Here is a 144,179-nt window from a genome sequence, read left to right as displayed (position 1 = left end):
CTCGATCCCAACCATGGGTAGAACTCAAATTACAACCATGCGAGGTGCAAGCCATACAGATGGATTTTCTGCTCATTTCTGCAAAAAGAAACCTGTCAGCAAGATTTTGTTGGAAGTTTGTCTCTGCTTCCCTAAGCCATTTACATAATGCTGCTTACTATGCTTTCTCCTTGACTTCTGAATTAGTTTCTCCTGGGCTTTCTCTCCAAGGTACTGGTGTTTTCTTTTCTTCTGTTCAGAGTTCTCTTTTGTGCCTGGCATCTTCACATATGGTTGTAAATATCTTTCCAGAAGAATCTGCTTGTACGGAACTAGGAGTGAAGTATCAATGAAGAAGAACTGAAATTTTAAATATGCTTTTATGTACAGCAGTGCTCAAATTGCAATTCTGCTTTGAGGGAATCTTTCCTTCTTCAAGAAAACTGCTCTGTTGGTGATGTGCAGGGTTGTATAAGTGAAGAATTAAGGCACTGTTTTTCTTTTTTCCTGTACAGCAAAATGTCCGTGGGAAGTCTTGCTTGCAAAATAGCAGCAAATGAACTTGAGGGAAATAAGTGCTGTAATCAGTCAGCCAGCACACAGAGTGAAAACCAAGGCTTTCATCAAGCCATTAGAACTAGTAATAGGACTCTCCAGTTGCCAGCCACCTTGGGATAGTTGTGTGGGAATGAGGGAAGTAGCATGAGGAATTTACTAAATGACTCAAAACTGTTGACGTGACCACAGAAATAAGGAAGTTGGCTGGATCTCAGGGGACTCAAATTCTGTTTCTCTCTCTCCTGCTGACCCTGGGAGGAAACATTTCAGTTCAGTTTTCCTCACTTGTTCATCCGGCTGGTCAGCTCTTTTGCTGGAGGGACCTTCTAGTTCTCTTTGGGTGTTGTACAGCATATAAAGGACCTCAACCTTTCTCTCTAAAACTGTCTTTCCACCAAGACAAGGACATTCTTTGGCCCTTATAGGCCAGCCTGTTCCACACACAGAAGGAGAAGGATGAAGGAAAGGCTAAGATGAAGAGCCAGGATGATCCCTGCAGAACAGGGTGGCTGCTCTCCCTGCCCCATGGGAGGGGCACAATGATTGCTGGTGGGGCAGTCGCCCTTCAGTGCTGGTCACTAGCCCAAAAACCCTGATCCCACCTTGAATGGTGGTAGCTTGGGCTGAGCTTGGCAGGGCTTAGCATAAACAAAGCAGACAACAGTTGCTGCTTCCAATAGCCTGCTTTCCCAGGCAACTGCCTGTTTTGCCCTCTGACCCAAACCAGTCCTGTTAACACCTGCTATTTCTGACTCCCATCATTTTTGATACAGATGGAAAAAGATGTGTGGGACTCTGTCACATTCACGGGGAACATCCTATGTGTGTAAACTGCAGATGGAGGGTATTCAGACACTGTCAGGGTCTGCGAATGGCCTGGCCACATAAAAACAATTCTACCCACACATTTTCTTGGGTGTAGTTGCTTTCTTTTTCCACTCTACTCTGGCCTGAGCAAGAAAAAACAGCTGAACAGGAGCCCTAAGGGGTGGTATATTCCACAACCAATGGAAAGTAATTCCAGCATCTTCTCAACAAATGCTTTTTTGCTACACACACGGCTCTTTCTTCTAACATCCTGTTGCAAATAGGTTTTATTGCCCAATGGCTGGATCAAGCAGACATTTAACAGGCTTTAATTCCTCATCAAGCTTCAGATTTTCCACCCAGGAAATCTTCCTCCTTTTTACCCCCTCTCTTTTCTTTTCCTTTGTTAAAAGCAGGACATGACAGCCTGCAGGGTGATGTCTATTGTTATAAGTTGAAAGATCTAGCACACTCTGGAGTCTGAGAGCATGAATGAATTATTAACATCCTTCCCCACTGTTCCTGGTAATGTATGCAACACTCAAAAAGGCTTTTCTTTTAGCTTAAAGCAGCATAGGTATTAGTGGCTATTCAAAAACAGCCTGGCTGATGCTGTGTTAATATTGCTTAGCCAGGGGTTGATGTGGGTGAACCTTGGATCTTTCCAGTGGAAGGGGAGAAGAGCCATAGTCCGGGAATGGAGGCAGCAGCATTACAACAGTAACTAAACAGCATGTCCCAACAGCTGTGAAAATTTGCTTTCATGTGAGAGGATAAAGACTATGCTACCCAGTTTTCAACCAGAAAGGCCTGGCTACTGCTGTATAACTTTTGTCAGATAACCAAGATAGTTAACTTCCAAATGTTGTCACCTGATGCTCTCTCTGCAGCTAAAGAGGTGATAATTGCCTCCACTGTGGGTGATTTCAGTCAAAAGTGTTTTAAATCATTCTTCTGTGGTACATGCCCCTCTTCACTGAATATATGGAGCCTCATTGTCACAGCCTATCACCTTGGCTGCACCGCAAGCATTCCCTTTGCCCTCTTGCATTACTTCCCCAGATACCTGCAATGGTCCCTCTCCCACGGTGGTCCTGCCCCACCATGCTCAGCCCTCTGCTGACTATCCCTGTGGGGGGGGGGGGGGGTGCTGGTCCCCAGGGGCTTGAGCTGGGAACCCTTCGTGACAGCAGTGAAGATGAAAGCTACCAAACCCTCAGTCTTTTCAGCTAGACCTTTGATGTTCCTTTCAACAAGTTGCCACTCACATTTGCAAGGCTGCTATGTCTCCCTTGGTGAGGACAGAGCTAACACGATGGGGCTTCCACGTGCTCCCTTCTGGCCTCAGCCAGACCTTATCTCTGCCCCAGGTTTTCTCTGGCCTTCTCGACAGACACAGTTAGTTTTCCTGGCCTATGGTAGGAGAGATTGTCACCCATTAGGATCCTTAGTCATAGACACCAAGTCTTAATCTTTGGACTAGCAGAGCTAGTCTGCTAGAGACTGGCAAGACCACCCAACACAACGGGTGAGCTATACCCAACACACCAAGTGTCCTCTAGCATATATCATGAGCCCCCATGTGACAATGATCTGTCAAGAAAGGAGGAACTTGAGAGGGTTGTTTCCCTGGGGATGAACACAGACCATGGCTAAACTGTTCCTAGCTGAAGAAAGTATCATCAGAGGAAATATCCCATGAGTTCTTATTTGTTCCTGAATTACTAGGAAAACATGATGAATAACTATGTAGCAATCAGGATCTGTTCATGAATTATGATTCTGGTAAATGAAGTCTAATTTCTCATAGTTTGTGCCATCTGCCTCGCATACACGATAACATCACAATAACACAATACCCTGCAATAACATCAGCTTTCTGCCCTGTCTGCTATCAGTCCTACATGGCAAAAGTCTTTTCCAGTCCCTTAGTTCACTCTATGGTACCTTCACTTTCTTCCTAAGCTGCACCACCTTTTTAGCTCTGGGCTGTGGAGTGTGTGTTAAATAGAGGTGGCAGTCACGACAGTTAAAGGACAGGCTTTGTCCTTCTTGCTTCCCTGTCAGGTACCTTTTCTCCACCCAACCATGAATGCTCACAGGACTTATCGGTAACACCTCAGAGACTGCTATCCCAGTGTTAAGCTTCAGTCCACCTTGCTGATGGGATCAGATGTTAGCAGGGGAGGACCGGCAGAGATCTGTCCTCGGACAGGCAGTGCGCTCTCAACCTTGTTTCTGTCAGAAATCAGGCTAAAAACTAAAGGGAGCTCAATTCCTCTAATTTGCTTCTTTGTGAGGGACATTGTTAGCTGACCTGCTGGACCATAAGGTTTCATTCTTCAAACCTCCAAAACTTCAGTTATCTACATGGGCAGAAACATTTATCTATCACAAGTTTTCTTTGAGATTAGAAGGATTTAATTAGATTGTAAAAGGGAGACGCTGGGAGTAGGAAAGGAAGGAATCATGAGCCAGAAACATTAAATTTTTACAACTTCAATTCTTTTCCTGGCCATTTTTCATGCTAAAAAACAAATTGACTCAACAAAGCTGGGCCCCAGCTTTCATGCCTGCGCCTTCAAGAGCAGCCACCTTCCACTGCACTGAGAAAGTGGCAGGACAACCCTCTGCTAAAGCAGCCTAATGTCAGCTTCACCTGTGATTTCAGCTTAAGTGCTGAATTCATCAGGGCCCTGTGAGAGCAATGCATCGCATTTAAAGCTCATGTGGTAGTGGAAAGAGCATGGTACCAGGCAGCAGCTGAACACGGGGTTTCTAGAAGGCTTCTTCATGCCCAGGGCTCCATGCTTTACACTCCTGTCTGCAGTGCAGTGCCCTGACCTATCTCCCACGGCATGACTAAACACATCCAGGGCATCTAGTTTGAGAAACATGGATCAGGATGATTGCTGGTGCCAGGCACAGGAGGTGATGGAGAAGGAGAGCACTGAGGATGCCACAAGAACTATGAAACTGTCTGAGTGTCCTGCTCTATGCCTGTGACATGCTTCACCGGCCTGCAGTTTGCTAGAGCATCCCTAGGCAAAACAAAATTAGGTTCCCCTGTGCTCAGTCATGGCCAAGCAGGTAAGCCAAACATAGCTATTCGTAAGAAGAGACAAAATGAGTTCTGTCTCCTTCAGTGCCCACAAAAGCCCAGCTCCTTCCTTTGTGCTGAAGGAGAACAACACTAGGTGGCACTGATTTCATTATGTGGAAGAGTCCAAAGCCACAAAGCTGCAGAGAGCAGCTAAATGGGGGGATCTGGTAAACCAGATTTTGAGAATCCTTAAATTAGGAGGTGTCTTCTGCGCTTTATGGACATTTGGGTTCCCATCCTCACAGTACTGCCTCACAGACAGCACTGTCTTATACTCACAGTGGCAAGAGAACGAAAGTGTTACTCCCACTTCCTAAAGAGGACACACAGATGCAGGGAAATCAGGGCCTTCCTTCTGCAAACATACGCACCCTTAAATGCTTGGTGAAATCCCACAGGTGCTCCTCCTGCATGCCCTATGTGCTTAAAGCTAATGACACATACAAGCACTTTGCTAATCAAGGCCTTGTTTTTGCTGAGGGCTACACAAGGCATCACGTTTACTGAAGCCCTCTGAGTTTTTGCAACATGGAGGGCTTCAACGTGGTCTCCTTGATGCAGACTTCTTCCATGGCATCTGATGCAGTGGCTGTGCAAAAAGCGTGTCCAGCTACTGCTGCAGGTCAGGGTAAAGCACTCGCTGGACACTATTGCTGTGAAAGGGCTCTTTCAGTGTGTATAAGTATCATCTGCACGTGGGTACCGTGGGTACAGACTGTACATGATGAAGCAGCATGAAGCTGTGTGAGGTCAGCGTAAAGGTCTGCCTAGTCAAATCCTGTCTCCAAGAATGGCCAACAGAAGATGCATAAGGAGAGAAATGGAAAGGCCAAGCACACTGTGATACTTCCAGCAACTTGCAGCTCTTGTCCTTCAGTAGCTACTAGGGTGATTTTGTAAAGTCCTTAATGGAGGTTGTTGGGTTTTTTCCCCTCCGAGTATGCCCTGTTACTTTTTGAATGCATATATGCATTAGCACCACAGTGTCATGTGGCAAAGTGTTCCACAGCTTCACTTTGCACTGCTAGAAAAATGTCTCTTTAGTTATTCCGAATGAATTAGCCACTAATGCTATTTTCTGGTCCCCTGGGTTTTACTATTAGGAAAATCAAATAAAAGTTGTTCCCTGTTCCCCCTCTCTAAGCCGCTCATCTATTTCTATCAGAAATCTACCACCTCTTTTTCAGACCAAAAAGTCCTACTCTATTTAATTGTTCCTCATATAGAAACTCTACATTTTAGTATCTTGTCACACTTCTATTTACTTTTTCCAGTCTTAGGGTATGCATTCTCAGGTGGGGAGACAGGAGGGCAACAAAAACAACACTTCAGGTGAGGACATTGCAAAGATTTATACAGTAACGTAAAGACATTTTCTGTTATTGTTATATAGCCTAAAGGATATATAAGAGAATAAATATGGCACTTTTATTTACCCCAAAGCTTTGTACCAGAATGGATGAGAGCCAGAAAGATGTCTATCACATCCATCAGAGATCTTCTGGGAGAGACATAGTTTATAGGAAAGAGATGATTACGTTTCTCCACGGATCTCACTACTTTCTTGTAGCCTCCTCAGCAGCCCCGTTGGCTCACCTCCCCCTACAGCAAGAATTCAGGTTGCAGAGAAGTCTGGGATGGCCAGTGCAGCTTCAAAGCCTGCCTTCCCTCTCTTCAAAAGCTAAAAGAAGAAGAAAATCTCTTTTCAGTCAGAAAGCACTTTTCCTTGGAAAAAAATCAAGATGACATAGGGAAGGGCAAAGCATTAAATGTTCAGAGAACACATTTCAATTCTTATACATAGATTAATTGATCCTTTGTGTTGAAATCACCTGACAAAAATATACTTTCAGTCAAGCGTTACTGTAGCAGGGCCTTATCTTATCCATGTAAGATTCATGTACTGTGCCTGTCTCTCCTTTCTAGTGGACATATATACTTATGCCTTTTTGAATCTCTTCCTAGATATGCCATCTCTCTCCACTGACTGTAGAAAAAGCAAAGATAATTAGCATAAAGAAGATGCAAGAATCTGATAGCTAAGTTCTGATGAAAGGAACTGAAATACCCTGAATACGCAAGTGCCTTGCTTCTCATAGACGAGGGAAAGCATTTATAGTGTCTAGAGTAGATATATCAAGGTTATGGGCACTGTGTAGGCCCTTAGATCTAAAGACTTGTGCTCTGATACATGCGACCATTATGTTTTGAAGAAATACAGCAGGTTTCCATGGAAACCAGTTGCGTTCAGGCACGACAGTAATGCTCTAGCTCCCTAGATTTTGTAAATCATGAAGGCCTCGTGTCTTTCAGGGAGTCATTTTCAGCATAGGGTCCCTTATGGCTGGAACATTAGTGTTATGTCTCACTAGCTAAAATGGCTCCATTTTCAGAGGCATTGAAGGCAGGATCAGTCTCACCTAACTTGGGATATCATTGGTGTAGGTGTTAATCACTCTTCCCCCTTTCTCCACTTCTGGTTAAAGGTAATTTTTAAGTTTTTTAATTTTTTTAAATTTTTTAATGGTCAAAGGCCATTTTTAAGATGTGATTTGTCTGACCTGTTTTACACATCTATGTTAGGCTGAGCTGAATCGTGTTCTGGAAGTCCCTATTTCTCTCATAATAAATACCTAATTTTTTATCAGACAAATCCCACCCTTCATGTCCAATATCCTTATTCATGTCAACTTCTCAGAGTATGTCTGGCTGGTGTCTACAGTCTTAAGAACACTTAATCCAGGAGAAATTCACTTGTTTTTATGTTGCTTTAAGGACATTCCATTCTCAGTGGAATAAATCCATCCCTAACAAATTCTAGGTTTGGTCCAGAACTTTCAATACAATTTACAGGTAGCTCTGAGTTAGGCTTAATGCTATATTCTTCGATGCTTGATTAAATTCAATTAGATCTGCAGAATGTGAACTGAAACTATGGTCATCATAACAAGACTCTCACAATGAGTCTTAACTCCAGAGTGAGGCTGATTCATGAGCAAGGCCTTGTTGTAGAGATCCCTTGTAAGAGGGACATGGGGCACAGCTCAGCTGCAGGACTCACCTGGACTCCAACCACTGATCTACAATTGTGCCGGAGTCATAATGCGGATGGATTCCCACAAACACCCTAGGTTATCTTATGGCCTGAGTCGCTGTGTTTAGGTGCCTGAATTGAGCAATATAGTCAGTGGGCACCTGAGAGCCATCCCGCTGATCATGCATAGAGATGCAAGCTGGTTGCTGAAATAGAGACATCTAGGGCATTCAAGATGCTCTAAGTTATCCAAGATTTCTGCACAAGTCTGGTAAAAATAACACTGGACCTACAAGAGATCTGTACCTATCCAGAGCAACAGCTGGAGGCCAGATGGGATGCATCTAAAGTGGTACTATATGTGGCCCTATATGCATCTAAAGTGGTACTACATGTGGCCCTATATGCATCTAAAGTGCCACCTATATGTGGCCCTTTGGTGTCTACTTTACAGTGATGCTAGTTGGTCTTTGGCTCCACTGACTGCCTTCACTAGACCTCCATGGACTGTACTGGATGTTGAGCATCTGTCAGACTCATAGGTAGACACTTACACTCTAGATCCCTAAAGTTGAATGCCTGCATCTCTCAGGGCACCAAAAAGCTATATGTTGTCTCATTTTGATGTCCATATTACAAGACTTGTTTGCTTTTCCAACTCAGGAGATTTCATCTTATTTCATCAAGACTTCTATGTGAAGCAAATAGTCTTCTCTACAATATAAAACTTCCCTCCAACACATAGTCACATCCCCTCAATACAACTCAGCTGATGTATGTTTTATGTCAAGCAGTAAAATTCTCATTTGTCATTGTTTACACATTAATGAGAAGTACAGGATGAGGCTATAAAATGAACGTGGTGATTTCAGTTCCTTTTGTCAACAGGGATAAATTACACCATATGTCAACTAGTAGTAGAGCCTCAATATAGAACATTAATGGAACTAATCCATTAATAACTAGGTACCATGGCCAAGAGAGAATAAACATTTGTTTCTTGATGGTAGCACATGCTTCTCAAAAGCAACAGCTGGAAATTAGCAGAATTAAAAGTGCTCAGACAAAAAAATATTAAAGGAAACCACAGAGACAAAATCCAGACTGAGATTTCAATGGTATTTTAGCTATTTTTTTGACTATAGGATATGTGATCCAGAGCCAGTCCAAGCAGGATTTGAGAGTAATCCATCCTGGAGCCAGCCTCAACCCACTGGCTCTTATCCACTGTCCTATACACACTCCAGACTAGTTATGACACAATGTTGGTTAGGAGTGAATCAGACCTTTTCAATACAAGGGCTTTTCAACACTTGTGTGCTTCACAGGGACAGAAAGATTAGGCAAACCTAGGCATGTTATTCAGAGATGTGGGGAAAACTGCCACAAATTTACTGTGGAAGACAATAGGATAAGATCATGTACCTATGCTGTTACTGTGGACCAGTTTAAAAGCACTAATTTATTATGCACAGCCACCAGCCCCAAATGAATAGATCTACGAGACCAAATTCGGCTTTTATTGTGCATCATTGTGAATGTACAACAACTCCACAGTAGAAATATCAGTAAAGCTAACTTGACCAGATTTTGATCTGACCTTAATTAGCATTCAGATCCAACTTCCTGAAATATCACCAACACTGAGTTATGAACTCCTCCTTATTCATCCTGCTGAAGCTTCAGGTCCACCTCTCAGAGTTATTTCCGTTATCACTCGGCTGTCTAACACCTGTTTAATTTCTTCCTAGAATCTACGAATAATCCTGGGAGCTCTAGTTTTTAGAAAGGATCATCTGCCCAGGCTCAAGTGGAGGTGATATTTGAAAGGATCAAAGGCTGTGGAATAAAGTGCTTCTATCTGCTACCAAGAAAATCATTCAGGGAAAGCAAACCACATATATCACTAGTATTCGAATACTAGCTAGCATTTAATTAAGAAAAAAAGACAGACAACACTGCTCTCTTTTCCCACTCTGAAGAGTAAGTGACTTCAGATTTCCACAGTAAAATTTTCTGTTCCACTTCTCAAGTGGAGCACTTCAGATTTATAGTGCAACTGTCCCTACAAAGTTCTCATGTTATATGAGGATCACTAATATTCCATAGGCTCGGTCATATTGTAATTGTAAAAAAAAAAATATATAGTAATACAAGTGGTAGAATTTAAACTTATCACAGGCCTTGTTTAAAGCACGTGGTTCCCTAGCTCGTGCTATCTACTTTTGCTTCCAATTATGTAAGGTAATATTGCTGTGTATCAAGGAATTTACCTGTACAACCTGTTTTTTTTTTTCAACAACAGTGAGTCCATAAGGCAGTTTTGAATAGATGAAGAAAACTCAATGCTGTCTTATGTTAAGTAATAAGGCATTATGTTAAGAAACAAACTCTTTATGCAAATGCTCAGATTAGTTCCACACTCCCTTGCGCACTTTGAGCTTCCTTGTCTTTGGGAACATCATTCAGGGACATTGCAAGTACCACCTTAGACAAAACAAAGAAGATGAATGCAAGAAAAAGGAAATGTCATTCACTGAATTATGATCTGATAAGTTGGAATCATCTACTCTGAAGATCACAGATGGTGATTGAGACCATCAGCTACCTCAACTGCAGACCTGGATCTCCCTTCACCATTGCTTTTGGTCTGAGGCTGGACCTGGAGTTCATGTTCACACGCTGCACCAGACAGTCCATGGTCAATTCAAATAATAGCTGAAGTTGTGCCACCCGTGGGGCCAAAACTACTTGATTCCTGATGCTGCTTTGTTATGCGCTTCTCTTTGTGCCATTGTAGCACCTTTTAGAATTCAAGTGCTTCCATGTGACACGATCCTTTCATCTTTTAGTGGGTGAGGCCCAGCTATTACAATCCTCTGCATGTTGTGTAATTATTATAACAGCTGCCTTTGGGTTCAAGTCATTATAACTGTCATTTGATTATCTTTTTGTCACTGGCTCTTTTAAAGAATGACTGAACCTTTTGGGCATAACATATGTTAATTTATTTCCATCCAAGTGTCTCTTCCCCAGCCTCACAATGACTTAACCAGATTTACACATACTTCCTTATACTGGCCAATGACCAGAGGGAAATGATGATCCCATGCCTGATCACTTCCTAGTACATATAATTTAGGCATATTTAGGCAAATTAACAGATCTAACACATGTATTTAGCTTACACATCTGAGTCAGCATGGCTTCTTCAGACATCTATATGAATACAAGATTAACAATTAACAACAATTTCCTAGAAATTTTTGCTTGGAGGAGGAAGAAATCCCTCTCTTTCTTCTCCAAATTATCTCAACGGCCTTTTGCAGGATGCTTGTTAAGTTTGCTGTTAACTTTAGTAAGTATCTAACTCCTTCAGCTATGACAGGGCCACATCTGGAACACCTGTAAGCAAAGCACACTCCATTCCCCCTCACAAGGCTTCCTTGCAGCTGCATTGCAACAACCTCCAGACTGTCCGCAGGCCCTCTGTGCTTGGTGACATGCTAATGGGTCCAGTGTGCTTATATATAAGGGTCCCACATGCTTCAGATGTGCCTGAGCCCAGGCTTGAAGGCTTACAACGCACAAGCAAGGGCAGTTTAGGGTTTTCAAAAGTTACCATTAACCGACCATGCAGATACAGCTATAGCAAAAGACCCCTAAGCCAAATAACCAATAATTTATGTAGCAAATCACCAGTCTGGCTAGAATAGGATGCATTTCTATTGTGATAAGATGCTTCTTTTCCCCACTGTACTGAAACATTGCCTGTTGCCATCCTACAACAAAACACTTGTGCAGAACCAGTTCGCACAAGATTCCTCTTCTCAGAGATGGCATCTACCCTGAGAAAGAGCCAGCATTACATGGTATCAAAGGAACACAGCATTTCTAGGAAACATGGCCAGCTGAATAAATATCTGTAGGCAAGAAGCTATGAAAGCAATCCTACACTATCTTCTAATATGGATGCATGATGACTCATTTCTTTACCTAGGGATACAAGTTATGGAACTCAAGGAAGCAATTGCCAGGTCTGGTTCTATGGCCTGAATTATAGTGGTCACTCCAGTCTTAAATGACATTTTCTATTCAAGCAGCTATTACTAAGGAACAACCTGGACTGGCTCCCTCATAGAAGAAAAATAAAAGAAACAACACTAAAATCCTCCTATCATCACTGCAACCCGTCATCAGACTTGCAACCTGACTTTCATACAATAAGGTTGTGATAACCACAGTTTGATAGAAAGATGATACAAAACTAGCTAGATGGTTTGGAAGTCTGGCATTCTTGATATTGTTTCCAGTGAGGGCAAATAAAAGATCTTGCAAAGTGACTCAGCCAGTGATTTCAAGAGTCAGTAACTGTCCAACCACTGAAAGGTCAATGTTTCCCTCGCGGATGGCCAGAATGCCTTTGCTGCTTTGCTGTGTCCCAAGTTGCCAGTGCCAACTCCCAACATCAGAAATAGTCGTAGCTCAGACGAGTTTGCCATTGTCTCAGCTATGTGTGTGCTCACTGCCCCAGAAATGACCAAATGAAACTGGGACTTACAAAATGGTCCCCACCAATTTTTAAAGCCCCACAAGGGATGAGGAGAATGGTTCCTTTAAATTTGCTCACCGAAGTGGATTAGTGAGGTGGCAGCGGGGAGGATTTTTGTGATCTGTTTAGCTGCAGAACAAGAATACTGGCTGCTTCCTGTAAGGGAACCGTCTTCTGAGGCAAAATGTGATGATTCATGCCCACTTCAAACACTCCACGCTCTGTCCTCCAGTTTCTGCTTCAGTGACAACAGTAGGCCTAGGTAGATATAAAAAGAAGCACCAGTTTTATTCTCATTGACCTATTTATGAACAAACCTTCTGTGTGTATAAGGCATTTCAACCAATTACCACCCTGTGTTGTCTAAGGCAAAATTTGGTGGTAAAAACTGTCTCTCCCCAGGTATGATGGGTCCAGTAGAATCCCCAACGGGGAGTCAAGCACAGGCAATGACCCAGAAAATCCCCACAAAGCCAAGACTCACAAAGCTGTACCTATATTAGTGAGTTAAAGGGGTCTGGGCACCTCTGCTGTCTCCAAGTCCCATTGGCATCGGCTGTCTGATATCTAAGCTCTCCAGCAAAGGATGGTCCAGGAGAGGATCAAGGGACACAGGCTGCCTATCCCACATGCTTTCCTTTGTCCTGTGATCATACTGAGCCTCAGCAGAGCAGAGCAGAGGAGAAATAATATTCAGTAGACAAGAGAGGCAGACCTCTCCTGTGCTAGGTCAACATGGAGAAACATGGAGAAAAATCTGGGACAGTTTACAGGTTTACACAAAGCCAGTGGTTAGGGACTACGTCAGAAGGGTGCTCTGCTAGTCTGTGATCCAAAATAGTTATGGAAAAAGAGTGTCTGTGGGCCTCCTTCTCATGGTGAAAAGCAATTGTATTCCAGACTGTGCATATTTACCAGCACAGAGTGATTGCACTTTACGTTCATTCTTGGAGGAGTTTAGTTTCACCCATGCAAAAAAAAAAAAAAAAAAAAAGGAAGAAAAAAAAGATTGAACACTCTTTTTTCTAAAAAGACATGGACAGAAAGTCTGATTTTAGGCCATTGCTTTGCTCCTGTCATCTATCTTTCTCCTCTAGAGCTGTGGGCAGGTGGGGCTGATGCTGTGCCCCTGCTCTGCTGCAACCAAGAAGAGACCCCTGACACCCCTGTGACGGAAAAGCTTACAAGTGTCTCTCTGCACAAGGAAAATAGCTGCATCTAGGTGCTGCATTTTTCCACCTCAAATGAGCCCTTGGTGGGCCCAGCAGACAGAACTTCGCCGCAAGCTATGATACAGCTCGTGTGACAATTTTTTTCTTCAGAGGACTCGAGCACAAATGTTTCACACGTGTCTGGTGTTTTAACCACAGAGACAGTATCTTCTTCCTCTGGGCTCCATGGGGAGGCAGAGCGTGGAGGGTTTCTCACTCTTCCTTCACCTCCCCTGACTCATTCACTCTCAGAGATGCTCAGGTAACAGAAAAATAAACCAGAGCAGAAACCTCCTGAATGGTTAGTCTGTGGTCCCCTAGCTAGTCCCAGCTACCCCTCGGGGCCTTGGTCCACTGGGCTCTGCAGTTATCCTAGAGGCAGATGCCTAGTGAATTCATAGCTTAACTGGGCTCTACCAGTTGGTTCCTTCTTCCTTTCCATGCCTTTGCCTTAGTGATAGGTAGCTAGAGCAGAGAAGACTATCTGGGCCCCACAGAGGTGCTACTGAATCATTAAAAACAGGTTAAAAGAAAAACAATAAAAATGCATACCCCTACATGTATCTTTTTACTTGCCACAGGAAATAGGCATCAAAGGGCTGTTTTGAGGCACCCAGAGTGAAAGGTGAAACATAGCTGCTCTCATAACCAATGCACTTTGTGATTCACGATCTTTTGCTTTTCCTAGAAGGAAAATAAAAAATAATGGCACTTCTTTATAAGAAAGATAAAGAAGAATGACCCTTGTGGAGGCCCAGTCAGATGACTGCAGCCCTGTGGAAAACTCCTTGTTTCAACGCCTCCTTCCACCTGAGGAGATCCAGAACCATTGCTCCAGACACTGAGAAGAGCGACTGGCCCATTATGCTAGAAACAGCACATGAGAAAAGGGGTAGGAAGGGATCCCTCATCCCTCCTTTTAATGCTGGATCACAGCACAGTTGAGAATGACCAAGAGCAAGATACAGAGAGTGAGCATCCAAAGGGAAAGGTCTCATCTCCAGACTATAAAGGTGGTTGCCTTGTGCTTTGTCCATTTCCTTCTGACTCCATCCATCTGCATCCTCAGCTGCCATGGCCTAGCTTTAACAGGCAGTGCAGAGAAGCATTCATCTCAAACTCTTCTGTGGGTAAAAGCTGTAGGTTAAGCTCCCACAGGCTGGCAGAGTAGCCCAGATCCTCTGTTGCCTGCATGGACTCACCAGCCACCATGACCATATCATGTAACCAGCTCTTGCATACTCCATGCACAAAGACATCAGATAATTAAATGGGTTCTGGGAATCACACTTCCAAGGGAGTCTGCAGACTAGAAATGAGAGGTCACTATCATGGGAGGGACACTGTCTCTCAGCCCTGAATTGAAGTCCCTCTGGAACCAGCTTGTGTGAAGTCCTTTTGCAGCCACCCCCCACTAAGGTGGTGCCCAGTTCTGTGTGGGCAGAGCAAGAAGTGGTTGCTGAGGCTGGTGGGGTGGGAAGGAGCAAGCAGAAGACAGAGAGATGGACACTATCTGATGAGTGGGACATTGTGGGAAGAGAACAAAAGGAAAAATGGGGAAGCCAGAATTACTCAGCAACTTGGGCAGAATTTGAGAAAGAAATTCACCTAGAGAAATAATAGGTGGGATAAAAATATCAGAATGTTTTTCTTCTGCTTTTTGAAAATGAAACATTGGGACTTCTCATAACTAAATGGCCTGTTCCTTCTGACGAGTGGAGCCATCTACAAAGGCTAAGCAAAAAGGGGTTTAACACAGAGGAAATAAAAGAAACTGCTGAATTTGGGGTGGAACAAAACATTTCACAGAATCACAGAACAGTTGAAGCTGGAAGGGACCTTTAGAGATCATCTAGTCCAACCCCCGTGCTCAAGAAGGGTCACCTAGACCAGGTTGTCCAGGATTGAGTCCAGGTGGCTTTTCATATCTCCAAGGATGGAGACTCCACAAGCTTTCATTTCAGCCTGACTTAAAGCAATCTCTTCGAGCTTCCCTTGCTGTTTTCCACAGAATACCCCTCAATACCCCCCTCCTCAGAAATCCTCTCTCACTCCCTTCTGTCCCACATTCTTATTTTATTCATTTTGGCCACTGATTCCAGACACCAAGCTCCTTTTCCTCACTGCTAAAGGGACAGGAGAGAGGCCAGGAGGCGAAAGGTCTCCTGAACCTGAGTCCTCAGGAAGCACGGATCAAGAGGAGCAGAACCTGACACCACTGCTGTGGTAACTCGCCTTCGGTGGCATTGCCACCAGCTGAGGTGGGAGGCACAGTGCCTGGGTGGATCAAAGCCAAGCTCCCCTTTGCAGTTGTGCAGTCGCACTGCTCTTTGCTGTAAAGCTTCCCCCTCTCCGAGAGCGCGCGGCGTAGGCGGAAGGAGGGGTCAGCGTGGTTCATGGTTTCATTTGATATAGTGCAGATCCCTGCCCCTCACTGCTGCACCATGCCACTGTGAGTTGTGCAATGAAGAGATGTTTCAGAGGGTGGCAGAATGAGGCAGGGATGCTTTGGCAAAGGTAACGACTTTGTAAAGCAGGTTATTATGCAAAAGATATATGATTTATCTGTGGCAACTGGAAGGAACCAGGCAAAAGACAGCTCTGAGGAGTCCTCAAAGGTCCTCCATCACTTGGAGCTAGGGAATGTAGCAAAGATCTATTTCACTCAGGTCCAGGTTGCAGCTGATCAGTGCTGATAACCAGAAAAACACTCCTAGTTCCACCAGGCTTGCAACAAAAGCTCTCAAAATACAGTGCTGCACACGTTCCCTTCCCAGCCCCATACGTCTGTACTAACAATAGTGTAGCGACAAGAGTAACAATAGCCAACGCTAGCAGAATACAGAACTTCAGAAGATTAGAAGCAATTATTAACTATAAGAGTTTGCTTAAATAGTTCAGTGAGATTCTGGAGTCAGTGGCCTTTCAGATCTCCCAGGAGATAATTGCACTGTTGGTGGTGAAGTTGGTAAATACACTTATTGCTGTAGGCTAACGCATGCGGTTCTCCTTGTGGGGTGTGGTGGATATTGAAAAGTTACTGGGATTCAAAAAGCAACCAGACAAGCTGGTGGAAGAAAAATCCATGAAGAGCTATTGAATATAAAGCCACAACTACAGAAAGTCTCTCAACAGCAAAGTGTTGGTCAACTTATTGCTGATTTGACTTGAATTCTTGTTCTCATGCACCTTCTTTGCAGTATTTATGGGCACCTGAGTTGTATTACTCCAGCCAGATAACACTGGGCCTCTGTAATGAACCCTTTCAATTTCTGAAATGTTTTCTGAAGACTTCCATGCCATTCTGGTTAAATGTGGTTACAGGGTGACCTTCGAAGTGGTGATTCCAGCTGCTAGATCATGTGCATCTCCTCCTTTAAGAGAGACATTTTGGATGTGACATCATTCTTAATGTGGTTTACAGACACTTCCTTTTCACAGATATTCACCTAATCTACTATTACTGCTCCATGGAATTTATGTAGGCATGTGTTAAACTCTTGCTCTTCCCCAAGATCCTTGTAACTTCTGCTCCTCTTCTTGTTCTGTCTTTTTTACCTGAGATCAAAGTACCATCCACATAAAGGTGCCCTGCAGTACCTTTACACGAGCTGGTTCTATGTAGTACCTGGCCCAGCAGACAGCCCGAAATTGCAGGCGGGAATGGAAGCACCAGCTGCCCCCATGCTGATGGCACTAGAAACCCCTTGCTATGTCCTCAGCTGTGCATGGGGCTTACTGTTGTCAGGCTCAGTGCAAATCTAGCCCCAGCTGCACTCTGAAGAAAATGTCTCCCACTTTCTACTTAGTGCATCCTAACTACATCGTCAAGGGTTAATGCCTAATCTGCCACTGCTTTCTCACTCTGACTTTTTAGTTCTTGACTACTGTCACACACTGATCTCTGATCAAGGGATCCAGCCTCCAATAAAGAAAGAATTTCTCATCAACTTCAGATCAGTCATAAAGTCTTCTGTGTTTTCAGCTTCTTTTGATAATAGCTGTTTTAAAACATCTCTCTCATATGTCTCATCTTGATGTGGAGTGCAGTTCTCCCTCCCTTCCTGCTGCACTCTTTCATAGTTAACTTCCTCTGCCAGAGTTAGCTCAAAAACATTAAAAGCATCCAGTGTTTTAGAGCTAGCTACTCTCAGAAACAGAGCACCCTTCTAGCTGTCTGCCTTTCTGTGGCATGCTCAACTTGGTGATATAACATAAAGTGTTGTGTTAGGCTCTTTGGTGGCTCTCCGCTCTCCACTCTCCCTAAGGGATTCAGTGGTGGTTAGGGTTTTTAACTAGGCTAGTCTTTCAAGCACCGTATTTCTTTTTTATTAGTTCAGTTTACTCCTTATATCACGCAAAGTTCATTAATCACTCCCAAGGAGTGTGGCAGGGCCCTGCTTTCTTCAGGGTCTGAGTTTCAATTAATTTGCATTGTGTAAGCAGGGAGCTTTCACGCATGAGAAAATTACTGTGGGGTAGCATGTTACCACACATTAGCTGCTCCTGATTAATTATCTGGGATTCTACATTTTCACTTCATGGCAGCTTGCCATAAATGCAAAGCCGTTTGTTTCTTTCATTAAGGGGTAAGCTAACTGAAGGTACCTGATATTCCTTGCAAGACGCTTTTACCTGGTGGTGCTCGGTAAATGTGATGTCACTACATCGCTATGTTGCTCCTGGGATACAAATAATATCGCTTCCAGGATAATGGCTCCATTGTTGGTGGAATAATGCATAAAACTCACTTGGCGCATTGATTGGCTTGTTATTGTTTTGTGAAACGAGGTACATGACCTGACTTCAATTCCCATGTACAATACACATGTACAGAAGATTGCAACTAGAATAGCATTTACACTGCCTGACAGCCTTGTCAGTCAATAAATCAAGGCCTGAAGGGCTCTAGAAAGTTTACAAAGCTAGGAGGGAGAGAATTTCATTCCCTAAGGAATTCCCTAGATAAACAAGTGGAAGAAAATTCCTAAGGAATTCCCCAGCTTTCATGAAGCTTGTCCCTTTCATGGACTATCCAGATGGGCTCAAAAAGCCCATCAGCAGCTCCAAAGGATTTCTGGAAGTCCTGTCCTAAGAGGATTGCCTGGGTTTCCTTGTACTTGGCATGAATTTTCAGGGTTTTAACGCTGGTTCTTTAGCAGTGGTCAGCATGAATTAGTTTGACGTCAGGTGAACACTCCTCTGACATTTCATGGCCTATATACTTCAACATCAATTTAAATAAGACCTCAGCAGTGATGATCGTGTCTGTCTAATGTTGCCATTTCCTCTCTAGTGCCCACCTTTCTAAAACAGAAAAACACCCATGATATTAAGATCAAAAAGGAAAAACTCTTTCCTACCAGCAGGAGAGAAATTTCATAATGCTTATTATGCAAATAACTAGTTTATACACTGAATGGGATTTTTTTCATACACTGCCCCTTTTTCCCATTGAGGTCTGCACTGTTGCAAAGGCATATTGCAAATGGTCTAAGGATTTTGAACTCAGGAATAGCTGCTCACAGGCTAAACTTCTCTAGGCCGTCCATACTTCAAGTTTTTTTCTAGGACGTCCAATGTACGGCCTTCTACACTTTGTGTTTTCTGTGTGGTTGTTTGGTCTGTGACTCAGATGCGTAATTTCCATTAAATGTAATGTGGGTTGAAACCTTACATAGCCCACTGAAATGAATTGTCTTTCTCATCTACGGTAACTGCTATTATTTGTACCGTACAAAAATATTCACAGAAAAATATTAAGCTGGGCTCATGGGTGGTGTAAGTCTGAGTTCAGAGAAGTCACAAAATTGCAGTGAAATAGGACCTAGGAAGGACATATAGTTTATCATCTGTCCCCATCTGTCTATCATAGGCTGGGATCAGCCCTACCTATGTCAGTTTTCCATATAAGTTTGCCTAATCTCTCCTTAAAAACTTGCACATGGTTTTGTACCTGTGCAGATTTGCCTGACTTGTTCTTAAATACCTAAAGTGATGGAGCCTCTGTGCCTGCAGGAACCTGCTCAGAGCTTCTCTGGCACAACTGATGAAACGTTCTCCCCAATGTCTGCCCTAACAGCCCCTTCTTGCAATTTAATCCCATTATTCCTTGTCCTATTCCTGTCACTGCGAAGTGTGAACACACATCCCAGCAAAAGCCCTTCAGAGTGTTACAGTTATAATCATCTACAGTCAGGATCCTTTTTTACAAAAGGATATATATTAGTATATATTATAATATATATTAAAAAATACAGAAACTATAACTATATATTTATATTTATTATAGATGTATTTATATAGTTATTAAATATCTATATTAATATATATTTTTCCATAAGTGCTTATTGTCAAGGAGGGAAAAGAAAGAGAGAGAGCGATTCTCTAAGGAGAATATCAGAACACTGGAAGATAACAAGCTAGTATACTATATACAGTCCCATATTTCTTGTTATTTAATTAATGGCTCCATCCTGCAAATATTTGAGCAATTTTATTCTGGTAAGCTTGTGGACACATAAATATTGGGAACATTCATTCACAGAAACATCTTTCTTCTTTATTAAAGATTATTCTGTTTTCTATTCATGGGCTCCAGACCTGATTTATAAGCTCAAACACCTGGAGTCTGAACTGATCCTCACATTTCTGTAGAAATTCACTGGAAAACAGCCTTTCCTTGAATTATTGCAAATAATAAAAAAAAAAGAATAATATCCTAATTCATTCAAAAACCTACATGAGTAATAGGTTATCAGAATGTGCCATTGTCCAGTCAATTTTAGAGACTGCACCATCCGTTTTGTTTTGACAGTTAATGTTGTCAAGTAATCTTCAGAGGTTTTATATTTGAGATCTGCTCCAAACATAAACTCTTTTTAAGTGGCACATTTCAGGACCCTGTCAAAAAAACAGGATTCAATACGTTCCAGTGGAGTTCAAAAGAATCTACACATGCGTACATATATACACACCTAAATATATGATATCCATCTGTATATCTATATACATATACATTGTTCTTGTTGTTTTGAAAGCCAGATTCATAGGCATTTTGTTCATTGTTTTTCCCACCAGCATGGAAAAGATGAGTCAGCCATTAATGCAGTGCTTGGGCCTGGATCTCCATTCCCCAAAGCTGGGGTGAAACAAGAGGAACCCCAGCAAATTCTCTGGAGTTACACCAACATGAAAGTAAAGCAATTGAAAGGAAAATAAGGCTTTTCTGTGCATGAAGCCAAAAAGTTTATTTTAGTTTCATTTATTCCCAGGCTTTTCATCTGGGAACATTATTTTTTTAACTTCATACAGTACAACTTGAGGCTGCTATAAAAAACTCTATCCTTTTGAAAGTCAGGCTTCCTTCTGCTGTAGCATCCATAATCCTTGACTGCCTCACAGAAAATGCATTCCTCAATGACTTCTCACAAGAGTGACTGATTTGAGACTTGTTTTCAACTTGACTGGATTTTGTGTGATGAGAAATATAAGTAACATTGACCTAGCCTTTTCACTTGAGGCATGAAACAGCAAATAAATTAAAGTGAATGATTTGCATTTGCTGCAAGCATCCATGGCTGTTTGCCCATGGGATCAGTTTCAAGGACTCATCTGGCCCCACACGCTGCAAGATCTGGGAGCAGCATCTACCTGGCTTTATCATAAGCCCAGCTCCCATTCATGCAGCACACTTGGATCAGATGTAGCCTGTGACAGTCCAGTCTGTCAGCAGATACCCAGGGCTCAACTCACTCTGAGTACCATGTTGTTAGGTTGTGCATTACCATTCCTGTAAATGGCCACTCTCATCTTCTTCCACTTGCGTCCCTGCATCATTTAGGGCTTTTCTTATGTGGCTAAGGTATGCCCTCAAGTTTGACCACATGGGAGTAACTTAGGGAGGAGAGGTATCACACAAACCTTCGTGGCACACCTGCAAAGAGCCTTCTAGCACTCACATTGTTTAGGATTTATCTGCATCATAATGGCTCTGTGATCATTCAGTCTGTCCTTTATTATTGAACACAGTCCACTCATGCTTCAAATTGATCTTGTGATCTTGACATATGTGGAACAACTGACACTTGTTGGAAAAAGGTGTAAAGAGGTGCTGGGATGAGGCTTAAGCCGGTCCAAAAGTGCACACCAAGGTCACCAACAAGTTCCCTCCCTGTTATGAAATAGAAGAGCCACCATATCCTGGCAGGAATTCGGCATTACCTGGGTCCATGGCACAGCAGGACCCATGAGTACCAGCCTGAAGTCTTATCCCATCTTTGACATGCAACATGCAGTGAAGCCACACAGCATGAGACTAGAGAAGCTGACAGCCTGCGGTGTGCATGGGCATGGTTAGATCTCCAGTAGTGAGCTGGCCACCTCCCTTCATATACAGCCCCATCTCATTGAAAAGAGGGCGGAAGAGCCAGGTGGAGTCTGGCCATAGTAGACACATGGCCTTCAACAGCAATGTGGTCAATCACTGGAAGTCCTCCCATAGCCATGCAGAAAACACAGCCCTCAGCTTCCCAGATCAGCAGCCCAGGGCCACACCGGGAGGTTACTGTAGACTGACTTCTCAGTGCTGGCTTAGAGCCCCTTGAAGGCCCTAACCACAAAGCCAGGCCTGGCTGCTGAATAAAGTTCAAAAAGCCTTTGATGACCTTATGTCATACATCTGGCAGCTGTGAAGCCAAGCCCTGATGCTCCTTGGGAGCTAGGTCCCAGGCGGAGCATCAAGGCTAAGTCATGGAGACGAGGAGCCTGGGGTTGGCCGGCTGCAGCCGTTCCACCTTATTTTGGTTCAGGCACACTGTACAGCAGACACAGGAAGTTGCTACCCATGAATACAAACCAAAGCATCTCTGGATTGTTAGTTTCATTTTAGCAGCCCTAAAAGGTGGCTGATTCTCATTAAAAGCACAAGTTTCCAAAAGGCCGAAAAGAGTAGGGCACTATTACAGAAGACTGAGCTAGCAGGAGCCTGATAGATTATTCTCTCCATCCCTCTTTTACAAGGCAAGATCAGCCTTACTCAAGACATTCTCACTAAATACTTGTCTGAGTTATTCTTAAAGAAAAAGAAATAATGGAGTTTCCATCCTTTCCCCAAGAATTCTACTCCAATGCCTCACTGGCTATAGCATTTAAAAGCTTTTTCTATCTCTAAACTAACAATATAAGATGAAAAGTTCAGTATAATTACTCAGTTACAAACCCTACAGATGTTTCTTTGCCAGGGTTCTCACCAAAATATCACTATTTTTGTGAATGTCATGTTACTAGGATTATTTCGATTGTGGTGGAATTGAAAGGTCTCACTTAGGGTCAGGGCAAAACTGAACCAAACCCTAAGTCAAACGATCAGTCAAAGCTATCAGTCATATTTGAAAGCTGTTGGCATATCCTGCTTTGATATTCACTTCTCTGGATCTGAACATTCCCAGTGGTTTCCATCCTTTGCCATGACCATGCTTTCTACACCCTGATCCTCCTTGCCATCCTCTAGCCTCCTCCTCAAGAAACCTTGGAGCCTACCAGGCATCCATGAGAGCAAAGAGAAGATGACATCGTTATGGTCCAGCCTGTAAATACAGGCTTCCCAGGCTACAATAAAACAGCAGCACTTCCATTTGGACAGGCTCTGTGTTCAGTGGGATCAGTCCATTGCATCCAGGCTTGGTGTATTTTTACTGTTCAACCCCCAAAGCATAGGGATGCTAAGGCAGAATTTGGAGAAAGGAGAAGGCCACAAAAAAATATCTCTCCTCCCCTGGTCACAGTAACAAATGGAGCATCAGTTGAAAGCATCCTCATTTCCCTAATACTTCGTTTTCCTCCCCAGTTTCTGTTCCCCTGTTTTTTGGGGGGAGGGGGATGATTTTTTAAAAAAATTTAATAATTCAGGGTCCTTCAGAAGCACACAGGAACCCAACAGGATTGCAGCCATCAGGATTTATTTTTGGCAGCAGCATTGGGGCCAGCACAAAGACTCAAGCTGTGTTTTGTGCTGTGTTTCAGATCTTGCCATCTCTTCTTATCTGTTGCTCTGTTTCCACCAGGTATACCCACCCCTGCAGTGGAGCCGGCAGAATGAATGGCGAGATTGGTCCTGATCCTGTGAAATCAACTTTCTGCACTGATTTAAACTATACTAGCAAACTCCATAGTGAAAGCCACTGGTTAGCTACGGAGGAGGGTGGTAAAACCAGCCAGAAGTGTTAACTTCTTAAACATTTACAGTTCATATCCATAGGTATAAACTTTGTCAGCATAAGGAAGCCACTATGATATTATTGAAGGTGTGAACTGAAATCCTCAGAGCAAAGCTCGTATAAATCTTCACATGGACACTCCTATTTTGATGCAAGTAGTTAATCTCTTATAGAGTAGGTGCATGAAAACAGGTCAAATGCAAACCAAAATACATCAGCCTGTCAATAAAGGAAATGCATCTTCCTAGAAATTTGTATTGACAAGACTGTATTGAGTTAATTAACTTGGTAGTCAATAAGATTGCACATCTTTTAACCTTTCCATTGGGATTCTCAGTCATGTTCTTTTCTCTCTTAAAAAAGACATAGCAAATCTGGGGGAAAATGTCAAAGCTTGTGTGAACCCAGACAATAGCTGGAACATACATAGGTTTCTACCTACCAAAATCTTTCTGCAAAAGACCTCCTAGTTGGGCTTCTATGTCCACAACTTGGTTCTTTTTTTTCCTTCCCTAAATCTAGCAGTTGGTCTAATAAAAAATATTACTTTTCCTTACAAGCCCTTTCTTGCTTATATCCTCAAGCCACCAGGGCTACAGCAACTCTCCTATTAAAAAGACAGATGAATAATACATTAAGGAGGGCTTCTCTGTAAACATGTCTTTCATGTCTTGTATATACTTACTTATAAAAATAACATAAAAGAGAGAGCTTTGCTTTACAGCTCAAGAGAAGGGTGCAGAGAACGATGACAAGGATTATCAAAAAAGTATGGAACAGTGGCCCAAAGAGGAACAATTAAATAACTTTGGACTCATTTCCAGGCTGAAGAGATGGCTGAGGGAGTATGAGGAAGAGATGAGCATGGAATGGTTGCGCTGGGGTTGGCTCCCCCAACCCTGCGCAGGTCATTGGCAGGATGTCTGCAGGCTTTGCACCTACCAACATACCCTCATGTCACATCCCAACTTATAAAATATTAACTCTCATATTCCTACTGGGAAGCAGCACTCTGGCATGCTCCTTTGCAGCCCTATTGCAGTGAGCTGGAATGGAAATGATACAGATAATACAAATAATAAAGCTGCCTCAGGGCCATGGGAGCACCAGATGTGACACGGAGAAGAGCCAGGGCCAAGTACGACGCAAGCGGTCCTTGTTGGATTTAGCAGTCTTGGCATAGCCACTAGTGCAGGACCAGGGATTAATAAAAGTTTCTAGGTGTTCCTCCGCACAACAGCAACCTCAGTGGGCCTGGAGGCCAGAGGGACCAGGTTCTGGTCAAGAAGCGATCTTCATGTAGGCCCAGGTAAGCAGCAGCAGTCTACTAGAGGAAAACCACTTCTTATTTCTTACCCCATCTTTCATCCCAAGGCTCCCTTTGGATGATGAAGTTGACTCCTGGGTCCTTTTCCCAAGTGACCTCTATTCTTTTAACATTATTCTCCTGTGTTTCTAGCCACATTTGACTGAGCTAAAATGCGTGTTGTTCAACCACTCCGGTTCCCCAAGGCAACCCAGTGGGCCTGTGTAGCTGATTTTTCTTCTAGGCCCAAATACACTGTGTCCAGGCTCATAAAAGGACCTGTAGCCCTGTGGCAATGGAAATAATTTGTTATAATAATTTAATCAGTGTTTCATTTCTCAGTTAGATCTTCTTTTGTCTGCTTGCTGGTCTGCGATGGCACTTCAGAGATTTATTGCAGTGTTGCACGTTACTGATGGAGATATCTTTGCTTTCTCCTATCTTTACAGGGAAATATTTCCTCTAGAGCGCGTGCTCGGTGCCACATCTCAGCTTGGTTTCGTGCAGCAGAAAGGCATATGGAGTCATGTCTCGTATCTGTCCCTTGTCTCATACCTTTGGGACTGAATAGCCAGCTTCAGGAGAATCAGACTGAGAGCTCTGAACATTTCACATTTCATAGAAAGAAGCACAGGGTAGAATAGAGATACCAGATCCCTCCCTGCAAAGGCTGCAATATAAACACAGCCTTTACGAGACCTTAGAGAATCCACACTGGAGAAACCTCTGTGCTGCTGCTCAGTGCAAGAAGTGCAAGAAACCAGTCCTCTGCAATAAATCCACAGGGAATTCATGGAATGATTTCCTTCTTCCTTAAACTGAGAGCTCAGAAATAACCCTCCCCAGAGCTGCATTCTCCTTATTTGGGAAAAGGTGGAAACTGAGGCAGGAAACTTGCACCCAGACAGCCCACAGGTTCCCCAGCCTAAAACGGTTCCCTCACCAACATCAGATGTTTCGTTTCCTTGAGGGGGAGGGAAGGCAGTCAATGTTCTGGGGAGAGGAGGAAACCAGAGCATTTGACCAGAACGTGGGAGGTTGTCAGTCATGAAAGATAATGACAGAAATCATCAGTGAAAACACAAAAGAAGACAGGATATTATCACCACCAGACACGATTAAGAGCATTGTTTTGATGTCAGAGAACTGATTAATGAATTTCTTTTGCCTTCCAGGAGAATTGTACTGCAGGATTTTGGTTTATATGTGAGAAAACAATCTTATTTCTACCAGCAAATTTAAGATTTTAAAGTGGGAGGGACATATGAGCCCAAGTTCCCATCCTGGGCTTTCAGTGAGCATCAAACAGCTTTGAGTGGGGGAATCTGGACGACTCCCTTCCACAAAGTGTTAACCGTGAAAACTAATGATGACATGGTCCCACAGGCTGGAGGCTAAAAGTGTAGGGAAACACATGGAGATTAATATTTTAGTGAAAGGACATGGCCCATGTTTTAATTGCCTTCTTTATTTTCATATTTCAGTAGAATGCTCCTCAATCAGTCATTAATTAAGTGAATTCCCATGGAAAAGAGGTAGAGTTCGTCTCACTTACATAAACATAGACGCCCAGTGCTGTCTGAGATGCTCAGGATACCTGAGGCATTTGGCTGATGCCGGCTACACAGCACGTTTGCCTTTCTGGAGCTATGGCTAGAGGCTGAGCAGGATACCCAGGCACATCAAAAAAGGCACTAGACACGCATGTTTGAGCAACTAGGTAGTGCACTCTCAAAGTCCAGAACTCTGTTACAAACTTTGCCCCATTTGCTGCAAAGAATGCAACATTTAAGTACAATCCAGCAAGTGATAAGTTTGTAAGTGCCAAGAAAAGTTAAAGAGCAGTCTGGCACGTCGCACCCAACCAGATAGTCCCCAGAGTAACATATTTTACTAACTTTTATTTTCAGATTTTCTTTAACAAGCATACTGCCTCTGAACACAAATTATCACCAAGATCAAGATGTTCAGATCTGAAAATACCTCACGACAACTGTCTGTTTTAACCTTTGCATATTTTGCATATTTTTTCCTTATAATCACATTCCACCCACTGTATGATTACAGAAGCACAAGAAGGCAAGGCTTTCGTAAAAGGTATTTGTTAGAACAAAGTATGTTATAAAATGCAGTTGGGAACTATTAGGAGGTCTCTTAAAATAAATGTTCATCATTAGAGCTATGCTAATTCAGAGAGGATCATATCATTTTGAAGCAAGAAAGTATATGCAAATGACATCTGTCTCATAACTAAAAGATGGTCCCAAGCCTTAAAGTTCAAGTCTGGATCCAGATCTTACATCTCTTGAAGTGTCAAGAGCTCCAGGCTTGGGATCTTGCTGAATAAAACATTGCAAAAAGCCTAGAAATAAGACTAATAGCAATAGAGAGGTCCCAGCTCCCTGGGAACCTCACAATCCAAACAGACAAGGCAGATGTGGAAGCAAGGATACCATCTAATTTCAGACACCAGAATAGGGAGATCAGTGATTTGACCCAGGCCATACGTGAAGTCTCTAGCACATTCAAGAAGTAGATGCAGATATCCTATAATGGCCCACTGGTCCTTTGACCATATAACTGATATTTCTCTCTCAGCTATTCAGTATACCAGGCACTTTTACCCAGGGGAGGGTGGTATATGGCAAGGACAAGCAGAGATGGAGAGCTACATCTTCACAGAAATAGATTTACCTGGAAAGTCAAGAGGACTTTAAATCCCTCCCCTTCCTTACACCGTTAGCACGCTATTCTTATATCATCTAGATCTGCATACCACAGATTTGCATCAGCCTGCATCTGTTTATGACAGATATTTTAACCCAAAGGAAACACCACATTTGGGTGCAATATGAGAAAAGAAATTGCAAGAAAAGTGAGGTAAAGCTGTTGAGCTTGGTGTCAGCTTGGTTCTTGTGGAGGATGAGGTCTGATCTGGATCCCACTCTTCAAGAAAAGTGCGGAACAGAAGATAGTGTCAAGAAAAACCTCAGAGGGTGAGAAAATGTCATCTACATGAAAAGTGGACTGAACTGGAGCAATTCAGCCTAAAGAAAAGTCAGTTACAGTGCACTGCAAATAGGTGCCCAGTCTGTAAGAGTTGCTAATAGCAAATGACTAAGGAAAAGTATAATAGAACAAACATGCTGTAATACTTCCTCAGATATTCCCAGCCTCTAGCAACTTGTATTTCCAACACTTCTAAGCTAAAGAGGGTCTGTTGCATTTAATAATCCTCAAGGGACTTTTATGCCTATATTTGTCTAGGTGCTTTTTGAATGCACCTAAGCTTTCAGTGGCCACAACATCCTCCAGTGAGGAATTCTATAAATTAATTAAAAGTTTTAGAAGTTGCATGAAGAACTACATCTGCCTGTTTGTTTGGTTGTTTTTTTTTCTGAATTTTCATATAAGCTGTCATATAATTTGATGCTCCCTTGTTCTTGTAGTGGGAAAGACTGTGGGAATTTATTTCTTACTTGTTGTCTCCATGGAAATAAATGATTTTAAATCAGTGATTTTATAGACACCTATCATATCACAGGTTAAGAAACTAGAGGCTTCAGCTGCATTATGGGGGACTTACATTGGATGTTAAGGAAACAGCATCTTTCTCATGGTAAAGACAAGGAGACACTGGAATAGATTGTCTAGGGAGAGGATGAAGCTCAATCGCGTTTGTGTCAAGAATGCAGATAATCAATGATGTTTATAGTGCAATTCATCCCACTCTGAAGTAGATGTCTACATTCAGTCAGATAAATCACATTTTAAACTCCACTGACTGTTGACTAGATCTCCAGTGACAACAGTGGAGCAACAATAGCCCCTTCACATGGAGATAACTAAAGTTAGGGGAGAAGAATCACACCCATTTGAGTCAAACCTGGCAAAGTAGAACTGTTGAACTTTCATTATCAGAGCTCTAGCAATCATTAAAAGCCTTGAAATGCTATGACAATGATTTGAGTTATTGCCTTCAAACATTAGCTTCTTCTAAGTGTTCTTTGATGAGAAGCACGCTCAACCCCAGTTCAATCCCCATATATTCATCTGGCCTTGCAAGTTATGTACTGAAGCTGCAAACAGTGGCAAGGAATTGCCTCTGAGAGTAATTCTTACCACTGCACAGCCTGGCCCACCTCGGAGTTCACTGGGCCACATGCTGTGCATCAGGCAAAAAACAAATAGCTCTCAAGTCCCCCACTCTGGGAAGTCAAATGAGCCTTGATCAGACAGTTCTGGGAGTTGAACCAGCCTCAGTTCTCTTGGCCTCTGGATTGCTCTCAGCCCTCCTTGTACAAGTCTCTCTCATTCTCTTCATATTTGTCAAGAGACATGCTCCTGTCTCAGCTAGCACCATGTGTCCCACTCCAGCCTTTGCCACGCGATACCCTCGGGCTGTTTGATCATCGGCCAGGCACAGCTGATTAGTAAATCCTTTGATTTCCTGTCCATCTGCTCTACTCTTACCAGTCATGGAGTGGAAGAGAAGTCAAGATGCTGAGCGGTGGCAGGAAAGGCTATCATCTGAGTTTCCCTGTGCTCTTCAGAGCCCTGTAAAAGATGTGTTCCCCATCAACCATCAAATGCTATGGCTCTTCTCACCATGATGCTGCCTCCTGTCTCAAACCTACAAAGACTTGAGGGATTTACAGCTTTCTTCCTACTCTATTAACTGTCTTCAGCACCATTTTCGCTCGAATTTTGCCCTTCAGGACTTGCTTAGGCCCTGATCAGAAGCCCTGAAATTCCGTGAAGGGGAAGCCACTGACTTCAGGACAACTTGGCTCACCCAAAAGGACTTTCATGGTGGTTGTGACTATTAGAGAGCTTTGGTTTTGACAGGTATCATCAGCTTAGCCAACACACAACCATCCTCAGCACCAAGGATCTACCTGCAAGTCCAAAACCCAGATCCGCACAAGTATTCAGGCTCCTGAAGCATAGCTGCATTAGCGTCCATCAAAGGCAGTAGGAAGATGAGGCACCAACAGGAATGCAATGTCTAGGGTCCCTCATGGAGCCGAATCCTCAGTCAGTGCAACCATTACGACTGATTCTGTGCCACATGGTTAATTCATCATCTCTTGGTTCCTTCCAGGCACCTTTCATTAGCCCTATCTCTAATTTGCTAGGGCTAAAGGAATGCTAAAATAAAATTTGTGGTGAATAATGGCCCCGCTTAAATCTATGTACCATAATAATGGCAATTAATTTGAACAGCCCATTTAAAAGCTATTGTATTGAGCTGAGCACAGGCCCAATTGACATGCAAAAGCCTTTTATAACCTGGTACTCTCTGCACTATCATCCATTATCTCCTAATTAAACAACAAAGTTCCCTTACAATGCCCTAGTTAGATGTCATTACTAAATATTTTGCCATTGCTTAGTGGATTAATGTGACTAATTAAACAACCTGCAGCATGGAGTCAAGACCCTGGCACAGCACTTGAAATGAGGTGTGCAAATCTCTATAAATTGTTTGAAGTCTAAACATGTTTGGCCTTTATTGACAGATAGGATTACTTTAAAAGTCAATAGATTTCTTCCAATCCCCCTCCCCCAGCCCTTAGGGAATAAAAATGAAAAAAAAAAAAAACCCCACAAACTACAATGTAAGTAACCAATCACCACTGGAAATGTTGATTTTCCATGCTTAAAGAAGAGACAGCTCCTTTGCCCAAAGCTTGCAGGGGATGTGAAGGTTTCACAACAAGGGTTTGATTTTAAAAAAGATGCCATTAAATACTTACATCAGTGATGAAATCCTAATCCTTCAGCTTTATCTGTGCACTTACCAGTAATATTCCACCAGATCCAGTAAAAAGAGTTTGGGGATGATGATTTTGTTTCCTCAGCAGAATAACCTGCTACTGAGAATGACCAGGCCCAAGCCACTGGTGCTGGGATTACAGGAACATTGTCAGATCCAGTCTATTTCCAGGAAAATTGTGGGTTTCCGGGTTCAATCTCAGCAGCTGCCAGCTTTCCAATTTGTGATGCAGCTGCCACTTTCCAGCTGCTGCTCAGTTAACATCTGCCTTGCAGGATCTCTGTTCTGAATTATAAACTTCAGATCAATGGTTATGGAAAGAGGTTAAGGTTTATTTAACCTAAAGAAAGAAGATTTTGAGTTGCAAAGCTTGAGAACACATACTATATGTGAGGCCACTCATAGCACATCTCTGTCTCTCCAATGACCCAAGGTGATTAACTTGAGTTAGACATCTGACGTTCAGACAGATACATTTTGGAAAGATAAATTTCTCAGCACCAGGCCCAATAGGTTCCTAATCCGTAACAAGGAGCACATCACTAATGAAATACTAATAATCTTTAAATGAATCCCCTCACCCAGGACAAAGTACAGTTTAGAGCAGCTGATAATGTGGATTTGTTCATAAATGAAAAGGCTCTTTCAGGATGTCTAAGATTCCCCCATGGAGCTGTACGGCAGCAGGCTTGCATTTCCAGTGACTCTGCTGAGTATGTCCAAACTCAAATCGATGACAGCAAAGAGCAAACCCAAATCACCATTCTTCTGCCCTAGTAAACCAACAACCTGCCAGTGAAAGAATACCTTAGAGAAACACAATAAGGTGTAGGGCAATAAACAGCATGCTAGATATTTTTCATGCCCTAAGCAACATCTGACAGTACGCAAAGGGTTCAGATTTGGATTCAGATAAGGCAGATCACAGTGAAACTGAAACTTTGTGCATGGTATCTAGTTCTTACTAACGTGAAGGACGTTGCCTGAGTTGTTATAAAAACCGTAGCACTTAGCATAAGCAAACAAGTCCAGTATTTTGTTGTCTGGAGGCAATCCCGAAATACCAATAAAGCAGCTCATTTACCCACTGTCCACCAGGAGGCAGAGTCATTAAATCAGTTTTCTTTTGCAAGGAAAGACCCTGATTTTCCTTTTCACCTGTCCCACTGAATTGAGTAGTAGTTGTTTTACTCCACTTTGTGTGTCAAACTGAGTATGGGAGGATTTAAAGCGAAAGGTACACACATATGAAAAAGATCCCTTTAGCTTTTTTGGCCTTCTACAGTTTGATCGCCGAACGGACCCGAAAGGTTCATTGATACCTGATTGCATCTCGACAGGTTGCACAGAGCTATTCTGATTCCATCTCTGTCCTTGTGGGGCCTTGAGTGTGCTCCCAGCCGTAGGATTTCACTGCTTGACCCAGGCCTGACACAGGCATATGTCACATGAATTAGAATAAACCCTATGCACTTACAAACTGGCACTTCCTGCCTTCCTTTCAGCCTCACTGATATCATCATCCTCTGCTTATTATAGTGCCCACTGCCCAGTCACAAGTGATTGCTTCCCCTTTCTCCCTTTGCACTGCAGAGTATTGCACAAACACAGAAAACCAGCTGCTACTCAAGCTGATTACAACTGAACAACTTGGTCACAGGGGAAATCATGTTATTTGAGTAGAGGAGGCAAGTGCTTGCTAGTGGGCTCAGGAGAGCAGCCTGAGGAAGAACGGGCGGACGGATATGCACCATATTAAAAGTGATTACCTCAGGGTTTAGGTCCGGTGAAGAAAGCCAGATGCCAGAGCTTGCTTTTGACATGGAGGGAGAAATGAACCCAGGCTCCCCAAATGCATTCTTCTGAAAGCTCGTCTATGTTGCCTCCAGTTATATTTTTCTGTGGCCATACTTTTGTGATGTTTCCCTGTTTCTCTTATGTCCATAATTCTCAGTCGAGGGATTAATGATGGCTCAGTCACTGCACAGAGGCAATGAAGCAAGGATGAAAGGTTGATGCATGGAAGAATCAGTGTGTCTGCACGCACACTTCTTCCATACCATAGAGGGAGGAATGGCTGTGCAGATAAAATGGCCTGAAAGAGCTTCCCCTGGCTGTTTGCTATTGCAAGGTGTGTGCCCTCTGTTGTCTGCAAATGCTCTTATTTCTTGTACCTGCGAACATCTCCATTTGAGAAATAAGAGTATTTGCAAAAATGATGGAGAGAAATGATGGAGAACGTAAATATACACATGCATTAATACTCACACAGGCAGAAGGGACATAAAACCATTGTGTATCTGCAGCTCCCCTTTGTCATCTGAGCATCTCCTTTCTCCTGTCCTCCTATCCTGAAGCTGCTGCCACCTCCTCTTTGTCCTACTGCTGTAGACAAGGAGACCCTCTTCTTGGAGAGCAGATGCAGACACCTGCGGCTACATCCTGGGGTGTCTGAGGGAGCTGTATATGCGAATAATGTCCTTGCTACAACCCTGTATCTCAACATTTCTGCAGATTATACATGCATATGTATGCATCTATGTGTGTATGGATGAGTATTTTACTCTTGTTATTTATATGCCTTCAGATTAATGCATTGCAGTTGCACTTTTTAAAGTTGTCCACCTAAAAAAAATAGTTTTTCTTCTTAAACTGAGCTCTCAGCCTGCATCTTGCCTTACCTCCTTAGTGAACCCCAAGCACAGACCAGTCCATTTAACTTCTGAATCCAGCCATTTCAACTCCCCACTCTCTCCCACCAGCACACTCCTTCAGTCCCCAGAAGCTTAGAAGAGACAACTCCTTTCCCTAACACTGAATTAAAATTATAGGAGTATTTCTATTGATACCCAAACTTCTAAAACAATTGGAGGCAGCCCTATCCTGGTTTAAATAAGCACAACCTTGCTCAGGTCGATGAATCTATTCTGATTTACAAGGAGCTGCATCTCTGACTTTACAGTCTCGACAATCTGGCTCTAAATTGAACTGATGGTTCTTCTTTAAAGTAAAATTCTACATGAATTTCATAAGCCAAGGGCATTATCCCTAAAGGAAATATATACTTTCTTATCAGCATTATTATTCTTTAGCATTCATATTTTACTAAGCAGTGGAGAAAGGAGGACCACTACTAGAATGAAATTTCAAAAATAGCTGCATAGTCTTCAATGCTACATGTATTGACATTACAAAATTCAGGGCCCTGTGTATTGCATGACCCAATTGCTATGTGGAGCTGATTCCCCATTACTAGACATGCAGTGACCTAAGAAATAACATGGATGGAGAGTTTGTGCAGTGACATATTTAAATGTGCACTGACTTTTAAGGGAAGCCCACAATGAATATTAAAAAGTCCCTGCATTTCCTAGGGTTGGTGTGTAGACCTGACTTCCCTTTCTCAGTTATGTGCAGTGACCTTTTAAAATCATTTTTGCACTCCAGGATTCCTCCGGTTTTTTAGCATTTCTCATTCTGATACTTCAAGAGAATTTAAGTCTTTTTTGTTGCTAATAAACGGAGCCCTGGATTCCCTCACCTGGAAAAGGACTTGTGACGAATGCTACTGCATATGGAAGAGTGCTTAGCAATTGTAAGAGAGTATTTTGACTGTAAACCAAAAAGCACAGATGAAAAGAACTGCTGGTTTCAGCTGTTACTTTTGAGACATTTAGTGTTATAGTTCCTTGATGTCTTACAGAATACTGGATTCAGTCCAATCTGCAAGCCTGTACTGAAAGATAAAATATAAAGCCTTGTTACCTAAATCCCACTTAAGCCTTCAAAATAGACTTTAGGTATAAAGTGCTGCATTTGCCTCCTGCATGGGGGACCTTACATTCATTTAATTTCAGAGTATATTTGATCTTTTTCTTATATATCGTAAAGGAAATCACAGGCAGCAACAAACAGCTGTGGGTCAGTCAGCAGAAACACAATTCTAGTTTTGTCCTTCCTTCCCATCTTTTGTTTTTCCTCTCATTAACAGGCACTCCTGAGTAGGCTTCCAGCCATCTAATTCTTTGTAAGAACTCTAAGAACCAAATGAAGCTGGAGGTAAAAACAAAATGATTCGTACTCAGTTATGCTTATCGCTCTCTGGAAAGCAAAGTGCTCAAACCAACTCTGCCAGAGACAAAATAGCCTCAGCTGCTACTGCAATGACTTACTTTTAATAATAAGAGAGTGTGCCAGAACTAGGTGACAGAAGTAGATGTGTATGGCCCCTAAAGCATGACTGGGAGGACTCCTAGGGGAAAGGATGCTCAAGGGACTTTGCACTCTCTAGATCATGACCATCTCGAAACAGAGGTGTGACTATGTCATGAAGTAGCATCGTGGCCTTCGTCTGTTTACTGACACACAACAAGAGCATTGAAGATGCAGTGGCCCAGGCTTTATGGCATGCCAGGGGTCCAAAGCGTTTGAAGCCAGTTGTTAGGTTATCCCAAAGTTGCATTTTTAGTGTTGTAGTGTTGAGGTCAATCTATGAATAAGATTGCGATCTAATGCAGAGGTATTGACGTCTTCATATGATCAATCAGCCCTTCCTCCCCCTTATCTACACTGCCACAGAGCAACTCCTTGAAACAGCTGCAAGAGCTTGTTTCAAATGAGCTCTGGTATTTCCGCACTGTACTGCAAGGCAGGCAGCAGCACCGACGTCCCCTAAACCAACACAAGTCAGGCAATATTCTCCGCCATCCCACCTACCCAAGCAAGCGTCCCCGCTGTGCACTGCCCCAAATCACCACCATGGTGGTGCGGGACCTCTTTCAGGCCCTCCATCCCAGCCTTCTCATCTTCCTACACCTCATGGCCAGTCTCAGACAGTGTCCTGAAGGCAGCCTACAGCACTAATCTGTCCTTAATTTCTTTCTCTTTTTCTCTTGGTCTTCTAACTCAAGCGCGGAGTTTTTAGTACTTCTCTGTACCCTGCCAGACATCCTGACCACAGTAGGTGTGAGAATAACACGCAGCAGAGAAACCATGTTTTTGGTGGAGGAGCGGGGTGGACATCAGTCATTCCTAGAAAAGTAATAACGAACAGAGAGCCTGTATCAAAGCCACAGCCATGAAATGCTTGGGGAGCTCCCTTTTGTTTCTCGTCTCCCTGAAATCCCATCTCTGCTTCTACCGGCAATGCTTTGGTACCTGAGTTGTTGGTTGTGCCTGGTAACAGAGAGAGGAGATCATTTTTTTCCCTTACTTGAGCTTTCCATATCCTTTCTCAATGCTACAATTGCCCACAACTTGCTCCAGGTTCCTCCTCCTGATCCTAGCTGAGATCTCTGTAAGTAGCATTTACCTATAAGGACCAGCTCGTCTGGCTGCCAGAGCTGATCTGAAGGGATTTGATATTCAGGGAGAGGCTGCCACGTCTAATGCCATCTGGTCTCATTCTCTACTGTGCTGCTAAAAGTTAAGTCCATCGTGTCTCTTGCTGGGCATCCCAAAGCTGAGGTCATTGATGGGAAAGTGTCCTGGACACCGAGCCTTTTTCAGTGAACAGAGGTTACTGGGGAAAGTCATAATTTTGAGATTTTTGTGGCCCTGATACAAAGGACGTGACAGTGGTTCCCTTAACCAGAGCCTGACATATTTCCATTAGCCATCACTGATGGTAAATGCACTCACATCAGACGTTTTCATAGCACCAGGAAGAAAAAGTTTTGACCTTTCACCTTAACCACTAAAAGAAAGCAAGCCAGCAAACCCACTCCTCACCCGAAATACTCACCACAAGGAGGTCAGATCTGAAATGTTACTGTCAGCAGCCTCTACTCACCCCAGCTAACGTTAACTCTGCAACAGATAAGGCAGATTTCTGGGAAATTCAGAAGGACCGTACACACTGCAGCGCTCAGCTGAATAACTCATTACTAGCAAAATTTCATTGGGAAACAGAGCACCATCTACATACCTCTTTGTTTCTTTTGAATAGGCTAATTCAGAAGAATTAGCACGCGAGCTCGCAAAAGAAACAGAGCCAGAGATAATTCAGAGAAATAAAACTTTCAGGCTTACAAAGCTCTCCATGGATCATCAGGCCTGCTCATGGATAGGTTACAGAGAAGAGGTAAAAAACATGGAAAGAGCTGTTTTTTTGCTGGGCCCTCTCAGCTAGGAGGGGGCACACCGGGGCAAACCAAGTGCAGGAAGCAGATCAGCGCTGCTTTTGCAGCACCAAGAAGGTGGCAACGTGGGCTCAGCGTGCAGCAGAGCAGCGGGATGGCAGCTGCCAAGGGGCTGCTCAGCATCCCCCCATGTCGAGGCCTTTCGAGCTGCATCTCAGTTTCACAGCTGCATCTGCTAACGCACTGATGACTCCTCCTTGGGACAAGATTTCTGGGGACTGGCAGTGTGGGGATTTGTCTGCACACACCCAAGCTGTTCACCTGAAAGGGAAAAATCTACTTTCAGACTTCTGATGGGGGGTAGGGTTTTTGCAGCTGTGTTCTTGCATTGAATGCAAGTTCCCTAAGCACCAAGTCCCCACTCCAGGGATCAGTGCCTCTGTAATTCGCTAGAGAGAGAGGAACAGCTGAAGAAAGCTTCCCACCAAATGGACAATGATCTGGCCACTATCCTGCAGTGTGGGAGATCTTCATCCAAGTCCTTCTCCAAATTGGAAAAAGCTGGCATTTGAAAAGAGGATTTGTCCTCCCCTAGGCAGGTCCTGTAAGCATTGGGCTGTATCTGGGGAAAAAAAAATTCTGCAGTGGGGTAAGAAGCCCAGTGGGGAGTGACAGTGTTGATATTTTATTTTTCTTGCATATCTTCTCCCAGGGGAGTGCCCTGCTTCCCCGCCCTGAAGTGTTGAATTTCGCTGGGTGGCTGGCTACCCAAAAGCTAGACATTGCCCTTCTGTCTCTCTAGGCTTCAATCTCATGTCTATAAAGGAGGGGAAAACATTCTTGTCTGGAGCACAATATGGATAAATACATTAAAAAACTGTGAGGTGCTAATATCCTAGATTTGAGAAACTTTGGTCCTCCTTCAGACAACCTGTTCCGCTGGGCTTTCATCCTCCAGACCTCTCCGTGTGAAGGAGGCTGTTTGATGCCAGGAGTTGTTTGGTTTTAGGTTTTTGCACAATGCCCAGTGCAAGGGGTTTCTGTGATGGGCACTAAGCACTTCTGAAATACTAGTGACAATAAACTGCTCTGAGCTACTGCAGTATGTCACCGGCAGGCAATCAGACAAAAGTTCTGTGTTTCTCCATCTAAGCAGTGATCAGTGGCTTGTGAAATGAGTCCCCAGCTCTAGGAGCCAGGTGTCTACGCTGCCGAGCTGACAGCTTCTTTGAGACTCAGCGTCCTTACTGACAGGCTCCACGAACAGGCAAGGGAAGGGGAGAATAAATGAACCTCGAAGCAAAGCCTCTCAACCCTTCATCATTACAGGACACACAATATGGTTAAGACCCGAATTTATACAAACCTCATGGTGTCTTATTGGTCTTTCTGACAAACTGTTTTATTTGAAAAGTAGGAGACTGCAACTGTCTGTCTGCTGAAAGCTCAAAGACAGTACAAAAAACATCTCACGGATTTCTGTGGGGAGAGCTCAAACTGTGTCGAGTGCAAGATCTCTGTGTGAAACCCATGAGCCCTGGCCAGCTGTGCTGCAGGAGCCCGTTTGCTTCAAGGCTTTGCACATGCCTCCAGGGAGAAGAGCTGCAACACCTCCACAGCATCATCTGCATCTTCCACCTCTAATGCTCATTTCATATTTCAGTTATGCTATAGTTTATACAGCTTATACAAGTTTATATAGCTTGGTATATATATATATTATATATAGCTTGGTATATATATCAGCCATGAGAGGACACCAAGGAGTGAGTTTTCAGCAGCAAGGCTCAAAACCAGGACTTCCAGACCTAAAACCAAAGCACCTCTCATGTTCAAGACAAAAAGCCCTGTGTTGCTAGCACGGTGGCAGCAGAAGATTGATCAGCCTCCCAGTAATCTTGTCCTTAGAGTGCTCTCTAGAGGGGTGCAAACTTCTGTGCTGAATATGAGTGCAGGTTATAAAAATAAATGTGGACACACTTGAAATCCTGCTCAGCTCTGAACCTCCGTAACTCCCCAGAGCAGTGAGTTCTGCTAATCTAGACTGAATTTAACCTAAAGCTCTTTTAACCAGGAAGACAGTAAATACAGAGGATATATAAATACATTTACAAAAGAGCTCAATGTGATTTCAAAGATGGTTACTGTTCTTTTTGCTTCAGACTTCCCCATGAAATTAATTAATGACATAAAGCAGCTAAGCAGGGCAGAAAATGTGTGCCAACAGCCCAGCAACCCCAGAACGTGGCAGCTTGTCTCCAAGAGTGATCAATAGCAACCACCCAGGGAAAGGATAAAATTAGGACAAGCTTGGAGTCTGAGCTTTCAATGATCTCCATTTCAGGGAGACTCTTTACCAGTGATGGTGTCTTTATGCTGAAGCACGTGAGGGAGTATTGCTCTAGTGCAAGCAATGGGACACTATTCTCTGGGAGAAGAGAGCAGTTTCTGCTCACAAACAACCCAGTATTTTTTCTAGCAGTTTCAAAGCACCACACCTCTCCTGCAGCTCTCCTGCATGCTGGACCATGTGGTTCCACATCGTGAAACTCTTGGCTACAGAGCTGGGTGGGAAGGTTTCATTCACCCCAACCCCTCCACCACAACCCACCTCCTCCTCATCACCGCTGTGCCACTCAGCTCTTCACATGGCCATGCCCTGCGAAAATGATCCTGGTTAGAGGCAAAGGGTACCCCTTCTTTTTTTCAGTTTTGGTTTACTTGTTTTTTTGTTAATTCAGACCGTTTTGCTGCTCTGGTTCAGAGCGCGGTGACACGAGCAGTTGAGTCAGCAAAGCAAGGAAGCTGCAACCTGGGTGAGGAGACAGGACAAGGGCAGGAGGGAGGCAGAGTGCGGGAACGAGCAGGTGAAGGCAGGAATCCGCTTTGCCTCTGTGGGCCTGTGCCCTAAATTGCTTGCTTAAGCATCTGTTTAAACTGATTATTTCAAATGCCATCAACTCATGGCTGCTGACCTACTGCCACATCGAGCCCAAGAGAACTGAATGGGGACTGAGAAGAAGCTTTACAAAATCACAACTGAGTAAACTTTATGGGCTGGGACTATGGTTTGTGTCATATGTTCGGGTGGTCTTTGGCAGGAGATGTACAACTCTTGGATGATGCTGCAGCAACTCCAGTAACAAGATCTCCACCATGGGGGAGATTCGATTCCTCTTTCCAGTTTGAAAGCGATAATAAAGACCTGTAGTCAGTGCAGGTTCAAGGCAGTAAAATCGAACTGTACCCTGCAGATTCTCCCATACTTACCCACCCTTTCTGGTGAAGTGTCTGAGAAACGTGCACCGTCACACAGTGTTTTGCAAGTGGTTTGATTTGCTCACTGCATTTCCTGCCCTCTTCTCAGGAGGCCGGGGAGCTCCCGAGCTGGAAGTGTGTAACAGCGGCGTGGACAGACATCTGACATGATCGGCCTGGGGCGCGTTGGACCTGCCTCGGAGGGCAACGAATGAAGTGACCTCTCGGGTTCTTTCCAAACCTATCTCTTACGGCTGCTAGAAGAGATTGAAACATAAACATCATCCTGACATGCAGTGCACATTTTGAGCAGAAGTGGAAAGCTTTAGGGAAGAAAAAAAAAAAAGCCCAATTCTAGTGCTACTTTAACATTGAAAATGACCTAGCCTGCTATATTTCCTTCTTTTTTTTTTTTCAAGTACTTGAACTCAATACCTCATTAACTGAGTTTGAATGAATTTAAAGCAAAGAGGAATTTTCGGCCGTCTTCCCAGCAGTTATTAAATGTGTCCTCTAGTTATTTTTGCCCCCTATTTTCTGTAAATTAATGAAGAACTTGTAAATAACCATCCTTAAAAACCAAACAACAGAGACAAATATTTTGAGAATGAAACCATTCAAAAAGGCCCATTGCCTGGCCAAAACACTCAATCAGTTTAATTTTTTTCTTTCTTTTTTTTTTTTTTTTACTGAAAATGTGGGTGGTTTTCAAATACAGGAAAGAAAACACGATGGCTTGTGGTGATATTTTCCACCAGAAAGATGCAGCTTTAAGGGCTTTTGGTTTCCAAATACCTACACCCACAGGAGTGGCCTCGTCTGTTGTAGAAAGCAATGCCTGATTAGTTGTACAAGTCAAATTTAATGACAATAATAATATACAGCAGTTGATGCATGTTTCAGTGGAAGCTCTGTGTCAGCTGGGTAATTAATATGGCAGCTGCCTCCCAGACTACAGCACTGTCATTTTTAAATATGTAAAAAGCTGCTGTGAAAAAAGAAGGGAGAAATCTGTTCTTCATTTCCCTGGTGGCTAGGACAAAAAGAAGGGGGCTTAAATCACAGCAAGGAAGGTTTAGGTTACACATGAAGGAAATGCTTTCCAGCAGCAGAGGACAGCTCTGGAACAAGCTGCCTGGGGCAGGCGTGGAGTGTCCATCACTTGCCCGGAGGGACAAGTTGGACAAATGCCCTCTCAGAAAGGGCTTGTGTTGATTCTTTCTTGGGACAGGGGTGACCTGCCAAGGAGTCTTTCCAACTTTGTGATCTTGTCATTACTCAGAAAAATGCTTTGCCAGGAGAGGATGCAAGCTGAAGCTTTCTTCTGCCCCGAGTTTGGAGCAAGGTGGCCTGATGCACTGTTCTGAATGTGATATCTAGAACTTAACCCTCAGCATAACCATTGCAGAGGTGAAAAATCTCCCATAAGCAGAGCGATCCTCATTTTACCAGCTGCAGTGCCATGCTCTGCCCCCCAGCTAGGGATCTGGTGCATTTGTGGGTGCAATACCAAAGGGGTCCAGGAACAAGCAGAAGACCATGGGGCTGCATCGCAGCTGGGAATGCGCCACTCCAATGCCCCAGCCTTGCACACATCCAGCCTAAGTGCAGAGTGACATTACAGTCTTCTACCCACCATGTTACTGTATCATGCAACTAAAAAGAAAGTTGAAGGATTTTATTTCAAAACACTCAGCTTGGGTCTGCAGAGGTCTGCTACTTCTCCTACTCCTAGCCCCGTGATATCTCCATCACCTCAAGTGCCCCTTAGGGTCACTTTGCTAGCAAGTGGAAGTGCCTTCTGCCTTTCCTTTTCTGGAGATGTCTGTAGGAGCAGGAAGCCAATTTGCCAGCTCTGCCCTCCTGGCTGCTTCTGAAGGAAAGGGCACTTCTGCAATGCCAGGACACTCCTGAAAATTGTAGCAACAGCATCAGCAACCGATGGAGCTGCAAATTTAAGAAGGGGTAGTTTTGTCAGCAATTTTTCTTAAAGATTCAGGCAAATTCCAGTGTTGCATGGAATCCAGGCAAATTCCAGTGCTACATTTTAATTATCTGCTGCTCACCTTCAGTTGATATTGAAGAACCTCCTATGTCTGTTTGCAGTATCAACACCCCCCTCCTCCCCAATATAATGCACTCTGATGCAGACTGGAAAGACAGATACATAATTTAATGGCATGTTAGCAATTAAAATGCAAGATCATCTGCCTCATGAAATGCCTTTTTTTTCCTGCTGATAACACGGATACGTATTATATTCGGCTCAAATTGTTCCATCAAATAGAGGAGAAATGCTGTTTGAAAGAAGTTCATTTCCCCTGATTTCCAAAAGCCCAGTAGCTTTTCCTTTTCCCCTCCCCTTCCCCTCTCTTCTCTTTCTATAATTGGATAGTTGATGTTTTAGGAATCAGTGACAAGTGCGAAACAATCACATCTTGCCTTTCTACAACAACATTCAAATGAACATCCCAGCTTATTCAGAGTGAGCACTTAGAGCTCCTAAAATTCCTAAATGATTAATTTTGATGATCTCAAAAAAAAGCACCTATTTTTCCCAGGTCCGGCAGGTAGCATGTTCTGCATCTCTAAAGGCAAGAATTATCCCCAGCAAAGCAGCAAAGTGGCATGATCTACCTCCCAGGTCCTTTCTCCATTGACTTTTCAGGGAACCAGCATCTGAGATACTTCAACAGTTGCCTAAGAGTGTTAGGATCCACACAAAGTACCCGAATAGGGCCCCGCATCTTCTGCGGATATGTCTCTCCTGCTGTCAGAAGCGTGATGGACATCTGCAGGTCTCCTGGATATATGTCACATTTGTGTGACTGCTATCAACAGCAAGGCCACTGTTGTCACAGGGCTGGCCATCTGGCCATGCTTCTGCAGGATGTCCGTCCTGATGGCCAGGAGGATTCCTGTTGGACTGCTCCAAAACCCTTTGGCTCCCACATTTCCAGGGTCTTCTTTCTTTCTAATCACTCATCTCCCAGGTTCCCAGGCCGTTCCCCCCTCCAGATCTGCCTGCCCCCTGGCATCACACCTAATTTTGTAGCATGGGAGGAGGCCATGGGAATAGTGGAGCAGCGTGCGTGTCCCCGGGGAGGTCCTGAGCAAAATCCAGGCAAAATCCACTTTTGACACCCTCAAACCCTAAAAGGGGTATACCAAACAGCTCAGCCTGGCCTTGTTCTGGATAAAAACCTAGTCCAAGGCAGGGCCCATCTGGAAGAGAGGTGTTTGAACACTCACTGGTCAAGAACATGACGTGATGGGACAAATAAATGAGGAAAGACACAGCCCCCTTGACTTCCCCTCTGCACTCCTCAGCAGACCTCCCCGGCTAGCCACAAGGACAAGGCTCTGCAGCCTGAGCAAACTCAGGTTGTCCCAAATATTTATTTTCCCCTTTCCTTTCCCCTTTCCTTTCCTTTCCCCTTTCCCTTCCCCTTTCCTTTCCCCTTTCCTTTCCTTTCCCCTTTCCTTTTCTCCCTTTCCTTTCTCCTTTCCCCTTTCCTTTCCCCTTTCCTTTCTCCTTTCCTTTCTCCTTTCCTTTCCTTTCCTTTCCCTGTTTTCTTCCCTTCCCTTCCCTTTTTCTTTCCTACCGCGGTTTCCCCGCCGCCCAACGGGGTTGCGCGCACCCAGCCCCGACACGGGGCTCCCTGCGGGGCCGCACCACGATGCGCACCCGGCCGCCAGCGCTCCCCACGCGGGCACCGGGCCCTGGGGAGGCCGGGGGCGGAGCAGGGGGGGCGGGCGGCGGGTCCAGGTGGCGCGGAGGAGGAGGAGGAGGAGGAGGAGGAAGAGGAGGAGAGGGCAGCCCCGGGGGCGGCAGGCGGCCGGGCGTGCGCTTCCCCCGCGGCGGCGGGGCGGGGGCGGCTGCGGCCGGCAGCGCTGCGGGGAGCCGAGCCGGGCTAAGCAGAACCGGGCTTAGCAGAACCGGGCTGAGCTGAGCCGAGCCGGGTTGAGCTGAGCCGAGCCGCGCCGAGGTGAGCCGAGCCGGGCGGGCAGCAGGCGCGGTCGGCGGGGCGGTGCGGAGCGGTGCGGGGCGGTGCGGAGCGGGGTGACGGGTGCGCGGCCACAGCGTGCCGGAGCGGCTGTCCCGCTGCGGGGGAGTCGGGGTCCGGCCGCGGTGAGACCCTTGGGCGCACGAAGGCGATGTGCTGCGCGCACCCCGCGCGTGCGAGAGGGAGAACGCCTCTGGGTGCCCCCGCGTCCTGGGTGCCCCCTCTCCGGCACCCGGCGGCTTGGCCAAAGGCACAAAGCGAGAGAGAAAATTTGGGGAACTTTTGGGGATTGTCGGCGGTTCATTGTACCCGGGACGCTGCTGTTTTACCCCGCTTCAGCTATCGTTGCTCACTCTGTTGCCGTATTTAAGAGCCGTTGTCAACTTGAAATCCAGCCAGAAGGCGCTTTTTTTTTTTTTCTCAAATAAGAGTTTATATTACTTTCAGGTTCTACACCTGATGTCTTTTGCAAGTCATTGTGGTTTCATAATCACATTTTCCTGCCTTTAAAAAGTGTTGTTTTCTCCCTTGTGTCTTCATGCAATACAAAGAAGAGGGGAAAATGACTGAGAAAAACAGTGAAAACAGACTACAGCCAGAATGTTATTGAACACACACAGTAAACAAACTGGAAAAAAAAGAGGAAAACACTTTCCCCTGTTAGTTTCTTTGATGTATTTTAGGTGTTTCTTGGTTACAGCAGTATGCAGTAAGACAGCCAGGTTGAAGTTTAGTTTTCGAGTGAATGTTGTAGCTCATTAACTGGGTAAATCATTTTCAGATCTAATTTGTAATATTCTACAAACTAGCACTGCGGTAAGTGTGAAAGCTCGTTTGGGTGCTAAAGAGAAATGAACTGTCTCCATCCGTCCTCCGCTGCATACTGCTGTGAGCTGCATTTCCTTTTGAAGGAGGAGACTTGAAAACCCAGCCTGGCCGTTCAGTCTTGAGACTGTTACATGCATGCACGTTGAATGCCAATGAAGTTAAACTCTTGGGTGTAATCAGTACCTTTTTAATAAGCTCTTTAATTTGTGATTACAATGCAACTAACTCCTCAGCTGTACGTTTCTCCAGTCTCATAGACTAGTGCAGCACTTTGCAGGGGCAGAAAGCTTTTCATGGGCTTTTTAATTTCCACCAGTGAAACGACAGTGGCAAAGAAAGTGACTTGAGCAGCTGAAAGCCACTCATTGGAGTCATGCTAATAGCAGATTATTTAGGAAGGTTACTGGAGCAGGAAGAGATAAAGTTTCAACTGAATTTGCTATTAAAAAAAAAGCAGGGGGAGGGAGAAGCAGAGCTATTTGCAATGAGTAGTAGTGCTATATTCTGATCTTTACTTCTTGGAACAGTCAGTCCCTTGGTCTGGACCTGGACCTGTGTTTTGTTTTTTTGTTTATTTGGTTGTTGTTGTTGTCTGAAGAAAGGACTCCACATCCCCACCGATGTGGCATTTTCTGCTTTCTGGGAAATATGCTTTGGGAGCCTAGTCGAAGGATGAGCAAAGAGCACCTGCTCCGAAGAGGTTCCTGCTTCAGCTTGTTGTGGTGGAGCAAGGCTGTGTTCAGCTGGTGGTAGCAGATGGCCTCCTAAGATAGCCCCTTTTCTAGAGGCCACAAGCCTGGTGAGCTGCCTTTTGTTGAACACCTGACACCAGTGTTGAACCTGGCCCCCAGTGAGGGCTCTGGGTGGTTGCCGCGGTCTCTCTCATTGGTGTCTAGGCTGGGCATGAGACTTTGACATCCACCAGCCTCTGCTCCCCCTGAGCTCCCCGAGTGATGCCGAACCCTTCCATTTCCTCCGGAGCTCCCACCATGACTTTTTGGCTAACCCCGGTGAGGACACACGACGAACAAAGTGAGCAATGCTCAAACCGTGCAGAGGTTGCTGAACTGAAAGACTCCCCACTTTAAGATGTAGCCACAGTTACAATGGCATCAGCAATACGATGCTTAACCAGGCTTCCTCCCCACTTTTAGATGTCCTTTGAGATTTTTTTTCAAAGACATTTCAAGGATTCACATCCCTCCTCCTGAACCTCCATCCTCCATCTCAGCATCACAGGATTCCCCTTCTGCCCAGGCTGCTTCTGTAATCAGGGCAAACATTTTCTTTCTTTTTTTTCCCCCCCAAGAAATACACACCAATTTTTCAAAATTACGCTCCAGGCCTGCAGTGACAGATGTCCTTCTGGAGAATTTGCCAGTTTGCTTTAGGACACGGGGGTTTTGGTGAGGAGGTAACCATCCTGTTCTCAGGTTAGGGGAAGCTTCTCCTGAACTGATACCCTTTACAGCCCATCCTCTTTGCAGATGGACTCGGAAACTTTCCTCCCCCTCCGAAAGATACAGTAGAGGAAAGGAACCTCGCTGCCATCAACACACAGCAGGTTCATAGCAAAGGGAGCTATGAACAGAGACCTATTACACTACCAGGGTGGAGCTAACTATTTTTGTTCTACTTCAAGTGAGCTTCCTTTCAAAGAAAGTCACTCAGTTGACTCTCGGAGCTTCTCACGAGTGCAGCGGCTGCCTCACTATCGCAACCGAAGTGGAGGGCCGCAGAGAACAGGATTAGAGAGAGAGACGAGGAAGGAGGGATGGAAGGAAGGAGAGTCACAGCACTTTAATTTCCCAGCATGACAAGTTTTTGCTTTTCCTCCTTGGGATCTTTTCCAGGTTTGTCTCTGCGTATCCTTCCATTTTGATTTTTCTGAAGAAGGTGATCTGGTGACTGTAAGTTTTGATGGCAGCTTTGGTTTTCTTCTCTTGTTGACTGGGTTTAATTGCAAAGAGCTCTGAAGCAGGCTGCGGAGGAGGTGAAGCATTAGCCACCTTGGTGGCTTTGTGAGGAGGGCTGTTCTCTCGGAGCTTCTCTCGGCTTTTTGCATATATATTAATGGGTCTAAGTTTAAAAACTTGGCCAGGGTTTGTGTAAGCAGAGTGTTGTTCTTTGCCTAGGCTTTGAAAAAGTGATTTTCAAAATAGGAGAAAAAGAGAAAGTGAGTTCAGTGGTACGAACACCCAAAACCTGAATGCATGAAATGATGTATAGGACTAACCAGGACCTTGATCCTTTAGTGATACGTATGCGCGGCTTACTGCAGATGAACAGCCCCTTGCGCGATTGTTCACATGCCATCTGCTTATTCCTATACAGAAACGTTCGCAGGATCATGTTCTTGATTCATGCCAGAAGGCAGTCTGTGTTAAGCTTTTGTCATGACAATTTGTTTCCGTGTTGCAGTGTTGTTCTCTGCTTGCCTGTACTTACATCCTAGCCAGAGCATCTGACTCCTCTTTGTAGGCCTGTCTGGAAAGAAAACATTGGCAAAGGCAGTGTAAACCGAAAACCCTTTGCTGTAGCCAATTGCAGAGTGCTTTCTGTATCATTGCTTGTTTGTGTTAATTTTACGGATTACCAGGCCTGCTGGAGATTTTTAATTTGTCATCACGAACCAGATCACATCCAGCAGCAGAGCTAAAGTGCATTAACTTTGATGATGTGTGTGGAATGAGCTCAGATTGCTTCTGAAATTATCCACTGCTGCCTTGGCAGTGGAAAATGCCCCTAGGTTGGATAGTACCTGATAGTAACACCACTGCTTTTGAGCAGCTTGATGGGACATAACTGGGTCATCCCATTTTGGGATATTTTTAGTTCCACATGTGTGTACAAATACATTCATGTGTTTGGCCCTCTTGTTTCTCGGAGCACAGAGGGGCAGAAATGCTGAATGGAAGAAGTGTAAGGTTGTGAAGGATGTAGCCAGCACAGGGAGAAAGGAAAATGGTGTAATTTCGCATAGCTGTACCTTGTCTCTCACCCCGTCAGCGCAGTGCCATGTGTGCAGTGCGGTGTAGGGTTCGGTTATCTTTAAAAAGAATTTTGTGATATTTATCTGAGCGGTAAAGAGCCCTGCGATTCATGGATGATAAACTCTGTGTAGCATTTTTATCGTTTTTGCAAACGGTCATTTCCACATCACATTCTACTTGTTTTGGGCTGGATTGCTTTTCAGTAATTAACTACCAGAATTCTCATTTATTTTTATTTTTTTGGTTTTGAATCAAAAGAGAAGTACACCCCCCTTTTCCTTGTACTCATGCAAATGCAAGCAACCCCTTAATCTCCAAGATGCACAACAATAAGCACCAGAAATATCCGCTCTAAATGACAGAAAATTTCCAGTTGATAAACAAAGGAGAACAGGGACATTATGAATCTGGTGGATATCTGTTTAAGTAGCCCTTGGTCTAATTCTCTTACTGCCGTGACTTCTGTTGCATCCCTTGAGCTTGCCATTTTAGCAGGGAAGCAAAGGGAGTATTTACAAGTCATGTCCACTTTAGGGCATCCTCACCCTGCCAGCACGGTGGGAAGGGAAGGGCTGGTGAATGCAGCTCAACACACGCGTTGTCTACAACACGTTTCCTGTGTGGCCAAGTGTTTTAATATACGGGTATTGACTGATACCGTCACTGAGCTGTCGAGGCCCTTACCTGTGTGTCAGTCCGTGCCCTGATATACAACACGGATAACGCTCCCACGCTTTGCACACTTGAGGATGGAGATGGTGGCTCTGAACTGCCTGGGAGGTGCTTGCAGGCAGGGAGAGGCATCTCAGCCAGAACAGTGTGAAAAACCTTGGGATATCCGAGAAACGTGGCTGTGAGCTTCACTGAGCAGTATTACTGGTGCTGAGTGCAGACTTTGAATGAAATAGTGCAGAGAGAAACATTTTGTCCCATTACTGAGCCTTGAATCAGGGATGACGCTGCTTCTCCAGGAGCAGAAGACGACACTTTTCATGGAGAAACCTTTATCTTTCACTGCATACTTCTTGGGTTTTTATCTCCTCAGCAGTGCCTATTGCATACCTGGGTTTAGGGGGAAAAAAATAAAATAAAAAGCATCTTAACCCCCTTGGTTATGAACTAGAAAAGCAAAAACTGCAATTATAGAGTGTCAGTTTTTTCATGAGAAAAATGTATTAGTTTACACCAAATTATTGCAGCATTGAAATCATCTCTGAGCATGGAGAAGGCAGCCACAATGATGATCAATTCAAACAGTTGCTACCCAAGGCTGCCAGCACATGAGCAGTTGAAGGAGAGAATTTATCATGACATCAAAGATCGGTACCTGTGGGGGATGACTGGAACATCCTCCATGGTGTGTAAAGGCATTCAGCAGTGGCAATAACACCCTTTTTTACTTACTGCATTATAATCATCAGCAATCAAGACAGTAGAAGGACTCTCTCCATAATTAGTCCTGCCCTGATCAAGAGCTGAGGATGGGATAACGTATGAATGTATAGTAAAAGACAATCCTGAAGAATTAACAATGCAGATAGGAGTGAATTATAGCAGAGGTAGCAAAAGCATGGTAAATATGGAAGTAGGAATGGTGATAGAAGGCTAAAAAAGAAAATGATGGAGGGAAAGAGGAAATCTTACAACCTTGTGTACAGATAGACCACAGCTCTTCACGAGAGTAGTGGCATGCTCACAGACAAAGAGGTAGAAGAGCAGGGCCTAAGTTGGAAGCTTCAGGGTTATGGATTTAGTCTTTTATAGTGGACACGAGAAATAGTAGTAGTAATCAATAAAGGGGTTTTCCATTCTGACATATAGAATGTTTGGGGTGTTTTTTTGATTGTTTAGTGAAAATATATTGGTCCACAATGAAAATATTTTGATTGTGAAAGCAGTTAATGTGTGTCCTAGGAATTTCATTATGGCTGTTATATGTTCTTCTATTCAGTTGGTCTCCTGGAGCTTCCAAGATGTGCCATGATCTTTTTTGTGGTACAGGAAGGTGTTGGCTTTATTGCTGGGGTTCCTGGCTATAGCACTCATAGAAAATGTGCTCCCATGGATGAATCTGATTGACAGAAAGAATGAGGCTATGAGGAAACAAAAACGATAGTTTTTGTGAGTTTCTGATTTTTTTTTCTCAGAAAATATTTATTTTTCTTTAGTTGAAAAAGTAGTTCTCTATAAAAAAATCATGTTTGACAGAATTTTCTGTAGCAACTGAAAACACCGTCTCGCCACCAGCTGCCCATGGACAGTTTCCTATAGTCTCGGTAGGAAAGCGATTTAAAAAGGCAGAAGAATGGCCTTTGAAACTGTTTTGAAAAGGTCGCTTCAGACACGGAGGATAAGATGAGAGGAGGTGCAAGCATGCTTGCACAAGTGTAGCACAGAGTGGAAGAAGCTGGGTAGACCTCACACTCATCATTACAGTAATCTGGGGCAGGAAAAAACCTTCATGGAGACAGACAGCCTGACTGACTGAGAAGAAGATGCTGGTTACAAAGAGGTGGGTAAGAAGATGGATAGATATATGGAGAACGGTGACCGTGAGGCTGGAGCTGCTAATGGGTACCTTCCTGCTGCAGAAGGGTGAAAGTTTAAGCTTTGCCAGGTACCACTATGGTCACAGAGGTCTTGGTTAGAGATTTGCTGTGTTTAGGTCTCTAGAGAACCGAGTGAGTTTGATGAACACGATCGCTCTCATGTAGCACAAACAAGTCCCAGTCCAAACAAAAGCTGTGAACCCTGATCACAGTTTCCTCAGCGACATTTCTTCTCTGTGCTTTTGGTTCTAAGCAAAGGATTGGTATCTGCTGCCCACCCTTTCCTGCTGGGCAGGACACACAGCACCATCTGACAGCTGGTGTAAGCCACAGCAAACACTTCTGGAAGCAACTGTGTCCCATTCTTTGTGTGTCTGGAGTTATTTGCTATGCTAATCAAATAACAGGATTGGAGCTCAGGTGGAGCACTGTGCTGCAGTCAGCTGGGCCATTTAAGTGTCAGCATGGTGCTTGGCACGGTTTTAGCCTGTTTAAGCAGCATGCTGGCAGGCACAGTTTGAGTGACAGTGTAGGATATGGACTGTTCCCTGTAGGCAGGTTGGATGAGGATCTTTTGAGGAGGCAAAATATGCTTGAGGGATATGCAGGACACTTTGCCGTTGGGACCAGACAACACATCTTGATCCAATTGGTGTAGCACATGTATGTCTATGTACTGCTGATCCAAATGGTACCAGCTCTGCTCCACATGCTCAAGTTGTCTTGTTTGGGTGTACCAGGACATGAGTGGCCTAGAAATGCCAGGCTTATGGCATATGTGCCTGTCACAGGACAGAAAGGAGATATGCCCTTGCCCTCAGGAAGGGCTGTGGCCAGAAAGGGGTAATGAACCTGAAACACAGGAAATTCCACTTGAACATAAGAAAACACGCCTTTACTATGAGGGTGGTCGAACGTCGGAACAGGTTGCCTAGAGAGGTTGTGGAGTCTCCGTCCTTGGAGCTGCTCAAGACCTGACTGGACACAGTCTTTAGCAACCTCCTGTAGCTGACCCTGTCTGAGCAGAGGGATTGGACCTGATCATCTCCAGAAGTCCCTTCCAGCCCCAACTGTTCTGTGATTCTGTCAATTGTCCTCATGAGCTCTATATGGCAAGTTTGGACCTCAGCAGGGAAGGTGAGGAGAAATAGCTCTCCCTGGTTACCAGTATGGACCTTCTCCTCACTGCTGTGTCTAAGCTGGATTTTGTGGACTAATCCACAGCCCTAAAGGGCCATCTCCAATGGCAGTGTTTTGGCTGGACTCCTCCATTTCTCACCTTGATAAGCCTGAGACGTGTGAGGGATTAAATATCACAGTACAGCAGACAACTTACAGCCCACACTGTAGCTCTAGGTCATACACAGATTTCTCTTCTATCATCACATCTAGATATTTCATTCCAGAGCAGCCACTCACCAAGGTCAGGAAGTGCAATTGCTCCCACATATGTCATTGCACCACATGTTTTCTGGAAAAACAAATAGACCCAGCCCAGCCCAATAAGCAGAAAGACTGTTACATGTCTATAAATGCACACATTGGCTGAGAGTATGGATTTAATGTGGCTCCTCTCAGTAGCGCAGGTACTGAGGGTAAAAAAGGGTATATTCTCAAAGCAGACTGGCTGTAGAGCTTTTGCCAACTAGTTGTTTTGTAGAGTTAATGTTGTATTTTGTGGGGGAAGACCCCCCTCTAACAAATGTACCCATAGCTTTGGCCAGAGAGCAGGGTTCTTCTTGGGTTTTGTTCTTGCCTCTGTCTGTCCTCACGGAGATTGGCACTTGATGCAGTAACCCAACACTTAGGACCAAGTTCTGTCCTTGGGACCAAACACCCAGCAGCAGTAGCCTCACTGTGAGCTGAATGTCCGTATCTAAGAGGCCAAATTTAGCCTGTAACGTAAATAGGCTGTGCAGAAATGGGGCCTTAGTTTTATTTTTTAACGAAAAACACAAGAAATGCTGGCGAAAGCAGGATTGTTTGCAAACATGCAAGCGTAAGGCTGGAGCAATTTCCCTGAAGGCTGCAGGCTTGTTGCAGATTTATCTTGACTCAAGAGAAGATGTAATTGAGCTTGGTCTTTTAATAACCCCTGACTTTGTGAAGTAGCAGATAACAATCTACAGTGGTACTCAGGAACTCCACAGCTAGCAACAGAACTGCCGTCACATTAAAGGAGGAAGCCAAGCTTTGGGGTTATATACCACCATAAATCCACAAGAAGCTCACTTGCTGCAGTGGAGTAGCTCTGGACTTAGGCAAGTGCATTGTAAGCAGAAATTTGACTTCTATTTTAATTGTTTGAAGACTAAACTTCTATTTGATTGATTTTTTTCACTTTGATTTTGGATGCACACCTTTCTCCTGAGGAGGTTTCTGATATGGTCATTTGATTTTGCTGTGGATTTTCTATGTTGTGGTGGGCTTGCGCTTCCACTGATGTACATAAATCAGGAATAGCTGGGATGGGGGAAAAATTAGTATGCGTGAAAGAGAGGCATTTTGGGCCTGATGTGTTGAGAGACGTATCTGAGAACAGCTGGGGCTTATGAAGATTTGTTCTGGCATGTGAGTGGAATTTAGGCAAGGTCATACCCTGCTTATCCACAGAAACAAGAGACACAAGCACTGATGTGGGAGACACCGTTATTTGTCTTGACGGACTGCGCACATATTGAGAGCTGAATTTAGCCAGGTTTTCCCCTCCTACCCTTGCTTTCTGCAACAGAGCAGTGATAACTGCTATTTATATTTTGATTTATAATACTGGTGAAGTAGTGAAGAACATGCATCCTCCAGCTTCCGTTTTCAGCTCCCCCGTCCCCTCCCCCTCATCATACAAGGGGAGAGTGCTTGCCAGGGCAGCTATAGCCGTCGTTATTAAAAACACTTAAGCAAATTATTTTAGAGAGAGGAGAGGTCTGAAAATGGCTCTGTTTCTTCCTGTCTCCTTGTCAAACAACGTGGTTCTCAGCAATTTATTTTCTAGTGAGATTTAAAAGGATGGTGCTTGTACCATATCTCATCATTAAAAAATTCAGTTATACAACTTACTGCAGTTTTTCCAATTCCCAGTTATTAATGTTGTCTTGCCTTATTTATAGACCAGATTAAAAACCCCTACAAAGCTGTATAAAGACTTCAGTGGACATTGTATCCAGAACTTGATCAAACCTGTAGACAATTGTCATGTCCTCAGCTTATTTATCATCCCTCTCTGCAATACATGTGTTAATTCTCGTGAGTTCCAGTGCAAACAAGTGCCCATAAGCTTATCTCCAAATTTGTTTAATCACTGACTTGTGGGATACCACAGTTGGGAGCCATCACTTCTCACTTCAGATACCTGCACGCCAGACAAGCAGCTCTACCCGAACCGGTTCCCTGGTCTCTGTTTGTTGTCCACAAGGAGAAAGAGGCATTCAAGGCTGTGCACATTTGACTCATTTTAGACAGCTGTGTGGGGATGACAGAAACCGAAAACCCAGCAGGCCTGGTTTTGGGGTGTTGACTGTGAAGGGAGCGTGATTAGTCCACATGTGGATGCTTGCAGTGTGAATTTCTAAAGGTAGGTGTCAGGACATATATTGGATTGCTTGGGGAAAGGGTGGAGGGAAGGGGACATCCAGTGAGTCATAAGATGGACCCGTATCTCTGTGAGAGAAGTGACTGTATGCTGTTCCCTGGGGCCTGGGAGCTCTTGTGGGCCCAGGACTCCACTAGTAGAAACATCGCCAGCTGCAGCTCCGTGTGCTCGTGGACCTCTCTTGCTAATCACAGCGGGGGATGCCATGGTGGTGATGCCATGGTGGTGGAGGAGGAGGGAGCAGAGGGCAGTGCTGTGGTAAAGGAGCAGCAGGTTGGGTTAAGCTGAATAAGCTTTCAACCATGGTACTCATGCGAGCCTCTGAGCTCACTCCTTATAGGAAATGTCGGAGGTGTGTGTCCCAGCAGCACTGATGGGCCTCTCCATGGTGTAGGTCCCTCTTGCACAGCCCCTCCAAAAAATCTGGCTCTGCAGCTCCATGTCAGACACAGCTGTGCCTTCACCTCACAGATGGAGATTTTATTCCTTTTGCAGCAGAGGTAAGGAAGGGGTGGTAACAGATTACAACCTTTGTTGTCTCTGAAGCAAAACACCTCCTTGGTCTCTTTTGTCAACCCTTCCTTTTCTGGCCACAGCCAAAAAGACTTCATTTGTCTACTAGGAACAAATATCTGTTGCATTTGCTGTTGTAGTTGTAACTCATACATGCCATCCTGCAGAGCCAGGCCGGAGGTGATATGATTTTTGAGCTAGTCCCTGTTCTGGATTTTTTGTGTCCACCACTACTACCATCCTTGGAAATTCGAGTGTGTAACTGAGATTTTCTCTTGCCAGTTTCTTTTGCAGGAAGGACGGGCATCTTTCTTGCACTCTGTTACTCAGGTCTGAGTTAGGAGAGTGCTGCTGAGGTGAAGCCTTCATGGTCCCATGATCATCTGCATGATCATGATTTAGCTCTTCACACAGCGTGAAGCTGAGCCCAAAAAGTTTTGCTTAAGCAGCTGGGAGGTGACGTGAAAAAAGCCCTAATTCTCATCACTTTGGGCTAAAATGACTGCATTTTTTATTGCCTTTTTCCATCCACTGTGTGTCCTGCATCGCTGCAATCGAAGATATAACTAAGGGCAGAAACGGTGAAAGATGCTGGTGGATGAATGAGAGGAGAAGACTGCAGCGGAAGGAGAGGGTAGTTGAGGGCCATGTACCAGAGCTGTGCTTGTGCTGTTGGTGAGCCTGAACATAGTTACCTGGCAGTGGAGAAGCTTCTTGCAATTCCTGTCTGCTGGGGGTGACAGGAAATGTCCAGTGCTGGAGAGAAACAGTAGCAAGGAGAAAATGTTAATTTCCCTTAAAATAGGAGCACAAGCTCTGAAAACGGACATTTCTAGATCAAGATTAGTTTCCTAAAATGTGGCTCCTGAGTCTTTTGTGTCACACCAAAATAAGGTTTGGTTGTTCGGTGTGGATTCCAGTTATAATCTGTGCCGCCTCTCTGGCAAACTTGGCCACAGTTTTGAGGAATATGTGGTAACACAAGAAGCATCATTCCTTACAGATGGCAAGACAGACACATCAAGAATGATGCAGACATAGTCTGCCAGGAGGCAGGGGGATGAATGAAATGCTCTTTCCCAGCCCAACTTTTCTGTGATTCTAGGTCCAAATACTGCTAGCAGGTTTTTGAATGAAATAGATTAAATACCTGTACTGCTGAACAAGGTTAACCGTAGGCTTGAAACTGTGCCTGCAGAAGGAGGGATATTAATATGTCCCATTATGGTCACTGCCGCCTTCCTTAGGCCTTTTTTTACAAGAGAAAGAAAGAAAGTGAAAAAGAGTCTGCAGGCACTGGCACTGGCAGGAAGTTCAGCATATTCGTTGCCATCCTGATTCAAGAGGGTGAACTGTTTGACACAAACTCTACCTGTGACATTAAAAAAAAAAGAAAAGAAAAGAACACAAGTCTCTTAACCAATGCCAGAATCTTACAGAAATACAGGAACTGCTGGGCTAACGAACAAGAGAACAAAGGAAAGGAGATACTTTAGCTAAATCTTGTTTAAATATATTTTTGTTTCCCTCATGGTTACAGGGGAAAGCTTTTTGAAGGCCTTATGTGTGCAGTATTTGAAAAACTAGGAAGTGTTGCATCGAGTTTGGCCTGCGTTGGTTGGAAGAGAGCTAAAATCTGAAAAGAAAAGCCCATATTAAAAATAGTAAATAAACAGAATGGGGATCATTATTTTAAAAACATCTCCTTGGAGTCTGTGTGACCCAAATGTTGCAGAAGTGGAATGATACAGGAAATTACATTAACCAGAAGCTCTCTAGGAAAATAAGAAAGCAAAACTGACAAGCTGTTTTTAATAATCTGGACCTGAAATGAAAAAAAATGTACCAAGAAGAAAAAAGATACAAAGGAAAGTCAATTGAATAGTTGGCTTCTTTTGGGTGGAACAAGTCGGGGTGCAAGTTTGCTTTCTTTCAGGAGGCATACGAGACAAATGTTCAAAAAAGGTGGGGGGAAAATGGTTATGATCTAGCTTAGGCAAGGCTGGAGGAGCTTTTCCCCCATATGGATTTGAGCTTTTCTTTTTGGTGGGTCTGTTTTGCTTCTCTTTCCAGTTTATACAAAAGGACTCTTCCTAGGAGGTAGATTTTCTATGGCTGCACCGTTTGGAAAACCCGTCTCATGGCGAGGAAATGTGGGTCCCTACCCAACTATGTTTCATTACCTATTTTAACTGTTAAATATGAACGCATCTGCTCATAGATCAAGCCATGAAATCTGTGTCCTTTTCACCAGAGATCAGATCAGCAGTAGGACTTATCTGATTTTGGACTTCCTTGGGGTAGATGTATTCATACTGGCTAGTGGGGAGAAATAAGGATTCGGGATGTGTTTCACCAAAGCTATGTTAGGTGTCTTCTTTAGGGTGGGATAATGCATGACCTACCAGTACTTATATCTTTCTACAGAATATGAGGACATCTGCGGTGGTAGCTTATATGTGTGCTGCAAATGTCTGTGTACGTTTGTGTGAATGTACCCTTGGTTTCTTCACTGACAGTGAAGCCATGACTTCCCAGTTTCTTTATCTCAACCAATGTACAGTTGTTTCATCCTACCCCCAAGTCTGTGTTGCTGCTGCCACCCTTGTGCCAGCACCAGCCTCTGTGCGGCCGCAGAATGCATTGGGTCAGGGAATGGATTTGGCTTGTCAAGTAAAGAAAAGAAAAAGGGCTGCTTTTAACTGAATCTGTTCCCTGATCCTGTATGCTGCCCAGCACCTGATACAGTGCTGGGGGAGATTGGGAACCTCCAGTCTGAGATGGGGAGGAAAGCTGAACCGTGTCTTTTGACATAGCCTGCAGTTAGGTCAACTTAAAGCATTTAAGTGGCAGCCTAAGGATAGTGAAGCATAGATTCCTTGTTTTTAAGACTGAGCTAACATGTTATCTGCAGAGAATGGTTGTAGATCCAATCGTGGAGTCTGAGGATATATTCAATGGAGCCTTGCAGCCCATTTTCTGCAATTCTCCTGGCGGAATGGATACCAGCCCTTGCACAACTATACATCTGTTGACCTACATTAACTCCATGGTGGCTAAATCACTTACATGAGATGAGAACAGGCCTGACCAGAGGCTACTGTCTTGTCTTGCGCACAACAAATACAACAGGAGGAAACCACGTGAACTTAGCAGGGTCCAAACAGACATGTTTGCAGGCTATATGTAGGAGACCAGAGCCAGCTACTGATACACGCGGCTTGCTCTAAACACAGCATCACAAGATGATCCACAGGCATTTGAAAGGAAATCCCCCATTCCCATACTCACCCCGGGCTCTGGAAAAGTGTGCAAGCCTCGTTTCCGCATGGCAGGAGAAATGTTTTGCCTGGCTCTGCTCTGGCTGCAAGCCATGGGGAAGGGTTTGCATGGAAAGCGTGTGCTGCCTTTTGAAATTGAGTTTGACCATGCAGCTTTGGGAAGGACTTTAGCTGCATGAAGCCTCATACTGTACCAGTCCTATCAGAGGTGTCTGGTTCCTACTTTTCTTCATCCTTTCCCTCCTCTGCCTTCACAAGACTGGCTGCAAATGCTGCGGCTGGCCATGGAGAGAGGGGAAATTAAAGAGCTATGCAAATTCTCCTCACTTTCCTTCTCCTGTCCTGATCCACACCATGGTAAAAGAAAAGCATGAGAGAGTCTGGGTGTCACCCAGAGTGTTTCTGAACCTCCTCCTCTGTAAACAGGCTGTTTTGGTCTCCACTGAAATAGCAGGCCGTGCAGGCACCTAAAATGAAAGTCAATCGAGGGAATTATTTGCATGCCTGTTCCCTGCCGCATGGCCTCCTGGATGCTGGAAGTCAGGGAGGGGAGGCAGGGACCTGAGCCATCGTTGTCAGTGCTTGGGGTTGCTCGTGGGGAGCAAGTTTTCTTGAAGCCTGGAGGAAGGCCCTGAGGTGTGTCTAGTTATGCTCATGTGCAGGTCTCTGCCATCTGCATAAACAGCTCTCTGCATGATCAGGGCCTGCCTTTTTGGCTGGGAGACGCCTTTCGGGAGGTGAGGCAAAGTTCATATCCTTCAGCTGTAAGCCCTGGTTCCGCTCTCTCTCGGTGATGCTGATCCTCAGGTTATGGATTCATTTTGCATGTGCAGTTTTGTCTCCAAAGAGGGGTGGGGAGAGAGCTGAAGATACTCCTTCTGACCTCTAGAAAGTGAGAGTCTGATGATGGTAAAGAAGCCGGGACCTCAAATCCACAAGTATCTCCACTCCTGCCTGAGTGGGCCCTGTTTCTGTAAGTTGTCCTCTTTACTTCATCGTGCGTGCAACCACTTTCATTCAGCAAAACACAACAACACAAATCCTACTGAAGGCAGCTGTCTCAAACACGGTTCCTCTGCTGACTAGGAACCAGAGCTCTTTTCTTCCTCTCTCCTTAACCGCAATTGATTAAGGATATTAAGGAGCTTATTACTTCCTAATATTATCCGGAAAGGATTTCCATGTGTTTCATCACTCTCTGGAGTGGGAGGAGCTCCCTTGTGCCAGCGAAGCAGGGTGCAGTATTGCTGAACCACGATTAAGCTGTGCTAGGAAGTTTATTGGAGGAGAATTTGCAGGTGTCTTTTTATAGAAAGATGCATTTCATCCTTAATTTTCGTATACCTTATAGTATCCTTTCCACTGGGAAATTAAGCAGACACTCTCCATATCTGTTGCAGCTGCTTCTAGTGTTAAATTAAACTGCTGCTATTACAATGAGCCATTGCTGGAGCTGAGTTGTGTTGTTCCTTAATTGTTTATGGCTGTGGATTTGAGCCAAGTAGCAGTCCTGTAGTGGCAAACGCTGAAGATATGTCCTGAAAAACAGATGTCTGGGCCAAAGCCAAGACGGTTTCAGGAAAGACAGCGAGAGAGAAGCAGGAAGCCTGTTATCTGTCTGATTTATTGGACAGGGTGAAGAAATTCACCCCAGGGCAGAGTGCTCCCACAAGGCTGGTACAACACTAAACTCTGATTTTAGCCGTCTTTTGCAAAGCCAATGTGGGCCGCTGTTGATTTGCTTAGTGCTAGCACTAGGTGTGCCAAACCTATGCACTTTGGAGCTGGGTGGAAAATGCTTCTCCATTTGCTGGTGGCTGCAGAACTTCTGACGTGACAGACTGGCTTATGTGAAGGTCCCAACATACTTTTCTTCCATGGTGACAGTCTTTTAGATCTGATACAATGCAGTAGATTTTTTTTGTTGTTGTTTAAGTTGCAATGAATTGGGGAAAATCTGATCAAAAACAGATCTCTGTAGTGGAGATGCCCCGTGTGAACAAGTCATCCCTCATCAGTCCCCCTTGCTGTCAGAAGAGAGAGGAGGGCACTGCCAGGGATTTCATCCCAGGGGTCTAAAACAGGTCCTGCTCTTGTTCTGGCAGTGCCAGTTTCTATTTCCTCTAGCAGGAGTCCAGGTAACTGCCTCGTATGGAGACACTGACACTGTAGACACCTAGGATTAGGTGATATCTGTCCCATGCAGGTTTTCATGAGGTGTGACTACACAGAGACAAAATTAAGTAATGCACCGGGACGATGGGTTTCCTTTGTTTTTCTTAGTCTTAAATGCCATTGTTTAGGGAATCGATCAGCAGATCTGAACAGGTACCTTGTAGCACATCCAATAATCATGTTCTCTTCGTGACATTCGTATTTAACAGGATACACTGGTTTCACAATTTTTGTACAACACTGACTTCATGGAAATGAACAAATGATGAATTTTGGGCTCAAATTTTTAGCCTTCATGCTGTTTATTTAGTACATAGGAACCTATTGCTACATACAGAACATTTTAATCCCAGGCAGTCATCAAAAAAGCTTTGGCTTCCTTTAGTGTTGTTCATATCCTTAGATGCCCAACATGTTGACTAGTAATTCTGACCATCACCCTGATTTTTTTTAAGGTAGGGTTTTGTAAGTCCTGGCAAGGGAGTGCTTACAGACCTCCTCGCACCTCCTGGTGGTCCTATTCATGGCAGATTAGGTCCTAAAAACCAAGGCGGTGGGAACTGAGGACTTGGAAGAGATTGTACAATCATCTCTTGCCCATCAATCACTAGAAGTACTAGTGAAGTATGGCTGTAGACAGAGAGAAGACATCTCCTTTCACACGAAAGGCATGAGTGGAAGGCTGCAGATGCTCTGACTGCTGGCCTTAGATCTCAGCTCCTGTTAACTTCCCACCTGATGGTGCTTTGCACAGACAGAAGTTATAACTGCTTGGATTCCCCTCCTGCTGCCAGAAATCCTTTGATTTGTTTTTCTTTCTGCTTTCAGACTAAATAGGCTTCTTATTTTGTGAAACAAAGGAAGTGTCCAAATAGTTAAGTCAAACAAAGGGGGAAAAAATATTTGTTCCTGTTAGAGAGATTTGCCTAACTAATTTGGTTAGGTTTCTCTGCCTGTACCTTTTAGCCTTTTTAGGTCATGGACCATTTGTAATCTGTTTGCTGTACTGTGGTGCTATGCCACAAACACCTCTATTTACAGAGCTACCTGTGCTTGAATATCTAAGTGCAAATGGCTTTCTGAGCAAGTTCAGAGGACTTGGCTAATGTATCTAAAATATCCTTCAGGGAGTTGCCACCCTTTCCCTGAAGACAACACTATTATGCTCGTCTCCTGCATGCTACCCCAGATGCTGCTTTGCTTTTCCCACTGCCTTCTGTAAAACTGATCAAATGCTGATACTTAGGAAGATGTATTTTCCCAGTTGAGGGCAACACCATACCCAGAGGCCTTTGGCCAGTCTTCAGAAGAGTCTTGTAGCCACCGGTGGCCCATTACCTGTGCATTCATGGGGAGACACATGGTTCACGGTGTTTGCTCTCTTCCTCTCCCATGCCATCACTCCAGGAACCCAATAGTTTTCCTCTCTTTTCAAGCACAGTATGCAAGAGGGTTTATGAGTCCCTGATGCAGACTCAGCCTCGTTGTTAGGAGACCCATGAGCTCCAAAGGGAAGGAGAGTCTTTCTGTGGTGTCCATTGTGTGGACTGGCCTTATGTAGGGTAACAAATTCAGGGGAACTTCCTGGGTGGCCCCCCTCCACCCCACACACTCAAATCTCCATCAGAGAACAGCTACCTCTCACTGCATGGGTCACCCATTTGCAAAAAATGTTGCACTGTGCGTACTCTTTGCTTGTGAAAATTCAGGCCGCAATAGTTTGTTCCAGTTTGTGTTTCAGTCTCAGTGCTAACTGTAGCTGTTTGTCTTCGTTTTCCAAACCAGGAAGAGGGAGAACATCTCAACATAGCCTAGAGACAAGCAAAATGACAGCTCACTGAGACCTGGCCATGCACAACCAGAGAGTTGTTCTGACTTTTACAGTTGCCCTGGACTTTTGTACAGAGGGCTGATGGAAACTCATCACTCCACACTGCTGGGTAAGAGAAGAAACACTCTAGCAAAGGGCTGCGGTTTGGTTTCTCAAGTCTTCCTCTTTCCTTGATTCTTCTCTCTCTTGTCTCCTTGAACAGGGAGTCTGAGTTTTAAAGTCAGCCCAGCCACAGGAGCCTTGATTCTTTCAGATGAGAAAAGTCATTCCATGTTGTCCACAAGTGTGATGAAAACAGAAGCCCCTCTAGTCAAAGACTGAACTTGTCTATCAGGAATATACTATCTACAGGTAAGAAAACACTATTCCCAGCAGTGAATCAGGATCTTCCTGTATGTAAGGCTAGAGAAGCTGCCCTTGGAATAGAGAATTTGAGTGCAAAAAGGAGAAGAGGGGGCTGCATCCTACCCCACACTTTGTTCAACTTTTTATTGTTGTAGTGGAACAACTCATTTGGCAGGTAATGGCTAGTGATGGGATTCATGTCATTTAACTTTGGTGGTCCAAGAGTTTTGTATCTACAGCTAAGTTTAAAGTGCCTCTTGCCCCCCATTGACTAGAAGGCATGCCAAGAATGACTAGCTCAGATGCTGATATCAAAAGTTGGGAGGTAAAACCCAGCCCTTGGGCCCAGATGGCACAGCGATGGGCACCAGCTACAGCAGCTAGTAATTTCTGGCTTCACTAAGTCTTCTCACTGGAAGCTCTGAAAGAGCCTGAAGAGAAGACCAACCCAAAGCCTTTGTTGTGTTTCCAGACATTGTGCTTTCATAAGTTTCTCTTTTCAGCTGCTTAAAATTATCTTGAGATCCCTTTTCTTTTTGCCCCTCCCTCTATATGGTCTGGATCATATGAGCTGAATTTTCTCTTTATAGCTTCACTTATGAATATGGGTCAGCACCCAGTGAGCTGAATGCCTGAGATCATTTCCACATGGTGTATAAATAGTACTCAGTTATTTCACAGTTTCATGTTCAACTTGCAGGCTTCCAACAGGCCTGTATTCCCGAAACCCTTTCTATTCTCATAGCATTTGGCTTCTTGAACACATGACTTAACGTAAATTACAGCAGAAGTTGTCCCAGCCCAGAACCTCCTGATTTGGCTTCACTGTTCTGTTGTTGTAGTTTGACAACTGGTGTCGAGTCACTAATACTCAAAGCTATTGCGGGTCTTTGCAGCCTTGCGTTGAGTTCAGATACACGGTTAAGCTGACAGTTGAAGTTACACTGCTTTACCTAGGTTAAACCGTGTTTGGTCTGTCCATCATCTCACTGGACAGTGGAGGAAGTCTGAGAGTCCCCAGCTGGATGGAGAACTAATGTCTGGTTGACTCCTGTCCGGTGGAGATAAGAGGCTGGTTAAAACCAAGGGAATTTTTAGACTCTTCTCAAATATCACTCGTCTTTTGTTTGACACAGGACTTGTCATGTCTCCCTTTCTTCGTATTGGTTTATCCAACTATGACAGTGGCCCTTACCTGCCGTCCCAGGGAGAGGTGATTAACCCTTACTGTGCTGTGATGGTTAAAGAAGCAGTGGAATCAGGTAAGTGGGGAGGCGTTAAATATGCATGTAGCCTGGCTTTTATTAGACGTGTGTGTGCCTTGCTGTGTCGTTAATGGAGTGTAAGAAGCACGTGGTAAGCATTTTTATAAGGGTTTGTGAAATGCTCTTAATGTTGAAATGCAGTGCAGGGTTAGGGTCAGCATGGCCTGAAAGGCAATCTGACTTTAAAATGATGCCTAATGAAGTCTCTGTCTTTACTTTGAGGTTATTATCGATTGAATTACAGGTCCTAGTATATGACACAGCAGGATGAGCTGAGCTGTATTTGGTTTCACTTTTATTCGAGCGGTGGCTGATTTGTCAGTGGGACAGCAAATAGATAAAATCTGGATGTCGTAGAAATTCCTGGGAGGGCTGCCTTTGTGTGTCACATTTTTTGAGGAACTGTTAGGTTCAGCAACTTCCCCCATTAAATAGCTCTCAGACAGGCACAATCTTTGCAGAGAGAGCTAATTTCTCTGCATAACTGCTGTATTGTGTAAAATGTTCAAAGGTGAAACTTTCTACTTGGCTATTTTCTGTGTCCAGATATCCAGATTGTTGCACACTTTTTCGGACTGCACAGCACTGATGAGTCCACGTTCGGAAAGCATTACTTATTTTCCTGATGCATATAATAGTCCTGGTGAGAGTTTTAACAGTTCTTCAGTTCTGCTCTTCAAGAATCATGAAGATCAAATCCTTCAATGCTAGGGAATTCCTCATATTGGCTGTTATTTATCTTTAGTCTTTGATAAATTATGAGCTTTCCTGCTGTGATTCTTCTAAAACTTAAAACAACTCATAAATCCCTTTTTATGCCTTGGGAAACTGCAAGACTCTAGCCTCCAGAGGTTGTTAAAGTAGTTGAAGAAAAGAATTTTTAGAATTGTAAAGTAATTCAGTGGTTCATTGTTTAAAAAAAAAAAAGAAAAAAAAGAGTGACCATTTATCACATTAAAATGTTGATTTTGCTTAAATTATTCTTTAAACCATTTTGGAAGATGCAGTGACTGATAAATTCAGAAGGAAAAAAAGCTGCTGCATGACAAGACATCCCTAAGATCTCACTTTTTACTGAAAATATGTCCTGTTTCAGTTCTGTGCAGGACTTGGCTGTTTGTTTTAATGAGGCCTTTGAAAGAGCCATAACTCAAACTGAAGTCTCTGTCAGTTCAAAAGTGAATAAAATCAATCTGGGCAGAACAGACCTTATTTGTCTTACATAGAGCTGGAAGCATTTTCTGGCCTGTAAAAAAACAAAAATGTGCTAACTAACTAAGGCACATAATTTTTTGTTCTGCTGAGACCCCTTTCTAATAAAAAAACTATCAGTTCAAAATGAAAAAAACTGTGTTTGGAGGAACTTTTTCCATCAGTGAGGATGGAATATAGGAAAAATGATGCCCCTCTATTAAAAGATTTCTTCTGTTGGGGTGGGAATGCGACCTAGCAACTGCTCCGAACACACTGAGGCAGTCAGAGTGATTCCTCTCTCAGCCTGATCTTTGGTCCTCATCATGACAGCTCTTTCATGTCCACGGATAATGCCAGGAACCTCCCGAGACTCATCCATCCCACTGGTCTTGGACCCCTCTCTTAGAGTGAGATAAATCACTCTTGGGAGGTGTTGGTCTTAATCTGCTGTTGATGGAGGGTGTCTAAATGCCTGGATGCCCAACCCTACCTTAAGGTGACTAAACCAAGATGAAGCCACAATGAGATTTATCTCCCCTAATTTTGATCTTATGCAAGAATATCAATATCTGAGAAAGTTGGCTACCCTTCCTTTATAGCCCAGAGGAAAAACCAGGGATTTCCATGGTAGGATGCATCTCATCTTAAGGAGAACATCTAGAACAGGTCAGATGAATCACATCCCAGAAAAGGAACTAGAGTGTCTGGAGGAGAAAGAGCAGCACTAGCAGAGCAAGGAAAGTAAGAGGAGTAATGATAAGAAACAGCATCTGAGGTGAAGCATGAAGCTGCCAGAGTCTTTGAGCTTGTACCTTTTGAGATTGAGAACAGAAAAAAGACTTTCAGATTCTTGCTTTTTTGTGCTGGCATATTTCTAGTTTGTGGTCTTTTGTTCATAGTTTACTCTCCAGTTCCCTGTTTTCATGCAGCAGTTTCTGCTCAGTGCTGATGAAATTCAAAACGTTCTTATACTGTTGTCCTGATAGACATATTTTGGCTAAGGTGGCGTACCCAAGGAAAAGCGTGAATCAACTGCAAAACTGGTAAAAGATGCAGGCAATCTTGACTGCCAGCCTTGTGCTCTGACATTGGATTGTGCCATTGGGATTTTTTAAGGGCAGACGATTGCTATATAACAGTGATCACAGACTGCAGGAGACAGGATGAACCTAATCCCAGGCCCAAACCATGATACATCCCATCCCAGATCTCTGCAATCTCTGTCGAGTTCAGTTGATTTTTAATCCTTTTCTCTATGCCAAATCATTTTGGTAGATGCATCTGCTCCAGATTTTGCAATGTCCTGGTATGGATCAGATATACCATGTATGGTATTAGCAAGGGTGAGGGGCTTTTTCTGGTGAAGGGAGCAGTGGTAGATGGTTAATATGTTTGGTTTCCAAAAGAGGGAGTTTGAGTCTAACTTTGGGTTCACGCCAAGGACTGCCCCATGTCAACCAGCCATGATGACTAACTCATCACTGAGATAGAGGATCCCAAGGGGCTGGGTGGGTTGCACATCGACTATGGGCTCAAGGATATCATGACAAGGGCACCTTAATAAATTTCAGGAGCTCAGGAGAGACCTTGGGTGGCTTTTTGGTTTTTTTCCACCTGTTCACTTTGTAAAAGGGATTGTGGTATTTTATGATATATTCTTTTAAAAAAAAAAGGAGTTAAAAATGTTACAGCAGTTTGTTACCCATGACAAACCATTTCAGAGATCACAGGCACTTCTGAGGTATAAAAAAATCTGCCCTCTAAAAATTGCTTCTGTCTCCATGAGCCACCTGTCCTCGTGCCATTTTACCACCTGTCTTGGTGACATTTGCTTCATGAGAAATCCTGCTCCATGTCTGAACTCAGCAGGCCTCCAGGAGAGGCGCTTCCAGCTACAGTGGAGGCTGCTCCCCAGGAAAGACAGATGCTATTTTATCTTTCAGGAGCTCGCAGTTAAATTAAGCCTTGGCAGAACTCCACAGACGTCAGAGAGGATACGCCAAGAATGAATGTCTGATCCCATATATTGGCCAGTTCATTCACATTCCAGGGCTTGTTTATTTAATCCATATATTTCGGAGTGTAATGCAAACCAAAGCACTTGTTTTGCAAGTGATGTGTTTCACATCTTTAGAGTGTTTCACTGATGTAGAGAGTGAGTAATGGATCTTTATTGAGATTTCTGCTCTCTGTGATGCTGGGAAGTTGCTATCTCATTTGCTGCTTTTGTTGAAAGAGTGTGTTGAATGTATATTTGCACGCTTGAGCCTTGATGCAAGCCTGGCTCTTCAGATGGTAGAGAGCCATCGTTGTTGCTAGGGAAGCTCTGCTAAAGGCGATGGGAATGAATTAAGCCTGTGGACAATGAGCTCAGTATATTATTGCCTAGATCTGCATATGTGAAAAGTTAAAGTGAAAGGAAAGAGCTTCTGGTCACCCTCGCTTAATTGGTAGAAATGGATGCACCTTAGATTCAGTCTCTAAACTTTGGGGAAGTGGAATTTGAACGTAAGATTTAGCTGCATAACCTTTGGTCAAGCTGGGCAGGACGAAGGTGAGAAGTGCCTTTACAGTAACGGCATGATCTCTGCTTGGTTTTGCAATGCAAGGCCATTGCTAATGATCAGAGAGTACTGCAACTCAAATCAAGTTCATGTGATCAAATCAAGTGCTTACTTGCTTCATGAGAGCCAGGTGTTGGGTTGTGGAGCGAAATTTTAGCAAGTCAGTGTTACTGACTTGCAACACTGCAAGTCATCATCTTGCATACCTCTCCTCAGGAAGTTACTCTCTTAACCGAAATTTATCTAGTGAGTGTAATTTATGTCAGTGACCCTGGCAGTCATTTCTCCTTTAGTGGGAAACTAGTTTGTAGGTTGGTAAGGGGAGATCTTTATTACAGTCAACAGCCCTGATATTTGTTCTCACATTTCCTGAGATGAATATTACACAATTACAAATCACTGAGGTTATTGTTTGTTTATTTTTCCTTTTCTCCTCCCTGCAATAACTTTGGTCAATTTTAATCCATCCTGGAAGTGTGTTACTAGCCTCAAAAACCACGGAGTTCCTGCCCGTTTTGTGTAAATCAAAGCTGAATAGAGAAAAGAGACCAAACTAGTCCTTCTATAGGAAAAGGCAGACATGATTTTCTTCAGCAGTGAGCACGTCACATTCCAGGCTATCTGCTGCATGTGCTTTCCCGGCTGGCTGGGACAAGGGAAAGGCTGGGATTGCTGGAAATAGAAGCAGGATCTTTAGGAAGCAAGATTCACAGTTCATAAGGTCTGATGTTCACACAACTGATTTCTATTCTCTTATTTCGCCAGCTTTGACACTTGATGGGTTGAAAAGTTGCAGAGGGTAACTGTGAAGTAGAATTTACCTTAAGTAAGTGTCCAAGCCTTTTACAGGGTATAAAACTGACTGTATGAAATAAAGCAAGCTGGCTGAGACTCTTTTCATTTGACAGGTCAAAATAAAGAGATGACTCTTTGCCACCTAATGGTAGGCCTCAAAGATACATTTCACCTTTTTAAGATGTGTCTGCTATGAAGGAAGAGGAATGAAAGCATGCGGAAGAGGTGCAGAAAAGGTTCGCTAGGTCAACAGTTCTATGTTGCTGTGGATATGCTTGCAAGACTGCAAGTGACTTCACACATCAGTGTCCCTGAGTTAGCTGAGATGTAGCAGCTGACTGGATGTGTGCTCCAGCTCAACCTAGTCACAAAGTGCATCCAGCTTTATGGGGAACTGAAGCAACCAGTTTTATTTTGCGTTGCTATGGACCAGACGATACATGTAGCTGGTTATCTGTGATGCGATTCATCTGGTTTGATGTGGGTACTTATGGTGTAGGTGTCTATATCTGAGATCTGCTCAACAGTGTTGGTGGAGCCAAGGATGAAAATTATCTTACTTTATAGTAGATGTCTTCAGTTGCTGAAATAAATTGCACCTTTACTCCTTTGTGTTATGTTAACTAAAACTTCACTTACTATAAACTGAGCCAGCTTTCATATAGCTCGGATATGGACATCTGCATTGTAGCCAGGTGAGATGAATCCCATCACTGGTTTCACTTAGTGCAGAAACTTCTTAAGACACTCCAGCATGATCCATTACATAGCCCACCTGAGATACCCACCTTAAAATGGATAAATAACCTAGATCTATCTCAAGGACTGTAGAGCAGTGGCCTTAGTGCAGATGAGAAGCAAGTCCAATCAGTCCAGACCACTTCTTGTTGACAGAAAATGGCCAAGTGTACGTGCAGAAGAAGCCCACCATGTACCCACCCTGGAACAGCACTTTTGATGCCCACATCAACAACGGCAGGGTCATGCACATTGTCGTCAAGGACAAAAGTGCTGAAATGGTTTCAGAGACGACGGTGGAACTCAAGGTGCTGGCGGAGAGGTGCAAAAAGAGCAACGGGAAGACGGAAATATGGGTGAGTGTTCCTATCTCCTTTTGCGGTGTACGACTGCTGTAGGGTAGGGGAATGCCCTTCCCTGTGCTAGGCTGTGAATGTAACCAACATGGCAGCAGGAAGAGGCTGCCATCCAATGAATAATGGTTTGAGTCCGCTTGAGTATAACTTGAAGGAAAGATGTCCCTGAATATCAGAAAAAACAGCCTAGCAGATTTATATTACCTGCTGCTGTTATATTGAAACGTACACCCTCTATTAGCAGGGAATCTGGTTCATGCGAGCCATGCCCATGTATTAATCTTTGCTTAGGAGACCCACTGGGGACTAAAGGTAATAAGAGTGGCCAGATGTGAATTATTTTATGTACTCTGGGGAAACAGCTTTACAAATTTAATCTTTCTAATATTAAGCAACTGATTCACAGCTGCCTGGCTTCAGAGTTATGCCAGAGGAACTCCTTTAAAATTGCTAAAGTTATGCTGGAGTAAATTTGAACTAACAGTCCTCATAAGGATGCTAAATGTTAAATTGTATTCCCTGGTAGTCCAAGCAAGAAAGTTGTTGGTAATAGGGTTTAACATGTAGTATTCAGTAGCCATGCCCTGAATAACAATAGAGTGGCATGGCATTTGGAGAGAAACTGATTTCTTGGAATTGTTTTTTGCTCTGTTTTTCCTGTCAGTTCTCAGGCTAAACTGCTTGCATTAAGCTGAGAGTAGAAATGTCAAAATGGCCTAGGACACTTACAGACCTATGGGCAAGATTTGGTAAAGAACTGCACGCTTAATGCATGACTTGGAAGGAACTGAGATGCCTAGGGCTGATTTTGAAAATCAAAAGGTCCTGTTCAGCATCAGCACAACTCCAGAGGCACCTGCTTCAAAGCTGCGGCAGGCAGTAGCCCAGCGAGGAGGAGAGGGGACAAGCAGGCTGTGGTCCTGCTTGCTTGTAGCCAGAGTAGCAGGCCTGAGATCAAGTGGAGGTGGGGCACCTCGGGTCTATCATGTCCCAGCTTCGTAGCAGTTCCTGAGATCTTGCCTCCATTCACTCCCTGCTTTGTCTCTAAGATGTCTTCTGTGCATGACTCAAACTGCTCCAGCCTGAACAGTTCAGTGATGGCCTCCTGGCTCAGTCCATGGAGAAGTAAGAGCCAGGCTTTCACCCAATGAGGTGACCAAGATTAGCAACACCAGATGCATTCTTAGAGCTTCAGGCTGTTTTCTCTTGATAAAAGTGGAGATGGGGGTCTACCTTTTATCTGATAGCCCTAGGGTAGTTAAGTCCATTCAAGAGGTACTCTGGATTGTCCTTCTTATCAGGGCTGATTTTATATGAAGTAGGACACTTAATTCAGTGGACTTGTGATTAGGCCTAGACCTCTTGGAGCCAGATTTACAAAGGCATCTATGCACAAAGGTTCAGATAGGTGGGAATTCCCAGGTCTAGCAGGAAGGCCAAAAATGCCTGAGAAAATTTGTATCCTCACTCACATTAAAGTTAATGAAAGTTAGATTTGCAGAACGAAGTTTCTGAAAGATTTCAGCACTTTAAGTGCCTCTCTGAAGCTGGTGTGATTTTCAGAGATGCTCCCACATCTTCTTTGCAGCACCCACTGGGAACGACAGGTTGTGTCTATAGAAAATGCTGGGTCCTGAGCTGCTTTCTAAAATCCTGCCCGCAACATCTGTGTTTTAGTCACATTTATCTGTGTTCTATCACACTGCTCTGAGAGTTTGATAAGAAGTGATCTAGCATCCTCTCTATGGTTGCTCTCACCTCACCCTATTCCCCCCAAGGGTATGAGCAAAATTAGCGTTCATTGGCATTTTTCAGTTCCCACTGAGATATGGAGGGAGTTTGAGCCATCTGAAGTGATTGTTGCTGTTTTGAATGATTGTTTAATACTTGCACCGGTCTTTTGTTGCTGTTTTTCCCTTATCTCAACCAGCTAGAATTGAAACCTCAAGGGAGAATGCTGATGAATGCAAGATACTTCCTGGAAATAAGTGGCAAGTGATTTTATTTCCTAATTGATAGATGTGATTTCTGGTTACGTGGGGCAGACACGATGCCTTCAAGAAAATGTCTAGCACAGAAAACAGTGCTTATGTTATTACTGATTTATTCATAGAAATCATCATAATAGTTTGAAATGAACACTCCAGGAAAAGCAGTTTTTATTATGTGGCAGGGAGGAAGGCTGACTATTCCTCTGTGATTTGCAAGGCATATTTTTTGGCAGTTTTAGCACTAAAAAGGTGGATTTTCTGATCGCACTAAGACAGGACAGAGACACAGGAAGCCATTTCCCTCTGAAAACACCGTACACATACATGTGTGCCTGTAATGTGTACCAGGGTGTAAGTTGTTGTGCAGACGTGAAGGTGGGATACCATGCATGGATGAAAACAAGTATACGTGTAAGTTTGGCTTTTAAATCAAGGGCAATCTAGATGAAACGGTAAAAGAACCTAGAGAGTGATTCATCTGATCAAGTGCAGGTGTCAGCTGCCTGGTGAGCTGAGTCATTTGCTAGGCTCCATTGCCTGCCCCTAGCAAACCTCCAGGGAACTTAGCAGCAGCTTCGTCACCCTGCACATGAGACAGCTGCTTTGCGGTGTCCTCGCTGGGAGCTGAATCCCACCAGCAGAGTTTGATGTCCATGCAAAATGCATTTCCCTTCATCAAAGGAAAGGAGTTGCAATCCGAATGATCCGTTGCGCTCTCCTCTCTTTGATGCCCAGCTTCCCATGGTCTTCAACAGAGGTGGGTTGGAGCTGTAGAAGGAGAGGGTACAGGAAAGGCCTTCCATGTACTGAAACACGAAAGTACTGAAAGCAGCTAATAGCATGTCCTTACTGGTGTTATCCTCATCAGTTCCCACTTTTACTGTTTAATAGACTGTTGCTGCCTCTTTGGATTCTTTAAGACACGTGAGAGGCTAATGCATAGAAAATGCGGTGTCTGTATTATAATGAGCAGAATCAGCATCAGATGGTGCAGGGGGCCACTTCCCACAGAATACCTACGCAACGTGCTTTCATATTTCATACATACTTTCATGCACGAATAAATCAAGACAGAGATATCCTGTGAGATATTATGTGCACAACTAAAAATGAGCATATAAGTAAATGCAGGTGTGTATATGCATAAGTAGCCAGAGTTGTTTTGTTTTCTGTCCCGGAAAGTTTAAAAAGTGAACTGTGAATAATGTCATGAATACAGCAAATGGTAAAACAGTTGTTGGCATGGAAGGATGGAAGAATAACAAAAATAGAGCCTCCCAGGAGTATATATATCTGTGTTCTCATACACATGTGCACGAACACATTAAAGATTCAGTACCCACATACATACATACATATAGGTGTATATATATATAAGGTGTTTGCATATGAATTTTATGTAATACCATCTTTCTTGAGGGCATAGTTCTTCAGTGCTACAGAAAGTTAGAATTTTATATTTAACTGCAAATTGTCTCTCATTAGGATATTTCTGTTCTATATTTAAAAAAAAGATTATGAATATTCAAGGGAACTCAAAGTCCCAAGATTTGACCAGGTCCTGGGGTCATTTTAGTGTCCCTGTAGAAATGGTGGATAAATAAGGCCTGAAGAAGCCTTATGTGGGTTTCAGAAAGCATATTTCTTAAAAATAATCATTCTCATGAATACATCAGCTTCAGTCACTTAGTATTTTGGCTGCTGCATTTACTCAAGTTGCCTGATTAGGACAGGGTACCCTAATAAACCTTCTGTTTCCTTTCCCCCCAGATGCTAAGGACATCGCTGACTGTGAGACCGAAGGCTTTTTCTCCTTGCACCAGCGGAGGGGAGCCATCAAACAGGCCAAAATCCATAATGTCAAGTGTCATGAGTTCACAGCCACCTTCTTTCCGCAACCCACCTTCTGCTCTGTCTGTCATGAGTTTGTGTGGTAAATGAAAATAGCTCTATGCGTTTCCCCCTTTTAACTCTAAGGACCAGCTCTGCTTCTTCAGTGAATGTTTGTGCTCCTGCTGTTAGTAAAGGCAGCAGGACTGGACCCTTGGCACATTAGATGTAGGAGTAATTGCATCGCTTTAAGAATGTGATGCAGTTTCACAGTTGTAATTCCAACTCCAAAAATTCTCTCCGTTTCTATTTTCTTTTTCATATATGTTTGTCTTTGGCCAAATGCACAGGCATTTCTGACCTGCACACTTTGCCACTTTGCTACTGCAAAATTCAGAATGTGAATATGTGATGAAAACGCTGTGAAAACAACAGAGAATCACTCCAACAGTTGCACTGAATGAAGATATTTGGATTTGAGAAGCACTATAAAGACTGGTGAAGAAGCAAGGCTGTTTTATTCCATGTTTCTTTCATAAACACTGCTCTCCGTTTTTCTGTGGAAACTTTCAGAAAATTCAAAATTAACCATTTCTGTGTTTAATTTCAGGGGTCTGAATAAACAAGGCTATCAATGCAGGCGTAAGACCTTTTTTTTCTGTTGTTGTTCCTATCATTATTTATTTGATCCTTTCTTAAAGGATTCTTTTTATTAATACCATGACACACTTGTTCTTTCAGAATGTAATGCTGCCATTCATAAGAAGTGCATTGATAAAGTAATAGCCAAGTGTACAGGATCGGCAATCAATAGCAGAGAAACAATGGTATGTATTACTACTTGGTTGCTTTTACAACACTTGAGTGCTATTCAGGTCTCTCCTACTGATGTAAAACAAGGGGGATCTGATGCAGTGAAGGGCACTAGCGAGCTAAAAGCTGTGTGATCAGATCTGCATCCTTTGTTTTTTACATTCCCAGCAGTTTCATTACCTCCTGCTTGTGATTTATTCAAGTACAGTAATTGAATTGGCAGTCTTTGAATCAAGACTGACATTTTTCTAATGTATAGAATATAGCTCAGAGGGAAGTCATGGACATGAAGTGGAGAATTACTGGAGGAAATTCTTTACTGTCCAGTGTTAGGCAGGACGTCACACTGAATTTTCAGAGCAGTACTTTAAAATCCCATCCCGTGTTATCTGAGATCTGCAAACACTCGGTGTAAGGTCTAGCATCTCTGCTATCATTTATTTTATTTTTCTTATATCAGTTTATAATGAACCTTCTTTTTCAGTGGGCAAGAGTGGAATTTAAACTCTTGGTATGACTATTACCTTTTTCTTAATTATGTCCCATAGCTTCTATTTGTTCCCAGTCCCACCCTGGCTCCTACTCATCTTTTACAGTCTTTAGACATGACATTCATCTCACCTGTCTTCAGATATCTCCAGTGTAAATGTATCTAGCCTTGTCATCATCTTTGACTCCCTACGTACTGAAGGAAGAGAAATGGGCACTTCCAGGAAGTGATTCATGACAGTGAAAGTAGACATTCATTTCAGAATGAGATGAATCATTCTTTAGAAGTACCCATGGTTTTCCATTGAGCATTAAGGGAGTCTAGGTGAGTAGCTGAGATGCAGACATCTACATCTGATCAAATAAAACCCAGAGATTAAATTACCCTGCACAGATATTTTGTAGCAAAATTTGTCCTTGTATACCTGAATGTTGTAGATAGTTTCTTCTTGATGATCAAACGCAATAACAAAGGTGACATACTGGCTTAGACACCCTGTCTTCTGGGGTACTAGCTTGGGGGCTGTTGGCTTTTCATGCAGTGCTGAGGTAGAGAGGAGCGAATCACCAACACAGCTTTTCTCTTGCAGTTCCACAAGGAGCGGTTCAAAATCGACATGCCTCACCGCTTCAAAGTCTACAACTACAAGAGCCCTACTTTCTGTGAGCACTGTGGCACACTCCTCTGGGGCCTCGCACGGCAGGGGTTAAAGTGTGATGGTAAGTCCCTTGTGTATGAGGCACGGGCTGAGAGTGGAAGCAGGCTGCCATCTTTAGAGGGTTGCAATCTGAAGAGCCAAATACCATTTATCACAATTCTGTGCGAGTCCCCGTATAAGATGGCATCATGGGGTGCTGAAGGAGAGGTCAAGAGGACTGTCCTTCAAGGAGGACCACTATGGGCATGTAGAAGGGTATGTGGCCTGAGGGTCTTGAAGAGTCGCTTCCAGAAAGGCAAAGGAACATCTCAGTGCTCACCTCTCTCTCCTGTCTTCCAAAATCTTTCCTGTTATCAGCCTTCTTACTCCATTTCTGCTAACAGACAGTTTCAGTACACATCACTGTCTTCATGATCCTCCACTTAGGGGGAGATCCTCTTCTGTGACTGCAGTAGTCTCTGAGCTGATTGATTGCAGAGCTTCAGTAGTCTGTAGTTGCAAAGGCTGACAGATATGGAAATACAGCCTTTGCGCAGAAGCAGATATACAAGAAAACTCACCTGTGTAGAGCAATCAAAAAGCAACCTGAGTGCAGTCCGAGACATAAAAGTTGTCCATGCTTTGTGCAGTTTACATGGTTGATCTCCACCCTTGGCCAACATCAGCACATGTTTCTGCCTGACCTGATGTCAAACCCTTTACAGCACAGCTATCCTCTGTTGTCCTAATGCCTCTGCTCTTTTTTTCAGCATGTGGCATGAATGTCCATCACAAGTGCCAAACAAAAGTAGCAAACCTATGTGGAGTTAACCAGAAACTAATGGCTGAAGCCCTGGCAATGATTGGGAGTACCCAACAGGTAAGCGCATCAAGCTCTGAGTGACCTGGACAAAGAAAGATCGAGAGTTCAATGTTTGTTCCAGTGCAAGAACTAAGAGCATTGAGTGGAGTGCAGCAGGTAGCAAGTTCAAAATGAAGAAGAGGCAATTGGTCCTTCACTGAACATGTAGTTGAACTCATCTCAGCACGTTGTGGAGGCTTGAAGTTTATATGGGTTCAAGTGACAACCTCAGATGTTCATGGAAGAAAAGTCTATTCAAAGCTCTTAACAGAAAAGCACTGCCTTTGAATCAGGTAATCCCTGAGCCACATATCTCTGGAGATTGGGAGAATATTCTGAGGAACTGGCCTTACATGCCTGTGTTCTTCTTATATCTACACTAGGTGTCTGCTTGATGCCTGTCGCAGATAGGATGTGACCTAGATGGACTCTCATTCTGATTCAGTATGGTTGTTCTTACCTTATGTTCATAGCTTAAACTGTGTAACAAGGTGTTAGGCAGAACAAGAGGAAGTAGGTTTTAGCCCTTGTGCTGTCGCTATCTTCCTTGGTGGTTGTCACTTAGAAGTTTCTCCTGTGGCTCTCTGATCTGTTTGGAGTGAAACTCCCTGGAACAGGGACTCTCGTGTAACAGAGACCTGGGCCTCGGGGAGAGGATCTAAGTACTACTCTCATACAAGTAACACTGTATGAACACAGCAAATTGAATTATAAAGAAGGAAATTGAATTATGAAGAAGGAAAAATAGGCTGTTACAGGCCCAAAAACATAAAAGAAATAAAAGAAGATTCTTGTTCAAAGTAGCGATTGTTAGGATGCCTCTCAGCTCTTAAATAGCCTTAGAGGTGCACAAAATCCAGAGGTGCCCAGTCTTCCATGTTTAAGTTCCTCAGGTACTCCCAGGCAACATCTTCATCCAGACAGTAGATGTTCTCCTGTCTGTACCTTCCTGAGGAAATACCTACCAGGTTTAGCTCTGCATACTTCTCATCCTTATGAGTAGTGCTGCCAGAACTCCAAAGAGGAGTTTTTCCTACCCTTTGTTTCTCTTTTTCCAACTTGCTGGCTCTGTACAGCTCCTTGCACTGGGTAGTGATTCCTTTGGGTCACCATTGTGAGGTGGGGAGGGCAAACAGTAGATACTTTCCCCCAGATGCTCTTTTAACCTCCAGCAACTTAGGCCTTGGAGACTTCTTGAGCCATAGGTGAGCTCTTTGTGTTTAGTAGACCTCAGTAGATTTCTCTTCCATGCTTTTGTCTCACCATGCTTGAAACCAGATAAACTTTTATCCTCTGCAGCATCCTGGGACAAGGAGTTCCTCAGAGTCACATCCAGACAGTGTACAGGGGTCAGACTGCAGCACGTTCCAGCCCCTAGTATTTTTCCAGGTTTCACTTCCAAGACAGCTAGTAGAAAGGAAGACGTTAATTCAAATGCACTTTGTGTGGATCACCACCCCCATGCAATATTAACAGAAGTCTGTTGACATCACCATATGACTCATAGGAAGCCTGTTTGCCTTGCTGAAGACTGTGGGTTCCTCTAGTGTTACAAACCCCTGAACATTAGATACAGAGATGGTCTTTTCATAAATAAAGATTTCTAGATCAGGGCCTGTGTGACGGTCACACTCTTCCCAGGCCAACAGACACAGAAGAGGCAGCAGCATCCATAAGCATGTTTGGCTCAAAAGTCATTCACTGTTTTCTGTAATCCAGGCTCGCTGTCAGCGTGACACTGAACAGATCTCCAGGGACGGACCTCTTGAAATTGGCTTCCCAGTTCTTGTGAAGGAGGTAACACAGCTTCAGGCAGTGCCAACGTCTACAACGGGAAAAAAAGGTAGTTTTGCCTAGTGGTATGGGACTGCAGGCTTTGTTAAATTTTTGTTTTTATGTGGTTAGGTGGAGGCAATAAAGCTGGGGGATTTATTAGCCAATGAATCTTTTATGCATCTTTCCTTCTTATCTCAGGACACCTACAACTCTTTCCAGCCATGTCACTTGGGCATGGCACATAAGTCAGGTCTCAGCCCAGTTCCTTTCTTCTCCATAGGCGTGCACTTCCCTCTGCCATCCCATCTAGACACCAACCACCACTCATCCAACTAATAATGTCTTACTCTAAAATCTCTTTCTGAGCCAGTACCTCAGCACACCTAGTACCCTCATAGGCAATAATATGCTTATTTCTCTCCTGGGATTCACAGGGTGTAATTTTTGGTAACTTTAAGGAGAAACCAAGCTCAAAATGGGAGGTTGGGGGTCTTTTTGATCTCCACTGTCTCAATTCTCTGATTTCAGATTGTTGGGGGGGAGAGGTTCACACCATGGCTCAGTGCTAATTACAGCACTAGTGGTTTCAATAATTAGTGTCTATAAAGCTATAGGCACTTTTCTTCATTAGAGACACAAGCCCATCATGCAATTCTTAATTTTTCTGTAATCAGAATAATTAGTTATCTATACTACTAGGTTTTCAAGGGCATAATTTCTGTACTTCTACGTACATTCTCTGTTGGCAGTCCTTCTCTGCTATACCTTGGTGTCCTTGTCCAAGAAGTTCAGCTTCATAATTTTGATTTCAAGGTTGCTTCCCTATTTTCTTCTCCCCTCTTTTCCTCTCCAGTTGTATTTGTATGCAGCATTATGAGTGTCCCTGCAGGTAACCGTGGCATGGAGTACATTAATAGCATGTCCAACTCCCCTGTAGTATAAAGTCTGCACGTCTGAACACACAGACAGTGTAAAAGGGAGAAGTCTTTCAAAAATACAAATAGCATGCAGTCCCTTTGAAAATCATTGACAGACCCCCCACATCACTCATGCAAGGGCTGATCTAGGTGTTACCACCCTCTGTGCTACAAGAGTGAAAGTTCAGGAAGGTGAGTGAGGGACGGAGGTGTAAAAAAGTAGTGTTTATTGTCCCATTAGTATTTACTGTTTCATACACTAGTTTTGCCAAGGCTCTTGAACCAGCCATAGAAAACATGGGACAACATCGTAATGACAATCAGCAAGAAGGACTGAAGAACATAGGCGGTCAGAAATAAGGGGTTTGATCATGTTTTCCTGCCATGAAACAAAATGACAGATGGCTGAGTTTGTAAAGGGGGAGTAATGCCATTGAAGAAGATGGAGTTGCCCTGGAGTAAAATTTTCTCTGGAGAGAAGGCAATGTGGGAGCAGAGGCAATCCATCCACTAGATGTGTCCACCACATTTCCATTCATGTGAAAAGACATTTTTAAATGTTAAGCAAAACACTTGTCAGTGTTCTGGGGATTTCCTCATTTCCAGGCGTTTATTTTCAGTGCTTTGATGTGTGTTGCAGAGCCGCAGGGCATCTCCTGGGAGACTCCAGTGGAGGGCACAACGAAGGGAGAGTCTCTAATAGAGCCAGACTCAGGAGGAGAACGGCTCCAGGAGCAGCAAGTGCAGCTGAAGTTAACCATTGAAGATTTTGTCCTGCACAAGATGCTGGGGAAGGGCAGTTTTGGCAAGGTAAGCATCAGGGGGCTGGGATGTCACTTCATAGGTCTGTGCACATCGCCTGTTACAGGACAGAAACACCTCATTTATGACTTATTGACTTACTAAAAGTCAGTTTGCTGGTATTGACTTGTTAAAAGTTTAACACTGCTCTTCTCTTTCCAACCTCAATCCAAACACGGGCTGAACAGTGTTAAATAGCATGCGGTCTGGAGGTCCCTTTGGAATAACATCCCCAAGCCCTCAGAGAACCCTTCTTCTTGCAAGGCTCAGTCTCGAACCCAGTCTTGTCCTTGCTTAAGATGAAGATCCTCCTTGTCTTTACCTCTGCCCTGTTAGCTGCTGTGTCATAAGCACCCATGAGAAGAGGGGAGAGCAGCTAACGCTGCTACTTCCCCTTTTGTGCAGGTCGATGTGGCCTGGGCAGCCAGCGGAAGCTGGTGGGAAAGATCTCTGTGCTGTCCACCCCCACACAGCTACACCAGCCTGCATCACCCAGCAAGCGACCAGGGAGGCAGAAGCATTAGCTGAAAAGGCCAGCGTGGATCAGCTCCCCTCTCTCCAGAGCAGCAGGGCCCGCTGGGAGCTCTGGGCTGGTAAAGCTAATTTTACAACAGCCAGGAATTTGTGCTTTTGAAACAAGAACCACCTGTTTTCAGGGGATTCGTTAATCTTGATGAATGGTTGGCTGTTCCTTCTTCTTGCAGGTGTCCCCTGGAAGGGGCCTGTTATTTAGTGCCAATGCAGAGCTGCATGAAGCGATTTCAGAGGAAATCACCACTGTGTTTTTTATAGCCAGAAAGGAGAGTGTGTTCATTATATATTTGCTGCCTTGGCTTTCCACACTTGAAAATAGTTGGTATGCTTACACTTTACATGGGAAGCAGAGCTCAGACACCCGAGCAGAGCTAACCCAGAATACCCCAAACTCTACAGCTTGGGCTAAAACAGACTCCAGAACATGAATGTGGTACAATCATAGAAACATATGGTTTGGAAGAGACCTCTGGAGGTCCTCTAGTCCAACCTCGTACTCAAAACAGGTCCAATTAGGTCAGGTTGCTCAGGGGCTTGTCTAGTCAAGTCTTAAACACCTCCAAGGATGGAGATTCTGTACCTTGCTTCAGGCCCCTGTGCTAACATGAACTCTCCAAGGTCACGTGCCTCTGTACTTCTCTGCAGTGCACCACGTAGACGGGAAAAGGATGGTTTTAATTCTTGCCCTTTTGCAAAATACCTCACCCACAACTTTCCTGTGTAGGTTTCCCTCCTGGTGCTTTCATTTGCTTGGAGTCAGATTCAGTTCCCCATAGAGAGGCGGCAAGGCATTCAGATCTCCACGCCTGAGGGATCTCCCCAGCTCTGCAAGAACCAGGGTAGTTCAGGGTCAGACCTGCAAGGAAGCCGTCTCTGCATGAGGTGTAGCCTTACCTACCTGTGCCTTGTTTTGAGGGCACAGAACAGGTCACATCTGTGTCACCTTCCCCCATTTCACCAGGATAGCAGTGCTCACACAGAAATGGGGATACCGAAGGGTCTCTGTAGCATCAGCAGTGTTAGCATTTCTGGCCATTTACTGTGGAAACAGAGGGAGGCTTTAGGTTCAGTCTAGCGCTATGGAGTGAAATACAGCAATAGCCGAAAGGGTAAATAAAACTTTTGTCAGGGTTACGACATGTCTGAACTTACTCAGTAAATAGTGTCTGGTAAAGAACTCCAAAGTCCTCTTTGATGAGTCTTAAATCTATGGGAATCTATGAGTTCAGTCTATGGGAATCAGTGTCAACAGGCTGTTGGAGTAAAGCTCAGGACTGGCACTGCCTTTCAGCACAGAAACTGCTTTACTTTAAGGTCTCAAGTAAATACTGTGCTGCTCTGTGACTCGGTTTCCCTGCCTGTAAAAATAGATAGAAGTAGTCCTAGCTCCTCTGGGACATGGTTTATTAGTGCTTGAAATGTGTTTTGCTCTTCTCGGAGAAGGTGTCCAGCAGAAGCACAGGGGACCCAGTCTGTCTGTTCAGGCCTCTCATTAACTGTGAGGGAGGGGAGAAAGCACATCTGATGTAAATCAGTCTGCTTACTGGTGGACATCTGTTTACACCTGCTGAGGATCTGCTGCAGGGTATTTGCATTTCACATGGTTTTGACAAAGCAATATTCTATGATTTGTTATTTAAAGTCAGAAAACAGGAAATGTTTCTTATGAGTATGTGCATTAAAATAGTTTCTGTTGTCAGAAGCGTCTGGTTCTGGCATGTCCTGTCCATATGGGCATGTGACACCTGCTGTCATAATCACCAAACCCTCTCATCTCTTCCTGGGTTTAGCTTCATAACACCATTCTGGGTGTGGGGAGCAAACTCAAAGGCTACAAAGACTTAAAGGCGGAATCAGGTCTCAAACCTCAGCTTCTCCAAGGTCTAGCTTAGTGAATTCCCCAGAGCCATTCCCCCATGCAAAATTTTCAGCTCAGTGCTGTGTTTCAGCCCATCTTGCTCAGCTCCCATCCTCCCATGGCTGCCTACCCAGCCTGAGAGAAGAGCGTTGGTCTTTCTGAGAGGTTGTTTCCATCCTAGGTGTTCCTCGCTGAGCTGAAGAACACAGACCAGTATTTCGCCGTGAAGGCCCTGAAGAAGGATGTGGTGCTGATGGATGATGATGTTGAATGTACGATGGTGGAGAAGAGAGTCCTCTCCTTAGCTTGGGAGCACCCGTTCCTGACTCACATCTTCTGTACGTTCCAGACCAAGGTAAGACGAGGCGCTGTCTGCTCCCTGCACAGGCCAACATGCTGAGATTGTGCTTAGGTCTGCTAAATATGAGGGACTAGCTTCGAGGTGAAGTGATGCTAAGGGAAGGGTTATTCAGGTGGCTCCAGAAATTTCATCTTCCCTCCCCACATTCTTTTGGAGGGGCAGTTTGACAAGAATGGTATCCAAGACTGAATAAGTCAGCTATGCAGAGAGCCACTGTTAAAATTGGAGGCCTGATAACCCAGGCCGAGGATATGCAAAGGCTGCATCCACAGCCAGAGTGCAGATCTGCCCACACCAGCGTCATGCAAATTTCTCAGGCCATGAAGCAACGTTATACTGCAACAACTAGCCTGGATCATAGCGAGCTCAAGAAACCGATCAGCACCTTGTTACGGAGAATAAATATGCTGTCGGTCTCTCGGGCAGTCTTCTTTGCCTCCAGCTTAGCTGTTGAATTGCATCAGATTCTTCCTAATTCTTCTAGAACCAGTGGCAATGAGGGCTGCAGTTCAGAGGGCCAGTACAAAGCATCTTCACCCGAAATCTCTCTTAAGACTCCAAACCAAAATTGAAGTAGTGTTTAAGTAACGTTTAAATCTATCTGGCCCTAATGGCCATGAACCATGGACCAACTCATTTTTCAGATACTTTTCCACAGCCACAGCCAATCTTCTTAACACCAGAACAAATGCACAAGCGTAAAAAAAAAGGGATGGAGGAACTTGGAGAGATTGTCTTGTCTGTCCCTCTCTTCCAGCTGACCCAAACCACTCCTGGGAAATGTTTGCTATCCCAGAGCTCATATTTATATCAACATTTCACTCACTAGACTTCTTTTTCAGGACTTCATTGAGGAGGCTTCCCGTCCCTGCTCAGTTCCAGGATTTAATGACACAAAACACTACTTAGCATGAGGTTAGCACCTGCTCAGCAAGAGGGCTTGTGTCTTCTGCAGGGTCTTGAGAAACAAATATAGCCTCTGCTGTTTCCCCCGGTAGTCTGTGAGACAGGGCACCTGTTTAAAGACAGGGGATTAAATTTATGCCAGGGAATGTCTGGGAACTGCTGTAGGCAGTGTGACACTGAGCCCAGGCATTAGTGTTTAACCCCTTTGGGACTGTCAGTGAGGAGGACAGCACATGGGAATGGATCCTTGCCCAGAGGAAAGCAATTAGTTCCTTTTTTTTTGCTAGATTTGAGAGTAAAATATAAATGACTTGACTCCAAAAGCAAAGAAAATCAAGACTTTAATTAAAAGGCAAAATATTCATAGCAGTCACAGCTCTGTGAGGAGGCTTATACTCCAGGGAGAGCTGATTGTGTTGAGTGTAACTCCAGATGCCCAAGCGGAGGTTGGCTGGTGCCAGCAGCTGGCACACTACACTCGCATGCAGCAACATGCTGTGGTCCAGCCTGGTCCAACCCTGGTCTGGAAGCTGGAGGTTGAGTTTGGGATTTTGCCAGGCAGCACGGATGCACCCGTGGCAGTCTACAGCTCTGGTTTCAGGCTGTGCATGCATACAAGTGTCCACCTCCCTCCGGAGACCACAGCAGAAAAGGTGACAGACCAAAGGGAGTCATGCCATGAGCCAGGTGTGATTTACTGACTGTTTTGGGGAGACCATGCTTCTGGCTGTCGCTGAAGCAAGGCAACCCTGCAGGGTGGAACAGGAGTGAGTGCCTGAAAAATTCATGAGTGCCAGACTAGAATACCCAAGGGATCTTTTCCTGCTCTGTCTTCTGGGCAATGTCAAGATATTGCCTTCTTGTCATGTAGAAAAAACCGCCATCCGTCTCCTCCCAAGTCAGTATTGTCACATTAAAGTTATTTGGTCAGTCAGTTGTGCCCTGCAGTTCACAAATACAGAAGCTGGAGAGTGTCGGTCCAGGCCAAAGATGCTCTGGGTTGTGATTGATTTCTAGCTTATGATTTTCTCCTCTGACCTTTGCAAGGCAGGCAGTGATCACTCAACGTGTGAAAGAGGAGGAGAGCTTTGACAAGCCATGGACAGTCTTTCACAGCTCAGTGGAGAGCATGGTTCAATCGTAATATCTTTTGGAGTAATCATTTTAGAAGCCAGTCCCTCTCTGGGCTTTAATATTGGAAAGGTGTGGAGGTTTGGGGGATTTTTTGTTTGGTTTTTTTTTTTGGGGGGGGGGGGTTACTGGACGAGTAAGTACTTTCAAACAGAAATGTGTGTGTCAGTGCCTTTCTGAATCCCTGATGCTTTGGCTTGCAAAGTTTCTGAGCTACCTCAGGCAGGGAGTGCCTCTGTAAAGGACAACAGAAACAGGAATATTCCTACACTGAAACGAGAACCTAAGCAGTTCCCCATGTCTCCAGAGAGAAAAGTCATATAATCTTCTGACAGTGCTGTAAGCTGTGGGTTGAGTTTCTCCCTGGCCTCAACCCAGATAATCAACAAATGCTCCAATATATAAAGCTTGACAGCCTTCAGACAGGTTTTCGTAGATGCCTGGCACCTAACGCTCCCTTTTATTCCTACGGAGGCTGAGTGATTGGTACTTTTGAAACTCAGAACACTTGTCATGTTTTGCTGCATTAGAATAAATTCAAATGCATGGGTTTTCTTTTCCAAATCTGTTTTTGAAGTTGGCTGTTTTATTTTACTGCAGTGATCTTTGCATCCAGATATTCAGCTGACACAATTATATGGTGTGAATTTTAAAGACAACCACAAAAACTGATTCTGTTTTATTAGATTTAAAGGGTCACTGTTATGTTAAAAAGAAGGAAAAACATGTTTATAATTCTGTGAAATCCTGACATTAGTAATGCCCAGAGTGACTAGCTTTTGAGTGCTTATGTTTTATTTTTCTTTCTGCATTTCACTGATCTTCTGTGATAAAAGTAGGCTTTCTGTTTCTGAAAGTCACTTTTCTTTCTAATTGTTTGCTTACTTCATTGACCAGGTTCTTATTCACACCCTTTATGTAATTGCAAATTAAGTCCTTAGGCTTTTGGGGTTTTAGCACAAAATAACAACACAGAAGACTGTCTTAACCCAGAACAGAAGTAATCTTTATTGTAATTTAAAAGCAAGTATTATAGAAACATTTCATTTCTGCTATATTAGCATATTATATCTTTTCAAAGTGCTGGTGGTGAGCCATTTTCCTTGTTTTAATGTACTTAATATAGACTTTAAAATCTCTTACACTGGCAGAAGGGAGAAAAGAATTGTAAATCGGACTGTGATCTTAATTTAAAAATTTAGACCCTAATCCTCTAAAGTGTTTTCCATGAGTATTTTCAGGGGAATTTCTCATCAAAATATCTCCTCAGGGGGAAATTGCAATTCCTGCAAAATTTTCCAGGAGCCATTTCAGTTTACTCATATCTCTGTCTTGCCATTAGAAGAACAGGGCTGAATTATCTCACCTGAATCACTGCGTGTCGGCTTGGCCCGTGCCTGTTTCACACCCATTTGTCGTTCAGCTCTATTTCCCAGCTGTGCTGTGGACCCTCCAAGGAGCCCTGGCAGAGGCCAGTGTGCTCTCCCCAGGCCGTGCTAAGTCCTTTAGCTGTGCCATGACCGTGGGACTGCAGATTCACTGCGGGAGAAGTCCTCCTGCAAGGAGGTGGAATTGCAAGCCTTGACCTGTAACTCCATTGAACCATTGAAACATAAAGAAACGCTGAACTGACTTAACAAAATACCACCCTGCTGTTCACAAGCTGAGGTGTCCTGTGAGGTCAAACCAAATACCATTCTAGCCAGTGTCCTGGTTTTGGTGTTCACCAAGCAGGGATGCTAAAGGAGAGAGTACAGGGCAATGCACAGTATTTTTATCCTTTGCATAAACTGTCCCTGACCTTGGCCATTCAACAACACAGGAGGCGATAAGACCTTGAAAATTCCAGGTTTCTAGATCTCCATCCTCCTGGTCTGTTCTTGGAGATAACTCATCTTGGAAACCTCTGATTCAGGGCTTGTGGGCCAAGTTTGAGCCTGTCTGAGAGGAAAGCCAGGGGAGAAATGGGAAGCTTAGGGTACTGGGAGGCTTTGGGGAGCTTGGCTTCCTCTTGCAACCAGCAGGCAGGAAAACTGGCAAGGTCTTATTCGCTGCTGGCCCGTATTTCAACACAGTTCGGTAGGGGTAGCAGCATCTCAGCAGAGCTTTGGGATTTCAACAAGGTTCTGCCAGAGAACTTGTGAGCAGCTGTGGTTATAACATGAAAAATGTAAAGTCTTTAAAAGACACTTGCGGGGTGGTGTCAGCCCATGTGGTGTGAGCATGTGGAGCATCCTGGCAAGGAAAAGCGGGGGCCAACTCACAGCAGGGCATATTAAATACACATATTTCCATTGCCTGCCCGTTGCCCAGTTCTGAGGAAAATCAGCCCAAAATGTATTCATCTTACACTGGGATTTCTGAAAAGCTGCAGTGTAGCTGCTCAGATATTTGTCTCTCCCAAAAGGTTGGCTTTTCAAAGTAAAAACATTACTTTTTTCCCCCCATTTTTCAGTTGATAGTTTATTTAGGTTTCATGAATTTGACTACTTTTTATTTAGTTTTTGTTTGGGGGATTTTTTGCTTTGTTTTCTTTTGTTTTTTCCATCACATAATTTTCAGAGATTTTTCATCCAGCCTTAAGAAAATTAGTCTATTGCCAGAATTTCCCCCAGTACTAACAGGGAAACCCACTTTGCCTTGCAGAAGAGGGGTGATAGTAACTCAGCCTGCAGGGCCCAGCTTTACCACTGCAAGTGATATACTCTGCCTGCTCTGAGCTGCAAGGAAAGGTCCTAGGAGACCAAACTTCAAGTGAGAGTGATTACCAGCCATGTCAGCACTTTGATAAAAATATGCATGTATACATATATATATACACACGTATATATGTGTATATATGTGCACATGCATACATATATATATTTATTCAGGTAGATGGGCCCACAAAGCTAAGCATCCCAAATTGATGGTTTAATATGCAATCAAAGATGCTGAAAGTGTGAAGATTAGAATGAAAAAGAAATTGTAAGATCAGGGACTGGACTGCATTGGCTGGCAGCTGTAAGAAATGCTGCCATCTCCAGCAGATAGGTTGATATTACACAAGGGGAAAAAAGCCTTTGTAGAGCAAAGAAGAAAATTAAACCTCTTGTTGCTTTAATCAGTAACAAATTGGCTTTGCTAGTCCCCAGATGATGCAAATAGCATTGTCAATACCTCCTATGGTCACCTGCTAGGAGGCGTGCAGCAGCTATTGTATTAGCTGTCCCTCGTGGGAGCAGATGCAGTGCAGAGCACGCGCATTACTTCCTTTCCCAGCGGATGGGATTGCAGCAGTGCGTTGCAACATTCACTGGTGGAGAAGGGCTGGGAGGCCTTTGGTTACCATCTATCCTATGAAGTAAAATAGGGCCAAGGTCTGGATGAGCATCCAGACTGTTGAAGTGCTAGCGTGCTCCTTGACATGATTTTAGTGATAACTTGCACTCTACTGCTCAGGCATGGTTCAGCGGTAGCACGGTCCAGGGACTGTTACCAATAGGCAGTTTGGACACAACTGTTAAATCCTAGAGACTTAGCCTTTGGGTGCAGGACCCTCTTTTCTGCAGTGCAGCATCACAGCCTCTTCTGTTCTCCACATCCCCTCGCGCTGTGCCCAAGCACAGTGCATCAACCCTTGGTGCCAAGAAAAGGGGAGTCCCAGGGAAGGAAAGAGACCATCCTGCTGCATTGCAGCCCCATTAGAGCCGGGCTTAGCTATGGGAACACGTGAGACAGGAATCAACTGTGGGAACTGCATGGTGCCAGACCTTCCTCTTAGCAAGGACCAACCTAATTCAACAGAATTGCAGTGGAGTTCAGTCACTTTGTCTGGACTGAGGAGCCTTCTCCACATGAAGCCATTTGCTAGGATAACTGCTCTAATCAGGGTAACGCTACACAGTCCCGCAGCATTAATTGGTCCAATATTCATGTCTCGGAAGCCCTGGGAAGGAGAATTTTGCTCTCCAGTAAATGGTGTTAAATTGTATATTTGTATGTAGGCAAATGCTTTCAAATGCATAGAAAACAGAACCTTAAAATCTCCACAGAAAAGTAGTCTGGAGGGCTTCCAGCTGGTTTGAGGATTTTAAGAGCCTGTTATAGGATGTGCCTTCAAAAGACCAATTTAAATGCTGCTTTCTTTATACTCATTGTTTATAAAGTCTAAAGCATCCCTGATGGTGACTATTCATTCTCACAGCAGTCGCATGAAGAACAGAAGCAGGTTGGTTTAACTACTTCCCTGCCATGTCCTGGAGAGGTAGAGAGAGCACATGGCTCAGCAGAGAGGTTATTAGCTCAGCACCGAGGGACTGATGGGACAAGAAACTGAGTTCTTGCTAAAATCCGGTCTTTCAGCACCTGGTGGGACTGAGCCAATCAGGGCACCATGTTATTTTGCATTCTGCATACAGTCCGGCGTGTGCCTGTGTGTCGTACAGCACCATTCTGTCCGCTGTAGGAACAGTGTTTAGTCCTCCCACAACGAGGTTAATCGTATTCCCTCTGCTGCAAGGAGGATGGCATCCAGTACTGATGTTGCTGAGACAGTGTCAACTATCCTGGGGCAGTTCCCAAGGCAGAGTGCAGGAAATGCCTTTCCAGTCCTCCTTGAACTCTGTGGTTGTAAAAAATGGCCCCAAACTCTGTCTTAAGATCAGGTATGCTTATCTTCTACCATGAGAGTCTGGAACCATGACCAGAAGTTTGGCTCGGGTGTTTGCTACCCAAGGATACTCTCATGGCAGAGGGTCTGCAAGCTGACCACAGTTTGTTTGCAAGACAGATATGTAGGAGGAAGGTGGGAGGATCTTCCAAAAACCTCTTTCAGAGCCATACAGATCCATTGCTGAGGCATTCATGTTTGTTTGCTTAGTCCCCCTGACCTGTGGCCAACACAGAGTTAAGAGCATGCTATTGTTATTATGCCATATCTGCATATGGTACCATCCCTACTGCCACTTCTTGAGAAATACCTACTCTACCCACTCCTGTCTGCTCTAGAAGCTGACAGACGTCAGAGCCTTGCAGTATCAAACACTTGAAAAGGAGACATCAGATAAATTTCCCAGGACAAGAGGAAGCATAGGTCAGAGCCTGTCTGAGAACATGTCCCCTGTGCCATTCTAACCCTTTAACCTCTAGCACGCTGTCAAATTTTCAGTAGTTTGAAGCACAGGTTTTGCTGCTTCCCTTTTGAAGATGTTCTATAGCACTGTAGATCTTGGGCTTGGGAAGTTGTCTCCAATAATTGATTGCTGTTTCTACTGCTTGATTACATCTTGCTGTTCATAATAACCTACTTAGGGCTGACCTCAAGGAAATTATCTCCTTGGACAATGCCAGACAATTGACCTTTATAAAAAGCAAGGGAAACTTCCAATTTCAGAACAGAAAACTCAGAGTGATGCTGTCTTTCTTTTCAACAGCATTTATTTACCACTCTGTAGCACCTGGTAGACCAAGAACTTCAGTAGAAATCATGCCTGAGTCAGGTTTGTGGTCTTCAGCTTCATATCTTTAGATAGTTCAGAGACTGAACTCATGTATACAAGTTCTTTGGATGCCAAAGTGTCTGAGAGGTTTCAGCTTTTTCTTTCTCCAGATGGCAGAAAGATGCTATCAGAGCCCTCTGTTCAATTATATGGGTGCATTAAGCCGTTACTCAAATACATGAGCAAGCAGAGTGTGATTGCATCTTCTGCTGAATAAACTGGGGCTTCAGTTTATGCTGAGAGATGAGTGGTAAGGTGTAGCTGAATTCTGTGGAATTCCTGGGGGAACCCAGGGTTCTTCCCCTTCCCAGCCTACTAAATCTGCATCTGCTGCATTTGAAGACCCGGGAGGTTTCTCCTGTTCCAGTCCAATAGATGCAACCTATTGGTCCTGTTTTGCTAAATATGAACACAATTTTGATATTCTGATACCGTTACCTAGATCATCTTGGCCTTGCATGGAATTTACCAATATGTTTACCAGGTGCTGTTGCTGCACATCATTGCACTCCCCAAAAGGTCCCCAATATTCCCCTCAGCTGTCTGTGAAGCTTGCCCATCCCTCACATAACTCCGCCTTAGCCATCTGAGAAACCTGGCTGTTCCTCAAAATGTTGCCTATAACTTTTTCCATCTTCTCACACTGTTATTTGCCATGTTCAGCAATATCTCATGTGTCCAGTAGTTTCTCATGGTCTGTTGCTAGCTAAACCTTGTAATCTGCTGGTGTGTTTTAACAACAAGCATCTGCTCAAGTGCTTTCCTAAACTGGATCCTGAACTCACATTTCTTCCAAGATTTGTGCATGTGCATCTTAAATTGCCCAAGTCCATTTGGTCTTCTTACTTGCTTAAACTGATTCACGCTCACAGGTCTCTGCAGATGCAAGACATTCAAACTGAAAAAACACACCTGTTTGGTTTATTGGTAAAGTTTGTATTCTTTCCCTGGAATGCCAGATCTGGCCCTGTGCTTGTCAGATGACAGGTGTGGTTTCCAGCCAGACTTTCATTTAATAAGACTACTGTAATTAAAAGGATCTGGCTAAAGAAATTGCACAAATTAGAGCAGACAGCTGTTATTTGAAAAGAATAAACTTTTTTTTTTTTTAATAGCCAGCTCTTGGACTGCTGCCAGCAATGCTTGCATTAGATTTCTGGATAAAAATCTTCCTTCAACTGTTAAAAACATAAGTGAAAAGAAGTCTCTTTCCCAGAAAAATTGTGATGGGAAGTAGCCAACAAAAGGAAGATATTCATAAATTTTAGCATACCCTGAAGATCTTCGACTTTAGTATGGGTCTGATGGTGAAGTTAGGGCTGGCCAAGCAACAAGGGGATCAATGTGATGTGCAGCAAGGATTGGAATGGAAACTTTGGTGATCTGTCCTCTTTATTCAATGCAGAGAGATCCCTCCACACCCCTTATGTACCTGGAGGAGAGTTTTCCATGGCCCTTGTAGAACAGCTAATGGTTGCATGCATTTGGGAACAAGGACCGTATCTTTTTTGGTCTTCTCTTACATAAAGTGCCAAATGGACATCCAGAAACATGAGTAGCTCATGAATCTTCCCGCTAGCAAGTTAAATTCTACCTCATTTAATAGAGTAGCTCCCAGGCTTCAAATCTAGCATGTTCTGAAAAAGTTTACTGCATCTGGCTAACATGCCTGGCAGCTCAAAAAGTCGGACCCATAGGTGTCCATAAGGATGTTTAGGAATGCAGGTGCTACCTGGCTGAGATCCAGCCACTGGATGGATCATACACTGGACTGTGACCCAGGAGACCTGGGGTTTACTTCCACTTCTTTCACTAGTCACCCAGGAAGCTTGTTGATCTGTGCTTCTACTTGAAAGGCACTGTAGAGTCACTGATCCCCTTCCAGATTCTTGGGCTCTGCTAGTAAAAAGCAATGGCACCAGTGCATGAGTTCATAATGTTTACCAATGCTCATTACACAAATCAAAGCAGGAAGTGTGAGTATGAGGTTAGAGAACAAAGAGCAAAAATAGAAATCAGGGAAAGAAACCACTTTTCTTTCCAAAACTCCGGTTGTAATCTTTTCCTTCCTCTGACTGATTTATTTTTTCTTTGCATTTTTTTCTCCTCCTTCCCCACCCCTAATTGTAATCTTATCTCTTTCTCTAGGAAAACCTCTTTTTTGTGATGGAATACCTCAATGGAGGAGACCTCATGTTCCATATCCAGAGTTGTCATAAGTTTGACCTTCCCAGAGCAACGTAAGATGTTATTATTGCCTTTTCGCTTGTAAGTCACATGCATAGTAGACGCAAACGGGGCAGCTGGGGACAACAGAGCTCTTCTTAGTGTTATTATTCCCCTTCTGCTGCTGTCCTGTGGGGGTAGCCTTGGGTGAATCACTTCACTTCTTTGTGCCTTGCCCCATCTGCAAAGTGGGGATAAGAGTTGTGCCTTACCTTGGACATGGATGTGAAAGCAGAACCGCTCTCTAGGCCAGAAGCCTCCAAACAGATCAAAACAGGTGCGCAGGAGGTCATCACCCTGGCCGAAGGATGGGCTTGGAGCAAGTCACTTCCTCTACCTGTCCTCTTTCCCCTCTCATGGATGGCTTTTTAGTGCACATCTGCACAGTTGTTTTCATTCAGATGTGACCTTGCTTTGCATTCTGGGTCGATCAGGGAAGCCGTTTCTGTTTGGAAGTGTTACAGACGCTACTCCACCCTCGACAGCATCGCATCTGCCTGCACTCTCATCCTTTAGCCTACAAACCCGGGCTCTCCTTCCAGCCTGTGACCTGGCTCCCTGATTTTGCCCTAGCTATAGAATAGTCCCCTGAAGATTTTTTCTGAGCCAAGAGACGAGCTGGTAGAAGTTGTTCCTTGGGCTGCTCTCTTTGCTGGATCAACCCCTTTTCCAGGACTGCAGTGTCTGCTGGCAGGAGTGTGGCCCATCAGAGAGAAGCTCCAGAGGGGCCATCTCCAGTGACTATAAAAAGGTCTGAACATGACTGTTTAGGTGCCCCATGGATGAGGATCATATTAAAACAACCTATAGGTGTCTGCTGTGAATTACCTATGGGTAATTCACTTAGGGTTGCTCCAGGGTTGTACTGGTTGGGTTTTCACTCAATCCAGAAGTGCAGGTCTCAGAAACAACATCATGCACCCAACCTCCACTTCAGCTTTATTACCATCAAAGAAATCCCACAGGTGCATTCTCAGCCATCTCTAGAACCACACATCTTTTACTTTACAACCCTCGGTAGCCCCTAGCCAAGCTGCAGGCCCTGCTCAAGCTGAGGTTCCCAGTCCAGTGACCAGAGGCGAGGCTATTGTTTGGTAGAAATAATGAAAGGCACACATTTTTTCCCTTTGAGCTTTGAGGAAAAAAGAAAAGAGATAAAACCTATCAGAAGTGCAAAAGGTAAATTTAAATAAAAAATTAATATGCCAACAGAGAATTAAAAATTTATTTAGCTATGATTAAAATAAATAGAGGAATTAGAATAAATTAAAGAGTTTTTTTTAAAATCTTTCTGTGAGCAAAAGGTATTTTGAAAGTCAATATTTAAACCACTATAGGAATTAATTTTTACTTAATAATTAAAACTAAGCCCCTTCATTTAAATCAGTGCTTGATATGAAGATTTTTTTTTTAAGCATTTGCATGTTTAGAATTAAGACCCCAGGCCAATGCATTGAAGACTGGGGGAGCAGACTTTACAGCGCTAGGGGCGATAAGATCCTGTGGTTACCCTCGCTCCTTTCATTGTTTTATGGTGCTTCAGCCCTACGCTGGTTCTCTGCAGCAGAACACACTTTTATCCCTTGGGCAGAAATGTATTGAAAACAAAGATCTAAAGCTCAAAAAATTTTCAAAAATTTCCAAAAATTTCCAGCTCATTCATCTCTTGGGTAAAATTGCAAAAGCAAGTTATAAATATGAGCACCAAAGAGAGCTGTCTGACAAGCCAGGGAGGTCCCCAACCCCGGTTGCCTGCTTGCCTGTCCATAGCCAGGACTGCTCAACCGTTCACGCAGCAGCTACTGCACGTGGCAAATCACAGCTGCTCTTTTGATGTCTGAGGCATTAACTGCAATTCACAGTTTGCAGTCTGGTGCATCACTGTAAATCGTTAGTTTACACTAGATATGTAAATAAGCAAGCTGCACAGACACCACAGTTCTGCCTTCCATGCTACATAGACAGTGTCTTCTGAGGTAGACAGCTGGAGATAGGAGGTGGGGTTTTTGCTTCAGAGCTGATCTGGAGACATCTTTGGGCACTTGCAGACATATCCTCAGAGGCAGTGACATATCTAAAAGCACAGCTAGTCACATAGTGTGGTTTTTCAAAGCCCTGAAGATGAGTAGGCTCTGAGTCCCAACTGTTTCCCAGAGTGGTTTCAGTGGGAGTTAGGCTGCTAGGTGCATTGCGTGCTTTCAAAAAATCTCACATCATCCATCAGTTACCTGATGGATCAGTAAAATCCAGTTACTCTACGCCTTCTGGAAACTTGATGGGATTTTGGCTCCTGAATCAATGACCAGCTTTTGCAAATGTTCTCCCAGCTCCTTTGCCTTCTCAGGAGTGCTGTTAGTTTCTGTATTTTGGGGTCTAGTTGAAAAGGCATGTTGGGAAGCATCTGTTCTAACTCGTGCCTTCTTCACTCAGGTTTTATGCTGCTGAAATCATATGCGGACTGCAGTTCCTCCATTCCAAAGGGATAATATACAGGTAATTTTACTCGTCAGTGTCTAATATGCTGAACCTTTTCTGCTTTCCTTACAAATACTGATTGTACCTGACAGATTGCTCCTTGGGCGTACTTACTGGTATTGCGATTCTAGACAGATTTTGTTTTTACAATGTCTGGCTGTTTTAATTTGATGAGATAGTGTGGGAAAAAAGCAGTTTTGAGCCCTTCTTAAGAATTCAGTCCTGTTTCTGTTGACATTAAAGCAACCTCTCTGATGCTGGGGCATTTACACTGAGTCATTCACATAACAGCCATCATAGGCACCCGACTTAAGCTTTCCATTCATGAAGGTATATAAGGTCAAGTTAGCCATGACAAATTCAGTATGTCTGCTATGCTAGCTACTGTGTGACGGTGGTGACAAGCTCAGTTCAAGTAACAGTAGCAGGATAGCACAGCAATATATGTTGATTTGGGGGTTACTAGCAGGCCAGCCATGTGCAGATCCATGGGGAGGTTTGGGGATTCTGGTTAATCTATGGGGTGGGATTCATTTCACCTAACATCAGGAATCTGAGCTAGTCACCCCAAGCTCTCTTTGTCGTAAGCAGAGAGAAATGGGCATTTTTAGGTAACAGTTCATCAGACCTGCTTTAGGATAAGTCAACTTGTGTCTGAGAAGTGCCCGGTTCTACCAGTGGACGCTAAAGGGAGCCAGCGGGGCCTCGGTCAGACACTGTAGGCAGCTACGCTTGAACAGAGGATTTCCCTCAAAGTTCCTGGCATGAACATAGTCCACAAGGCCTCAACCTGTCAAACCTGCAGAGGAAAAATCCCCTACTGTAAAACTGCCCATTCAAAACTTCCACTTGACTTCTCCAGGAGCTTCGATGCTATGCACGGGTGCTTTAATCTAATGCACAAGAATTGTGTTTCAAACCTATATAAAAGGACAGAGACAAGATGGGAGTGGTAGGGGCTGCAGTTATCAGGCCGTGGTCTGTTTTCCCGTGCATGAAAGCAGTAAATGAGTTTCTGGGGAGCTCTAGTCCAGCTCATCTTCCTGAGAAAGTTAGTTACGACATTACAGCCTTTGGAAAATCAGGGAGCAAATAGATTGTCACAAGCAAATGAAATGCTCAGTAAAGCAGCGATGTTTGCTGAAACCAAAATCAGCTTATTTCGATGTTTGTCACGTAGGATGAACGTTAGAACAAACGCTAGAAGTGAATTGCTTGTTTACAATCTACTCGCCCATTAAAACTCAAGCTTTGATTCATATGAACCCTCCTTATTATTCATTATTAGTACACATGTGGAAGCAGTTTATAGTCTTTATTGACCAATGATGGTGACTGCATAAACATGAGATCAATATCAATAGCATTAAGCTAAGATGATCTCTGGGATCTCAGTGAATCTCTGGCTCTAATCGTTATTCTGGATGACTGAAGAGAAACATTTTTTGAAGTGCCCAAATCACTTAACCATGTCTGTTATTTTTACTCAGAGTTCTTAGAAAAGTCGTTTAAAAATATCTATAGGATATTTTGAATTCTTGACAGGACTGTTAACTTTACTTTTTGGTTATAACTGACATTTTTATTTGAAACTGCTACATCAGCGGTGTGTAGGCGTTTGGATTCAGTTTCAGGGTGCTGCCACACAACGGTCTGGGTCAGAGTATGTGTCCCATCAATATGCCCTCTTTCCCTGTGAGAGGAGAGAGATCCTGGGAATCTGGAGCCATAGCCTTTGCTGGGAAATGTGGGCCAAAATGAGACAGCTGGACATTAGATAACATGGTGATATGAAGGAAGAGCTCACTCGCAGGAGTCAGTGTGGCTTTGATTTATATATCAAACTTTGATAGAAATGATTTGACCAGTCCTGCTTCTTTTCCCTTTCTTCACTGAAGACAGTGATCACAAGATCAGTTGAGAACTGACAACCCTCAGTAGCTCAGTCCCAGCTAACTTACACTTAAGGAAAGTGAACAGAAGTCATTTTTAGAGCTACATTCATCGTGATGTGGTGACAGTCATGAGTCCAGCTGTTCTGCCTCAGGCACCCATATACGTGAATGTTGGCTTAAATTTTAATGAATGAGCCAGGGTTTCTGGCAGAAACTTGTGCAATCCCTGGAGCCAATGAGTTTGAGACTCATCAAAATAATGAAAATTGACTGTGGGTGATTTTTTGTTATTGTTTTTCTTTGATATTCCAAGTGAATAAAAGCAGTGCTGGCAGCCAGAGATTGATCTCGATGGTGTAACTGGAATAAGTCATTCCAGCTGCAAACTGTGGCAACATGAGTATCTGCCGCTTAGAAAGCAAATACTTTGGTCACCTCTGTGTTTCTTTTTGTTACTGTTCTGTTTGATCAATGACTCCCACTTTTTCTTTGGCCGTAATCTAGAAGCAAGGAACAATTGCCCCGTGACAGCAGTTTAGTGTATAGACACCACAAGGTCCCATACGCTGATCAGGACCTAGCCAGAGTGAGCTAGGAAGCTTTGGATAGCGGGAGGCTACATAGCCATCTTTCCCGCAATTGTAGATGGTCATCTCAGGAGCATCGTGCCTTAGAAATGATCTTCCTTGAGGGAGTCAGATGGTCAAGGCCACTTCTGGAAAAAAAAAATTAAAACAGTTGTTACCAGAAGGATAGCTATGTAAGTGGTTAGGACTCTTGCCCAAGGCGTGGAAAATGTGAGTTGGCTGTGAATCAGTGGAGCTTAGAAAAGACCAGATATCTCCTCCGTTGTGGGCACAAGCAAATGTTATGTCAAGGTGCTTTGGGAGCAGAAGCAGTGATTGATATCACAGGTTAGACAGTGCAGAAGCGTGGGTGCTCTGAGACACAGGTACCCAAATTCTTCCCACATCTCACGTGAGGTGGAACATAATTGATACAAACATCTCCCTGGGTCATTCTTTTAATGCAAAGCAAAATGGTTAGGTAAGATATAAACATAACACAGAAACCATGACAGTATCCCTTTTTTTCTGCCTCTTTCTCTCTGTATTGCTATGCTTTTCTCTCCTTTCAGAGGTTGCTGCCACACAGGGGTCTCTCTGTTCTCTGTCAATGGCCATGATTCATCAGCTCACTTTTATTTCCTTCTGTAACATTTCTTTTTTTCTCTTTCTCTGGGCTCTTTGCTTTGCTCAGCAGCTCTTAGAGCCTGAAACCTCTGACAACAACTTGACCCATATATGCGAAGGACTTTGTAAATCCCCAGGGTTCAGATAGCACAGCACAGGAGTGAAAAGGGAGTGGATGTTCTGCTGATGTCCAGGGTTGTTCTGACCTTCTGCAAGTCATGCAAGGCTGGTGGGTCTTTTCCTCTTCTCCCATTGTGGAGCCCACACTGGGAGAGCTGGCAGCAGCTTCAGAGGTGGGCCTGAGACTCACTGGGAATGAGGAAACGAGCATTAGCCAGTGCAAAGTTGGTCCTGTCCCTTCTTGCTCCCCTTCTCCAGACTTTGTTAGAGCAGAAGCATCAGCCTCGACAGGGCACTTTTTAGCTTCACCATTCTGCATCCTCCAAGGACACTGCTTTTAGCAGATGTCTTGGGCAAAGTCTTCTCCAGCAAACAAGACTGTGCTGGGACAGGAGGAATGGGGGAGATATGGGAGATACTGAAGTATGACAGATAGCAACTCCTGCTTTAGTCCTCAGCCTCCCTCTGTAACCACAGCACATAGGCACTGCGCAGATGCAGAGAGCTAATTAAGGACTGTACTCTGCTAAGCTAACTTGTGTGTCTCTATAACATTTTAAAAGGAGAAAGTTTTCTCTATCCTTTTCTTGCTCCACAGAGACTTGAAGCTAGACAATGTCCTCTTGGACAACGAGGGGCACATCAAAATTGCCGACTTTGGGATGTGTAAGGAGAACATGTTTGGAGATGCAAAGACGAGCACTTTCTGTGGGACTCCCGACTATATTGCTCCTGAGGTAGGTGTGGGGTCTGGGGAGGTCAGCAAACTGCTGTGACTGAGACAGAGGACATGTGTAAAGAGATGTCTGTTGGTCGGTGGTAGTGGAGGGTGGAAAGTGTAATAACTTGCTTTTGAGCAGTTCCAGGCTAGAAACTGGATTTCAGTTTGACTGCTTCAGAGCCCGCCTTGCTGTCTGACTCTTCACATTTGTGTGGCTAATTTGCTTGTTGTGCACGTGGCCCTGGGAAGCAAGTCATGCTAGGTATGACCAAGAAACAAAATACTTAACGGAAATCCAGTTTAGGCCGCGGAAGAAGCATCTCCAAGAGATAGGTCCTGCAATTCAGAGACAGAAACAGTACAAGGAATGGGAGGCATGTTACTTAGCTAGCTAACAGGAGGCCTCCATATCTCAGTCACCTGTTCAGGTTCCTTTATAGCTGATTGGGTGCTCTGGGCCATCTTGTCCCATCCTAATATAGAAAATAGAGAAAATGGGGACAAAATGCCCACCTGGGGCTAATTCTTTCTCCTTATTGAGTAAACACCTTTTAGATGGAGAAGTGAGGCAGGTCCCATGACAGGTCTGAGATGGGGCTTTGTCTTCCCTCTGGGATATGCCCCAGTGCTTGAACAGGAATGCAACCAGTGAGCACAGGCTTTCTTCTCACTCAGACAGATGCTCATCTGGCTGCAAACGCAGCCAGCATCACCCATTGCAAAAGTCCTCCCAGAGCTGAATGAGGCCCTGTGTGCTCTGAAAAGGCTCTGCCATCAGAGGCATATCCTTAAAGCTGAGTACAAGTTTAAAAGTCTGTCTAAATAAAAAAATAACCCATAGCTACTTGTAGAAGTGATTGAAATGGTTGGAGACTTAATCAGGAGGGTGTTCACACATCCTGATCGTTCTCTCCTTTGTGCCTATGTTGTTTCTTCAGCAACCAGAGGAGGTGTATTGCTACCTGCAGGACAGCTAGGACTGGACCTGGTAACTCTGGGCTCTGCCCTACCCTGGGGTACCTGCGTAGCCGAGGCTTTGGCTGTGCAAGGTGCCAGAGCACCTGATGCTGGCACATGAATCCCTCTCCAGAGGACATGCCTCCACAAGCTGCCTCCAGATGAAGGGGGCTCTAAATTTGGAGGCAAGATGGTTGTTCTAGGGCCAGGTTACGCTTGAGCTAATGAGGTCATGAGGGCCAGGCAGAGCCCATAGCTTGGGTTAAGGTCCTGCTCTGCCCTCCGGACTCGGGATATTTGTACTAGGCATGAGGACCTGAGGCTGAGGCTTGCTTGGAGATGGTCTTCAAAACGTCATACAGGGTGGACATACCAACAGGTGCTCTTCTTCCACAGTTGATATCTGCTGGTATTTGATGGAGAAAAGCTGAACCTGGCCTTTGTGTGCCCCAAGCAATAAAGCTGGGTAGTCACAGACACCAGACACCAGCTCATATATAGCAAGGTCCTTTGCCCTTTCTCTTCTTCCCTTTCCATGTTCTACTGCACAGGGGCTTGTTCTCACTTTCTTTTTCTAGTGCATGTAGATATTTTGGACTAGATCCCTCCAGAAAAGCACCCCTTTCCTGATGAAATAATGCAATGACAAATCTCACTGCGGATAGACTTTGACTAGTTAGGTGGCAAAGTGGGCCAAAGAAAACATTTTTCAGCTCAGAGGGGAACCCAAGAGTCTGCCATGTATCATGTCAAACATCACTCCAAAATCTATTTATTTGCCTTTCAAGATTCCATTCCCTGATTTTAGTGTTTTCATGATGGATATTGGTGCTTGCCAGACAGTTTTTAAAGCTTTTGTTATTTTCCTCTCCACTACAATTCATTGATCTTTTACTGCACTCCAAGGGCTCAATTCAGATCTTGGTTACACCACTACTGACACTAGGGCATTTTCCTTCAATCCGTTGGATTTCTGTTGCTTAAAAGCAGGTGTAAGTGTGTTCTGCAATCAAGCTGCAACTGTATTTTATTCCACTTCAATATTCTTTTATTAAAAAAAAAAAAGTTTTCTTATCCTAAAACAGAGCCAAGTGATAATCCACTTTACTACATAGAAGAGGGAGAGCTTAAAATAGCTCTGATGTTTTATTTCTCCACCATCATTTATTTTAGAGAATCAACGAGTACTTATAAAACATTTTGCCTCCAAACTGAAAGCACTGCCAGAGTTTATGGATCACCTCTGCTGCCAGAGGTGGAAGCACAGGACTTTTTTCAGTATTTCAGTGCAGCTGCTAGCACTGTTATTTGTTACAGGTGCTGCATCTTGGCTACAGCCGTGCGAATAAGGGGACTTGAGTCAGTAGAGAAGCAATTTTTTAATTTCAAAAAATATGTATATTTGACAAAAAAGAAAAGTTAACCTGAAATGAAATTTCTGGAGTTTGTTTATTTTTTCCAGAGAAATGCAGAACTGATAAATCTTTTCCTAGACTGCCATAAACCATTCAATTTTATTTTCTAGACATTTTATGCTGTAAAAATAGGGCCTTATAAAAACAGTGTGCCTTTTCAGAAAGAAAGGTTGGGATGTTTTCATTTAGCAGCCCAGAGGAAATATATTAGAGAGTTGGTGTTTCCTGTTTTTTTCATCCTCTGTGTAAAATATATTGTATATTTTGCCCCTTATATTTAAATAACTTTTGTCCTACTCTTGTGGCATTTTGGAGACAGATCTGTTATTCACGAAGACTCTACATCAGCTTGGACTTAGATTTCTGAGATTAAGGCCCTGTTTTGGTAAATGCCACATGTATACCAGAGGAGGATTCTTCTCACCTAATGTGAGCCATCTAAAAATGAAGCATCAGATGAAATCTTATAGTCTTGTAGGAAGACAAGCATCTTCAGAAGACAAGTCATCCCATCCTGCCTTAGGTGTGTAAGTGGGTTAAATCACCCTTTAAATGGCCCTTCTTCCGCCATTAACTACAGAGAGACCCTGGATAACTAGCTGAATAGACACATAACTTTTAGGTGGTAAGAGATAGGGTGAACCTGGGCCCAGGTGGTGATCCTAAAGCATTTACAAGCCATGCAGGCAAGGTATGAAGCAAAACAGTCAAGAAATGACTCACCCATGTCTATGGTGCCTCAGAGCCAGGAGTGAAAATTGCATCTCTTGATTCTTCAGCTATCAGCAGTTTCATATGCACTAATCTGGATAGGCGTTTTCAGTGATATTAAACCATCTCCATGGTTTGTCATTGATACGTGCACAGTAACTGTAACGTAGAGGATCATGCTGCAACTAGGCTATGGCCTCAAGAGTAAGTATCATGGCTTAAATTTAACTATTCCCCTCTCCAGCCCCCAAATTCAAGTATCATGGCTTAAATTTAACTATTCCCCTCTCCAGCCCCCAAATTCTGATAAGGGCCCTAGATATTGCAGCCAGGACATTTGCCTTTAGACATTTGCAATGTAGACACCTATATATGAACTTATTGTCTAGGTTCCTTAATAACTGAAGGAGACAAATAGGTCTTTTTATTTTATAGCAGACAGATGTTCAGCTGTATATCTAAAATTGGCCTAATTGTCCTCTTTGACTATAAATGAATCTAATGATGGTTGAGATCTAAGTATCTCCATAAGAAATATCTAAAAGCAGGTGAGGTGAATTTTGCTCTCCCAGAAGGAAGGTTGAGAGGTCGGTGATTATTGGACCAAGTGTTTAAAATAGAAAAATGCCAGATCTCTTCTTAGGGGAGGTAGTCACTTCTGCCAGTGCTGCCTGGCTGTCACCCGCTGGATGTAGCCTTCACTTTCCAGCTGACACCGAAAGACACAACTGAATAGACTGACCAAGGTTAAGCTCCAATTACTCTTCATATCAGTTCTGATATTTGAACTCCTTTTCCATCCTCTTCTCCTAAATGAGAGATAGGTCTTTAGAAGGTGTACAGCAGGTTGGACCCTCACCGTTCGCCTGACGAATCCTGGATGCTGTCACACGTGCCTTTGCCATATTGTTCCCACGAGAATGCTCACACTATACCTCATTGCTGGATCACAGCATCTGTAACTCTGGAGTGGAAGGCAAAAGAAGAGGGATGATTCTGCTCCATTTTATTGCTTAGGTGGTTTTCAAGGAAAAAATTATGTTCTTCCTTGAAGGAGAAAGGATGTTTGTAAGGTCCTGTGAGAGGAGCCACATTTTTTTAGCTAAGCTTGGGTTACTCTAGGAAAAAAAAACAAAAGCAAGATCAGAATTTAGCTGATCATATCACTAGAAAGATGTCAGACCCATAATCTCTTCTCAGCTTCTCAACCACAAACTCATTTTCTTCCATGTGATCGAACAGTTTGCAATAGCACAAAATTTTGTTTCCTCTGTATTTATAGTGGAGTGAAGTTCTCCCCTTGCCCCAGGCTGTCCTGTTCCTCTTAAATGTGATTTATAGAGCCTCATTTACCTTAGGGAATAGCTTGTAAAAGTACAAATGGGGATTATTAAGTTCAAGTTCTGTCTTCCTGCTTAGAACACAGTTTATTGTCCATTAAACTGGCTAATGCATAGTGGGCTTTTCACAGTTCTGCTGAACTTGATCCCAGTTGGAACAAGGATTTGGGGTACCAAAGAAGACTGAATCGTGATTTCAAGATTCTCGGATGCCTTATTGTGTGTGAAGCAAAAAGAGATCTATGGCAGAGGGGGTTTGAAATAAAATAGCTTATGGTTTGGATTGCAGTGGGGTTGCATTTTTACAAAGATGTTTGAAGCCCCTGAGGACATTATTTATACGCAGACACAGTTTGGCCTTGTTGATTTCTCAAGATGTTGGATGCTACCAGACTGTCTTAAAACCAAAAGTTGTAAATGTTTGGACAATGCAGATTTTGTCCAGCTAGGGATTGAAGGGGTCATTCTGGCCATTTCTACTGCCATTTCTTTGATCACATTGAACAAAAATGAAAAATCAAAAATGGACAGAAATTCCCCTAAATCCTTAACTGGAGATACTTACCAGAACGGAGGAATCTCAGTATGGCTCCAGCTGTGTTGAATCTTCTCATTCTCCCCACAAAAAGCTTCAGTGAGGACATTTTAGAGCAGTCAAGCAACCAGGGTGTCCAGAAAAATGATATATGACCCTGGGGAACAGCTAGAGGGTATACTGGAAAGCAGCTCCTATCTTGTTCAAGCTGTTCCAAACCCCCAGCACTGGATTTTGTCAGGGAAAAATGAAAGTTAGGCCTAGCCTCTATTTCCCACAACACAAACAAGCATTTTGCCTGGTAGAACATGGATGCAATGGAAACTCGGGCTGGTAGTGGGGGAAAAACAGCTTATGAGATGATCTTGAGAGGACAGATCAGCAGTCGCTTTCTCCTGTTTTTCCTGGGGCAGATTTTGCTGGAATAGAAGCACAGCACTTCCACTGACTGACACTCCTAATGCACCCTCCCACTGCCAGACTTGTGGTTTTGAAATGCAACTTGTTTGAGTTAGATTAGTCCCCAAATGCTACCTAGGCTTCTGGCTTCTCTTTCAACAGTGGAGTTCACAGGCCTGATTTGAACCATTGGTATTAATTTAGAGAGCAGGCAGAAGACGACTTGCGTCACTTCTGCGGTAGCCAAGGATTTGTTAAATTAACTTAAGAGTAACTAGTGAAACATACAGCCTGTTATCTGTAGTCCTTAGGACTGTTTTGGCACCCAAGTATGGCTGTGATTTGGAGCTCCATAGACCACGACATCTGCGTCATTGGCTGTGGGCAGGCTGACTCAGGACCCACTGCGGTGACGCTCTGCCCTGGCTCACCCTCCAGGCAGGGAAAAGCACCTCTGCTATCACTCTCACAAAGCAGCTGTTGGAGGGTCAGAGCCTGGCCACCCTTCTGAAGCGGAAATACTCATGTCAGACATTTTGTGTCTGCCTTTGTCACTCCTCTCTTTGGCCAGATTTTGCTGGGGCAGAAGTACAACTCCTCCGTTGACTGGTGGTCCTTTGGTGTCCTCCTATATGAGATGCTTATTGGCCAATCTCCTTTCCACGGCCAAGATGAAGAGGAGCTTTTCCAGTCTATCCGCATGGATAACCCATTCTACCCTCGCTGGCTTGACAAGGATGCAAAGGACATTCTGGTGAAGGTAAGAATGATCAAATATCCAACATCTTTTTTACCAGAACGGTCATCTTCATCTGTTCAGAGAAACAGCTTTAGCATGATAGGACCAGGGTGAGTCACCTTCCTGTATGTGGCTCTCAAACCATACCTTTTGCTTAGGAGGGCTCAGATGTTTAGAGATCACTATAAAATGATAATGATGAAAGCATTCACAAGCACTTGCTCCAGGAAGACCTACCACAGCAGACTGAGATTTCAGATATCTGTTTATGGGACATACAGCGCCATCGTTCTGCACAAACAACTCGCTTGTCTGTTAGTCAGGATTAGAAATGGTAATCATCTTTATACCAGTCACTAAACTTCTTTGCTTAGGAAAAGAACGTTTTCTCCATTATGGGATATTCTCATTGCCAAGGACCCTGTAGAGTTAAATATTCAGTCCTGTTTAATGCCTTTATCATCAGAACAGAATTTAGCCTAGGGAATCTGCACTGCTATGTAATCAGTTGTATGTAGGATACCTAAGTTTTGGTGAGTCCATAGTCTTTTTCCCACAAAGTTTACCAAAACTCAATACCTGGTTCTTTTCAAATAGGCCTTCAACTGTCTACACATCAGATTCCTTTGCTGCTACTTTTGGCATTAGATATTTATATTCATTCTTTGTTGAGTGATAGTTATTGTTTGCTTACCGATAGCCAAGTAGAGTAGCAGGAAGCTCTTATCATGTATAACCCAGGGGATTTTGAGATGACCTACAATAGTAGCCAAGTGCTTTTGAAAATGTGCCCTTAATTCTGAAATAGGATATATTGGCTGTATTCGGGCCAACTACTATCAGGTGTTGCAACCATTCATCTCCACTGACCTTAAAAGGATCTAGGACCTGACACTCTCCAGGCCAGCTAGTCTGGAGGCCCCAGACATTTTATTGCAGATCTAAAGATAGATCTTTCACTGTTCACATGTACCGTTACAGCAATATTTCAGCACTACATCCTGCTCACAAACATCTATAAGAGCTTGGGAGCATTCCCGAAATCTTCACCAAAAACAGTTGAGTTATTTCTGGAGCCAAATAGCTCCAGCATCACCATGGAAGTGTCTATGACAACACAGGCTATACTAAGGTGAAGAGTGGGCTCAGACCTGCACTTAGCTGATGATGAAAACATATGCCCCCAATTCTAGCTTTTTTGTATCTTTACCAATATTATTCCTCCACAGGGCTTGTAGCCTGCAACATGCAGCAAACACAGACTATCTGAATTGGGTATCTTTTGACAAGGTAGACAAGTGTCCACATCTGAGCTAGTCAGTGGAGAGAAGCAAGCACTTCTAGGGTGTCTTTCATCTCATCCGTAACTGTGTAAAGGAGGTCAGATGATTTGCACCTAAGCTTCCTATTTTTCTCCTGTAACTATAAAGGAAGTCATAGGTCAAACACTGAACACTGACATCTAAGGGTATAGGAAATGAATTCAACCCCACATAGGCCAGATTAATATTTCCACACATGATGCCTGTGTTTCAGCCATAAAATTTGCCTTCTCGCAAGAAATCACCTGCAAAAGCTTGCAGGTGCAGAACAGAGATTTCACATATGTAGTTGCCATTTGCATGCTCAGATACACATGCTGAAAGCTCAGCTTGGCTACCAATGTAGCAAATTTCTCCTCTCACTCTTGCGAAAGAAAGATATGGCTGAGATCTCTCAGTTTTGGCATGTTAGACTAAGAATCTTAACTAGTTCCCCAACCAGTAATTCAGTAAGTAAAAGAGTCTTCACACTTGCATCAACCTTGCTTGAGTTTGAAGTCTGAGACCCTATCTGGTAGAACTGTCCCAATTGACACATTGTTACAAGTAAAAGAGGAAGGTAATTCTCTTTCTTCAAAATCCTAGCTTTTTGTGAGAGAACCTGAGAGGAGACTTGGAGCAAGAGGGAACATCCGCCAACATGCCTTTTTCCGAGAAATAAACTGGGAGGCTTTAGAAGAAAGAAAGATGGAGCCTCCTTTCAAACCCAGAGTGGTAAGGATGCAACTCCTTTGATTTTCACATATTGATGCCTTTTGTTCCAGAATCATTCATTCCCAAAGCATTCATACGCTCCAATGCATGCTAGCAGTAAACCAAAGCAGGGCCCACAGTAATATTTTAAACTCCTTTACTTAGGGACATTGTCCAAACTCTTCAGAAATGGATCTTTAATGTCAGAGACCTCCAGACCTATTTGGACGATGCAATTAGTGTTTTAAAGGTGGATAAGTGTCTGTCTTACACTGAAACCAACAGTTTAAGGCACAAGTTAAGTTTTTCAAAGTGCCCCAAACTTTCAAGGTCATCTTCTAGAGTTGCTCTGCACACCCAGCTTTTCCATCTAAAAGTAGATAGAAGACCTTGGTCTTAGGCAGCGAGAATGGAAAATGTTGGCTCTTACTTACGTTAAATTGTCGCTTACCAGGCTGTGTGGTATGTTGTGTACTTCAGGTAGGAAGGGCTGAAGCTATCTGCAGTTTTAGTCTGACAGAACCACACTTCTTGTACAGTTGGTGGAAAGATAATTGTGAATTATGTAGCTCTGTTGGCTGGGCTGCTGTCATGGTGATCGTTACTACTCCTTTCTGAAGGCTATAAGGAGCCCAGGTCTGGCATCCCCAGACCTGAGGAACCATTAATTACTCATCATTCTCTCAGTCACTGTAGCAGGGGTATGGATACCACTTGAAACGCCTTCCCTTAACCACAGAAGTACGACCCATTCTGCAGGGATTACCTGTCATTGCACTGCAGAGAATAAAGAGGGAAAACCAGTTCAGGTAACCAGGTGGTCTGCCAATTCAGGATGGCATCTGTCTTAATGTTAATATTAATTTACTTTGATAAATGCATCATACTTTCATTTTACTGTCCTTCACCAGCATTTTTTAAATGATGTGTCCAGACTGCCTTGCTAGAAAGCTGTAATACCCCTACCTGGTGGAACTCATGGGGTCACAACCCCACTGCCTCCCATATAAATTTTATTCCCATTATTACTTCAATAGGATGGAGATAAACAAGTGATTATCACTAATTGCTGGATATTTAGGGCTCAGACATACTGCAGTTCACTGCAACTTGACAAGTTACTTTGCATTATTTGGGCTGCAGTAACTGACTGCAAAAAGCTGAGAGCAAACGCATTGTGGGATCCTTAGCTGAGCTGACATCCAGCTTCTGCAGTCCTAGTGAGTCATGCATGTGCCTGAGTCCATAGGAAGCAGCTTAAGGTGACTAGTACCATTTTAATGGAGACTTGGATAATAGTGGTTTAATTCTCCTTTTTCTTTTTTTCCTTTTCTTGAAGAAATCTCCGAGTGACTGTAGCAATTTCGACAAGGAATTTCTAAACGAAAAGCCAAGACTGTCCTGTGCTGACAGAGCACTGATTAACAGCATGGACCAAAATATGTTCAGCAACTTTTCTTTTGTGAACCCTAAAATGGAGAAGATATTTTCCTGAGGTCTGCCTTACCCAGGGCTTTCCTTACTAAAGGAATTCTCTGTAATGGCTTGAGTAACACTGCCCAACTGAAGACTGCACGTGGTGGATTTTACCAAGGACCCACCAGAAAAACACGTCAGCGAAAGCTTGTACCATGCCTGGAGTCTTTCAGCTTGTTCCAGTCTGTAGCAGATGCCAGCCACTGTTCACTAATGACGAAGCCTCTTCACATATTTTTTGGTCTCTCTTCTCTCTTTTCTGAATGTTCTTATAGTTGAGAACATTTGAAAAGAAGGAGTTGGCAAAACCTGTTCCCCTTTACCTGTATGCACAGCCAGTGGGTTTCCCTGTCAGTAAAACCAAACATATTTCAGCTTCCAGTGATGCTGGTGCCCAGTCCTGCAATTCCCACCTTGCCCTACCTCTTTGTGAAGGATGAGTGGCGAGCTCAAGGCCTGAAGGCATCTGGGTAGATTTCAGATTGGCTCGGAAACCTCCATTTGCACATGAGCAGAATGGTGCGTGTGTGAATAGAAATTTTGAAGAAGCAAATTACCTCTCCTTACACTTCAAAAATTATCTTCACAGGTGTTAGGATTCAATTTTGCTTCCTAGGATCCCCTTGGACAAAGAGACTTTGTCGGTGCATGTTCCAGCAGCCATGTCTCAACCAGAGGCTCTCGAGCTACGGGCTCAACTCCGAAGGAGGATCATTGCAATGGCGAGTGTCGAGATCTGTGCAGAAACCCAGTGTCTTATGCTAGCATTTGAGCAGAAAAGATGGGAAGTTACAGTCCACAGGAAAGGGTTAAGAACCCCTGTTCTAAAGCTTTAACTGTTGTCCTCACACATACCAGGTTCAGAGTAAAATCTGGACTGGGCTTTCTCTAGTTTTATCCTGAAACTGCATCAGAAATGAGGAAGAGGTTTCCTCAAATCATTGTTTAAGCATTGTAAGATTGGCCTTCCTGTCATTTCACTGGCCTATTTTACTTGAAAGGTTGTAATCAGTCCTTCCAAAGGCTGACATACTTGTATTGCTCTAAATGATGTACCAACCCTTTGGCATGCAGTGCAGACACAGGTCAACAAACTGCACCCAGCAGCCACAGGGCAGGACAGCACATTGGGTGAGGTCGGCCCTCTCCTTCCACCTCGTGATGTTTTGCTGCCTTTGCAGTCTGCGAAAATGTAGATGGGCAAACAAAAAAAATCTTAGTCATGATCCTTTCATAGTGGTACCCTCTTAAATAAAGATGCACTGGAGATGCACTGTTTTCTGAGGCTAGAGAGACCTAGAGCCACCCAGTTACTGCCTGTCACTGACAGGCCAGTTAAATGTTGGGTCAAAATTAAAGCCCAAATAAAGGATTGTGTAATAATGTAGACTTAGGCAGTCACCTCAGCTGATGATTAGGTTCTACCTGAAGTGTGTAAATTCAGAGCTTTGTTGCATGAACTCCTCCAGTCTGTGGAGAAGAGAAGCTCTAGAGGATGAGCCATCTCGAAATCAGCCTTTGGAGGTGCCTTTCTGGCTCCATGGGCTGCACAGGGAGCCTGTTAACTTGATCCTCCCTGCGGGACAAATCCAGCCTTGCAGACTGTGCGGCCACGGCCTAGATGTTGCTGTCAGTGGCTGTCGCCACTGAATCCTGCAGGGCCAACAGCAGAATTGCCTAAGTCGATAAGAAAAGCAGATTGCCCTTGAAAAGGTTTCTCCAGCAGAGTTAGCCCAGTGACTTTTGTGAAATCACTCTTTGTGCTGTATGAAATACAGGGGGCATCTGTGCTTACGGTGTGTTCAGCTGGTCATCATGTTTAATTAGAACAGTTAACATGAATTTTTAAAATATCAGTGCTGTTTGTACAGTTTAATAAAATGTTGTGTACAATTGGAGAATGGGCATCAAAGTGATTAACAGGGGACAAAGATCAAAGCTGCTTGGAAAAGCTGTTAAAACTACTCTTTGCTTTTCTGTGGATGTTCCCCAAAGGAATTTCAACCCATAAATAGAAAAGATAATCAACCATAGCTATTCTGTGTCTGCAGGAGCAATTCAAATGCCTAATGCTATCTACGTTTTCTACTGATGTCACAAAATGCTTTGTAGGACCAAATTGTCCATGGATTTGACTGTTTAGCTCTACGGAAATCTGTGGATCTTGTCATTTTAATCAATGACAGGTCAGTACCTAAAAGAACAATTTGAAACTCTGCAGAGGTGTCCAAGAAAAGAGTAAAATGCTCCAGAAGTATTTGTAACGGGCAGTCTGCTACCTCAAAGTGGTTGCAGAGCCAGATGTGGGGAGATGGCCAATCACTGTTAAAGAGCAATTCAGGTCATCTTCCTTTGACACCTAATCAAGGATGGATCAGCCAAGTCCTGCAAGAGCCTGACTGTGTCCGTACACTACAGAAAGAGCCTGGATGGCCTGACCCAGACTAGAGATCACATTTCTAGGCATTTGAAGTTAACTGAGAGGTGTCCTACCATCAGTGTCTGTTAGGAACATTTTCTGTGCAACAGCACAGTGGTTTACGTGTGACGCTAATTCAGGGACACCCCAAGAGAGTGGCCTGAGGGAGGAAGATCATTTAGGTGCTGATTCACCTCTTGTGGTTGAGCAACTGAAGAGCCACAGTGCTTCACACCTGCCTGACCAGAAACAAGGTCCTCTGCGCACCAGCTTGTGGTCCCCATGTAGCTGAAGGAGCCCAACGTAAGAATGACTTGTTAGGGTGCACATGTTGGAGTAACTGCAAAAGCAGATACGGCATCGAGCTTACTGTATTGCATTTGATGCAAACCACAAGAGGAGGTGCCTGCTCCCCCCAGCAAGGTGTCATCAGCTAAAAAAACAAAGGAACCCACTGAAGATGGGGGAAGGGAGGTGGGGAGGAGTGGGTACGAGCCACTGCGAGCGCGCGTGCTGTGTCTCACCAGGGCCACTGCCTGAAAAACCCTCTGAACTGTGTCTGTGGTGTGCGAAGAATGACGTGGTAAGCAGCAAGCGTTTTCCTGTGGTGAAAGCGATTGAGAGATAGGAGCCAACGAGGGCTCAAAGTCAGACGCCCGCACGGAAACGAGCAGGAACCCAGATGCTCACAGAAATGTTCCTTTGCCCTGGCTAAACCTGGCACCTTCATAGCCTTCTTTTCTTTATTTTTTTTTCTTTTCCCTCATCCAAAAAGCTAAAATGAAAAAGCTTGCTAGGTTGGGTTATTCATTTGTTAAAGGCCTAATCCTGTTGAAGAGCCCCGTGGTATCTCAGCATGGAGCCTGCATGCATCAGTGTCCAACCTTCAGCACTACCTGCTTCAGCTCAAGCTCTGGGACCCCTCACCACCCCATTGCTCCTTCCCCCGTCCTGCTGCTCCATTCTACAGATGAACAAATTCCTCCTTGCTGGCATTCACAAAACTAAAGCTCAGGCTGTTACATGGGTCAGGACGAGAAGGAGCCACCAGTGAGTGGCAGCCCTCTCTCTAGCCCTCCTGCGCAGATATCTGAGGTGCCTTCAGACGAGGCTTGTTGGCTCACCCTCAGGCTCAGCTTCTTGGCGGGTTGGTTAGGCTGCAACCAGCAGCCTGGGGGTTAGGATGTGCCTATCCCTTGTGGGAGACCCAGGTTCAATCCTGCAGGTTACCATGCCCTTCACTGCTCATGCAAAGTAGTTCCCTCAGGAAAGGCACTTTTGCCTGGTGGTTACTGGGCAAACCTTGCAACAACAATCTCTGTGACAAATGTGGGGACGGCAGAAAGTCCCTGCCTGTCAGTGCAGCTCCAAGCAGCTGGTCCTGCAGGTAGGTATGTTCTTCCCTGTACTACGATATTTGCACCTTCACTACTGAAAAATCCAAGAGAGGGATCACAGCTGGGAGCTAAAGTGATGTCTCATTCAGAGATCCCAGCTCAGCTAGTGTATCACATACTGCAGCTAGAATCGTAACCAATATGTGGCCCAAAGCATACCTTTGTGGTGGTGTGAGATCTGCATAGGTCTTGATAAGGACCAGAGGAAGCCTAAAACCTTTCTTTCTTCTTGAAAAAAAAAAGAAGAAAAAAAGAAAAAAAAAACAGAACTCATATCGCATCAGCTAAGACAGCTGAAGTAGGGTTGATGAAATGCGTGAATTAATGCATTTCTGGCTGTTCTGTAATTGTCACTGGCTGAAAAATGATGATGCTGAACAGTTCAGTGACTGTACCTGAGCACATTGGAGTCTGGTCGACCATTTGGTAACAGGCAGGACAGAGGCCTTTATCATTTATACTGACTTAATATATTTACACAGAAGGGATATGAAATGATAGACAAATCAAATGGAAAGGGAAACAAAAAAAACAGCACTGAGCTGTGGAAGATGAAGCATAGGCAGAGGAAAGAAAAGGGGAGAAGGGAGAGGTACAGGTTGATAAAATTTTATGAAATACTTTCCTTCATTCAAGGATTTTGACTGTTATTTTGCTGTTGTTTTCCTTCCAAGCCACCAGTACCATCCCAGAGTTGCTTTTGTAGCTGAAGCACAGGATTTGCAGAGATTTCAGAGAATGAGAGAGTCTGAGACTAGCGGAAATGGACAGCTCCAATCTGGCCTCCTGGGTGAGCAGCCATTCCTACCTCCACATTTCCCACAGAAATCAAAGTCTTTCTGCCCTAAATCTAGATTCAGCTCCCAATTCAAATACACAAACATAGCTGTCTACAATATAGGAATGCTGTTCAGCTGTGCGCCTGTAGTCATCTAGCATCACTGGGACACCCTGGGGTATCCTGGAGGACTTCCAGACCCCTCTGCAGTGGACATGAGTCTCACTTACAACGTGGCATAGCCCCCCACCCTATCACCCCCAATAGCAATGGGCACCTCTGTGTAAGCAACTGAATGAAGCCCTTCGCCGGTGCAACCAGTGGCATCCAGACGGCAACTCAGCTCACCCTACAGCAGGCATCTTCATTCAGTCGGCCAAGTGGCTCTTCACAGAGGGGACAGAACGTCACAGCTCGGCACATATGTATTTTTTTCACTTTTTTTCCACTTTTGCCACTGAGTTGCTAAAATACCACCTCCTTAAAAGTGAGTCAGAAAGGAAGCACAGGCTGACTCATGTCCTGAACAGTACCAGAAACGAATAGCCTTTGCTCTGGTGACTACCAGCCTCCCAGCTAGAGGAAATCTGTGGCTGTGTTTTCCACCACCAGCAGCAGCTGGTGAGAGCCCAAAGGAAGGCGGAGTGGATCTACATGCTTGAGGCGGCTGCTTGTGGGACAGTGGCCGGCATTGACCTACTGTCTGACCTAGAGACTGGAAATGTCATCATGTTTTGTCACTGTGAAGTAAGAGCCTTTCAAGAAGAGATACGTAAAAATGAGTCATCGACATGTTTTCTGTAGTCACTAAAGAAACTTCAGGAAGCAAATTCTTAACCCTTCTGGTACCTTCTTGTTAAGATGGACCAGATGACACTGCTTTTCTATTCCCATTTACCAGCCTTTTCCCTTCTCCCACTAAAGCAGTGATAACCAGAGAGGCAAAAGCTCAGTGTTTATATTCTTTTGAGAACTGTCTTTGGTTTCAATCTAGATGAGGGTATTCAGTTTCACTTTGAGTCTGAGGATCTGGTGAGTTGAAAATTCAAAACAAAACTCTGCCTGAAATCTTCCTTCACCTCCATGAAAATTTGTAAGAAGCTTATTGCAAACTCTTAAGACCTTTGAAATTTCTTCAGAGGATCAACCAGTCCTAGTGGATGTCTCATTGGAGTTAAGTTGGAGGAAATCTGTGGACTAATAATATTCAACACAAATATGCAGAGAGACGTGTCTTAGAGAAAAGGTAATCTCGTGGTTAAGGTGCTACCGAGTCTCTGCAGACATAGATTGATTTCCCAGTTCTGCTATACGTATCTCCTGTGGCCCAGTGCCAGCTATCTCACCAGGCTTTGGCTTTTCCCCCTCTTCATGGGCATAATTCGTACTGTGTTGCTCTGAGCTGTTTACAGCAAAGGCTCTCTTGGAATGGGATTCAGCTCAGCTAATCAGAGTTGCCCAAAGGTTCATAATTTTTAAAGTTTATTCAGGGTTAGCTAGCTACACCCAAGGTAGTCGTTTAGGCTTCCTCTATTTTCAGTGGAAAGAATCTAAGAGCATGATTCATCCCATCCTTAGACAGATACCCTGAACTGTTCACTGAACTTCTCACTCTCTTTTCACTTTCTAGAAAGGTAGATGAGTCCTGTCCTGTGTGTATTTATGTATCACCTTCTTGGGGACCAGTGGGTATCTGTGAGTCAGATAGATATAGTATTGACAGTGCATAAATGAGGAGAATATAAATGAGTGTGCTGTGAGTATCATGGCACCCCGGTATCTAATGTGACAGTCCTGGTTTGGTAACTAGAGTTAGGAATAGCCAAGGGGACAGTCCATATCACTGTCCACTTACTTAGTCTGTACTTCGTCATTGGTCTATAAGGATGTTATAGGAGACAGTGTCGAAAGCCCTGCTAAAGTCAAGATAAACAACATCCATTGCTCTCCTCTCATCCACTGAGCTAATCATTTCATTGTAGGTTGGTCAACAATGATTATTCTTTCATAAATCCATGCTGACTACTCCCAGTCACCTTCCTATCCTTAATGGGCTTGGAAATGGTTTCTGGGAGGTTTTTCTCCATGACATTCCCAGGGATGGAGGAGGGGCTGACTGGCCTGTAGTTCCCCATATCCTCCTTGCTCTTCTTGAAGATACGAGTGACATTTGCTTTCTTCCAGTCTGCGCTGCAAAGTGAAGAGCAGTCTCATGAAGTAGGGCTTAATCACTTCCAACCCAGCATCCTCTGCACGTCTGCCTGGATGGCTGGATTTCACGCAGCTGTAGGCTGCCTGCAGCTTAGCTTCTCCCCTGCGCATAGGAACCCCAAAAGCCGCAGAGGTTTCCCACAGTCCTGTGCCATGTAGAAGCTGAAGGCCTTTTAGGAGTACTTGCCAGGGTCCTGGGACAGCTGTGGTGGTTTGGGATCTAGCAAGACTGCCCGTGCGTGCTCTACCTGAACAGAGCGTGGCTCAATGCCTATGTCGTGGGTGTGTTTGGGCTCTCCAGCTTCAGGGCAGCCCAGCCTGTAGTGAGTAATGTGTTTTAAACCCGTCTTCAACCCCAGTATAAATGATTTGTAGCAAACCAGCATACAGTCAGCCACTTAGCCTGAGCTTCCTCATTAGAATAATGATGTTACCTCCAAAGCTCAAGTGTGTAGGAGGCTTAGACAAATGACTTAGCATATCATTGGCGATGCTCAGACAAGCAGGACCTATAGGAATGCTTCAGGCCAGGGGCTCTTTCTCATTCTACGTTTGCACACATTAAATAAAACAAAGCCTCAATCTCTGTTCCTAGAGGCAACCCGGATCTGTCTGGGACTCAGCCCTTAGTCACGCTCAGTGTGTGCTGCTCCACTGCCCAGACAAAGCCTCTCCATTATGTGGCAGAGAGCCGAAACATTATTTTAATAATCCCCTAGAAGAACACATGGTGTTTGAGTGGGAGGGGAAGTGGAATTAAGCATTACATTTAATTTATGATGTAACCCTTTATCATAAAGGAATGTAAACATAAAATATTTAGACATCAGAGGGAGTGTCTTAGCTTTCACTTCTATATTCTTTTTATTGTTGTTGTTAGCTTCCCAGTAGCAAAGAAAATGAGTTCTGTGGTAACCATTTCCATTTAATTTTCAGTTCCTTTCTGTTGATAGCATTATGTATAACCTTTTCCCTAATAGTTCCTTTAAATTGTGCACTTTGATATTCTATTCAGCCGGTGGGGAAAGAAAAATCAGTTCTAAAAAAGCCATTTTATCTCTGCTGTACATGAGCTTGGCAGGGTAATGTGATATCACAGAGAGTATATTTATTTTAAATCATTGGTATTTCCCACTAGGGTGAAATTCTTCAAGATATAACATCTTATTGCCTCCCTTCTCCCCTCCCAAAATGTCATGGGGCCAAAGCAGTGGAGAAATAGGGACAAAATAACAACACTCATTCAAAAGGAACAATAATCTGCCCAGCAAATCAAGTCAGTGGTAGTCATACTAGGCATAATGAAAAGAGTAAAAAATTGACAGATTGGGGAAAATGGAGCATGCTGTTATCATAGGGATAATAAATCCGAGACCACAATGGCATTCTCGAGATAGTGAGGTAGGAGTCAGCAATGACACAAAATGACCTTTCTGAAAAAGATGATGCTAAAACTTAATAATGCATATTAGTTCTGCAGGAGATCCAGTGGCACTAGAATTCAGATGGGAAGAGGAACAGTAGCTGTTTTTGTGCTGTGCTGTTTTCCCATCAAATGATACACTTCCTCGTCCTTGCTTGGATGGACAAAAAAGAAAGGAATAAACAGAAAATGTCTACGAAAGACAACAGCAAGTTTGGCTGAAATCCAGCAATGTCTGGGCCCAAAGCAGGGCTTGAACCTGCTAATGTGAGCTGTTGCCTTAAGATTTCAGTTAAGTGCCTTGGCTGAAAATTTCAGCAGCAATTTCACATGCTTATGTAGACTAACCACTAAGGGCAGACAGCTGTTTCAGCTCAAGCCCCTGTTTTTAGCAGCAGCAGCCACCTTGAAGCAGCTCTCATCTTCCAAATAGAGGGTCAACAGACCTCTTGGTAACTGTGAAGTCGTCATGCACAGAAAACAAGGTAGTACAGCAGGAAGGGAAGCTGGCTCATAGCTTTGTAGGTTTACAATAACCTGAAGATACCCCTGTCCCCTTCCACTTGTAAAACATAGCCACCCTGATGGTGAACCTCATACCTCAGTCACCGCCAATCAAGCTAGAAATGAAGCATCTGCAGTTGGATTGTGCTATTGGTTCTTTACCAGCAGCAGAGCATGAGGGAGAATAAGATTTCCTGTGCCCAAATTCTGCCAAAATTTTGGCTCCAGACATAGCTGAGAAGGTGACTAGGAAAGTTCATGAGATAAGCTGGGACTGCAAAGGACCTCTGCAGAAGAGGGAGGATGCAAAGAAATTAACACAGTCTAACCCCTATGGCACACCTTTAAAATACATATTTCTTCTTTGCTGTCAATGCTCAACCAAACATTCACCTTGACACAGAAGGGCTGTGGTAAAGCAGTGGCCAAACTCTTTTCAGTTTCAGAAGAAATAACTAAGTATTCAAATGGAGCCAGCTTTCCAGTGTTTCTTACCATAGGTATAACTCTTGGTATCGCTAGTATGACTATATACCAGGGAATCAGACCCAAGCATCTGATTTATATTTTGATTAGAGATTTTGGATTAACCTTGTGCTTCTTCAATAGAGATCGCTGCTACAGCATGACTTTGGCCAGACACTACAAAAGAAAGGTGAAACAGCAGGTCTGAAAATGTTTTTATTTTAGCACACCTCTTTAGGAAATGCTAAATGCACTTGTAAAGGGTGAAACAAACTTTGCTTATATAAGGTTTGCTTAAGAAGATCCCTTTTCTTCAGGGTCTGTAGACCTAAGCTTAATGTTAGGTCCTTGGAATCTATTTTTCCTGATAGCACAAGACAGATTTCTCTTGTCTGACTTTAGCTGTCTGGAAGTTGGGGTCTAGTCTAGCACGTCAGGTAGATTCCCTCTGCAGTCAATAGAGACTTATCAAGAGGGTGGTTTATCTCATCCCCAAAAGGACGCCTAAAACAAATTGAATGAAACATGCTCTCCAGATGCCTGCCTGACCAGCTTAGGTTAAAAATCTTTCAAATACCTAAAGTTAGGCAAGACTGACCAAGTCTATGACACACTGTGCAGTTCAGGTAACACAAGAGTGAGTGCCAATCCCTAGAAATCAGATCTGTGACTATCTAAGTGCAAAAGCAAATGTTGTAGGTGTTTGTACCTGGACAAGTACAACCTCAGCTCCCTCTATAGTCACTCAAGCCTAGTCATTACTGTCAGAGAAACTTAGCACACAAGTCAACTCATCTTTAAGTAGATATCTCTATAATTCATACCTTAAATGTCATCAGCTGTTTTGACTAGATCTCCATTGACTCTCACAGGACCAGAGCAGCTGTTTTACGTGAAGACACCTACAGTAAAGTCATTCAGAGTTAGGAGAGATGAATCCCCTTCCAGGTGGGATCACAACGAGAAGGTCACAACCTGCACTAATTAAACTGTAAGTTAGAGAGCCCTCAGAGTGGCTGCAAGGACAAGCTCCCCGAGGGGCTGGTTCTCTACACACTGAATTGAGCAGGGCTGTTCAGACAGGGGCTCTCTTTATGCTGTGCATTAGCACAGTTCATAGATCAACATGAGGTCCTGATCTAGGGATAACACTTAAGCAGACACTTAAAAACACTCAATACAAATAATTACTACCAAAAAAAACTGATTATTTGAAAACTTAAGAATGTCTAGAAGTTACAATAAATGATTCTTTTTTAAGATAAACTAATTCAAACAGCTTTAATAGCTATGAAAATATTCTTGTCATTAGCGATAGAAGTCACTGAAATCTACTACTAGGTGTAACATCTTCCTTCTATGCTTTAAGAGTTGTCCTCAGTGAGTTTAGAATTTGGATCCACAGTTCCTAAATGCCTGGTGATCTTTAGCCATGGCAATTCAGTTCACATCAGTCTTCCTCAGCCTCATTTTCTCTCACTCCCTCATTGTGTTTAAATTATTCCTTCCTTTTTACTCAGTCAGCGGAGAACTGAAATTTGCTGGTGTCAGGATCTCTGAACAGATGGGAGAGCAGTATTGATTATGCAGTTGAGAGTAGGACATAAATAGCTTGTTAAAAGTAAATAATAATAGTTTAAATGCTGTGTACAAACCTTTATAAAACCTAGTGAAGCAAATCAAATAATCCTTCCAGAAATCTGAGTTTTTAACAAGGTGATGAAATTCAAAAGCCTTTTTCACTTACTTATGTTAGTGCTGATATAAGAGCTGATTGAATTAACAGTCTGGAACTGCTAGCAATGAGCCTGCCTTGAACATCTCAGCCAAATGAGATGGAACTGCTAGCAATGAGCCTGCCTTGAACATCTCAGCCAAATGAGATGTTTGCAGCTGATGTGTGAAAGGGAAAAGAGAAATGATAAGGAAGAGAAAGGCAGGAGAACAGGAGCTGCAAAGTATAAGCCAGTTTTGTTCAGGGTAGGGGGAGGACTTATTTTTTGGTTATAAATTCAGAGTCTGGATCCAAACTCACTCTACTGTGTGTGACATTCAGATTGGGGTCTGAGAGAGGGCATGATATAAAACCATGTATGAAATGCACCCTTATTGATTTTGGTTCAAGTCTGATATGTAGAACGTCCCTTTGAACTGCGTGCATTGTGAAGTCCATGCTCCACACCCAACTGTCCCTCTACCTACATCAAAGGGTCATGTCAGCCAGAAAGATAGATTGAAGTCTGAAGGTTAGGCAACAAAGAGAAGATTTGGAAAAAGAAAATGTTTTTGAGCTTGGGTTGTTTTCACTGCTGGTATAAATGCAATGATCTCCTGATTTGCATCTGAAACAGGCCATAGTCTAAGGCAGAGACTGAGTCAATCCATGAGGAGTGTTCAAGATGATGATAGCTCAAACTGGGGCATAGGATATTTTCACAAAGGGCTCTTGCAAGTTATTCACTTGGGAGAAGGGAGTTTTCTTGGGAGCGATTCCCTGTTATTTTCACACTGAGCAGGTTTAGCTCCAGCTTGGCCAGTCACCAGGAGAGGGTACAGCAGCACAGCCAGTTTGAAGACATGCAGAAAGGCGCAACATGCACCAGGACTTGCATCCATGCAGAGAAACACCCAGGTCTCCATGCTGACAGCAGGGCCGACATGTTCCCTTGAAATGTCGGTGCTCTCTGAGATGCCTCCTCCAGAGGGATGTTGATGCCCTCGGCTATTCAGCATTGCTGCTGCAAGGAAGAAGGGAAGAAAGTGTAAGAAATATGCTGGGATCATGCTGTCTTCATCTCCCCAGAGGCAACTGCCTGAACAGAGCAGGGATTCAAAGGGTACAAAATCAGAATTTCCCTTAATTGTCAAATGATTTGAGCCCTCTCAAGCTTTTTGTCCTGAGCCCTAATTTTCATCAATGACATGTGATTGGGCATTGTAAAACTTCTCCCTGCCTTCTCCCCACCCTGACACAAGGCAGCTCTGTGCTTTGCTCATGCAACATTTGGAAAGCTTTTGGCGACTGATTTCAGAGAAGGTGAAACCACCAGAAAGAGGCATTGCTGGGCTGCTTTCAGCTGAAGTGAACACGTTACAGGTGTCACAGGTTCAACATGCTTTGGAAAAGTTCCCATTTAAGGAAAAAGGAAAAGAGAGCTCAAAGGCTGACTTTTCAAGCAGGTTAACCCTTTCAATGCTGAGGTATATGGGGGACTACATTTTTGGCCCCAGAACTCCCAACAGATGCCTCTCAGAAGGAATTTGAGATATGGACAGGCTGGAACACGGAACAGTGTAGCAGGATGGTTGACAGAGAAAATGTTTTTGAGATTATGGTAATGCAGGAAGGATTTTGATGTAAATTCACTCCCCAGATCTGCCTAAGATTTCCTGTGTGAAATTAATAACAGACAAACATGTCCTCTGCACTACATTTCCCTCCCCGTGAAAACAGAGATGACAAGTCTTCTTTAAAAAGGAGGTGTAGTAAGGGTAGAGCCATAAGGGTTTGGAGATGCTTTGCTAACACGGTGATGAAAAACACAGGCACTAGAGGGAGAGACCATTAGGTGTGTGACTACACTGAGATATCGCACCAGCTTTAAAGGGAATTGCTGCTGTAAGCAAGTTATTGGAAAATCTGAGAATAGTTGATTTGTTTGTCTTAATTTTTCACAAACAGGTGATGATTCTACTAATTTGTTCTTTATTCAAAACAGTTTGTGTAAACAGATCTTAAACATGGCTTTCTTATGGAAGAACAGGAATGTTCTCACTATTCTTTCCTCGATATTTGTGTCACATGCTGGATATGAAATCGCACAACAGCAATGCTGACTTTGCCACTACAACATCAGCTTTCTTTAAGAGGAGAAAAAAAAAAACTTTTTTTTTCTGTTGGCAAATTATCTGCAAAAACTCGGCATTGTTTGAATAATAAAAAAGCTTTTACAGATGGCCACAAAAACACTTGCAATGAAAGTATTCTCATGAATATTTATTCTTACCAATTCTCCTGACAACTTTCCGTAGACATTCTCTTCTAGGAAACATTCAAACAGTCTCAAAAAAAAGCAAATAGAAAGGTTTTGCACATAAACACAAGAACATTCACATATTATTTATATTGCAGCGCTATCTAGAAACCTCAGCCAGAAGAAAAGCCCTCTTGTGTTCGGCGCTTTAGAAACACAGAGGGAAAAACAACCTCCCTCCTGAAGAGCTCAGTCTAAATGCACAAAACAAATGACATGTCACTGTCCTCATTTTACAGAGAAGGAACTGATGTTCACCACAATTGAGAGACTTGCCCTAGATTATATAGGAAATGGCAGAATTACAAAATTAACCTCTGCTCTCCGAATATTGCACAATGTTCAGATCTAGACACTTTTTGCCAAGCAGTGATTTAGGGACTTTTTAGCATACGGAATTTTGGCTCTATCCTGTTTCGCAGCTCCAAGGAATGTGCTACCATTTATTGCTAGTGTTAGTACACTACGTACGCTGGTAGAGGCAAGAATTGGAATTATTCACAGTAATGAATATAGACTATTTTGCCTCAGCCAAATTTTGTGTGCATGACATGATTTTGAAACAAAGGCAAGCCACCAATTGTGCATGTTTATTGATCACCGTAGTAAATATTTGAGCTGCATAACGGGTCAGGTGCAAGGCAGGGAGGCTGGAGGGATCAAGGCTGACGTATTCAGCTGGGATACTTGTACCCACACGGTTCTTTTACATGAGCTGAATCACTGCAGATTATGTCTGGTTGAAAGGAAACAGTATATTCCATGGTGTTTAAAGATGTCACACTCATTACAGAGCTTTTGGAAACCAGTGAATCAGCAGGAGGAACACAATGCCAGTTCTAGCTATTAGGCAGTTATTTAAAACAAAACAAACAGAAACAAAAAAAGCCACTTGTGAATTCAACAGATGAAACGAATTCCCTGCTTTGCAAGGGCTAAAGTGTTTGCACACAGGCAAGGGACATTTTTATTTACATAGAGGTCACTCCAGTTCAATTGCTCATTCAAATGAATTATTCAGTATTTTCTTTTAATCTCATTAAATGTGGATGTCTGTAAACAAGGTCTGCAGATGCAGAGAAAATCAAATAATAGCAAGAAGCATGTGCAGTGATGGAAAGGTAACAGGACAGACGCACTATGAAAGCGCAGGAGATCACAGCCAGATTTTAACACAACGAAGAAAACATACAGGAGGCCTCAAGATGCCATCTGACTTCTGGTGAATCATGTTCCTTCTCACATGTCTCTTGCCTTCCCTTTGCCTGGCTGGCATGTTACAGTTACATTTCTAGCACTGCTTAGATGATGGAAGAGCCCGTGACCCACAGAAAGCACTGAACACTCAGGCCACAAAGTGAAAACAGGATTGAAGTCACTCAAGCTATGCATAGACAGCTTGAATTCCACTTCTGTCTATGTTCCCAGTGTTTCCCATGGTGGTTCAAAGCCTTCAGACGTGCTGTCTGGTCAGAAAGACTAGATTCCTGGTTTAGTTAGAATTTAGGTATCTGACTATCACTCATCACCTCATTTTCCAGGGTACTTAGATGCTTAAGTCCTTCCAAGTGCAAACCGGAAATCTAAAAACATCTTGGATGATATGGAAAAATATGGTTACCCTAAACTCTCTAGCACAGACTGAATCTCTCCATATCTGTATGTCTAGCTCAACGAGGACTCTCTGGAACATGACTGGAACTTTAGAGATAATATGTTCTTCATTTTTTTCCACATGGTATCTAATATATGACAAAAATAGAAATTCCAGAGCTACATGTCCAACATCTGATCTTTGGAGCCAGCTAAAAAATCAAGATACTGGGAAGAAAAATGTATATATTTTTTCTGTTCATGAATTATCTGTGCACAGACTTTTAATTGTCACCAACTCATTTGTCAGTCAACATTCTTTGAGGCATGCTGTGTGCAGACATCTTATCTTTTGCCTTTGTAGTCTATTCTTTCGCAACAGCTGTCTTCATTTGCACTTTTTAGCCTTGTTGTGTGACAATCTTACCAAGAATCTTCCCTTCACCAACTTGTTCTGAGTCCACAATACACTTCACTTCCAGGCAGCCCTATTCAGCCAAAAACTTGCACCAACAATTCTTCTGCTTAGAAGGAGCAGTCTGTTTACAGGGATAACTATGTGCTGTATCTTTATATCATGAATCCCCAGTCTTCAGTTGTTCATACCTCATGTATTTATTCACAACACTGCTTGAGCACAGAGGTAATCCTAGATCCCAGACTCATGTCCATCGTGAGTCCCCGGTAGTGCTCTGGTGGATGCTGGTTTGAGGCTTGGTACACGTGCTTTCGTCTGTAGGTTTTCTCTCTCGAAAAGTTGTTCTCAAAATGAGAGCAGAACAAACTCAAAATAGCGTAAAACAAAAAGTTGCAGAGATTTATTTGGCTTCAGTGTGAGCTTATAAACAGGGCAAGGTTCACGTAGCTCTGAAGCCTGGTCTGGCAGCTAACTTTTTATGAACTTACTAGTTCCTGTGTACTGGGGCAATATCTCCTCTTCTCAGAACTCATCTTCCTTGTAACGATGTAGTTAGTCACACAGCAATGACACCAGCCTTTATTTCGATAGCTCAGAGATATTTTTTCTGTAAAGCAAAAAACAGAAAACACATGGAAATTAGATCACCCTTGTTCATAGCTGAGTCAGATCCACAAAGAAGAAAAGAACAGACAAGTTCGAAACCAAACAATGGCATGAAAGAAGGCTCTCCAAGACACGTCTGGCTCATAATCAACCCATTTCCAGTACAAATCAGAGAGAGCCTTCAAAGAAACTAGTCTGAACCATATTCGCGGCTACCGTACTGGCCCCAAACAAATCCCTCTCTAACTCTTTTGCTTCTATTAGATAGACAATGTCTATCTATTAGATAGACAAATACTCTCATCTCCTAACACAGAGAGGAATTTAATAATTGCAGTCCAATGCCTAGGAGCATCTTTGACTTTTTTTGTTTCTTCGTACTAATATTGTTATACAAACCTAATGAAGTGTCCCTACTCATGGCAAAGGCGATGAGAGCTCAGCTATTGCAAGTTTTCCTTTGCAGCAAATATCTGGACGTATATGGGCTGGCAGGTCAATCAGCATAGGTATATCTCCAGATTAGCCATATCGCTGTAGTCTTTTGCCAGTTTGGGCCTTGAAGATCCACAGAGTACTGAAGGGAAAGGAAAGAAACAGGTCCTTACCAAATTGATATAACATGGAGAGCAGCAGTAGCTAAAACAGAGAACATGTGACAAATAATCTTCTCAAATGGCTTCTCTTTCTGCTTGTCTGTGTTCTTGGAATCAGGAGATGGTGATTTTTTTCCTTACGTTCAAATCCCAGCTGATGTTCGATTATTGCCTGATTCCCTTGAATCACTTGTAGCTCTGCCACAAACAACACTTTGTGGCTGTCACGAACTCAAACTCTTTTGACTGGAATTGTAGATCACATGAACTGTGATCTGATGCCATTAGGTCTGAAATATCTTGAACTTCATGATCTTCCAACTTCAGCACCTTGTGGTGAAGCTCCTTATTAGAGTTTTTGATGAAAAAAATAGGGAAGTTAAGAGGATACACTGCTGCTGCAGTTGACCAAGCCTGCTGATTTGTGATTGTTGGTTGCCCCCCCAGTTCAGAAAAGAGCTCAGTTGAGTGGGTCGCAACATTTTTTCTGATGCCCCCCGGATGGCTATTACACTTAGAGCACACTCCCAGCTTGCCATATTTTGTACTTGCAGATTTGAAATCTGCTTTCCTAATGAGTTGCTTTAATTAGCTCTTTGAGTTTTCTGCCAGCAATCTCATTTACTAAAATGCATATGAAAAGTAAATACAAAAGAATATCAATTGTGAGTGTGTCTCTAAATTAGAGTGAATATCCATGCTACTTATTTGACAGTAATTGCTCTGATGTAGTAAATCTGTCTTTTTTTAGGGCATGGAACCATGATCCCTGACTACCGAGAGTGTCTGAGTCTGGTGTATATATATATCTACTTCACTCATAGATGCTGAATTCAGTTGAGGTTGGGAGTGGCAGAAAGTCATTTCTGTCTGAGACCCATTTGTTGGCTTCAGTAAAACGATCCAGTAATCACAGCTAGTATCCTGCTACTGAAAAGCCATACCAATAACTGGCAACCCTAACATCCTACCCTGCAGAGGACCCCGAAGCCGGATGAGTGAGAACGATCCCTCTCAGCCCCACAGCGTGGGAATCGTACATCGTCCCTTCAGAGGGGGCCACAACTAAAGCTTTTTTTGCTTTTTTTTCCTTTTTTATCACACCCCCACCTAGTTGCACCAATGGTCCCAGGCTATACAAACCCTTCTTCCCTTTCTCTAGTTCCTGGTATCACAGATGAGTATGACGCCAGGGGTTACAACATGGGAAAAGGCTGTCGTCTCTCTCCCAAAGCCTAAAAATGACAAGCTTTTGCAGAAGCTAGTGGTGACATTCGTGCTAAATGGGGGACACCGGGCAGGTCAGAATTGAAACCTTAAGGTTTGGCTATTCTGCTACAACTAAGAGGGGAGGCACGACCGCGGTCCCTACCAGCATTAACCGTTCGGATACACCCTCTCCTTCCAGCTGCTAATCTCCCTTCTGCTCACCCTCCACAGTTTAGGTTAGGACCATATCCTCCCAGACCCTTACCCTCAAAGCTTTTCCAAACCTCTTTATCACTCTCCTCAAGGCCTCCCTGTTGAATCACACCTTCATGGATGGATATCAATCGTCTTCTTACTGCACCCTGACAGAGAGCACGACCTCCACTGATGTATCAGTTCTGCCCCAGCTGCCGCTCCTGAAATCCCTCATTTAGGCCAAACCAATCCAGTAGCAGCCTTGTTTGTCCCTGTCATTAACTCTGGCCTGGGAATTTGGTGGCACCTCTTCAGCAAAACTGCTTGGAAAAAAATCTCAGATGCAGCAAAACCCTCAGAGAGAAAAAACAAGAGGTGTTAGTGCAAGCTGCCCTGTCCCCAGGTTAGAAATAACTGAATATCAGAGTGATTCCAAGCCAGTATTTGAACTCCAGTGTGGCTGGAAATGAAGGGAGAGACTTCTACGAATGCTTTCTAGCTGCTTTACCTTCTCCCACGCTGGGACGTCCTGGTGGGACCGAGGACTGCTAACGCCAGTGCAAAACTCACCTGCTGCTCATCAGAGGGGATCTGTGCCTTGCCCCTCGCCGGGTCCCAGCTCCGCAGCGGCCAGCGCGGTTTCCCGGCACCCTCTGGTGGTGCAAGGTGCCTCGGGCCGGACCCTGCTGCCACCGCTGCAGACTGCGCCCACGCTTCGCCCAGCTGCAAGGAGCGAAACCACCTGCAGATGCGGTGGTGAAGCCAGATTTCGTCAGAAAAGGCTGACTAGACAAACAGATGATTTTATCGCAGAAGATTTCCTGAGGATGGGATTTCAGGACAAAGAATGAGACAGGCTGGAGAGCCTGAAATTATCTCTGCACTGCAACCTGAGACCAATTCTGCCTCCAAGCCGTTGACTGAGGCCTTGCTTGTTGCAATACATTTATGTTTTAAATGTTTTCCTCTGTCACAGTGTGCAACCTCAGTGGTTAACCAAGCAGTGGGCTAGCTGCTGATCAGTATTGCCCCATCTGTTATGCCCATTTCTCCACCAAGGTGACCACACAGCCCCCTCAAGATTTCTGTGCTTGCAACCCCTTAACCACGCAGAAGACTTTGCAAACACCCTTCGGGGTTTGCTGGCCTGCAGGCCCATCCATGAGACAAGTGTACAGAAGAAGAGAGGACGGATACAAGGTCATTCCTGAAACAGGGCTGATATCTTTTGCCTTTCCTCTGTTGCTGTATCCACCTTTCCTCTCCTACCTTGAATATGGATTATAAAACAGCCTGTCTATTACACTGTACTTAGAACCATCCACACTAATAAACTAAATATACCAGCATGTGTTTCCATGTACTGGGACCAGTTCTCTTGTAGCACCTTGTTTTTATGCTGTAAAACTGACTGCCTCCAAAGCGAGGTGGCTGTGAGCAAACTGCCAACAAGGAATGGTCCCTGGACTGGACTAACTGGCAGAGGTGGGAATGGTTTGGTGAGAATCCTAGTAGAAATGGGCCAAATTTGTGCCAAGGAATGTTCTAACACTTCACAAACATGGAGAGGGCCCAGCAATGTTCCCTGTGCACTTTACCAGTTTTTATCTATGTACAGCATATATCTTTACAGCCAGGGGAATTGGCCCACAGTGGGAGTTTCTGGGTACACCTTCAGACCACGTTACATAAAAAGCACAATAATACTACAATCTTCTCATGGTTTCAAAACCTTGGGTTCCAATCTCTTTCTGTTTTGACAAATAGTTATGACTTACATGTTTTGCAACGAGCAGCAAATCTGTCAGTATTTCATCTCTGGCCAAATGTCACCTGACTTCCCTTGCAAATGTTTAGTGTAAGTCTAGGTCAAAGAATGAGGCACCTAGCTGACAGCACGGTAGAAATGCTGTAGAATGACCTGTGCAAAAATTGCTAGGAGCTCTTTCACCTTTTTCATAAATATGGGTTCATTGGACAAGGCTTAATCTGGCAGTGCCCCCATTTTCTGGCCAGCTGCTACAGACTTGGCTCTCTCAAGGGAGTGCCTTTCCAGTGCAGAGGATACTGGCATGGGAGGCCAGGGATGGGGAAACAGCCCTAGCATTAGGTTGGGAAGCTGCCTTTGAGCAGGGCTCCTAAGAGCTCAGGGCCCTTGCAGTGAGCCCTGCCCTGCCCTGTAATGAAAGGTGAATCCATCCGTCCTACCATCATTTCCCTTGGTCCTTTCCTCTGTCAGCCGGCTGGTCAAAGCACCGAGGGGATATCCAGAACCCACTTGCCCAGCCAGATCAAGTTGCACAGCCTCAGAGGGGAGTCGCTCTCTTTGCTGCTCTCCTGCTTTCTTGACCATTTGCAGTGCAGCATCTCAGTCCCTCTCTTTTGCTGACCTCACCTGCCATCAGGAAAGCTAATTCCCCTAAATGTGGAGCCCCTTCTTGCAGGGCAGTAGCAGGCCCCTTCTCCTTCTCCATCAGGTGGATGGGCCTATAAGGTGATCTGGCGCATCAAAACTGAAATGTCATGGTGCTGCTCTGCAAATGAGTGAGACATGATCCTGTTATGGGGGCACAAGATGCAGGAGTTACAGGAAGGTTTCAAACTCAGGGAGAGAGAGACTTGAGAGATCTATTCAAACATGTAAATGTGAAATAATGGGTCATTTATTAGCCTCTTTTTATCCTATTGATAGCAGGGGCTAAAATCTTTTTTGAACAACATCTCTTTTACAACAGGCTGGAACTGTCTTCAGTTGTTCCAAGAGCTCGGTTCGTGCTTTTTTCTGGGAGGGTACTGCAGGCTGGATTTAATAGTGTGTGATAATCAGGTCCAGATATATCCCATGAGACTAGATAATGCAGAGTTTCTACACACTGAAACTTAACAGGGTGGGAAAAGATTGCCTGGTTTTAAAGGGCGGATCTAGTGACTTGCCAGGAGCATATCTGGTAGGACCGACCGTGAAAATGAAGTGCTTCCAGGGATATGAGGGCGACACACCTTTAACCGATTCTTATGTGCAAATGGAAGAAAAGCGCTGGCTGAAGACCCTGGGCACAAAGGAGGTTTTGAAGCCTGTCCTACACTTTATGCCTCTGCCTTGTGTTTATCCACTGTTTGCCAGTAGTTGTTATTCTTCTCATGAGAGCTGCCAAAGAGATTGAGAATGGGACAGATTAAGCAGCCTGTTCAGTGATTAAGGGACTCTGTGCCCTCTGCAGAAGTGAACACAAGATGGTGCTGCCATCCACCGATATGCACCGCTGCAGCCAGCCTTACTTTACACTCTTTCTATTTCTCAGTGTGTTTAAAATGAGCCTGGTTTGGATCTTTTGCTGAGAGGCTTTCCAAGGAGTCTCCGGGCTGCAGAAGGCGGTAAGCCAAAATGCCTGTCTGGCAGCCTGCTATTTGCCTGGCTCAAGGCAAGCAAGTTTAAACCCATGTTTCATGAGTTACGCTAGCAGAGATCCAGTGATATATTTAGCAAGGACTCATCCTACCTCTTATCCTTGGGGAAAAGCTTCCCCAGGGGACTGTAATCACTGGAATGGTCTCCTGCAATGAGATCCCGGACTTTCTGTGGGAGATGGTGCCTACCATCCTTTGCCTATATGAGATGGGTTAATTCCCCACCGCCCAGCAAAATCCCCGTCAGCCCAGGCAGAAAGCGCCAGATGGCAAAATGCAATACAAGCTGAGCAAATACTAGCAACAAAAATGCACTGTCCAGAATTATATTGTAACCAAATTCAGATCTGCTGCGTCTGCAGTGTTCCCAACTCAGTCAGCATTTGAGAAAGACTTCTCAATCCACTGTATGTGCAGTGCAAACTCCCAGACCAGCTCTTTGCAGCTCTTTGCTCCTCCCTAAGGGGAAAGTTAGCGACCGAAATATTTGAGATTTGAGCCACTGGACAAGGCTGAGCCAACATTCGAAAGCTCACAGGCAACAGAGAAGTGAACTACAAGGGAGATGGAGCAAAAGTCAATTCCCTGTTCCTGGAGTCGTGCAACTATGTGAGACTCAGTGGGAGAAAGATGCTTTCTGTGAATGCCGGACTAGCAAATCTTGATTACAATACAGGAATTCAGTTCCCCACAGACTCAGAAACCTTCCTCATCTGATTTCTGTGGCTAAACACCTGTGGGCAGGTGATTGAGACATTTATAAACCATGCAACTGGCTTTCCATTGCTCTTGCAGAGGGCTTCCTTGTGTCGAGCAAGCTCACTTTGCCTTCCCCCGGCAGGGGCTCCTACGAGCACTTAGAGAGTCTCCTTTTTACCCAGCCACTTGCTTGCAAAATCTGCAGGAACATAACTTTCTGGGAGACGTCCCCTTCTCTGCCGAGTGCAATTAAAACCAGCCAACTGGTGCAATGGTTCTTCGTGGGACATGCAGCATTGCTTAAGTCTCTCTCCAAAGTAAACGAGGCTAAAGGGAGACTTTTCTCCTCATTGGAAAGATAAGCTTTAAAAACATAACACAGATGCCCTCTTCATGAGAAGGGAGAGGGCTGCTTTGTGCTTTTTGAATGCTGAAACTTCCCATGACTGGTGCTGCATTAGCCCTTTCCCACTCCTAATTTCTTGACTTCCAAGTACAAAACGGATCATTACACATGTGTTCCCCCACACACACACTCTCATGGGGGCTTTGCTGTGGCAGTACTCTGGACTGTGGCTTTGACATTTTCTCCAGTTTTTCCCCATCAAAACCTGATTTTTTTCCCCCTAACACTGCCATGCCAGTAGATCAGTGGAGGTGTTTCATGCTGTCATTTCTGGTAGCATTGTAATTGCACTGCAGGTAGGTGCAGCGACACACGATAAGTTGACAGGCTGTTATCAGTATTCTCATGGCAACTCTTAGGACTTTGAGGGGTTAAAACATGGTGGGAAAGTGAAAGGGCAAATGACCTGAAAAATTGCCTGAGAAGCTTTGCTTTCCATTGATTATTTTTGAATTAATTTTTCTCAGCCAATTTTTTGCTCCCTCATGCAAAACCACCTGGAGATTTTTTTTTTTTCAATCCTTTATAAAAATACTCAACAAAGAGACTTTGCTCTTTTTCAGCCAGCTATGATTATCATTTGCTCTGTGACACAGGCCAGGCAGAAAATCCAGACTGAAAAACAGTTGAAGCCATACATTTTTCCCTCAAACAAGAAACCAAACGGCATTTTGGAGTGTTTTTTTAAATGCAAATTCAGAACTGAACCAGAATAACTTCTTCATAATTGAAGCTGAACCAGACCAGTCTTCCCTTCTCAGCCCCCACAAACTGGCCTGATTCCATTCCTAGAAGTCTCTGCTCCAGGTTTCCTGGAGATGGCTATCTCATCTCCATTCCAGGTTTCCTGGAGATGACTATCTTCCTGGACGTGCCTATATTTTTAGCTAAGCTTTGAGAAATGCTTGCAATTCGACACCATATCAAATAAATAGCTGGTGGTTAGAACTCAATAAATCAAGCAATAACAAATGTTGTTATGTTGGTACCAGTTCAGTTGGTACCGGTTGGGTACCAATTCAGTGGGGGGACCTTGAATACGATGCTCTAATCCCTGTCTTTCTTTAGATCTTTACTAAGCTACCCTTTCCCACAACTGCCTTGGTTTTAATCAGTAGCAAACCTACTCCCTTGTGCTGGTTTGCTTTCACGGTCCCTTGTCTGGAGACATCTGCCCATGTCGAAGAGGCTGCTTGCAACGGTTTGATACTTCCACTGTCACAACACACCCTCCTTCCTGCCCCTATTTCTATGGCATCCTATAATTTTAAAATAAATATAGCATCTGTGAGGGTGTGGTGAGAAAAGTCTTTCACAGGCAGACCCACGTAGCTCACTAGAATAATTACTAAACTCTGGATTTGGAAAAGTAGGTGACCAGATTTTAGAAAGGAAAAAGTAGACTAAGGAAAGGTGCTAGGGTATGCTGTGCAAATCACAGACTTTGTGAGCTTCTGGTGGCTGAGAGAGCATCTGCTTTTTTGGGTTAGCTACTGGTACCATTTAGCTTGTCAGGGACAGATGGAGGGGAAATAATATGCTTTGGAAAACTCCCATTTCACTGCATTTTGGGTCAAGTCCTGGGATTACATGAAAGCTGATGCTGAAGGGTAAGACCTCCATGCAATATTGTGGTTCAGATAAGGCACTGTGTGTTTGACAGTCCCAGACTCTGATAATCAGACCTTTTTCAATGAAGGTCCCATCTTGTTCACCTATTTGTGCCACAGATTGTACCATCCAGGGCACAGCTGATACCAGCTGTTAGACACAAGGAAGCCCTCTGCAAGAGCAATGGAAAGCCAGTTGCATGGTTTATAAATGTCCCAATCACCTGCCCACAGGTGTTTAGCCACAGAAATCAGATGAGGAAGGTTTCTGAGTCTGTGGGGAATTGTCATTAAAATTTGTTACTCTGGCTTAGAAAAGCCCTAGCCATGCTTGAAGGGTCATGGACAGCCTGGGTTCACCCTGCACCGCTGCTAGTCCCTGGCCTGTCTCAGAGCAGTGTCTCACTGTCTCCCAGCCCAGCACCAACATGACGTATGGCACATATTCATCCATACACCGCCAGGACGCACAGCCATGAAATGACTTTGGGCTCCCCATGCCTTTTGAGACCTCCATTCACATTGAAAATGTGTGCCCAGACCCCTGTCTTCTCATACATTTGTGAAGTTCTTTCCTAACATCTATCCTTAAAAAATAATAACAGAAAAATCCTTCTTTTCCAGGCATCCGTTCTGCTCCCTACAAGATGGATAGCTTGGAGAACAGGAAGGTGGGCGGCATAGCAAAGATAGAGCGCTCAGGAGAAGGATCCCACAGAGATGACTACAACTAAGGGTGCATGTCATGGGGCTGAGAGACAAGAATTTAAGTTGCAGCTGTGTTATGAAAATTTGGAAACAGAAGACAGGATGTTTTTGAGACTGGACTGGATAAAGCCCCAAGCAACTTGGTCTCACCTCAGACATGACCCTGCTTTGAGCCAGAGCTTGGACTAGAGACCTCCTCAAGACAGCCCTTCCAACCTGAATTATCCTATGATCCTATGAAATGGAAGTTCACAGTGTCTCTGATCAGGGGAGAAGACAAATGTCAGCTCAAAGGCCACCAGACATAAAGCTGGCCTGCTCCCTAGCCTCCCACCAACACAGGCCAGCAGCCAGAACTCAGCACCCCTCTGAAGACGTATATGCAGCTCTGGTTGAACACGACTGATTGGGGTAGAGATAGAGAGCAACAGGGACTGTCCAAGGGAGACACAGTTAGCAACGTGGACTGGTCAGAAGCACAGGTCTTTACGACTGCTCATTTAATCAGATTTATCACCACTGGAAACCTTTAGGCCAAGTGCTGAGCAGGAATACGTTGTCCTAGCCCCACAGATAGAGCTTTGGCAAGCCAAATGAGCTGAGGCATCTTTCAGCAAAGGGTAAGTACTGTTGTGCTCCCTGCCAACAGATCCCACATATCTGGGACAGAGGGGAAGGGATCAGTCTCACAAGGACCCCTTCACCCTCAACTTCCCTGCTGAAGCGAGAAGAAGAGGCACTTACTCCACAACGATACGGACATTTTCCATCCAGGAGCGAGCTGAGAACTATCAAACTCATTTGTCAGCTGCCACTGCACAGATGGCAAAAGCATTCACTCGCCAGCAGCTTGGCAGGGGTGTGGAGCAATGACCTAGAAGCTAAAGGCTCTTTGTTTATTATTAATCCCTGCAGCTATGCAGTCCCAAAGCCCTTCCCTTTCTGTGCAACACAAGCCCAGCTTTCATTGCCATACCCTGCGCCCCGTGAAGTCAATAGAAAGACTGTCATTGTCTCTGGTGACCAGAGCACTATTCCTGGATTCTGCAAAACTAGCCTGGCTTCTGCTTTTGTTGCAATCAATACAAGTATTACCAGTGACCACAGCTGAATCGAACATGCATTGCTTAGGAGTCCCACTGTAGCTGAAATCTGTGGTCACATTCTCCTCTGTGTTTCAGAGGGTGCGAGATAAAGCCTTAGACTTCCAGCAAGTCTCTAATGTTTTTTAGGTGTCTCTCACTCTCAGAAGAAGAACTGAATCATGTACTCCTTTCCTTGTCTCTGCATTTCTTGTTCAAAGCTTGCCTCACATTTCCTGGAAACTGCTCCTGGTGTGATGTAAAACTGCTACTGGGGTTTTGGCAATATCTTTTCCCATGCAAAAAGGAGCTGGAAAATGAGCGGCCAGACAAACAAGCATCAGCTAGTTGATTTAAATCAACTAAGAATGTGTTTAATCATTAAAAACAGAACTCAATCCCCTGTTTTAGATCCCTAAGAGATTTTTCTCCTGCCTTTTCCACTGTTGGAATCTCCTCTGCTCCTGCCGGCTTTGCAACATTCCAAATACATTGATATTAAAGCTGATATTAATTAGTCTTTAATAAAGACTAGAATGATCCTCAGATCTGGGGAAAAAAAAAACACTGAAACAAAGGGCCAAAGAACCTCATCTTGCAGCTCCTGCAGCCAGTCCATGTCTGCTGGTCCTTTCCTGAAGGACCCCAAGTGATGGAGATCTTACACCAATGTAGGGCAGCATCACAGTGCCAGAGGCATGTCACAGGGCATTTGGGGGCCTTTAGAGATGCAGTTGGCTCTCTTCTCAAGACAAATGCTGTGATAACCCATGTCCAGCATGCTCTGCCCACTGGCACTGTCCCATTGCCCATGACCTGCTCCCCATGGCTGCTTCCCCTTTCCAGACCCACACAGCTCTGCCTGGCTCAGCCTTCTTCATACTCAGGTCCAGAAGTCTCTCTTTTGTGTGTTTTTAAGGGGAAGAGACAATTCATACCGTTCCTCCATGACACTGCCCTGTGTGTGATATTTCCACTACCATGGTTAAAAAAGAGATGTCCTGCTTTCCACCTCTGGATCTGTCTCTCTCCTGCTTCCAGCCACTGTGTCCTTCAATGGAGAGAGGGACAGCCATGAAGCCCAGAGGCAGGTATCCAAGATAAGAAGGACGACTTGCCCTCTGGAGGTGCCTTCCTCGCCATGTTGACTACAGAGGAAATCAAGACAATTATTTTACCCTGATTCCTTAACTTTTCATCGGCAGAACCCAGGTGAAACCTAACCCACTGAACACTAACCCATCCCATTGATCATGATCACTGATCATTAATTTTCTTCTGTAAGGCTAAACAAAACAGTGTCTTGGGCCTGATTTTCCAGAACTTTCTTCAATTTTGGATAATTTTGGCAGTTAAAATAGCTTTTTCTAGGACCATCTACCACCATCCCCACCAGCAAAACTTCTATCACCGTATACACTGCTAACAGTTTCTGTGTTGCCTGTAGCGAGATGCAGGCTTTATGCAGCATGTTATTCACAATATGCTCTCTATTTTAGGCCCTTTTATTCCTTTCTTCTCACACACTACTTAAATTAGCAGCCTTATGGGATAAAATTAATGAAAAAGTATTTCTGGATTATTATTTTATACTTTCCTGGAAATTCTTCACTGGAATTTTGAATGTCCAGAAGTGATAATTGGCTCCTCTATATATATATACATTTTTTTTAAGAAAAAAATAGATGAGTCATTTCTATGCTGAGTTCAATTTGTTTAACACACCTGCAAAAGGGCCCAGGGCAGATGCTGGTGGAGGACTGACATTTCCCTTTACGGCAGTAGATGGAGCCACATGCTCAGTGATGTCTCTTTCTCGGCAGAAGAGCTCAGAAAAGAGGTTTGATGGTTGTGCTGGTCACTTCACAGGGCAGATTCATCTAGAAAGAGGGGAGATGCCTAAAGGGAAGAGATGGACAATGTAAATGAAGAAGCAAGGATGCAACAAATGCCAGGACTAGCAGTATTTTCCACTTCTCTAAGCACCAGATTTATTGGAGAATTGCTAATGGAGCTGTAACTCTCTTTCACCCCACCTGATGTAACACACACATTCTTAAGTCACATACAAATGTTTGCACCTCTCCACAGCATGGCTGGATCCATTCCTGAGACCACTGATCTTCTCCAGAAGTTGCTTTACTCTCTGCTGTTTACTGGAACAGCCCAAACTCTTTATTAAATTCCTAGGATTCCTTGTATTTTTGCTTATTAAATGACTTTACTAGCCTGCGGCTTTGGTGCCACAAGTCTGGAAGCATATCAGTTAGGAAGCTGTTAGTGTGCTAGTTAGCTAGCTCCTCAGTCTCTCTCAGCTCTGTCTTTGACCAGCCTAACAGAAGAAAGACAACAAGCAAAGCCTTCTGCAGGAATGCAGCAAAGTTGCATTTCTTGCTGGTCCTCCAGAGCCTGTTGTGAAATGTGCAACCTGACAGTCCCCAAAGAAACTCAGTTTCTCCTCTTTCTAAATATGTGGGCTGGGTGGAAACCATAATTCGCAGCAGAAGGTCCCAGCTTTTTGCAGCCAATGAGAATATTGGCAGGCTGTCACCTCAAAGGGTCAAAATCCTTCCTACTCCATTGTCCTCCTTTCTCCTGTCCTGGCCTCTGAATTATTCTGTTGCTTCTCCAGGCTTTCCCATGAAACTGGTGAAGTCCATCAGATCTTTTTAGCTTATATGGGCTTTCCACCTTCTCTGCCTTATTGTCAGGACTCCATACATTACTTCAGCATTCTTTTCCAAACCTGCTACTAGCAAGTTTCCATGTGTTTTCTCTCTCTGAAAGCAGAATGGAGATAATTCTTCATCTCCTCACAGTGATAGAAGCCATAATTATCAATATTTCTTCCTTAAAGTGGTCCAGAAATGAAACATTGTGTAAGCACAACACATTCTTGTAATTGATAGATAGACAAATTACATAAAACCATTTTAAGAACACTAGGTTTATCATCACAAATGCACCAGCAGCATTTCTGTAGGACTGAGCAGTTGCAGCCCAAAACCAGTAGGCTATTGTGAAAGGCAGTCTACAAAAGTATAAGACCATCTCTGGCTCTAACAGATCCTGAGCTGAGTGGAGAAGAAGGAAAAGTTCATTTAATTTAGTATTTCTAAACCCATTTAATTCTAATCAGGGATAAACAAGCTGTCCCTGGATGACAGAACTCACTTGGATTTGTTGATTTGCAGCTCACTGTTGGATTTTCTGTATCTGTGAGCTGCAGTGGGCTTTTCCTCTACTTCAGATTTTCATTGTGTTGTTCTCCTGTTTAGATTATCTAGTATCTATCAAGGGCTGAGTTCACAGCACAGTCCCTCCGTCAATGGGTTTATTATTAGATTCTCTCTCTTTGACCTACTATCATGAAATGCCTGAGAACTGAATGCTTTTGCAGCCTTTACCTCTCTGTTAAATTTAGTTTAAAATGGCCTCCGGGTCCAAAGCTATTGGGGTGGAAGGACTCTCTCTCACACGCATACACACACAGAAAGCCCGGAGGTATAAATATCACCACCCTGGGAAACCAGGCAAACCCATGAATGTAGAACTTTCCTGAAGAATTGAGGCAAGCAGCTTGCTCAGGAGTAGGTAGCTGGAGACACTGATAGCAGAAACCTCAGCGGCCCAGTATCCAGACAGCCAGAGACTGCAGAGAAAGCTAGCAAAAACTGTGCTTTTGGCATGCTTCAAAACTGAGGCCATTCCCATGAACAGGTTGGTGTCATGGGCCAGACAAAGTCCAGAAGAAATTTAAAGATACCACAACATTAATCACTACTATTGCATTAGTCTCTGATTCAGCTTGCCTATCTGAGATGCCCCTAATTCATGGACAGAAACTGCAGAGCTGATTGCCCTTCTCTGATGTCTTCTTCTCTCTCACTCTCTTTAACCCCTGGGTTTAGAGAGCTGAGACTTGGCCTCTGCCAAGAAAGCAGAGGCAAAGTGAGCGTTCCCTGGTCATCAGCCCACAGATATGCATTAAAGAGGCAGCACTAGGCTTGTGTAGCTTTTAATCTGACCTGAAACAAGTTGGGGCCAGGCAGAGGGAAGAGAGCTTCACTGCGCTCATGGGAAAAGCTGACACATGTGTTTTGCCCTGTCGACAGATGAGTAGGGCCAGGGCCCAAGCACGGAGACAGTTTTGAAGGAGCCATGAGCCTGCAAAAGACTCAGGCGTTTCCAGCTCAGAGACTTCTCAATCCCCTCCAGCAAGGCTTAGCATCCTCATGAAGAAAGGAGCCAGATAACAGAGGAAAAACATCTGAGTTTTGAAATCATTCCACCCACTATGGAGAGGGGAAGCACCAGGAATACACTTCACAACATCTCTGATATTTTTCCCCCCAAGAAAAAGTTTTCCATCGTTGTCCTCACAGCCAGATAACATCAAGCAGCACAGGGCAGAACAGGCATTGACTAAAGCTATTGTAACTCACTCCAGATGTCTCTGGTCCCCAGTAAGAGCCAGGTGACAGCACCATGTGCCCTGGGAGTCAGGCAGGAGGGGCACCGGGGCTTGCTCTTGTTTGTTTTTTCTGCCTGAGTCTGATCTGGAAGCTGAGGGGGTAACGAAGAAGCACATGCTGTACCCAACTCCCTTTCTGTGTCCACCCAAAGGTAATTTATTCTCAAGTCGAGCCATGGCCCCAGAGCAAAATAAATTCCTGCCCTATGCTCCAAACACCAGCTATGCTATGATTAAGCAAAGCCTCTGTGTAAAATGTTTCCAATGGAGACACGGCAAATGATTGACAAGGGCTTGTCCTGCATTAACCCTCATTGACACTGCTGACTGTAGCTGAAGCTTTCTCCAGCCCCTAGGTGCCTTGCAGCAATAGCCAGGGGTGGCCACGGCTCCCCATCAACACGCTCCCTGTGAGAAGGGTTTTCTTTAGGATTTGCACAGCTGAGTAGCCTTAAGTTTTAAGCCGCCTTGCAAACTCGACAGCCAAAAATGTCAGGTCAGCAAGGTGTCTCCTTCCAAACAGCTGCTCTCCTCCCTTCCTGATTTCCCCAGCTGTCAGACTTGTGCCCACAGAGCTCTCCGCTGGCTATGAAGGACTTTAGATCAGTTCACCTGCTGACCAGCTCTGAACGCTGAAAGACGAGCATGAGAGAGTTTGGGAGGGATCCCTGGCTGTGCCGATGGTGTAGGGACGTGCTGTGTGCCCTGCAGTCCTGGTCTTCTGGTTGCCCAGGCCATGGTCTCATGCTTTTGGTGTCACAACAAAGCTGCCTGGACACGTGAGCCTCATGTCCCAGCATGCAGCCAAGGTGTGTTCATGATGACCAGGACAGCAGGATGTATCTGGAAGGGCACTGCACACTGCACCACTTGTGTCTACCATGTGTGGGCCTTACTCGGGTTGGGACAGGTCTTTGCCTTAACTTCTTCATCTGGGAATACACGTTCCACAAAACTATCCAAAATGGAAAACTACTGGCAGCGAAGAGTTCCCTGTTCAAGCTCACTTCTTCCCTTGAGCATATTCCCTGGAATTCCTTAGGAATACTCAAAACCCAACTTTTTCTAGTATTTTGAGGAAGGGCAAACAGCTGAGAAAACTGGCAGATATTTATCATCAATTGTCTAAATAGACCTTAGGAATATTAGGCTGGTAGAGCTCAAAATGAAGATAAGCCTCTTGTTATTGTTTTCCAAAGAGTCGGACAAGCATCTATCTGTCTGTCCTTCTCCATGTTTGTCAAAGTTACACACTAGAGATAGCTTGCTCTACGGAGACTCAGCTGTCACACTTCTCACTGTAGTATCCTATGATGGAGCTCACCAAACCAACCAGCCATAGATTTCGTCTGTGTAAAAGTCACCTGGGCTAGGCACTGAGGTTCCCTTTACAGGCAACGAGGTCAGCACTTCTGGTACACAATTAATTCCCTAGACATCTATATTTAGAAAACTGAATCAAGCATCTAGTCAACATGGTTAATAGTCTGGAGAGTGGCAGTCACAGGCACCTACATACGACTAGCTGTTTCTCTACCTACACTCTATCAACTATATTAATCAGATCTCCACTGGGCTCCCAACTCACATGCAAATGCCTCTGTGCAGATACCTACACAGGGTGTCTTTATCAGCAAGCTGAATCTGGTCTCTATGTTGGCTTCCCAGGATGCAAGGAATAGCTCGGTCCTCACACCGGTGGTCTCTGACCATCACAGAAAGGAAAGAGAAAGGGTAAATGGAGCTTTCTCCTGCCTTGCAAATGACCCTGGCATTTGCAGAAAATATAGTGTTTTTTTCTGCGGACACAAGAGGTGGGTGTTCATCACCACTCCATATAGAAGTTGTTTTTAACTCAGATTAGATTATCTTTACGGTAGATTGTGTTACAGGATTTCAACACGACTATGCAAGAAACCAGCATTTCACCTTCCTTGAAATGACAACAGCTAAGAAAATACCTTGATATTTCCCTACTTGAAAATAAGTGTGGGTAACATCTGCAGAGGTGAAACTACTGCTTACCTCAGGGAGGTTCAGTTTTCTGGAAATGGCCACTTGCTTCCCAGATAGGCAGTGAGGACAAGGTGAGTCCTCCAGGAATCTCAAAGTGCAGAAAACTGGGAAAACCGTCATCAGATCTCTTGTCACATCACATCATACTTGGATCTGAAGAAGGAGGACCTGTCACATATTCCATCTCCAGCTGCACACACTGACCTAGTGTCCTGGCCTGACCGACTGCAAAACTTCACCTTTGTGATCTCTAACATTATAAAAATCTTTACAGGTTTTAGTATGTACAAATAGTAGAATAACAGTGCACCAGTCTACGGAAGACAGTTCTTGAAAAACAGTAATTTTGCTTATCTGGATCTGGTTCTTACGAAACTGCCACCCCTTCTTCTCAACGTGATAGAATTTGCAAGTAAATTCCATCTTTTCCATAATTACCACCACAGTGCAGCATCCCAGGGTGCTGGCATATACTCTTCAGAGTAGCAGGGCTTTGCTCCACAAGCTTTTGCTTTGTGAAAGCAAACTTCCCCAGAATTATCATATCAGACTATATTCCCAAAACACGGCTAGACAGAGTTATTTAGGATGAGCTGCATTAAACAATTTCCTGACCTAAAGAACTCACCACCCTTGAATTGGTTGTTACCTGTTTATTGAGGGTATTGAAGCCATGCAAAGAGACTTAGTCAAGATCAGATCCCCATCACCCTACACAGTGTTCAAAAACAAAGCGCAGACCCCCATACCCCAAAGACTGTGCAGCCTAAAAAAGATGAGCTAAATAAAGAGAAGAAAGAAACAAGTACAGAAAAAAGTGCAAAATTATTTATTTATTGAAAACTTTGGAGAAATAATACATAAATGCAAGGGAAAAAAATGATAATTTTACCTTTGTTTTCCCTACCCAAAGCCTCAGAATTCAATATCAGGCTAGATATTTAGCGAGAGGCAGTGGGGAAAAAGATAGAGATTATTTAAGCTTGGTAAAATCTCTTGAACTTTCAAACTTATAACAAAATGCAGTCAGATATTTTGTGAAACTGGAGTATCATGAAACGCTCCTTCCTGCAATTTACAATGCTGTTTGTACAAGTGAGATGTCCAGATCGATTTATTTGAGTTTGTAAATGAATACAAGACTGTGTTATTCAAGCTATAATTATTCTTCTTTGGAAACAATTTTCTATTTTACTTTGAGGATTCTTTGGGGAATAGGAGGCAGCTCAAAACAGCATGGTTTGCCAAAGCTAAATATAACAAAATCTTCCAAAAGATTAGATTTTGTTTTAAATCTGTATTGTAGCAGTTCTCATGGATTTTAAATTTGGCAAAAGATGCTCTCTTCTGATCTCCACTTTGATACCGAATTGTATACCAGCACTATTACTTCAAACTAAACCTTACTGGGGATTTGGCATAACTGAACACCTCCGGATTTGACTCAGTTAATTTCAAGAGAATAATAACAAATTCTTCAAGACTGGAGAAACAAGTTTATTAACTTCAGGGTTTATACACTTGACAAGAAAAATAAAGGCATGAAAAATCTCTGGCTGGCTGGAAATTCAAGCAGGGTTCATAGAGACTTGATTATGTGCATAAATACTCCTGGAGTGCCTAAACATCCATATGAACACAGGGCGCCTTGAAACAGATACTGCCCAACTTGCTTGTCCCATGAAAGGTTGTTTTGGTGTCGAGAGCTGGCTCACCATTCATTGCTAAGCATTCGTTCAGTCACGGGACTTGCAGTATCCCTCCCACCGTGAATATGGGGCTCTAAAAACTTGTGCAATGGTTGTTTAAGACTCCGCACTGAGGACTTGTCTACACCAGACTTCTGGTTAAAATGGCCCTTTTTTGCAACCTCACTTTGGGCTCTGGTTTTGGTAGAAGCGTTTCTGTAGATAATCAACAGCATTTATTTTAACTGCCATGAAGGAACTACCCTGAGAAAGTAGAAGCATGACTATTTAGTCTTTCGTTTTAAAACTGGGCTATATAAAAAAATATGAGCCTCCTCGAGCTGTGAGATAGGGAGGTTAGCCTTCCAGGTCAAGAGATGGAGGGATGATATTTTGAATAGTGAAGTCCCCCACTTCAGAGCCAAATGAGGGTTGTAATAGTTAATGGTTTTTATTTACTCTTCATGATGAGACTATAATCAGCTGTACTTTCAGGTTGTTTCCAGTCTGAAGCATGTCCCACACAACCTTGCAATCAGTCCCTGCCCTCGGCCATTCTGTTCCTAGCGGCACAGGGACAAAGTTTTCTGCGGAAAGCTTTGGTAAATGGGAGGGCTGGGAAAGTCCTGAAGGTTAACAAGGCCGTCTTATATCAACCTCTTGTCTCCAGTTCATGAAGCCACTGTTGCATCTCTGAGCAATGCAACTGCAGGACCAGAGGACACTACCATTCCTGGGACACAAATGTCTCCCATAAGGACAGGGACAGCCCGGTGTGAACAGGGGCATGTTATGTGATGGGTCAAAGCCACGTCAAGAGACTGCAATCAAAGCGGGACCCAGATGGCCCTGCAGAGAGACTCTGCCCTGTTTGATGAACCCACCTGCCAGTGGCAGTTTGTTGACAGTCTAGCAGGGAGGAAGATGAAGGAAGAAGAACTCACAACAAGATACAGAAAAACACTTAAGATACCCACACTGCAGTGGAGGAGTGGGAGCGGATGGTTGCTGCTCACTTATTACCCCACCCTCACTTCCCACCTGCCTGGGAAACTTAGGCCTGTAGAGACACAACATGCGCTGACAAAGGCTTTTTTGCTGCTGAGGTAATTCTGCTGCCTCTTACAACGATATAAACTAGGCCAACACAAGCACTGCTAGCCTAATTGCATCTGCACCAGCGGTTTTGCCAAGCAAGCTATGTCTCCCAGGATGGAGCATGGTTTTTTTTTTCGTTTCTGGGAGCACACCTATTCTCATCAAAGTGCTCTGAGGTGGTTTGTTGTAGCTTACAGGGAGCTCAGTTTTCTGTGGTGGTACAGATGGCTGCTTTCTGGGGCACCTGTCTGCGAGCTTTCTGGCTTGTGCTCCGTTTCCCTCACTTCTCTCTCCTCTGCATGCCAGACCCTTTGCAGAAAAGCTGAGGTGGCCATTCAACATGGTCCAGTCCAGGTGGACTGCAAAATACTTTATCACAGCTTAATCAGACCTAACAACTTGCTGGGCAAACACTGCAGATCTGTGAATTCCTTCTTGAGGGCTTCTCCTTCACTCCATCACAGCCAATGTTGAAATACTAACTAGCAACCATACAGAGGAAAAGAAGGTCCAGGGCTGAGATCATAAATGGTCACAAACTATGATGTTTGCTGCCAGCTCCAACATATCCTAAGGCTGAGAGATTTTCAGCATAAGGACCAGGGGTCAAGCCTGCCTGCAAGTCAGGGTCTGGATGAGCTGTCAAGACATTGCAATTCAGTTCTTCCCTTTTTCACAGTGAACAACATAAAAACAAAGTCCAAATCTCAGACTTATCCCACCGATGACTTGGGCACACCTTGCCAAGAGAAGATAGATGAAGCTTAATTGCTCTGAACCAAGTTTCATCCAGACTGCTTGCTGTAGCCCCATTCCCTGTATCTACCCTGCCCTTTGGAAAGGCTGGCCAAGAGGACTGCAGTGGTGGTCACCACCATAATGCCCTGCTCCCCCCCAGCTGAGCACCAAGAATTCTGACCCATGCCAAACAGGAACAGCCATCTCCAGGTTGCCCCATACCAGACAGCTTTTCCAAATCTCTGTCTAACCCGAACCGTGAGATTTGCCAATCTAGGCAGTGTTGCTTCGTGCCATGAGTACAGCCTCAGCCTCCGACAGAGCTGATAGCATAGGCGTACCCCAGCCCTCTAACTTTGCCCCTCTGCCTCCCCTGGAAAATGACATCACTCTAGATAATTTACTGTCATGAATCAATAGGATTTAACAGAGCCAGATACAATCCCAAAAGAAAAAGCTGATGCAGCTGTATCTTGTCAGCAATGAACGCCTCGATGTGAACGGAAGCATGATCTGCCTTTGTTGGCATTTTCTCCTTTGTCTCTGATTAGCATTTCCATCTCCTAATTAAAGAAGTATGGGCAACTGTTTAAATATATATATAACATTGCATTAAAGCCCTGGGATCTATCTGACAGTCCAGCATGATGCAGCAGCATTAGCAATGATTGTTGTATCATTTAAAATGACCTAATTTGGAATGGCATTACAGTAAGCCTCTGCATGTTCTAACCCAGACAGTTGCAGGCACATGAGTTTTAATAGAAATACACCCACTGAATTACATTTGATTATCCTTTTCTTTATAAAGGCCATGAGAGCTGCAAGTAAAGCTAATCTGTGCCCACATAACTAGGTACGGATTATATTTTTGTATTTACCATTGGATAACT

The 144,179-nt window shown here is 44.0% G+C and overlaps 1 protein-coding gene across 2 annotated transcripts; it reads left to right on the top strand.

The window, feature by feature from the left end:
* The first annotated feature begins 43,719 nt into the window (after positions 1-43,719).
* PRKCQ (protein kinase C theta) lies at positions 43,720-109,431 on the top strand. 2 transcript variants are annotated; one of them, XM_026119392.2, is made up of 20 exons: positions 43,720-43,873; positions 61,605-61,759; positions 61,853-62,001; positions 63,132-63,257; positions 68,708-68,907; positions 70,838-70,898; positions 72,669-72,831; positions 73,339-73,370; positions 73,470-73,555; positions 74,621-74,750; positions 75,439-75,548; positions 77,250-77,373; positions 78,864-79,033; positions 81,598-81,771; positions 91,443-91,534; positions 93,951-94,013; positions 97,802-97,940; positions 103,853-104,041; positions 105,928-106,056; positions 107,375-109,431. In XM_026119392.2, exons 4-20 carry the CDS (start codon positions 63,140-63,142, stop codon positions 107,528-107,530), a joined length of 2,136 nt encoding a protein of 711 aa, XP_025975177.2. In that variant the 5' UTR covers positions 43,720-43,873; positions 61,605-61,759; positions 61,853-62,001; positions 63,132-63,139; the 3' UTR covers positions 107,531-109,431. The 2 variants fall into 2 exon arrangements, with proteins under 2 accessions (XP_025975177.2, XP_064356167.1); XM_064500097.1 differs by lacking the exon at positions 43,720-43,873 and adding an exon at positions 46,396-46,572.
* The last annotated feature ends 34,748 nt before the right edge of the window (positions 109,432-144,179 follow it).

Source organism: Dromaius novaehollandiae, chromosome 1 (assembly GCF_036370855.1).
Source record: "Dromaius novaehollandiae isolate bDroNov1 chromosome 1, bDroNov1.hap1, whole genome shotgun sequence".
In the NCBI taxonomy this organism is placed as follows: domain Eukaryota; kingdom Metazoa; phylum Chordata; class Aves; order Casuariiformes; family Dromaiidae; genus Dromaius; species Dromaius novaehollandiae.
The sequence above is the reverse complement of the archived record's forward strand: the minus strand, read 5'-3'. Positions and strand labels throughout refer to the sequence as shown.

Excerpts from the sequence above, each read along its gene's own strand:
- PRKCQ (XM_026119392.2), top strand. The coding sequence starts at position 63,140 with ATGTCTCCCTTTCTTCGTATTGGTTTATCCAACTATGACAGTGGCCCT. Across the intron at positions 104,042-105,927 it reads CAAAGGACATTCTGGTGAAG|CTTTTTGTGAGAGAACCTGA; the intron begins GTAAGAATGATC and ends TCAAAATCCTAG. Across the intron at positions 106,057-107,374 it reads CTCCTTTCAAACCCAGAGTG|AAATCTCCGAGTGACTGTAG; the intron begins GTAAGGATGCAA and ends CTTTTCTTGAAG.